Source organism: Cibotium barometz, chromosome 4 (genome assembly GCF_041138505.1).
Source record: "Cibotium barometz isolate CiBa-2024 chromosome 4, ASM4113850v1, whole genome shotgun sequence".
In the NCBI taxonomy this organism is placed as follows: Eukaryota; Viridiplantae; Streptophyta; class Polypodiopsida; order Cyatheales; family Cibotiaceae; genus Cibotium; species Cibotium barometz.
Genome location: NC_141049.1, coordinates 24,960,671 through 25,104,849, shown reverse-complemented (window position 1 = coordinate 25,104,849; position 144,179 = coordinate 24,960,671). Strand labels below are relative to the sequence as shown.

General features: G+C 41.7%; 3 protein-coding genes across 3 annotated transcripts in view; all 3 read right to left on the bottom strand.

Annotated features, from left to right (window-relative positions):
• Positions 1-1,262, bottom strand: part of LOC147639079 (heavy metal-associated isoprenylated plant protein 20-like) — a 1,525-nt gene extending 263 nt beyond the window's left edge. The window contains exons 1-3 of the mRNA XM_086787236.1: positions 1,107-1,262; positions 884-959; positions 1-319 (exon numbers count right to left, since the gene is read on the bottom strand). The exon at positions 1-319 is cut by the window's left edge and continues 263 nt beyond it. Of these exons, the coding sequence (XP_086643362.1) occupies positions 1-319; positions 884-959; positions 1,107-1,115 (404 nt within the window). The 5' untranslated portion in view covers positions 1,116-1,262. The remainder of the gene's footprint in view (positions 320-883; positions 960-1,106) is intronic.
• Positions 1,263-34,086: 32,824 nt separating this feature from the next.
• Positions 34,087-92,465, bottom strand: LOC147639078 (Tetratricopeptide repeat (TPR)-like superfamily protein). The gene is made up of 12 exons (XM_086787230.1): positions 91,962-92,465; positions 72,036-72,217; positions 65,763-65,870; positions 64,253-64,435; positions 63,319-64,041; positions 63,131-63,226; positions 41,486-41,674; positions 40,965-41,192; positions 35,896-36,042; positions 35,625-35,813; positions 34,903-35,022; positions 34,087-34,806 (listed from the first exon to the last, which is right to left on the bottom strand). Exons 1-12 carry the CDS (start codon positions 92,077-92,079, stop codon positions 34,396-34,398), a joined length of 2,694 nt encoding a protein of 897 aa, XP_086643356.1. The 5' UTR covers positions 92,080-92,465; the 3' UTR covers positions 34,087-34,395.
• Positions 92,466-132,925: 40,460 nt separating this feature from the next.
• On the bottom strand, positions 132,926-135,496 carry LOC147639077 (cell number regulator 8-like). The gene is made up of 3 exons (XM_086787225.1): positions 135,114-135,496; positions 133,738-133,943; positions 132,926-133,358 (listed from the first exon to the last, which is right to left on the bottom strand). The coding sequence occupies exons 1-3, from the start codon at positions 135,385-135,387 to the stop codon at positions 133,134-133,136; spliced, it is 705 nt and encodes a 234-aa protein (XP_086643351.1). The 5' UTR covers positions 135,388-135,496; the 3' UTR covers positions 132,926-133,133.
• Positions 135,497-144,179: the final 8,683 nt, after the last annotated feature.

The window sequence follows — 144,179 nt, the reverse complement described above, 5'->3', positions numbered from 1 at the left end:
GAGCAAGAGTTTGCATTCTCATCACTAAAGATGTGGGCATAGACTTCTGTGGGTGGCATTTCCTCGTTTGAATCCATGTCGTCTGCAGAGGCCACTTTACCCTTTGAGCCACCCTTGTTCTTGTTGCCTCCTTTTCCATAATTGATGCTATTATTGTTGATATTATCATTACTGTTGTTGTAATCTCCCTTCCCATGGCCCCCTGGGAGCTCCACCTTTTTGCCCACTTTTGCAAGCCTCTTCACCAGCACCTTGGGCTCCACAGACCCTACCACAGTCACCCTCTCATTCTTCATGTCCACATCAATGGTCTCCACACCTGCCTCCCACATAACCAACCCCCCCCCCCCCCCCCCCCCCAAAAAAAACCCAACATTTCAAAAATTATCACGAACACCAATGACCGATTAAAAAATTTATTATATGGGTTTTCCGACTTTCATCAATTACTGTGCAGCCATGCATAATGCTATCATACTCTCAATCCATCAGAGGCTTTGAAAAATAGATTTTTCATTCATATCATGTACTCTCAATTTCCATAAGATCTTCAGAAACAGTAGAAGAGAAACCATGCATAGTGCACACTACTACCATACCCTCTATTATCCCATGGAGAGCTTCATACACACTCATTATACAAGAGGTCCATCAAACCCTCTGCCATACACTCTATTTTACCATGAAGAGCTTCCTGCACACTCATCACGCATGATTCCATGAGTTACATCAGCTGAAAGCTCCCATGTATAATGCAAACCCAACTTGCATAATGCTACCATACGTCTAAATAGTACACGTTTTTCATGTACATCAACGTGAAAACCTTTCCATGCAAATCATTATGGAAATATCACCTAACAATGCATAGATGCCAACATACCCTGTATTCCATCAAGAGCTTTCTTGACTTTCCTTTTGCAGGCATCACAGTCAATGGAGACCTTGAGTGTTATAGTCTGCCAAAAGCAACAAACAAACAAACCATGGAGAACTTAGAGAGAGCATAGGGAAGAGGGAGAAAAAGCATGCATAGGAAAGCGCTTTCTGCAAATTCTAGTTTTGAGCATTATGAGACAATAACAGTAGAAAAGCAAAAGCACAACCTGAGTCATGGCTACAGAGGCAAATTGGGGAGCACTGAGAACCAGCACAAGACAACAAGAGCTACAGGGAGCAGAAAAAGCCAAAGAAAAAGCGGGAAAAAAGCAGGCTTTCTTCCAGTCACAAGACTCTCACAGTTCTTACGACTCCTCACAGATATGTACTCGCCATTGCCTTGCTTTCCGAGCCCCAGTATTAACGTTAATCCGAGTATTATGTATGGCCACCCTCCCTAACCATAATTTCCTGGTTTTTGCATCACTTGTATTAATAGCTGGTTTTATGGCCCCTTAACGCCTAACGTCATGTCACATTAACTCTCCTCTCCTTGGGAAACTCGAGATTTCCAAAATCCTCTTAATCTTTGTTTTGTGGCCCTCATAATAATTATTATTCAACATGTTTCTCCATTAGAGGGAGCCTTCACACATGTTTGAGCACTAGCCTCATGAGTCATAGCTATTGGATGGTGCGGACGGACGCCCATCGTGCGATGGCGTACGTTCAACGCCAAGAGACTCTCTTTCTCTTTTTGAGAGAGAGAGAGAGAGAGAGAGAGAGAGAGAGAACTTTTTTAACGTCGTAGGAAACTATCCCAAGAGACCAAATTGATCTATCCGACAAGATTTGAACTCAAGACCTTTGATTCAAGAGAGGAATGAGCTAGAGAGAGAGAGAGAGAGAGAGAGAGAGAGAGTGGGTAGATTCGAACCCAATACCTCCACTTTGGGAGAGGCTTGGGCACTACGACCGGGGCTACAACCCAACACCCTCTTGCCCAAAGTAAAAATATCTAACACATGCCTCTTCGTGTTGTCCCCCATTCAACAAGGGAAAAAAATGAACATCTTATACTTTTCCAATCAAAAGCTACGACCCATGGACACTATGTCCACCAGGTAGGTTCAAATAAATTCTAGTTGTAAAAGTACAAAACCAACAATTCATTGCCAACAAGTGATAGAGATGCAGCCTATAGACCCAATGAGTGTTGAGAGATGTAATCGTGGTGTTGTGTGTATATGGGAAAGCACCCTAGAGGTGCAAGATAAGAATGCCACATGTAATATTGCATAGTGTGTGAGAGTTGACCAAAAGAGTGGAAAAGGAGTTGCCACATGGATGATGATGTGTAAAGTGGGATAAGGCTAGAAAGCCTATATCATTGTATGGTTCATTATGATATGCAATACAAGGGAATAGTGTTGAGTGTGCAATCTCTCTCTCTCTCGTCATGGAGTTTTTAGTGTGGTTTAATCCACCTTAATTATGTTGCTTAATCATTGTCTATCACCATGATCAATCCCATTTCTAGATTGTTAACATGGTATCAGAGCTTGGGTGGGCTCTTGGTCATGGTGATTATTATGTATATTAGCTTGGTTGTGTGTTTCTTGATTAAGCATTATTTTCAGTTATTATGAGAAAAAAATTATGCACTCATATTATCATTTAGTTTTGCATTTGTGAGGATTTGAGAGAGATTTGGAGCTACCATTCTCAAGTTTGAGAGGAGATTTACAACAAGGAGGTTGCATAGAAGCCGCCCAAGAGAGTTGCAAATGGGAGTTTGCAACATGGAGAGCTTGCTCATCATCAAGGAAGCTAAAAATGGAGATTTCAGCATTACGAAGGCTATGGAGTCTTCATCATCATCAAGGAGAAGCTGCCAAGAGAAGATATGCTACTGATTATGCCTTAAGAAGGTTGGTTTTGTGAAGTTTTTGCCTCAAAGTTTTGTGTTTGAGCATGGAACAATGCTCTATGAAGGGTTGCTATGTATGGGATTTGTGTATCCCATGAATCTTGTGTGGAGGTGCATGCTTGTCAAGTGATGGCAAGCTGTGATGGGCTGATTTGTAGCTCATAATGGAGCATGCTTGAAGGGCATTGCTCGTGGAGTTTGCTCATGAAAGATGAGCTAGTTGTGGATGCATTTGGAGCATTCATTCTCTGGTTATGCACCTATGGTTTCATTTGAGAAACTTGTGAAGAGGCAACCTTGAATATGTGGGCATGCATATGGAAGAGCATGCTATATATATGGAGTTCATATTGGAACTCATGAAAGGCCATGTTGATGGCTATGGGAGAAACCTCAATGAGAGAGGTTTAGAAGAGGCAAAGAGACTGAAACAAGAAGGAGATGCATGTTAGAGCTCAAATTGGGGAGCTCTTGAAGGCCATATGGATGGCTTGTAAACCTCAAAAGGGAGGTTGAATGGGTAAGTAAAGGAAGAGAGCTCAGTGAGAGGAGCTCAATGAAGTTATTATGTTGGCTACACAAATCAAAATAAGGTTTGATTAATGAGCCAAAAAAAGTTTCATCATGAAGGTCGGAGAGCTGCAACAAAAGGAAAATGGTAAGTCAACAAGATTTGATGGTGCAAGGGATGGAGCCCGTGAAAAAGCCACCGAAGTAAAAGATGTAAGCGGGCGAGAGAGCTCGTGATGCCAAAGGAAGCGCAGAGGAGGCTGGCAGGCTAGCCTCCAGCTACGCCGAGTCAGTGGGAGAGGCTGTGTCACAGACTGCAAGCTCCATTCGGGATACCCTGATGGGAAAGACGGAGGAGACCGCCCAACTAGCCAAAGAAAAAGTCGACGAAACCACTGAAAGAGCCAAACAAACTGCTGGCGAAACAACGGAGGCTGACAAGGAAAAGGCTTCAGAAACAACAGAGCAAGCCAAGGACAAAACTTACGATACTGCACAGAGCAAGCAAAGTTGTTGAAGCTCAGTTACTATGGTGAATTTGAGCAGTAGAAAGCTCAAGAAGAGCTAGCTATGGCGGTGGTTGCAGAGGTTGCCGAGTGCAAAATCAATTGAGAGGAAGGAGACCGCGCTGTGCAGAAGCAGTCGTGGAGGAGGAAGATGACCAGAGTGGGTCCTGTCTCTGCAAAAGTAATGTAGAGTCCAGAGCGTCTGTGCTCGCACGGTAGCAACGCTAAGCTAACAGTTGTTGCAGCCTGCACGTTCAGATTCGCAGGCGCCAGCTACCTGACGCGTGGCTGTAACAACAAAAAAAAAATTTAATTTCTGTTTGGTTCTTTAAACCCTGATTGATTATAAGGGTGCATTCGCACACACATGAATTTTTTTCAAATTCTTTTCACACACACACGTAAGGGTCCGCTGCCCGGCTTTGGCCAAAAAGGCTTTGTAATTTTATTTTTTTCACCCAAACATGATGATGGACAAACGTCCACGAGCATGCGTGCTCAAAACGGAAATTTTTGGTAATCATCCATGGTATGAGGGTAACCATGCCCGAGCTCACCGAGAAGCTCAAAATGGTTGTTGTGATGTGTGCAAGAGCGATGCACGTGTGAGGTGCATGCACAGGGGTTGGTTCCCACCCGAACTTCTACGTTCAAATCGGACTCAGTGGTTCCGCTGTGAGCGAGTTGGCTCAAAATGGACTAGGTGTCTAAGATGGTAGACATGGGCACACATGTTTGGTTGATGGACGCTCCAATGTACCATTGAGGGGGAGTGTTCAGAGGTAGCGATTGCGTTTGTGCAATGCTACATTGATCTGGGTGATGAATGATGGGTGAGTTATGGAACACCTCGATTAAGAGGGGGTGATGAATGATGGGTGAGTTGTAGAACACCTCGATTAAGAGGGGGTGTTGAGAGATATAATCGTGGTGTTGTGTGTATGTGGGAAAGCACCCTAGAGGTGCAAGATATTGTGGCAAGATAAGAATGCCACATGTAATATTGCATGGTGTGTGAGAGTTGACCAAAAGAGTGGAAAAGGAGTTGCCACATGGATGATGATGTGTAAAGTGGGATAAGGCTAGAAAGCCTATATCATTGTATGGTTCATTGTGATATGCAATACAAGGGAATAGTGTTGAGTGTGCAATCTCTCTCTCTCTCTCTCTCTCTAGTCATGGAGTTTTTAGTGTGGTCTAATCCACCTTAATTATGTTGCTTAATCATTGTCTATCACCATGATCAATCCCATTTCTAGATTGTTAACAATGAGCACGGTGCAATTCCTTATATCATCATTTTTTTTCCACCGTCCACCCCATATCTAGCCCCATTAGACCGAAAGGTTTTTTTCAAAGAAAATGTCCACTTAGTGCATGCTAAATGGTAGCTACCCAATATAATGGTGACAGATGATGGTGAACATGAAGCTTATGAACACATCCTTATAGCTATTCAATCTTGCCTACTATCGACCGAGTGTGCGCGAAGACCCTCACTTACAACTAAACAAGAAAAAATGGTCATTTCCCATTAGCACTACCAAGGAACCTTTCCCATCCCCATGCCCATCTCCAAGTGTGTAAAGACCCTCACTTGAGCTTATAAAGGTGCTCGTGTGATGAGGAATGATAAATTTGGCACTATAAAAAATACATCTTCAAATGAAATTAATACAAGTGTTCATCTTTTTGATTCGATATCCTATACCTAGATAAGTCATCCATAGTGAATGATTGGAAAGCATGTTGAGTGACCAAGAAGGATTTTTCAACTTCTTTGAAAACCCAACTTTGAACCACCACTTAATCAACATAATCTTTTCAAAAATATTGCGATTACAATCAATAACTAGAGGAAAAGAGATAGTTTATCGAGACATTAAAGATCTGGCCTTTCAAAGAAACAATAATAATACTTATCACCTTCACATTGCACACATTGCAACGAAAAGTATTGCATGGAAGTAAACCTTTTGCAAGGCCCCTTCTCATAGCAATACATAATTATGTATTTCTTATCGAGGCTAGTAAGTATAAGTAAATAGTAGAAATATAGTTTATGTACCTATACCATAGGTACATAAACTATATACCATAGCATGCTATAATGTGATCATCATTTTCCTTGCATATGAACTTTATCTATTTTGTGAAACTTTGTGAAATGCTTTTTCATAGGTCATGTATTTTTAAAAGAGTTTATCATGATGCATGACCTTTTTACCTTGCCATTTTTTTGTAAGAAAACTTCTCATTTCGCCTTTTATTCAAGCATTCAACCTAAGCTTCTCCTTTTTGTAGTTGCACCATTCTTTTGACTTACATGATACTTCTTACTATTTTTGTTGTTTCTCCTATTTTAGCCTTTAATGAAAGTTATCTATTCAATCAAGTCACCCAGCACAAAGCTACCATGCATACTACATACTAGCCATAAGAAGTCACTAATCACATTATTTTTGAACAAGAAGGTCTCACTTTCTTTCTAGGTAGCCACACTTTAGAAGACACGATGTCACCTAGATAGCCACACCTACAAGTGAGAATATAAAGTGTATATTTCACACCATAATTTCCTTTGCTAGTAGTGTGCCCTTTTAGTATAAGCATCTTAAATTATTGATTTACATGATCTTTCTCATGGAATCATTTGTCTAAAAAACCTCCCTCTACATAGATTTCTTGAAAAAACTCCCCCCCACATGGATTTTTGGAAAATGCCAATAAATCTTATAATGCACAAGAGTCAAATATACATGCTACCATGTTCAATGAGGCACTTATCTATCTTAATCATTATCTTCACCCATGAAAGAAACATAATATTTTGGAGCTTGTAAGAGTCAATTCTACCTTGTACACTTTTCAATAAATGGTCATTTTAAATTTAAAGTGTACTTTAATGTACTACCACTTGTGTAAAAGGGAGTTTAACACCTTGTTGTTTACAAAGTTTTGCTTGTCTCTTTGTTATGATCTTTGCATTTTGTCAAGCATTGTCTATGCTCAGTGCTCACTTTCTACACACATCGATCCAATATTAAATAAACACAAATGGCCCTTTAGTAACTATTTTAATATTTTTCATTTGTCAAGGCTATCAACATATACTTATAACACTTGTGCATATTCTTTATAATAAATTTGGTTGTAAAATTCAATGATATGATATCTTAATATGACGAAAAAGACTATTTCTTGAGATTGATGAGCATGCTTGTATTTTTTATTTGTTGGGCGAGTGAGAGTTTTTATGTCTAGTAATGGAAGAAGGCATTTTATATTCAATGAACTAATTACATGACTTACCACCTTGTAGGAATGCCTCACCTATTTCTATTTCTAATAAAAAGATAATTCTTATCTATTATGTAAATCATAAATCCTCATCTATTTATGTTTTTAAGAAACGATAATTCTTCTATATTATATACAACACGCAATTTACAAGATCATTTCAAAAGGCAAATCCTTAAACTCCATAACCCTCTCACATCTAAAAGATTTCAAATTAATTGTGGAGATTAGGCACATACACTTGCAAAAAACAAAACATCTCCATTCTGTTAAAATCTTCAAGAGCCAAGGCCCTCCTCCATCATGAATAAAATCAAACATTGGAATCATGCTAGGGATCATGAAAAAGTTAAAGCCTTAATGTTAATACTAGGTATTGTTTTTTATTATTAGGTGTACTTCACTTTTTTGCTTAATCATTCTATTTCAAACCATTGTTTCCATTGTTTTAATGTACAACATTAAAGTTTAAAAAATGCACCAAAATCCTCCAATTGTACTCATCCATTAATGATAGGAATAAGGACTATTTTCATGTCTTGTCCAAGTAAAGTGTGAAAGTAGCTTTTTAGTATATAAGTCATTTTGGAAAGTTTCTTTACACATTCTTAGATTTATGTAGTAGAATCTCTCTCTCTCTCTCTCTCTCTCTCTCTCTCTCTCTCTCTCTCTCTCTCTCTCTCTCTCTCTTCGTGTTTGTTGTTTATTTGTGCATGCTATGTTTAGATGAAAGCTTGTATACATTAGGAGAGTGTTCAATTGTATGCTTCTAACCTTCTTTGGTTCTTGTGTAGTAGCAAGATTAGAATGAGGTTAGAAGAAATTCCTTTGCTCCATCTTCTCAAGCAAGACTCTCTCTAGATACCCCATCAGCTTAATCTTCTTAGTGTGAAAATGAGGAGACATCATCAAAGGAAGGCTTATTGCTCTTACACCATCCAAAAATCTTTTGTTTTTACACCGTTTCTTACATTTACCACTCCATAATAACCTTACTAAATATGCCTTACATTACATAAATAAATATAGAGGATGCACACATGCCTCCCCTCAAATCACAAATGCCAAACCCCAATATAAGTGACACTCACACACTATAAGGTCCTTGCCGTAGCTGGAACAAGGAGATCCTTTTGATAGGCAACAAGGAGATCCTTTTGATAGGCAACTAAGTCCCTCTGTCTTCGATTTGAGGACACCTAGATTTCTTGGAGAAACGCAAGGATACGAGCAAATGGAGGGACCTAACTATATCTAGTAGGTAAACGTAGTCATTATAGCAGGAATATATTCCTCCGACCAAATGAGCATGATCGAGGATGGAACAAGTCCGCACTTGATTCATAGAAGCCAATGCCTTTTTCCTCTTTCTTTTACACAGAGGCACGATCGTGGCTCGTTCCCCATTGAAACTGGGTCAACAGCCATATCCAGGCTTCCATATCCATGTCCATTAATATATCCAAAACCAAATCAAACCAAACTGAACCTCGGATGATCTGGAATTCGATCTTCTAGCCTCAACCTACTGAGTATACCCTACGAACCATACTTCCTCGTAGTCGGAACAATCAACGAGGGCCAAGCCGGCCTATCTCCCCTCAGGCACTGTCACTTGTACCAAACCCTCCTGCTCCTCAAAAAAGTAGTCTACTCATGAGGTGGGATAATTCACCACACTAGCGTGGACCTGTAAAACTAGACATCATCTATAATCACATGTCCACCCTTGCGGGGTGGAAATCCAATTCCCAGTAGCATAGGGGGGGATTACCCTAGGCCGACTCTTGGGCTTACTACTACCTCCACTCATCAACTACATAAGAAAGAGTAGAGTTAGTTAAGGAGGAGAGAAGATGTACTTGTAGATTAGAAATGAAACCAGTAAACATATCAATTAAAACAAGTAAAACATTCTCTTCTTTTTCAATTATTCATTGAGCAATAAGGAAACAACGTTGGACAATGATAATCTTCTTAGCTACAATTATTGTCAACAAGAAAAAAAAGAACCATAAAGTATTTGTTGAGAAATGTGGTGCAATACATAAGAGCAAAAGGAGTAGCTATCGCCATTATCCATAGCAGAGAAAAAAAATCTAACATCATTGTTAGAGGGGGAGAGAGTAGCTATCACCATTGCCATTCACAACAGAGAAGAAAATAAATCTTAACATTTTGTTCTATAGTGTTTATTGCAACCCTAAAGGTCCAAAACCTTATCCGTACAAGCACGTATTCACACACAAATGTCCAACCATCATAACCTTATCCGTACAAGCACGTATTCACACACAGATGTAGCTCTAACTGTAATAGCAACAAGTAGTTTGCAGAACAATACATAAGAGCAAAAGGAGTAGCTATCGCCATTATCCATAGCAGAGAAAAAAATCTAACATCATTGTTAGAGGGGGAGAGAGTAGCTATCACCATTGCTTGACCATTCACAACAGAGAAGAAAATAAATCTTAACATTTTGTTCTATAGTGTTTATTGCAACCCTAAAGGTCCAAAACCTTATCTGTACAAGCACGTATTCACACACAAATGTCCAACCATCATTTTCTCAAATTTCTTCTGCAACATCTAATGATAAAACTTCAATTTACATTGTCATCCCACATGAGTGTGCAAATTATATCATGTATGAATTGTAGCATGATGCAACCATATGAGTATGTGAGCCTGAGTGTTCAAAATCAAAAATCATGAAAATGTATTCATATGAGCACGCTACTGCATGTGTGAAAAATAAACCAACAAGTGCATTAGATGAGACCGCATTCCAAAGCACGAAATCCACACATAATGCATCAAAGGCACATAAGGAAATAAAAAACAACGTATCATGCAACGAAGAGCAAGGAGATCTCGAGCTAATAGCAGCACTAAAGGAGCTACCAACCACTACCCTAACCTAAATCATATGATGTAAAAGCCACCAAATGAGAAGGCAAATTGATATGTTTTGAGAACACTCGACCACCATAGAGTAACTAAAGTAACACCTTGGAGGAGTGAAAATCAAACCGACCATCTCTTAAATAGCCTCTAAGCTAAAGAGTAACCAAGCCAAAAGAGCCTTTGAGTTACCCAGCCAAGTTAGAAATGGGGGAGGGAGGGGTGATGATATGTTATAAACCTCACATCTGACCACCTCCAAGTGTCACGAGACCGACAGAACAGTCCCGCGATGCCTTTGCTGCACGCGGCCTTCCACGGTCCATGATTCATGACACGGCTCCATCGGCCCGTCAAGCGCATCTCGCGCGTTTTCCTTGTGGGTCTCACCGATCACTTGCGTTCATGCTCGGCTCGGCTCCCTCGGCCTCGTCTCGGGTCTTGCCTTCCATCCATGATCCGCCGGCCCGATCGCGTCGGCCTGTTGCCACGGCACGGCTCGTCGGTTGGCCGTTTTTCCATCGTTTTCCACCCAATCACCGTTTTCGGTCCGATCACCGTCAAGGCGGGGAGGGCAACCCCCGGGGCACTCGGCACCCACGGAACTTCGCCGGCACCCGAGAAGGCCTAACGTGCCTACCCGGTGCATGAGTGCGTTCCTAGGGTGCCTACTATGGGTCCATGCTTTGCCTCTCCTTACACCTTACAGTAGCCTAAAAATATGGCACAAGGGGGAGTGTTGAGAAATGGGGGCCATTGAGCATAAGGAAGAGGTAGGGAGTGATAATGATAAGCCAAGTAGCAAGAGAAAAGTCTAGCATGAGGCTACATGAGCAAAGGGAATTATCCCACACTGATATGTAAACCAAAAGGTGTACCTCCTCATATAAAAGGGGACCATTTCAAGCAATGAACAAATCAATCACTTATCTCAAATTTCTCTTTAATCTATTTTGGACTCTAATTAACTTGAGTGCAATTTAATTAGCACACACTTATCATCATGAGTTCCCTTAGGTATCACCCAACTTAGATTAGTCATGTTAATTGTGTTCTCGTAAGAGTAGGATTAACATCTCATTAGAAAGTTGATTGTCATTAGAAGAGCTCGATCCGTGTTTCTCAATAATATTTTGGCACTCACAATTTTGCTTACTAGTCTTACTTAAGGGCATATACAGGGATGGAAGTGACAATTCTCCATATTGGAGCCTTAATCTTTTCATCTACTTAACTTAAAAGAGAGGTGAAATGCTTCTACGACGCTTGTCGTAATCGTTATGGGTTTCACCAACAGGGATGTAATCTTGCTAAGCTTAAGAATCTTGACTTTATGACTCAAAAGGAAGAAGTTGCTCATATATAAGAGAATTAAAAGTATGGCCAACTTGGTTGTCATTTGCATGATGATTCGTTATGGAAGGGGTGAAGTCGTTTGTGTGCTTCCTCATTTCTGCCTTGAATGTCACGCGGTTGTTTAATTCGGTGACATTTTGGTGCCATAGTAAGGCCCTTATTTGTAGAGGATAGAAAGAGAGTGGGGTGGATGTGAAATGCTAGAGATCACTAGGGGAGAGAGAGGATTCTAACGAATCAAAAAAATTTGGAAATAGACATCGTTTGGACTTCCAAAAGCTTGCCTCAAATCCTAATGAGAACAAGGCTTAAGGTCACCTTTAAGTCTTTTCAAATGGGGGGCGCTTTTGGAGAGGGCTCTCAAGGGGAAGTGAGCGTGAGGCTTGGGGATAGCTAGCCTTGGCTAGGAGAGGCTAAGAGGGTGACTTTATGTCTATTCACACGGGGGGAGAAGAGTTGTAAGACATGTCCTAGAGTTAGAGCCTAGCCTCTACGTGAGTGATACTTCCCATAGGAAGGAGGGGGGGTATATAGGTGTGGGGAGGGGGTGCCTTTGCACGAAGGGAGTGCTAGTAGGGGGGCAAGTGCGTCCAAGTGAGGGCGCCATCTGGGCTAGCTGCATGGGCGCGATAGGTGTGTCGGGGAGAGATCACCACTTGACCAGGAGGTGTCTAGAAGGGGTGTACGTGGGGGAGAGAGGTGGCAGGGGGAGGGGATACTGCACCACCTGTCCAAGAAGGGTCTAGAGGGGGGGTGAAGGTGGCAAGGGGTATGTGTAGGGAGGCGTGCTTAGGGGGAGGAAGGCAAGCATTATCCGAGGGGTTAATGGGCGACGTGCTCGTTGATCCAGGGTGTTGGTGGTATGTACGTGCATAATTTGGTGATAAATGAGCTTTCAGGTGTTCAGGGAAGGTGTTCGTAAGTGTCGTATGTCACCAGGGTGGGTGTCGCGTGGGCGAGGCCCACCGTGTGCACACCCGGGATGTCTATTGGGCCGTCGAATTTTTTTTAGGGAAATTATGTGGGGCTACCTCAAGATCTCGTGGGTGCTTTTTGTCCATCGTTTGAACGTCCAAAATGCTGCTAATTTTAGTTTGGAGTCACCAGATTTCAAAACTTTGCGACTCGATTTAGACTACTCGTTTCAATCTCGAGAAAAGCCTTACCCATAATATTATCATGCTTAAATTTTCATTTTTGAATTTAGTTTTCTCATTTCCTGAGTAAAAGGTGCTTAATTTGCAATCGCCTCAAAATGGCAACTTCTTAGGAATAAAACAATAGCAACTAAATGCAACCATAATGAACTGTTTAAACTATACTTACAATGGATATGCCATATTGTGCTTAATGTGGTATATTTACAATGGGTATGTTACACACACAATCAAAAAAGTCATGACCACCACCACCACAATGTTCGGGTGCTTATTAAATTACTGCTAATTTCAAGTCTACTTTTAATGTCCTATTCATCGATCTCAAGCAGAACAGCTACATAGATATAGATGTGCTACTGATCACGAGTTTCAAGACTAGCTATTACAGTGGAGGATAGAGTTCAAGGGGGTGTACTTTGTCCCTTTTATAATATGAGCTCAACCCCTCACAACTAGCGGTGAGGGTAGAAAATATCTCCAGCTAGGATTTATCATAGTTGGTGCTCTCATTGGGAAAACTTTTAATAAACACTTACATGGCATGCAAAGCTATGGCAATAACTTTTCCTTTCTAAACACTAACATTAAGGATATTGATAGCAGTTGTTGGGTCTATTAAACTCATAGTTGGTGCTCTCATTGGGAAATCTTTTAATAAATGTTCCACACCACATTTATTGCAAGTAGAAGCCCTCACATATTTATGAGTTTTTGTTGCAGTATTTTTCATAGGGCACTTTGTAACTTTGTGAGGCCCTAGATAATGATAACACTAGCCCATAAAGAAGTTGTATGGGCAATTGAGTTAATTTCTCTAGCTTTGGGCTATACTATTGCTTGGAAATTGAAACTAGAATTTCTTGATGATTCCAATAATAGCTTGGCACAGAGTCTTGAGGTTATTCAACATGTGATGTAGTGGGTTGTAAATTATTCTTTATACCCAAGTTTTCTAAAGTTTCATTGGCCAGTATGGAGCCCATTTGCAATAGTGCCACAAATATTAGTAGAAATTTGGATTCTACTATTAGCATCTATTCACTCTTGACAATGCCAACAAGTAACTTCACTATCCTCTCATCTACCATGTGGATCTTGAATGGTGCTATTGCCTTGCTAACTACTAATGCCCAAAAATCTAGTAATATTTTGTGAGATGATGTTCACTCTAGATCCACCACCCAAACTTGGATTGTAACTGTCACTTGTGAAACTACATTGTCCACCTCTAGGATATTTTCCATTTTTGTATTCAAACATTCCACTAAATGGGTGAGCTGTATTTGCACCTTGAGTTCAACCCAACATACACTTCATTGTCTTCATATCCCTGCCAAGATGCCAATCAATGTCAAATCCCCCTAAACCATCAACATCCAGCTTCTCACCTCCTATTTGTGACTTTATCACGTCACTAACCTAAGGCAACCTCTCAAAGACCCATGATAGCACCTTGTGTGTCACCTTGGGAACCTCAAATGTTTCACCACCACATATCTTTCTCTAATTGAACATTGAACGATGGTTTTGTGTGTAAAATATTATCATGCCCTTGCTCTTGAAAATTAATTGTGCTCTCTCCCTCATTATCATCGAGCCCTTCTGCAACAACAGTGGTAACAGATGGAGACTTAAAGACTGTCGTCATCATAGCGTGGTTCATGAGTGTGACACTCATTCTCTCTAGCCTTCTTCCCTTCACAATCTAGCACTCGTCCAACTTCAGCACGAAGGAGACCTTGAAAACACGGAAATCAAAGCAAATGTTAAGTCATTCCCTGTAAATGAGCACAAACCTAATGCGTACAAGGTTACTTGTGATACTTACATCCAAAAGGTAACCCATAGAACAATATCACAACCTTTTATAGCTTTTGCATTTCAACAAAAATGTTGTTGAACTCATTGAATTTGAATGAAACATTACCATCCGCAGTGTTCTTCTTTCCCCATACTGTAATGGTGGTAAGTGTATCATTGATGTGGTAGTAATCCCCAATCCTGCATTTTACATCTTCATTGCTCACTCCCTTTGCTAGACGAACCCTCTTTGGTGGCGGGAAAAGGTTGTGCGTGATACCTTTCTTACAAAGGGTGTCTCTCCTAGCAATTGATGAAGAGCCTTATAGCCCCTCATGCTAATGCCTACCTCATCGCATGTATTTACAAATATCAACACTGTTGATACTTCAAGAAACCTCTTGTATGATTTCATTGGAAACAGCCTTACGTATCTTCTTGCAACAAGGATCCCTAATCATTTTAAGCACATGCTCCCTTGTTTTGTGAAAGAGCGTAAGACCTCATTACAATCCCTAGTTTGATTAGAACCTGTGGCATCTTGAAGGAATACTCTAAAAACAAGCAAAATTACATTTGACATTACACAAGTGCACACTTGATTTACATTGGCATTTTGAATTGGAAGTGCTAGAGAGAATAAGAAAGAGGAGCTACACCGCGTTGCTTGAATTCTCCGCTTACGAGCACCCCCTCAACGGCAAGTGTTTCGATGTGATTGAGTGGCCTCTTATGCTCCCTAGCTCTAATAGGAGTGCTTTTCATGTGGGATATGGTCTGCATAAGCTTTTCCACACACGCTGCTCTCTCTTGATTTACACCCTCAAGCTCCTTGATTTTTGCTTGAGCCTGAAGTAGGCCTTGGTGTACACTAGCAAGGTTAATTTGGAGCATATGCAACTGTGATGACAAGTAGAAGACTCTACCAGCATCAGTGTTGCAAATCTCTTGCAGTAGCCAAACATCCCATTCTCACCATCTCCCACATACTGAATAAATGATGGTAAGTCTTTGGAAGTGGGTGGGTAATGCGTTATTGGTCAGCTGGATATAGATGCCCATCAACCCATGGATCCACATTAGTGTGACCCGCTTGTCTACGTACATTCCTCTCCTGTTCTGTGAGATGAACCTTGCCCGACGTTGCATACTCTTCCAATACCCGCACATGCAAATCCACCTTACGTCGATTCAATGGCACATTAGTATTAGTGATTTCACGCAATGCCATGCTTAGAAGGAGTTGATGGTGGAAATGTAGAGGGAGGCCCTAAGATCACGAGAGAGAGAGAGAGAGAGAGAGAGAGAGAGAGAGAGAGAGAGAGAGAGAGAGAGAGAGAGAGAGAGAGAGGAGTTGAGATTAGAGGGAGTGAGTGCATGCCATAACCTTCCAAGGATTTGAGATTAGAGAGAGGGAGGATGCAGTCACAAGAGAGAGAGAGAGAGAGAGAGAGAGAGAGAGAGAGAGTTTACAAACCATTAGCTCACAGTAGAGAGAGAAAGGAAGAGTTGGGAGTAGCCTTGAGAGGAATGTAGAGAGAGGGATAGAATGAGGCTATGCAAGCCAAGCTCACATTAGAGAGATGAGTAGAGAGAGAGAGAGAGAGAGAGAGAGAGAGAGAGAGAGAGAGAGAAAGAGAGTTGGTTTGATTTTGGGAGAAAAAAGAGATTGAAAATTGATTTTTTGACATATCTATGGGTTTAGGATAACTTCTAAAGAAAAAAAGTTAAAAAATGAGAGAAATTTCTTTTTCACTATTTTTGCCCCCCCCCCTTAGTTTTACGAGATTGATAAAGTGTGAAAAGTGACAAGAGATCTCTGATTTTGTTGATTTGACGGGGAAATAGAGGCATTAAATGAAGGAGAAAAAGGTGGTGGCATTCAATGATGAGATAGAGTGGGTTTAGGGGGAAATCAAGGTTAAAAATTGAATGTTATACATATATATGGGTCAGTTTCAAAGTATAAAACTTACAAAATGGGAAAAAAAAGTCCATTTTGGGCCCTACCTTAGTTACGAGTTTGCTAGAAAGCGAAGAGAAGAGAGAATGACAACGTTAGAGCCTATTTTTGAAGGGGAGTTATGGGCTAGAAAGCTGAAATTATAGGCTCCAAGTAGCCCTCTTAATTGACCTTGTCTCCTTAAGAAAGCACAAAATTAGCCTTAATCCCTAAAATTAGGAATCCTTACAAGGCCCAAAAGATGTCTAAAGGTCTCCTAATGTATATGTTCTTATACAATGCACATGTCCGCCACCATGCTCCTCAATTGTCTTTAGTGTTCAATGTAGAATTTCTTTTTGAGAACATTATCAAGATTTCTAGGATTGTTCTCAGTGATCGGGAGTAGGATTAAGAACAGATTGTTTCTGGCAACATCGTGACATCCGATGGTGAGCGATATGTTCATCCATCTAATTTTGCAACATACAAAGTCATGAAAAGAAGGCTCAACCGTTGTCTTGAAAAGATCCCCAAATGCAGCAATAGAGTAGAGGAGAAATGCTCAAAGAAGTGTCACCTTCTCCAATACAGTTATGGATTTCTTTGTTTTTTGCATCTCCTTACTGAAGACTCTGAGCCCGGACAACGGATTTACCAAGCAATCAAGTGCCAATCGAGGATGATGAAGTTGAGGAAGAGGTGGCTAGCAATCTAGCAGAGGAGAGGGAAGAGGCTAAAAGGAAACGTTTCCCACTAGTACATCCCTTGTCGGTGTTGATGTAGTAGCACCTATGAGTATAATCCCATTGGAAGCTAGTCCACCTAATGAGAATGAACAGGGAGACTTGTCACTTCCTTCTTTGCCCAGCTTTACTATGGCAGACCAATTTGTTATGTATTATTAACAGACATTATGCATCATTTTTATATTCATGAAGACTATTGCTTGGCTACTTTAGCAAATTATAGTGAAGCAAACATGGGGTGGGTAGAGCAAGGAGTTGACAAACATGTCCTAGTTGATTCTGCAGTCCAAGACTCCGAGCATCTGCTTGGCAAGGAGATATTAAAGGACATGTTTAATAAAGCTAGGATATATGAAACCCAATTGCCTTCCAAGGACGAGGTTGCAGTAATTGCAAACCATCTTGGTTTGGCAGATATGGAAAAATATATAGCACCTACCATAAATGAAGACAGTAAGTCTACAATCCCTTTGTGGATGAGATCCATGCTTGAGGGTGATGAAAATCAATAGGTAACAGTAATAAAAAAATTAAGCTATTAGTATTTATTTTACTTGTATTTTGTTGATTAAGTGTATTACATTGCTTTCAGGTTTTTGTATATGATGATGATTTCTTAAAGAGAGCTGGAGGCTCAAGATCATCCAGTGCTAGCAGTTCAAAATCAACAATTCATCGAAAGGATGCTGGTCTCACTGAATACATAAGGCATTTGAATCATCAAAAGGTACATACAATTTATGACACTTGCTTATAATTGACAACAAGTTGACTTGAATCATGCTGATTATAATTTTGATGCACAGATCATTATATTTCATAAAGAGTTCTCAAAAGACAATGCAAAATTTTCTTTATTTGCATTGAAAGTACTCTTCAGGTTTTGTGGTGAATATGATGTGCCTTTGAATGCTGAGAAAGTGGTGCTAGTGGAGAAACAGTTTGCATTGCGGGTGTTTCGTGTCAGGGGCATGGATGTCAGGCACTAAGATGCCCCTACTACTTGTCATACACAGCTCAGGCTCTTACATTAGGAATTAATGAACTAGACACATTACCTCCTTATGGGAAAAGATATCTAAATGAGGAAAAGAAAGAGCCAGTGTGTTCCTCCAAAACTGTTGCCTCTAGAGGTGTAACTGCCAAGAGTAGATCTCTCGGCCGGCAGATGAAGTTGAAGAAGAAGATGAAGAAGAAGGAAGACCACTGAAGAAGATCAATCCCACCTCCTCATCAAGCTCACTTCCTCCCAACCCTAATCAATTGTAAAGTACGGTGTATGATTATACAGTATATGCTACAATCAATGACATAACAAAATTAGATGTATGTATAAATTAGACTCAAAGTATTGAGATTATTTCAAGTCTTCTTCTTCTTCTTCTTTGTGCATCCTTTCTACTAATGTTACTGAGTACTTGAGTGTCTCCATGTGTCGATGTTATTGAGTACCTAAGTGTCTCCATGTGTCGATGTTGAATTAATTGGAATCCCCAATTTAGGATTAATGTTCTCATTTGTAAAGTAAGTATTCTCTGTCCCTCACCATTTTTAAGAATAGTGAGTTGAAAGGAAATTAGCTCGATCAGTTAATAAGGAAGGCTTTTTTTATAACAAACCCCCACAGGAGCAAAATTCTTTTTGGTAGATGAATCATTAAAGTTTCCATACATAACTACCTCAAATCTATAAAATCTTTATTTTGACAAGGTTTACGTGCATCCAATCAAATATTCAAGAGAATAAATCATCGAAGCTACATAATACATAGTCCTCGAGCACTAAATTTCATGAGCAACACAATACACATAGACATGGATAAAAGAAGGAAATAATGCACAGATAGAATCATAGAGAGTAGAGACAACAACAAAAGAGGACGTAGAGGGATACTAGTGAAATGAAACTTGAAATATATTAATCGTGGGAGATCATCAGAGTAAAAAAGAGGAGTGTTTTGTTAACAGATGGTTACAAGCATAGCTTGCACCTCTTAGGTTTTGAGGTTCGACCAACTAAATCATTGGCTTCTTTTAGGCTAGTAGTATATTCGTTCTCATTCTCACATGATGCTTGCTCATCTCTAACTTTGGATTCTCTGTTCTCACCCTCTACAGATGCCACATTTGTTGATTTCTCGGATAGCAGAATATCTTCTTTCGAGTTCACATCCCTTCACAGCAGCAGAACATCAGTCTTTCCCTTCTTCTTCTTCCTCTTCGCTAATTAGTGCAAGGTCACATCCAGTGAAGTTTCTTCAACTACAAGAATAAGAAAATATAAGTGGCCAGCACGAAGGACAGTGGTTAGGGTCTTTTCAGATGACTCGTAAATAATGCTCACCTTGATCATAAGAACTCTTTGTTTTTGGTGTCCTAGAACCTCCCACACAATTAGTACAAGCTTGCCCATTTAGAGAGCTTCCTTCTTGCCTCACGGGTGACAGTTGAACATTTAGCTCACCCTCATCATCACAACCCTTCCTCTTTGGTGTCCTAGAATAAGTCATGCGATAGTACATACTTGCCCTGGTTTTGCGCTTGCAGTGTGATTGTGCTCATCACTAGGAGAGCTTCTTCCATCATGCCTCACGGGTGACAGCTGTCCTGCACTCAACTTAGTTCTGGGAGTGGTGCTCTTTGGTTCCTTGTTGTTGGCGTCGCCCTCCCCTTCTTCCAAGCCAACAATGATAACACTTATTGAATCAATAGTGTGGTCTCATCATGTGAAAGCATGATGATGAAGATCAAAAAACACTCACCAGGTGTTCTTCCCACATGAGACATTTACTTTGGGGTTTCCTCTCTGCATCCAAAAAATGAAGCCTATGCTCCACAACCTCACTCAGATCAATGTGTTCATGTCTTACTTTTGTCCCTCCTTGCCTATTAAAAGATGGTGCTGAAGTGTAGCCTACACATTTTGAAATTCATTAGTAGCAGCACATCTTTCAAATGATTAGAAGAAGACATACACAAATCACTTCAACACATGGTAATTTATCTATCAATTTTCAACCACTGGTTTGAACCTAGTAATTACCCTATTTCAAGGTTGGGAGCAAAGCATGTGATTTTCAACCGAGAGCTTTGCAACCAGTTGATGGTTTGTCCACAACTGGTTGAAAACTAGTTTATAAGTTGGGGCACCTCTAAGGGCTTTTTCCAACCGGTTGATAACCATATAATAGGTTGTAAGGGTTTACAACTCATTGGTTAAAACAAGTTTATAAGTTGACAACACCAGTTATATAAACATAGGTTGTTAACTTATAAACTGGTTTAAACCCAGTTTATAAATTGGGCCACTTTAATGGATTTTAACCCTTGTTTTCCAACCCCTTTGAAACCCCTTTGAAACCAGTTTATTGGTTGGAAGGGTTTATAACCACCATTAGTTGACAACCAGTTTATAAATTGAAAATGGCAACTGGTTGACAACAAGTTTATAAGAGAAGGGGCACTTGAAAGGGTTTTGGACTATTGGTTTCAGTCCACTGACAACCAGTTTATATGTTTCGAGCATAACAAATGGTTTCAATCACTAGATTGACACCCACTGTAATAGCTTGGAAGCACTGCAAATGGGTTTCAACTGGTTTCTAACAACGGGCTGGCATATAGCAAGTGCTTAAAGGTGGTATTAACAAATGCAAAGTAGTACTAATCAAATAAAACAAGTTAAAGAGTATAGGTTGCTACCTTTCTTTTCAAGCATGGCATGACCAAGTGGTTTCCTTACCCCACCAATTTTTTTGCTTCTTCGGGTATGGCTTGGCTACAACCAACTACAATGCACTTGCCTTTGACACATACATAAGAGTAGCAAAACATATGGTATACATGCTTGCAAGGTAATATAAACAAACCAACAACAGACTAGTCCCGCTTTTAATCCAAGGCCACACCTTGGGCAACTTTCCGTCACAATCAGCATACTATCTTCATGTAGAAGAATCTTTGGCAGTTGTGGAATGATCATCGTGTTAGAGTTCTCTAGCTTCACACCCATCATGAAAGGTTTAATAGCACCTACTTTCTCCACAGCCTCATTCTTGTGGTCTAAATCGGCCTACAAACACAAACAAAGAGGCAATTAACATGGCATGGAGTTTCTTTGTATGTAGAAAACACATATACATATCTTTGCTTTTTCAAGAGCGTCTCTAGTGACACAAAGTTTAACTTGAAGTTGCAACTCTGCTTGTTCTTGTGCATCAGGGAGCATGTTATTTGATGGACGTATCATGGTGTGGTATTCAAATACACCTTCAATGCGATGCAAGATGCACTTTGCCTCCTTTACCTTCGTTTGTTGCTGTACGAAGAGCCAGCAATGCAACTTCTTTGATGCACTCAGTATTCAGTAGAATGTCATCCATCAATGTTTGAACCTAACCTGAGACCTCCACCTCTGCCTCATATAGGCTACCTTGTGCCAATGCAGTGCATGCGTCCTAAGATAGTATTACACCACAGCTCATAGATGACATCGACTGTACACCTTCCTCGCACATCCACAAAGTTTTTTTTTAAACAATTACCACCATCAACACTTGTCTTCTTAACAACTTGCTCAGCAAATACGACCCACTTCACAAGACCGGTGTAGACCTGGTAGCCTCGGGCAAATTGAAGGTCCATATAATAGTTTGAGGGTGTAGTTTGGTAAACCTGTTTATATAATGTATACAAGGATAGGTAATGCTCATGCTTTGCTATTCGCAACATCACCGTCTTGTCTTTCTCGGGAAACTCTGATAACACTCTTAGCCAATACTTTGGTGGCACCTAATTGGGAGTCAGATGCCTTGCATCCTCCCCCTCAAGATTGAGACCATACACTCTGGGAAAATCCTTTGAAGTCCTACAAAATTCTTTCAATCGCTCTGTCTCTAACTTCGGGTCGTGAAACTTGGTGGGTGCCAGCATGCAAAAAACATTGGTTAGACAAGCAAACACACTCTCCTTGTCTCTCATATATTGAGCTCAAGACCAGCAACATCTGTGGAGCTCGATTAGAGAGAGAGAGAGAGAGAGAGAGAGAGAGAGAGAGAGAGAGAGAGAGAGAGAGAGAGAGAGAGAGAGAGAGAGAGAGAGAGAGAGAGAGAGAGTCACCTTTGTATCTTCGCCGCGCTACCCTTCGATCACCGAAGATGTAGACATTTTCTCAAGAAGCTATCAGTGGGGGAGAGAAAGAGAGATGAGATCTGTTGTGACTGAGTTTTTCGAATGAGGCAGTGCACATAGAGAATGCATACGAAAAAAAAAATTACCCCACCACTTTCAATTATCTCCCACTATCTTTTCAGTTATGTACATTTTCTTTTCTTAGTTTTCATAATATTTTCATTTTTTTTTCAATTCAAAGTTCATTTCCAAGTTGCAAACCACAACCCAAAAACCACTATTTCTACTAGTCCAAAGTGTACCACCTTACCATGCATCCATCCACACACACACACACACACACACACACACACACACACACATATATGTGTGTGTGTGTGTGTGTGTGTTAAGCCTAGTTTTTAAAAGAATAAAAAAATCCAACTCCATCATCATGGTGTTTCACCAAGCAATCATGTATTATTCTTCACAGGTTACATCATTTATTGTGAAAAATATTAAAATCAATAGCAGGGTAGCCTTGAGGAGGGTTACAAAAATAAAAGCTTATTCTAGTGATTGTATACAACATGAGAGTGAATAGTAAAATTGTAGAAAAAAAGAACATAAGCTCTATAAAACAAGACTAGTAGTCAGCATACCAAGGGCATTTTCTCACGTGCAACCATCCATAAAATGGACATAGTTAGAACTAGTTAAAAATTTATGGAAATATAGGCTTTTAAAAAAAGTCCCAAGTATTATGCATGTTAAAACACGTTCAATGCCACCTTTTGGGTGCTTGATGTAGTCATAGCAAGATTCAAGGCTTTAGACACACAAAAAATGTTGCATTTTAGATGTTATCATATTTCATTTAATAGGTTTAGACAACAATTATATTTTCATGGATTTGGAACTCCAAAGCTGAATGAGAACTTGTTTACTAAGTCAGTCTAGGTATTACAAGCATGGATAAGCTGATGCATGCCCTAGTTGATGGGATATTAACACATACTAGGGTACAACATTTGTTGATCTGTGGGGGCAGGTTTACACTTGGAAAGATGTGAAGATCAAATACCCTAGATTTGGGTCCAAAACTAGGAGGTGGTACCAAAAGGAGAAGCAATCAGTGTATACTTTCTTGGCCTTAATTGAAAACCCTTTGGGCAAGAGACCGGTGGTGAAATTTTGGACTAAGGGTGACTACTTTGAAGGGCAGACTCCTAAGGGATGCACTTTTGACACTCTGCTAGTGGCTTGTATGCAGTTGGGTTGCCACATATCTTGGGAGGTGTCTTCTTTTGTATGGGAGGATGAGAGGTGGGGATCAAATATGAAATCTACTTAATATGTTGAGATTGGGAATAGAATAGATGTGGTAGCAGTTTAAAAGGACTTGTTGTAAATGGCAGCTTTTGCCTTGTTAATATCCAAAAAAAACTAGAAAGTTCATTATCCATAATAAATGCATAGTGTATAGCAGAGATTTCAAATAAAACCATCTCAGTGGAAAAAATAGATGGTATATATGATAGCTCCATCATACAAGTTTTGTTTATTGTTTGATTCTAGTCCTCCCATTAGATTATATTGAAGTAGGTAGTAGTATGAATACACACTTACCTTTACTAGTTCTTCACAGTTACTATGTTAGTATGTAGTGCCTCATAATGTAGGGACTAGAGAAGTGCTATATAGTGTAGAGATCAGAGTCAGTTCTTATAGCATGTAGTTCCCTATAGTGTAGGGACTGTGGATGTTTTCAACATATAAGGGAGATATCAGGTGTTTGTAAAATTGCCACAATCAACCACAAGCCCTAGGTAACCAACACGTGTCTTTTAGTAATAAGTCGAATCACAGGCTATCTCAGACATATGTAGTTGTCATACACAAGTCGTAAGGCCATAAGCGATGACATTATAGTTACGGGAAGCCTATACAAGACATTTTCAGTCTCAGGTGGAAGCATAGCAATAAAACATCTAGCATAGATCTATTTAGACACTGGTTGCTATGTATACTACCCAATGTATTGCAACAATAGTTGCATCATACAGTTTGTTTAGGCAAGAATCTTTCATCATACAGAACCTGATTTTAACTTAGTCAAGCAAAGCATTCAATGTGTGTGTACATATACACACACATATATATGTACACACACTTTATATATATATATATATATATATATATATGAGTGTGTGTGTGTGTGTGTGTGTGTGTGTGTACATATATATACACACGTGCACGTACACGCACACACTCTTATATACACACACACACATATATATATATATATATAAGTGTGTACAATTCATAGCTCCCTCCCTCCCATATCCCTCTAAAGTATTTAACTAAGTTCAATATTTGAACTTCAAATACATCAATATCATCATGTGTGTGTGTGTGTGTACAATACATCATCATCCCCATCATAATACAATGAATGAGTTGGTCTAAGTAAATGAGAATCAATGAGATAATTGATGGCTAGTCGATGTCGTGGTGGGTGAGTCGTAGAAGCTATCAAGGCCTATGCGAACACCACTAAAAGTGGAAGCATGCACAAAACACGTCCTCCAAGGATCCAATCCTATCATGCCATAACTCACACAATGTATCCCATGAATGATCACTATGATCATCATCACCCACATAATCATTAAGAGGAACCTATTCGAGAGCGTTGGCTCTCCTCCTATTCTACATTCTAGTCACTACATTATTGAGAGGAATCTATTCATGAGTGGTGACTCTCCTATTCTGCATTCTAGTCACTACATTGAGAGGAACCAATTTTTTATTCTTAGCATGTTAAGTCTTATACTTGGTTTATGCTCATAGGTTGGACCTAGGGTGGATGCTCTTAATGGGCATGGTCAATACCACACCCTGTATAGAGTGGTACTAGTGAGTTGTGGTGGACTAGTTGTGGTGCAGCTACCATAGCCTTCTTGTTGATGGGACACTTTGCCATTGGGGTGGGTGAGGTTGCTTGTAGTGATAGCACTGTAATGGCATGCGATATCCTAAGGCATTGATGTCCCTCTCCCTCTATTGGATTGCACTACAACTACAAAAATAAAGGGTAGACACTATCGTCTTCTAGAACATAGTGACTTAATATCTAACTAGGGAGACTTTAAGCCTCTAGGGATTCTAAGTAGTAGGAATTCCCCCTATTCTTTCTTCCTCACCTTTAAGTGTTTCTATTAAGGCTAATTGGTTCATGGGGGTCAACCTAGGAATGGGTGGTTATTGTAACACTAGATGTGGTAGGGGTGACTCTGGAACTCTTAGAATTCCTCTTTGAGGCACATTCTACTTGGAGTGAGGTGTGTTGACAAGCATGGGTGTTGTAGGTGTGGAGCATGAAAATCCAGGTGTTGTGCGGGTGGAGTTAGTGTGCGACAAGAGACCTGCTACCTTCGGGTGGGGGCATCGCATGCTTGTGTGGTTTTAGCAAAGCATATTAAACACTAGACTAGCTCATGTCTAGGGTACAAATGTGGTGGTTATCTTTTCTTACCCCCAACATTCTACATCCATTTGGCATGCACATGAGCTGCTACTAGTAGGTCTTCTATGGTGGCTAGTGTGGCTTGTGGCTCTTTCTCTTTGTTACTAACCTTTGAAGGAAGTGTGCCAAAGGATGCTTCAAATGGGGTTTCTTTAGGGAGATTCCTCGAACACTTAAATATTGTGAACACACCCCACACACACACATACATGTGTACATACATACATACATACATATATACACACACACCCACACACCCACACACACACACACACACACACACACACATGTATCTCATTAGTGGACATTACATGTCACAATTTTTTGCAAAGGTGTTTGTATGGGAGAGATGCATGTCCTTACAAAAATTAACCGATACCCTAGTTCTAATTGGAAAGACGCTTTTCTTCATGTGGGCCCCTTGGCATCTCTTGAAGCAAAAATTCTTGCATGGACCAAGTGCTTTGGCTCCTTGTCAAATATGTTATAATTTTCTAGGAATGTCCCATGAAAGCCAACACCACACAGTCTTTAGAAGTCTAGGTAACTGATACCGAGACATTGCACCACCCAAATGGCATTATTTTGTAGGTATTTGTCTCTTATTGACGATGGTGGTCTTTTGGGACTACCAATAACTAATTTACATAGTAAACCCATCCATGAAGGAGTACATTTCGTGGCAAGCAATTGCAATGGTTTCAATTAAGAGTAATCTAAATGGATTCTTTTGGGTTTTCACATTTAGCTTCTAATAATTCACACATATCCTCACCTGCTTTTTAGGACTATGACAATGGGTGACTACCACACTTGACATCCTCCAATGGAAAAATGAACCCCAATGCCAATGACTTATTTTCTCTTACATTCCTTTTAATTCATCCAATAGCATGGCTATTTTATTGGAGTTGTCTCTAGTGCAATTTTATGTGCTAACGTAGATTAGACTTGACTCCCTTTAAATCCTTGTAAAGTTATGCACATACATAAGGGACTTGCATGGGAAAGATACACGTCCTCACAAAGAGCAACCAATACCCTAGTTGTAATTGCAAAAAAGCTTTTCTTCAAGTGGACCCCTTGGCATCTCTTGAAGCAAATTCTTACATGGTCCAAGTGCTTTGGCTCCTTGTCAAATATGCTAAAAAAATTTAAGAGTGTCCCCATGAAATGGCGCCAACAACAAGCAATCTTTAGAAGTCTAGGTAACTACCGAGACATTGCACCACCCAAATGGCAATATTTTGTAGGTATATGTCTCTCATTGACTAATGACGGTGGTCTTTTGGGACTACCAATACCTAATTTACATGGTAAACCCATCATGAAGGAGACCACTTGGCATCCTCCAATGCACAAATGAACCCCAATGTCAATGATTTATTAATCTTACATTCCTTGCATAATTGAGATTCATCCAATAGAATGGTTATTTTATTGGAGTTGCCTTTAGTGCAATTCTATGTGCTAATGTAGATTGGACTTGACTCCCTCTTTAAATCCTTGTAAAGTTATGCAAATATGTGTGGATACATTCAACAAATTAGTTTAGTTTTAATTTAATACTAGCTCCAAATCCTTCTTGATCTTGACCCACGACTCCCTTAAATTTATGCAATTACATGTGTGTTGATATATCGAGCTCAACTAGTGCTATGGCAGACATTAATCTGGTATATGTCAGTATACAGAGGATCAGGTGGCTGACATCTTCACAAAGGCATTGGGCACAGAGAAGCTCCATAGGTTTAGGAGCTTACTGAAAGTGCAGTGTGTGGAGTTGAGCTCGAGGGGGAGCATTGAGATATCGAGCTCAACTAGTGCTACGGTGGACATTGATGACCCGCCTGGGTGGTAGCTTCCGCACTTGTCATCACTGGCATGGTTGGTGCGATTATGGTTGATATGCCGCCAGTGGATGGCACGCTGTGTGACAACCACTTTGGAGTACTAGAGTTATGGCATAGTTATAGCACCAGCTTAAATAGTCGAGTTCACACTATAGACTGACTACTTTGTATGTTGTAGTAGAAGAGTACTTTTCCTTTATGTATATACTCTTATCTTTTAGAGAAGAGAAGAAGAAAGAAAAAAATTGAGCCATCCATCTCTCTTGTGTCTTACTCTCTTGTGTGTGTCAAGCTCTCTCTCTCTCTCTCTCTCTCATTCTCTTCATGGTATCAGAGCTCCGGTTCATGTGAGAGCCGAGGAGGCAAGAACAAGCAAGCAAGGAAGTGGTACATGGGTAAGAGCATCAGCATCTCTTTCCCTTCTTGGTTTAGGTACAACACCCCTCAGTAGCTCCGGGAGCTACACATCTCCAATTGAGGAGCTGTCTTCACAGGCTTGGAGGTGCCTGAGTGGTACGTAGTACTTTCTAGCACGTAAGGTGCTTGCGTTTTTCAGCCATAATCCCATTTCGGGCACGTCTCGGTCTCCTTTTTGTCATTGCAAGGTATTTTTGATAATTTCGGGAAGTTCTGTGGTTGAGAATTGTCTCTAGTCGAAATCTGATTATTGTAATGCAACAGTGCATTTTGGGAGTGCAGATAGTGTTTGCACTTGTATTGTTGACATTGGGTGTATGTACATGTACTTTAGTCAGATCTGGTGACCTATAGATTGTGATGACGTACCACTACAGTAGTCACAGAAGATATTGTTATGTTACAGGTTGCATACAGAAATTGTCTATTGTAGCTCTTTGATTGTTACAAGAAAACATGTATGGTGAACGGAATCAATCAGATTGTCATTGAGAAGCTGAAAAATAACAGCTTCCATGCCTAGAAGTTCAGAATAACCAATTTTTTAATGGGTAAAAGATTTTGGGACTATGTGGAAGGAGACAATGAGGAGCCTCTCAAGTTGTCTGAAGAGAATGCCACTCTAGCAGATATAAAGGCATTCAAGGATTGGAATCAAGGTGCAAGGAAAGTCATGTATTGGCTTTCAATTAGTGTCACAGAGGACATATACAGGATGCCAACACTCTAGTAGTTGCATGTGGCGAGAACCTCGTGCAAATGTTCTAGACCAACAAAAAGGAAAGGAAATTGCAGGAGGTAAAGCAAGAGCTGCATACTGTGGAAAACAAAAGCATGTCTATCAATGAGTATGCTTTAAAGATCAAGGGAATTATTGAATCCCTTGGGTCTATCAATGTATATGTGGAAGATGATGACTTGGTAAATGTGTGTTTGAATGGGCTTGGCAAAGAGTACAAGCCATTTAAGACCTCCATTACAATTAGGGAGCATATTCCCAATGTTCGTGACTTGGTGTCTATGTTGATTATAGAAGAAAAGACTTTAGGTGAGGACTCTTCTTCACAAAGCAAGAACACATCAGAACAAGCCTTCTATTCCAATTCAGATAGAGGCAGAGGTAAAGGTCATGGTCGAGGCAGCCAAGGTGGTGGCCAACAAGGAAATCAGAATTTTGGACAACAACAATCCAATGATTCACAGCAACAATCGTACACATATGGAAGAGACCAATCTAGAGGTAGGGGGAGCCAAAGAGGCTGAGGCAGTTGGCAAAGAAATTAGAATGCAAATAGCATAGAGTACTATTATTGTGGTAACCCAAGGCACATGGCAAAGGACTACTATAAAAAGCAGAATGACATTAAAAGTGGAAAGTTGTAGCAAGGCAACTTTGCATCATCTATAGTAAACATGGAGGTGATGATAGAAGTGAGCATCTGTTTGTGATCCAGGAAATGCTCAGTTCCATAACAAGAGATGTGTCAAGATCTCAAGATACATGGCATGTGTATTTTGGTGCCTCTAACCACATGACTAGTCATGCTGAGTGGTTTAGAGACATGCAGAAAATGGAAAAACCAAGTTATGTAGAAACAGTTGATGATACTACGCATCCCATTGCGCATGTTGGTAAAGTGCCATTGTCTATACAGGATGGCAAAATGAAGTACTTAGTAGATGTACTTTATGTTCCAAATATTACAAATAACCTGGTTTCTGTTGGATAGATGGTTGAGCAGGGTTTGCAAGTGAGGTTTAATCCTAAAGGATGTTTTGTGGAAGACTTCAAAAATCAGTGTCACTTGGTTGCAAAGGGTAACAAAAATGGTAGGATGTTTACTTTGGATGTGAACGTCTAAAGTAAAGGTAGCCATGTTTATGCATGGAATATGTGTCATTGACATATGGTACAAGCGCATTGGTCATGTGAATGTGCAGTGATTGAAGTCTATGCAGGCCCAAAATATTGTTGCAGGTTTGCCAAAGTTTAAGGTTGATGGTATCCACAAAGTATGTGAAGCATGCCAGCTTTTGGTAAGCAAGCGAAACATGCTTTCCCACATGAAAAGCATGTCAGTGAAGGCCATTAGATGTCATACATTCAGATGTATGGGGATTGACCAAGACTGCAACAATTGCAGGTTACAGGTACTACTGCTCAGAGCCGCTAGAGTCACCATCCACATATGAGTGACCTGCTGACAGATCAGGCAGACATATCAGGCACAAAAGGTTGATCTACATTTTCCTTCTCTTTGTGTGATACATGTGTACCTACATCTGTCCTTAACCTACCTAACCATGGGCTAACATTGGATCCACTGTTAGAGGACTCTCCAGGTCCACTAAGCATCTGTGAATGCTACTCTACATGTGGTGCAACATCGTCACTTTTTCCATCTGCATCTCCTGTTACCTTCACTACTGGTGCATACCAACTACTCATCTCATCAAAGACAACATCTCTACTTACTCGCACCTCACGAGTGGTAGAATTATAACATCTATAACCTTTCTGCTCCATAGCATAACCAATAAAGATGCATTTCTCTGCCTCCTTTAGATCCAACTTTGTTCTCACTTCATTACTTTAGGAACATGCACATATGCAATACACCCAAACACTTTCAAGTGCGACATATCTGGTCTTATGCCTGTAAACTTCTATTTAGGTGTCATACCATGAATAGTTGTAGTAGGTGTCTTTTTCGTAATGTACACAGAAGTTGCTACTACTTCTGCCCAAAAATAATGTGACATTCTTTTCAGCCATCAAGACATGTGCCACTTTTGCAATGTGCCTATTTTTTCTTTTTGCAATAGCATTTTGTTATGGATTGTACTTGCATGTAAACTGTCTCTTGATTCCATGCTTCCTCAAGAAGTCACAAAACTCATTGGAGAAATATTCTCTCCCACCATCTGATCTCAGGCATTTTATTTGCATGCCTTTTTCCTTCTTGACTAAGGCCTTAAATCTCTAAAAGTGAGCAAACACCTTACTTTTCTCCTTCAAGAAGTAAACCCACACTTTCCTTGTGTGGTCATCAATGAATTAGCAGTGGTCCAGGTGTACGCACGTCTACAAGAGATAGGTACTCTATTGATAGGTTAAAATATAATGGATATATAGCCTATCATTATACTTACATGGTTAAAGCAATACAGGAATTGGAGCCCACTTGTTTTGAGCAAGCATTTGGAATAAGAAATGGGAAGATGCCATGAATGAAGAGCTGGCAGCATTGGATGCAAATGCAACATGGAAGTTAGTGTCTTTGCCTAAGGAAAAGAAGGCAATTGGATGTAAGTGGATCTATAAAGTCAAGCATAACGCTGATGGTTCAGTGAGTAAGTATAAGGCAAGATTGGTGGCCAAGGGCTATGCGCAAATTTATGGCATTGACTATGAAGAGACATTCATCCTAGTTGCAAGAATAGTAACCGTGAGAGCTGTCATTGTTATGGCTGCAACAAAGGAATGGTCTTTACATTAGATGGATGTAAAGAATGTCTTCTTGCATGGTGATTTGCAAGAAGAAGTTTACATGATGTCACCAGGTTATGAGAGTGATGCACGCCCAGATTTTGTGTGCAGGTTACGCAAAGCCTTGTATGGCTTGAAACAAGCACCCAGAGCATTGTCAAACAAGATCGGGGAGTATCTTGTTACCATTGGATTTAAGATATCCAATGCATATTTTTCACTTTATGTGAAAAAGATAGATAAAGGGATTATGCTATTAGTCATCTATGTGGATGACTTGATTATCACTAGTGATAGTGATGCTGACATACATGATGTCAAGATTCTTTTGAAGAAAAAGTTCGAGATGAAGGATTTGGGTGAGCTGTGATACGTTTTGTGCATAGAGGTGGTGAGATCACCTCATGGCATTTTGTTATTGCAGAGACAATATGGCTTGGACATGTTGTCCAAGTATGGTATGACAGGCTGTAAGACTATTTCAGTTCTATTGGAGCAAAACACAAAGCTTTCCACAGATACAGGTGAGCGTTAGGACCCCACTACATACAGGCACATAGTAGGTAGCTTGATCTACATGACCATTAGTAGGCCAGACTTGAGCTATGTTGTTGGACTTGTGAGTCAGTTTATGTAAGCCCTTAGGAAGCCACACTTGGATGCAGCTAGACGGATTCTCAAGTACATAAAGTCCACAGTTGATTATAGACTTTTCTATGAGGCTGCTATAGAGATACAGCTACATGGGTAGACGCTGATGGGCTAGTAGTGTTGAAGAGACAGGAGATCTAATAGTGGTTTTATGTTAAGTTGGAGCAGTAATTAAGAAGCACAGAGAATCAGGTAGCTGACATCTTCACGAAGGCATTGGGCATAGAGAAGCTCCACAGGTTTAGGAGCTTACTTGGAGTGCAATGTGTGGAGTTGAGCTCGAGGGGGAGCATTGAGATATTGAGCTCAATTAGCGGTACGACGGACATTCATGACCCACCTGGATAGTAGCTTCCGCACTTATGTGACTGGCACGGTTGGTGCGATTATGATTGATATGCCGCCAGTGGATGGCAGGCTGTGTGACAGCCACTTTGGAGTACTAGAGTTATGGCATAATTATAGCGCTAGTTCATATAGTCGGGTTCACACTATAGACCGACTACTTTGTATGTTGTTGTAGGACAGTACTTTCCCTTTATGTATGTACTCTTATCTTTTAGTTATATGCTTATAGAGAAGAGAAGAAGAAAGAAGAAAATTCAACCATCCACCTCTCTTATATCTTGCACTCTCTTGTGTGTGTGTGTGTATGCTTGTAAGGAAACTCAAGATCTCTCTCTCCCTCACATTCTCTTTAATGTGTATACATTTAACAAATGAGCTTAGTCTTAATTTAATGTTGGTGCCAAATCCTTCTTGATCTTGACCCACTTTTATAGGACTTTTATTTTCAAATTAAATCTCCACAATTTTGTCATCCATGAATTCCTTTTACCCCATGTGAGTTCCTATAGAATCTCATTCAACTAAAATATACCTTCATGAGGCTCCATAAACCCTAGTAGAAAACCTTCCTTTCGACGATGCTCTAGTATATATTGAGGGTTTTATTCTTATTTAGGTGGTAGTGCCATAATCTTGAAGAAATTGATAATCCTCTCTAATTCTTTCATCAAAATGCATCATTTTGTAAAGGAGATCAATCAACTTGATTGTTAATCTTTCCAACTTCCAAGTCATCAAAATGCATCAATTTGTAAAGGAGATCAATCAGCTTGATTGTTAATCTTTCCAACCTCCAAGCCAACAAAATTTTGCACTCTTTCAAACTTGATTGTTAATCTTCTCAACATCCAAGTCAACAAAATTTTGTACTCTTTTAGACTTCATTGTTAATCTTCCCAATATCTAAGCCATCAAAATTTTGCACTCTTTTTAATTCACCCCTTCCACAACCATTGGGTTGTTTCACCTAAAGGATACACATTATTACAAGATATCGAGATCTTAGTCTATCTTTTCCTTTTCATTGTGATCATAATCATGTCTCGCCTTAAGTAGGGTCTCCCTAATAGCATCCGATACTTCTTACTCTCATCCTTGGCATTGCAAAGTTTGTTTGAACAAAACGTAAGGCCAACTCCCTTAAACTCCATACGCTTGACATATTTTAGGACTAAAATGGTGGTCCTGTAGAGTATAAACATTTTTGTGAGCGTTTTCACATGCCTACTAGCTTAGAGTTTGATATATGTTCAAACAAAATTATTTGATATGTATTAATTAAATGCCACTAACGTAGCATTTAATTAATACAACCTTAGAAGATGAGTTCTCCTCAAGCCCTCCCTTTTCTCCTCTCTCCATCCCGCTCTACTCGTTGAGTGAGCCGTTTGAGGTTTTTTATAGAGAATTGTGGACCTTGAAGAGAGAGGATATGGGTGAATGCATGCAAATAGATAGCATATAGGTGAATGTATGCAAAAATAACCAATATGGAGGGTCATCATTTTATTGCCTTTAATAGAGAGGGTAAACGGAATCATCATTTCATTGCCTTAAATACAAAGGATATGGAGAGGTGAATGCATGCAAATAGAAAGCATATGGGGGGTCATCATTTCATTGCCTTAAATACAAAGGATATGGAAGGTCATCATTTCATTGACTTTTTCAAGCATTAATCATCTCTATATTATCTTAAGAAAAAGTTTCACAAAGCTGCTACATGGCAAGAATTTGGAGGTTCGAGAAGGGGAGGAGGAGGTTTGGGTAGCATTTTATTTTAACTTATTAATGGAGGCTCTTGTTTTGATCCCACGCATCATTTCCCAAAATCTGTTCTCTACATTAGATGCTCACATGACCCATCACCACAACAAGAACATGGCTGCCAACCGAGCTTCAGGCAAAGCATAGCATCGTTCTTTTCGCATTGCATAAACATCACAACCATCTATGGGTACCATTACAAATGCATGTTAGTGTACTGGGCCCTCAATCGCCTCGCCCATGAGCTTTCCTCTGCATTCCACACTTCCATAGAAGCATTACCAAACCCCGATAGTCTGGCTGCCAAAAGGGCCTCAGAGACTAAACCCTTATTAACCAACGCATCTTTCAACAACTCCAATGTACTTGACTCCACTTGTAAGCTGTCTTCTAGAAAGATCTGTTTCAGGATATCCTCCATCTGCCCTTGTAGTTTCTCACCTTTTGGAAGCATCCGGATGCTTAGAACTCGCAAAGCTTCAGCAGCATCATCAATCTGATGGCAATTCAAGTATGCAGAAACCACAAGCTCACAGATGGTTATGTTTGGCTGTGTTTTCTTTCGGTGCATATGCTCAATCAGGAACTCGACCATGTCCATGCGCTCCTGTGAACCATGATAGGCTTCTCAGAATGTAAGAGTCACCTAAGTGCAGTGTTATATCTCAAGAAAAGAAGTGGGTTGCAACTAATGGCCTATTACCTCGTAAACAGCACAAGAAAGTAAAGTAACAAAGGTTACAATGCCTGGTGGCATGCCGGAGTCTTCCATCTCTTTTAAAAGGTTTGCCGCTGCATCCAACTTGTTAGAACGACAGCACACCTACGCAAATAGGAAAGAGTGTTAGGACATTTTTGTAAGGATACACACGAACACTTTCCTGCAAATGATGGGAGGGAAAAGAGGGCTGCTAGGAGGGGGGCACAAGACATTCAGCTAAGGTGAATACTAGATATGTAACGGTCAAGGACTGTGCAAGCAACCTTTCTTTTCTCCTGTCTCAAGGAAAAGGGGGAACTCTAGCATCTAGCAAGTATTGAGAGGCACACAATCACCCACTCACCCCACACACGCATGTCATGCGCACACCCATGCCCATGCATGTGTCCCCCCCCCCCCCCCAACACACACACACACACGCACAAAACAAAAGGGCATGCCTGTGTCAAAGAAGTGCCAATGTTCAATACCCATCCTTACCATGTCAAACCAACAGGACGGAATCAAGGTACCCCAAAAAACACACACACACACACATGCACACTTTTCTGGGCTGTTTAAGTAATGCTGACTCACATGCATATATTTGAACAGAAGTATAAGTATGCTCGTGTATGTGAACGCTCTTACCACGCGCACGCATTACAAATGTGTGGCACCTAAAATTCCACAAACAGTGCTTTTATTCAAAACTTAAAAGTTACCTTTATTAGTGAGTTGTAAGTATATAAACTTGGCTTCAGGCCATCCTCTTGCATAGTGTCCAAGTAATGAAAAGCATCACCGATCTTCTTTTGCTCAGCGCAGCCATTTATGAGGACATTGTATGTCTCTGTATTGGGCTTGAAACCAAGGGCTTGCATTCTCTTGAAAATCTCCTTTGCTGAAGCCCACTACAAGCAGCAAAATATCAAAAGAAAGACATAAGCTCAAAATATATCCAGCTGATTGTGAAAAAGATCATGAATAACTAACCTGTTTAGCTTGATTGCAAGCATTTATTGCTGTGTTGAAAGTAACAGCGGTTAGGATGGGAAGACCATCGCTATCTACACAGCCTTCTGCGAGATGCAGGCGCTGAAGTACTGCATCAGTCATGCCTTCCGCACTCAATGTGGCCAGCTACAAGAACAAGCCAAGAAGTATAACATAAGCAAAATTCTTAGTTCATGGATGCTTGTCTCCGGAAAAATTGTTGATAATAGGACTAACCAAAATGCAGACTTGTGTATAGAATGCAAAGAGTGTCCCTAACTCCATTTTGGCCATTGTCCTGCTGTTTGCATGATTACACGGTTTTGACCGAGGTGTGCATTAATTTTATTGAAGAGTGTCACGTCACCATAAAGCCTCAGGGCTCCCATCAGCCTAATCGCTTTTTCATCCATTGCGGGTTTCTTTCCATCAGGCGTGATAAGCTGCCAGACGCCATCACCTTGCCACCCTCCTTCTGAGTTGACTTGCCAGGACATGTAGTGCCTCCATGGGGGCACAGTGGGGTCAATTCTTAGACAAATGGCTGTCCAGTCTTGCATCAACATGATAAAAGAAAACCTATGATTAACTACAAGCGTGTTCTCAGTCTGATCACTTTCTTTTAACCGTGAACTCATTAACAATGCTTCCCACGTGACCTAGCCTAGTGGTCACCACCATAGTAGCAGGGGAGCCCCGTTTCCCCCCATTGGGAACGGTGGAACGCGTTCCCCCATGGCCAGCATGAAGGGAGCGATGGAAACGGGGGTCAGGAACGATGAGGTGGTGAAACGTACGTGGAACGCCAGGGAATGACTGTGGAACGCTGGTGGAACGCGAGATGGAACGCTGGGCTGCCGTTCCCCCACGTGGGAACGATGACGTGGATTTTTAAAAAAAAAAATAAAAGCCCGACACCCGTACAGTTGTCGCCTTTCGCCCGTCGCTTTTCGGAAGTTCACTGCCCGACGCCCGTACTGTAGCCGCCGACCTGCAGCCTGCCCGACGCACGTCACCTACAGCCTGCCCGTCACCTGTGGGCCGTGGCCGTGTAGGCTGTACTGCTGTCGCCTGCAGGCCCTGCCCGTAGTGTTCTGTACCAGGCACTACAGTCGCAAGCCCCCATCCCTTGCCGTGTACATACTACAGTGCTGAGTGTACACACTAGTGACTACATTCTACTACAATCTACATGGTACAAGTCCACAACAGTAGTACACTCAAGTTCTCAACACTGTGCCTGGTACCAACCTGCAAGCAGCAACAGTGCAATCTGCCTGGGCCCTGTGCAACAGAGTGATCAAGACTCAAGTTCAACAGTTTACATCTTTAGAAGGCAAGGCAGTAAGCTTTTCTCTTTCTTCTCTCTCTCTTTCTTTGTTTGAACTTTTGGTGTTTTAAAAATTACCTGTCACAATCTGGACTGCACAGTCTCTCCCCATTAAACAATAGACAAAAAAAGGACTCATTTCTCTGTAATGGTTAACTTTGAAAGTCTATTCAACTTTTTGCCCGAATTTGCAGAAATCATGGCTTACTCGGGTTCAAAGCGATCGGCTTCGAATGCTACTTGGTGGGACGAGGTTGAAAGGCTAGAAAGGTATTCATCTAAGGGAGGTGCAACACGATGGAAATGCAAGCAATGTAACAAAGAGAAGTCAGGAGGAGCAAACCGTGTGAGAGCACATCTATGCCATGTAAACAATGAAAAAGCACAAGTGAACAAATGCCCAGGGACAACACCTGAAATGTGTAGAGAGCTTTTGGCCAAGTACCCAAGTGAAGAGGAGAAAGCATGTGCACGAAAGAAACCGGCAATTGATGCATCTTACTTCAGTAGACATGGGAAAGATGTACACTTGGGAGATGGACAACAGTATGGAGGACTTGGGAGCTTTGCATTTTCCCAAGATTCGCAGTCTATGGGTGCAAGTTCCGGCAAGCAGCAAACCTTGGGAGCAGCTTGGGATCCCCGCAAGAAAGAGAGGGTAGATGCAGCTGTTGCAAGGTTCTTTTATCATGATCATGTAGCATTCAATGTTGCTAGGTCTCCATATTTCATTGAAATGGTCCAAGAGATTGCACGGTATGGCCCAACATATAAGCCTCCTTCGTATGAGACACTACACACCACCTTGTTGCAAAAGGAGAAAGCTGCAATTGAATGTGCTTTAGAGTCTGTGCATGAAAGTCGGGCAAAGAATGGTGTGTCACTTATTGCGGATGGTTGGAGTGACACTCGAAAAAGGTCCATTCATGGCATGGTTGCTTATTCTCGAGGAAGAATGCAATTCATTTCCTCACATGATGCTTCTGGGACTGGAAAAACTGCGGATCAGCTTGTGGAAGAGTGGGCCGAAGGTATTGAGAAAGTTGGACCAGAGAATGTTATTCAGTTCTTAGCTGATGGTGAGGCAACAAATAGAGCAGCTGGTCTTAAGCTTGAAGACAGGTATCCGCATATCACATTTAGTCCATGCTTTGCTCATTGTTTGAGCAACTTATTGAAGGATGTTGGCAGCTTGCCATGGGTTGATCCACACATTCAAAAAGGCAAGGAGATAATAAGCTTCATTCAAAACCATCAGTTTATTTTGAATGAATTCCGCAAGAGATCGCCCAAAAAGAATCTCTTGAAGTACTCAGAGACACGCTTTGGTTATAACTTTCTGATGATGAAGAGGTTATCCAAAGTGCAATTGCCTTTGAAGCAGTTGGTTGTATGCAATGAGTGGATGGGATGGGCTCTTTCTCAGTCAAGAGCCGGCATAGAGGTTGCAAGAACCATACAAGACTTCACATTTTACACTATCAATGCTATGATAAAGCCAATCATGCGCTTGATGCGGATTGCAGATGGACGGGAGCCATGCGTTGGCAAGGTTTATGAGGGGGCTGACTGAATGATCGAGAAAATAGGGGAAATGGACTTGTTTGATGAGAAATATGCAGAGATTTGAGAATTATGTGAAGCACGATGGAATGGTTATCAAACTCCTATGCATGCTGCTGCGTATGTCTTGGATCCCGAGTTCCAAGGATGTGGACAAGAGGCCGATGAAGAGATGATGGATGGTTGGGAGACAGTGCTTTCTAGGCAGGTTCGTGATGCAGATAAACGAAGGTTGGTGAAAGACCAACTTGGATTTTATTGCAGCAAGTTGGGAAGGTTTGGATCGGCTGATGCACAGAGAGATAGATTTAAGATAGGGGCTGCTTTATGGTGGGAGGATTATAGGGCTCATACACCACAGCTTCAATCATTGGCAGTAAGGATCTTGTCTCAAGGTGCAAGCTCCTCTCCGATTGAGCAACTATGGAGTGTGTTCGGCCATGTTGCATCCAAGAAGAGGAACAAATTTGGGACAAAACAAGTCAATGACTTGATTTTTGTAAGTGCTAACTTGCTTGGTGATATGGCTTCTCCCAAACCAGAGAAGTTTATATTGCTTGATGAGGAGTGCTCGGATGATGAGGAGACACATGGACTTGCAGATCCTGGTCAGGATGGGATTGAAGATTTGGATACTGCAGATGTTGCTCTTGATGATATGGCTTTCTTGGATGACATAGATGATAGTCTCCTTGATGGCATCACTGGTAGTAGCCATGCATGATATCTCCTTACTATTTGCATGTCACCTTGAGGCTTGGACTTTGGACTTGGATTGTTTCTTTTATCTAGGCTGTGCCATGTGGGCCACATTTTGTGCTTTTTGTCACTTATGTCATGTATGATGTGGGCTAATTTATTTTGACTCGTGAGATCTATTCAGTATTAGTATCTAGCCATGCAACTTGTGGTGCATAGACTTTAGTGTGTCTCTGATTTGGTTATATAAATGAGCATTGTATGTTAAGATTTATTGTCATTTCTAGGAATTATCTAGGTCGTTCCCTGTTTCCGTTCCCCCTCATTCCCGTTCCCCCTTTTTCCCGTTCCCATTCCCCTAGTGGTGCTTTCATTCCGTTCCCGTTCCCGTTCCGTTGCTACTATGGTCACCACATCTCACTAAAATGCCACTCATAACCGATATCTAGTCCAACAGTCCACACATTGATGAGACTGCCTATTTCCTCTCTGGAATCACTGCTCCAAAAAGTACTCGTGAATCATTTTTCACCGTGCTCTCAAGTGCACACGGGTTTCTGGAGTCCAAAGTGCTTGTGTCCAGTTGCTTTGACTTTTATTTCTTCTGTAGAATTCCATCTCCATGAAGTACTCCTGTTTCGTTGTGCATGTGAGTGCATATGAATGTTTGAATGCATATGCATGTTTCTCTTGAATCCACAAAACAAAGAGGTTTGTGCATGTGCTCATGTTTGTATGTGTTTAGCTTGAGTCCACATCATCTCAGAGTGGAGACGGACCTTCATGAAGGCTTCATTAACATTACCAATTATGAAGACCAATCCCATGACCATCTGAAGAAGGCTTCCAGAATAATTTGCTGCAAGTGCAATAGCCATTTGTATGGTTGTGCGCATTGGCCTGGAGCAAAGACTGTATCATAATCAATGAGGTGCTGCCAGCCCTGCTTTCTGAATGTCAATGCTCATATCAGCGTACTGAATATTCGTTCAGACTGCATTCTTGCCTTTGAGTAGCTTTGTGGGATCCTTTCATATGTGATTCAATCTCTGTCATCAATGGCACACATCCACTGTTATAGGGAGAAGCCATTTGAGCCCCCAGAACCTAGATCCTTGTTTTGGACATACATAGATTCAGAAGGATCACATAAATGATCCATGGTGGAGAAAAGTACGGAGTTCAAAACTGCCATGCGGGATAATGGTGTGAAAGCACAGGAGCACCAATGAATATGACACACAAGATGGGATGACAGGGCAGCATAAAAAATCAGCTTGGACGAACAGAAGCCTAGCAATGCTGAGACAGGCAGCAAGACCAGTTGGACAATATCAGGCTGTCCATATATCCAGATGGAGCAGCATTACTTAATCAATTTAGAGTTGAGATTAATTCAGTTCGTGGGTGTGTGATAATTATTTTCCAGCCGATGATATCTATGGATCATAAGGTAAGCATACAAACCAAGGCTTACCACAGCATTGAAAGTTTGGAAGTTGTGTGGCATGTCGGCGTGTTCCATATAAGCTTCAATGGCAGACAGTCTCTGAGCAAGCTCCTTCTGTGATTCCTCTGTCCCTCTCTCATAAGGATAATTGATTCTACCAAAAGCAGATAGTAAGTACAAGATTGTGCACCGATCTGGCTTCACATGTGCTTCCACCATTTTTGAGAATACACGCAATGCCCTTATCAAATCATCCTGGAAAGAATTAAATAAAAAATGGAAAACACTTTTTAGAACACTTCTAGTGATGTACACTAAGGCCCTTTGCACAACCACCTGTGAAACCTGGGCAGGCAGGCTATGAACGGACTTGCCTTGTCCATGATAACACCGCCCGGCCCTTCATCAGATCCTCTGACAGCAGAAACAGACAGGTGTTGTGCGTAGGGACTCATAAGACAACATACACAGACAAAAGACCTAGGTTAATTGAGAAGTTAATCAACATGCATAAGATTGTTGGTCTCAAACTCCGGTTCAAAACATACCGAATCACCACATGCCTTCAAAAGCGTGTTGAAAGATACATCAGAAGGCCTTTGGCTACCACCACTCTTCAGCATACGTTCAAGCAAAGCTTCTGCCTTGTCCAGCTCCAAAATTGAGCAAAACCCCTCTAAAATAGCATTATAGGTTTTTGTATCTGGTTGCAAACCACTTTTTTCCATACTTTTAACCTGCAAAATTACAGTTGCCAAATCAACCACCTCTTAAGCTTGCAATTACACACTCGGGAACTGTAGCACCTGTTAGAATTAGTGCATCTCAGTGTTATTTGGTTAACCCTATTTTGGGTATTTATGTATTTTCCCTTGTGTAGTAGGTCGTGAGTTGGTCGGCCTGTTCTAGAGGCAGTCGGCCAGGTCATTCCTTTACTATATAAGGAGTCTCCCCTTTGCTCACTTTAACCATCCAATCCCATGCACATTCTTCAACATCTCTTGCTGGCTATTGCCTTGTAAAGCTGATTACTATTATAAAAGGTGATCTTTTTCCACAAGCTCTCTCTACTCTCTTGTTCAGTTTATGCTTCCGCCTGTGCATTCTCCAACATGGTATCATTCGCTTAGGTTCCGGCTGCTCCATTTCTGCAATCTGCTTGCTGTTTTCTTCAACTGTGCTGTGTGTTTTGCTTCCATAGCTTCTCCTGGCTGCAGATCAGTCTTCTACACTGGCTGCGTTTCTTTACCTTGCTGCGTTTTCTGGTCCAGCCACCATCTTCTTGCTGTCGAACAGCCCTCAAGGCTGCGTTTTACTCTACAGAGGCAGGTTGTGAAGTTTTTTGGCTGCGTTTTCTGCTTCAGCATCTATTGGTGGTGAGTTTCTTGCATGAGGTGTTGCCATACAAGTGGCTCTACATCTTCTTCTTCCTCCACGAGTCCCTGCCCTTCCAGTAGGAGGTTCCCGGTGGTTCTAGGACTGTTTTGCTGCTGTCCAGCCTCTTTCTCTCTTAGGTTTGAGAGGGGGCTGATTGGTCCTGGTGCCTCGCTTCGTTGGAAAGCACTCGAGAGGAGTTTTTTGGAGAGCTGAGATTTGTGTACATTGTTGCTGTGGATATGGCTCCCCCTTGTACGAACAAGGATGACAAATTGAACGGACCCAACCATGCTCATTGGTTCATCCACAAGGGTTTGTGGGATATCGTTCAGGGCAATGACAACAAGAAGCCCTAGCGTCCTTAGAACTCTAGGAGGTGGACTCAGGATCAAGAGGATGAATTCCTTACGAAATTACAAGACTAGGAGAATCGCAATTCGAAGGCGCATTCAGTGCTTGTGCGGATCATCACACGAGAGGTCTCATCGGCCATGCAAACTCTCACCAATGCTCATAAGGTATGTTCTAAATTGGAGGATCTCTTTGCTCAAAGTCAATGAGGGCAATTACTTTGCAAGGGAAACTCTACGGTTTGTTATTTCCTACAAGCAGTTCCATGCAATCGTTCCTCATGAAGACCAAGGTTATCCATGACCAGTTTACTGGCAATGGGTGCTGCTTTATCCTCTGCTCAGCTGGCTACACTTATTCTCACCAAGCTTCCCCCGGAGTATGATGTGGTTTCTCGAGCTTTGCGGTGCCAGGTCACACCACTCAGTTGGATTTTGATGATCTTCGCTCCTTACTCTTGGAGGAAGAGTTCATCCTCATTTCTCAAGGTAAGGTAAAGGTGTCTCTTAACAGTGCTGATCAGGCACTTACTTCAGTTCAAAAGAAAGGTCGGAGTCGCTGCTTCTCTTGTGGGAAGAGAGGACATTTGTCCAAGGATTGTTTGACCAAGAAGAAGGACAAGACCAAGGGCAAGTCTTCATCTCAGAAAAAGGGTAAAGACACGACAAACGACAGTGATACAGATTCCTCTAGTAACACATCTAGGGCTCCCACGGCACTTCCGGCTCAAGAGGACCCAGATGGTGTACTTCTCTAGTATACATGCAGTCCCCCCATGTGCTTCTAGCCAGAGAAGGCTTGTGGGCGGGAGAGGGGGGCTGATTGCAGCTCCCCTTACTGGTGCATGGGAACCGTGATTCGGAGTTCCAAGCATTAGACATCTCGCAGGACATGGTTATCTTTGGTATAGCAGAGATTATGAACTGGATCTATTCCAAGTTCATTGTTCAAGGCTTTTGGACGTGATGTGTTTTCCATCCACTGTTGGGAATTATGGGCATGGTATGTCCAGCAGCTCATCGTCTATTCTTTGGCTGTTTCTAGCCATTTGGCTTGGCCGTTTGGGGAGGCCTTGAGCCTTTGAGGCTTGGGCCTTGAGGCTTGGGCCTTGGGCCTTGGCCCTCGCCTCTCTCTTGCCTTGAGGTTTGGCCTTTAGGCTTGAGCCTTGGGGCCTTGGGCCTTGGCCCTTGAGGCTTGGCCCTTGCCTCTCTCTCTCTCACTTGCCCTTGCCTCTCTCTTTCCTATCTAATATCTATATAAAAACAAGGCTACAAGGCTACAAGCACACACACACCCCTTCAAGTTTTCAAAGTTCAAGCAACTCTCTCTCTCTCTCTAGTCTCTCTCCCTCAAGCTTCTTCTAACTTAGTAACTTCCAACTTCCAAGCCTCTCACACAAGGCCCTACTCTCTACTATCTAGACTCTCTCTCTCTCTCTCTCTCTCTCTCTCTCTCTCTCTCTCTCTCAAGCCTCTTGAGTCTTCCAACTTCCAAGCCTCTAGGCTCTCTCTCTCTCTCTCTCTCTCTCTCTCTCTCTCTCTCTCTCTCGTAGACGTTAATACAGCTTTCTTTCTTTCTTTCTTTCTCTCTCTCATTTTGTATCTACTTAATTATTAATACAATCAACCATCAACGCCTTCACTCTTTGATTGGCGTGTTTTGTTAATATGACTCAAAAGCTTACCATTTTATGTAAATTTGTGCTCATTTTGATGTACTTCCAAAGTAGAATAAGTGTAGAGTAGAAAAACTTTTTAAAAAAAAGTATTTTTTGAGTGCCGTTCCCTCTCCCGTCCTCGTTCCCTACTTATGGCCGTCCCCCGTCCCGTCCCCGTCCCCCGTTCCTTGTGACTATGGCCACAATCGAAGAGGAGAAAAGAAGGAAGATTAGGGCATTGATTGTGAGAGTGGTGGGATGGAAGGAAGGAGCCTCGCTCGAAAGAGGACGCCATAGCACTATGCAGAGAGCTAGAAATCCCTGATACCCCCTTCGTCGAGGCATGGAGGGTGGGCAAAGACATCACCAAAGAACGCGCACTCATCCTCAAGTTTGTGGGGTTGGAAGCGAGGCAAGCATTCCTTACCAAAAGGTGGCACTAAAAGGAGAAAAGACTTACCTCAAAGACGATCTCACACTAGCAGAGGTGCTAGGTGGCACACAGGAGGGAGTGCATGCCACGCATCTTGGATGCACGTAAGGCAGGGAAATGGGTAGTGTACAGAGATGGGAGGGTGATCATCACCGAGCGACGTGCCCAATGACAATGCGAGACCTATGAGACCAAGCTAGAGATTGCAATTTGGAACTACAACAGCGCCTTGAGGACAGATGCAGGTTTGTTCGAGGAGACATTTAGATGGAGAGACTTGGTCTTATACACAGAGACACATCAGTGCCAGGGGAGTCGGCTTCAAAAGATGAGAGGATACAGATGGGAGTCTGTTCACCGCCCACACCAACGCACAGCAGGGGGTACCCGGGGGTCGGGAGGGGTGGCTTTACTATACAAGGAGGAGCTTCAGCATGTGATACAAGTGGTCGGGCGAGATGAGGCTGCACGGTTTTTGTGGGTGAGGATCCAGACAGAGAGGGCCCGGGACATCTACCTTCCAGTGTGCTATTTTCCACCCTCCACTTCTAAATATGCCACCCATTGAGAGTCCCCATACCTGCCCCTTTATGATGACATTATGGAGTTTTCCAGTCTAGGGGACATCTTCCTGGCTGGAGACTTCAATGCCCGCATCGCATGTGCACAGGTACCCTTCTTTGAGGCAGATGATCCCATGTACCAGGAAATTGACATAGTAGGTACGGATCTGGAGCGGACATCACAAGATACAACAGCCCACACAGACTATGGAGAGTATCTCTTAGCCCTCGACGGGGCTCATAGGCTAGCCGTTTATAATGGCCTAGCCAAATGGCTTGGATCCAACTCCTTCACCTCCTACCCCTTCGGACATGGAGCCAGTACACCGGACTATCTAATGGAATCTGTCTCTCTGATCCCACTCATTCCGGAGTTTACCATCTCGCCTCGCCCCATCGGTGTTGCAGCCGACCATGCATACCTGGCCTTCTCCCTCACATGCCGATACACCACCCAACCACCTGCTTTGCCCCATCATCCACCCAAGATACCACTTCACCAAAGAGACCTCTTCCATCTATTATGATCATGTCTACCGCATCCTCTCCGACCTCGACCCCCACATCCCACTTGATGAGCTTACCACACAACTCGCAGCCACCCTCCATACGCCCGTTGCAACCGCCTTCTCGCAGTCCAAAGCCACCCCAATATCACCAAGAGGGGCTGTCCCACAGAATAGCTAGTACGACAAGAAATGTCGTGTAACCCGAACCCGTCTACAACGGGAGGTGGCGTTAGGATCCACCACTCACCAGCAGGTGCGAGTGATCTTCCGACGTCTCACATGGAGGAAGAAGAGAGCCTACCTAGCCAGGCTTGAGCAAGAGCATACATGCTGTTTCTTGGGAGGGACTGTAAGGAGACCTAGAGGATCTTCCAGGATCATCGCATGCCGACTCCAATTACTTCACCCAGACCTGGCACACATGCCACCTCTCTCTACCATGCCCCCGAGCAGCCACCTCTCCCCCATCCACCCGAACCTCGTCTCCCCCACTCTTCCTTCTTTCACTTGATGTCACCATTTGGCCACCCAATTGGTCCACCCGTGCTTTCTTATCATGTATGTACATTGGACTGGTGTCCATGGCAGTTGTATATGCCGGGGATTGATACCACTCATGTGATATTGTGGACTTGGCTTTCTGTTGGGACTTGTGCCTCCGTGTACATGCCCGGAAATGCTTGGTGGATTGGTGTTCCATTGGGTCTGGTACCTCCTATACTTGCCTGGAGCACGTCTATTTTGGTATAGTCTCATGAACGGGGATTGTCCATACCAATGCTGCATTGCATAGAGTCTTTATGTGCTTGTTTGCAATTGAAATTGCATCCTGTTTTCATGCTTGCTTGACCAATGTGTAGTTCCAGGTAAGGGGACGCCCGCCCGTGAACCGTGTGTGTGAAACTGTCTGCTGACATGGTTATGTGGCATGTGACAGGTGGTAAGTATTGGTCATAAACCTGGCCTTAGGAGTTAGCACTAATTTATAAGTGAGTTTGTACACACTTCATTAAGTTTTGGGCGGCCAAAACTCACTTATAAATTATGACCAGCCCGGTGTTCACACACACTGATGTCCCGAGGTGGACATAATCCAATGTCCACCGCCCAGACCTTATCGCCTTTGTACAAAGGAGTAGCTTGCTCCACAAAGCACCTGCCTGTCACCTACACTGGACAACTCACCACCTCACTCTTCCTCCTCTCTCTAGAGATGGGCGCCTCCTTCATGAGGACTGTTGGGCTACATTTTCTGCACTTTCTCCTTCCCAACTCCATTTCCAAGCTTGCTAAGTTGTTTCTCAAGCTTCCAAGAGTGATTCCGGATGCTAATCACTCTCCTACACACTCCCAATGATTGAAATTCAGCAAAATAGCTCTCTTTATTGCTGTAATTTCTTGTCATTTTTGCTGAAAACCCTAATTTCAGCCCTCCTTTCTCAAGTTGAACCATAGGGGAAGCTTTCCCAAGATTCCTTTCATCCTCTTGAAGACTTTTGTCGTGAAGAAATGCAACAAATCGAAGATCTCTTCACTCCAAGGACTTCCATCGCGAAGACTTCCGCTGTCATCGTCCCTACTTGCAATTGGTAAGCTTTAATGCTTAAATATGGAAGCAAGTCGCAGGAGGGAGAAACCGAATTACAAGATCACATACCCTGAGTAGTGTTCTCTTGTCCTACGTGCTCTCTTGCAGATTGTTGCTACCATGTGTTGGTGGAACAATAGAGAGCAGATAGTAGGAAACATGGGCACTTGAGAGGGTAGTATGGATTGCAAGTCTACATCGATAACCACTTGTTTGCAATACTGTATTCATATGCATTGGTATGGAAATCTGGTCAGAAATGCCCATGACACTATCTACTTGATTCTCCCAAGATCAATATACTTTATTTGAGAGAGGGGTCGACCGTTCTGGCTCATTGTGTGTCTCTTGTCAATTCAGCAATTCACTTCTTGTATTTGAGAAAGTGTCCATCAAATCTTAGTGTATTTAAGTGTATTGATTAGCATTGTGTTCAACCAAGTCACATTGGTATCAGAGCATATGGTTCTCTTTCACTTCCATCGTGAGAGACGATCACCGTGAACACTAGCTATCTCTACACTTAAAACATTATGGACAGCCATACAATGAATGTTGGAGATGCTAGCACAAGAGGCAGGGACAATGAAATGCATGCCTCCAATGCTTTACAAGATGAGCAAACTCATGTGGTGCACAATAGGAAACATGAATAAGTGGGACAGCCGTCCCGTGGCAAAGAGAAGATGCAGGAAGAAGAGTCCATAGTCTTGAGGGTTGAACTTACTCGTATGCAGGCTCTTCTCCATGCGCAACAAGAAGAATTAAATCTCTACCGCCACGAGGATCCATTGGTACATGACCGTTTGAAGGCCAAGAAAGCTAAATCTTATATGGATCATGCAATGGCAATGATTGCTCAAGAGTTGCACATGCAACCGAGGGATGCAACATGTGCATACTTGGCTCATACCGAGGATGCCTATGCAGAAAAGGCAAACATCCCACATGTCTTGGAATCCCCACAGGTGCCCGAACAAGAACTTATGTCTAAGAGGATGAATCTCCATGCTATGGGAGAGGAACAATAAGTGACTTCACGCCATGCAGGAATAGCTTATGTAGCTCATGAAGGATACAATGTTTATGGTAGTGGTCAAAATGTATGTCAAATGATATTGCCGGCTGAAAATGTATATGCACAACACATGCAACATGGGCTACAATTTTCTGTTGGTGCAGGTATTCCGTGTCTCTCTCATGCCACTCATGCCTTCGAGTGTGCTCGTGAGGAAGAAGCTATGGCTGAAAATGTATCAATGCATGTTGAGGGTCCAGCCATGCCTCATGCTTACAGGGCACATGTATCTATGCCTTATGCATCACCTTTTGGTCCTAAAATGATGCCAGTCACAGGGGCTGTCCCAATGGACAAACATGGGGAAAACATGTTGAGATGAAGGCACATGCATCAAAGTCTCGTGATTTCAAAGCCCGAGACAAATCTGTGAAGTTTGACACATATCATGGGGAATATGATGCATCAAAGGCACTTGCTTTTATTGCCCAGTTTGATATTGCTTTCAGTGATGAGGATTTCACTCAGAAATCCATGATCCGGCATGTAAGCATGTTCATGAAAGACACTGCTGCCCATTGGTGGCTCACGGAGAAGCTCTCACCGAGTCCTGTTAGATCATGGGAAGAGTTCAAGGAGAGATTCTATGCTCAATTCTTTCCTCCCAATGCATTGAATGAGATAACAATGAAGAGGGATTGGGTGAAGCAAAATGAGGGGGAATCGGTAAATGCATATGTACAAAAGCTTTGGAAAGTGCTTTTGGAGGTGTCTCCATTTATGCATGTCACCGAGGTGGAAAGGAAGAGAAGGTTTCAATCGGGATTGCAACCCGTGTATAAAGCGAGACTACAAATGTATCCTGGTCATACCTTACACCAACTAATCACAGCCGCCACCGCCACTGAGCAATTGGAACTCAAATTGAGTCAATCCAATAAGGCTAAACCCTCATTTCAAGGCAAAGAGAGGGTTGTCCAAAACCTGTAAAATAATGGACAGCCAAATAACACTACCAAGAAGCGTCCCTTCAAACTGAGAGACTATGGTCTCACTCCGAAGTAGAAAAAGCAATATATGAGCGAGGAAAAACGCTTTACTTGTGGTAGCACCGAGCATATTGCAAAGGCATGCCCAAACAAGAAGAAGCGTGATAATACATATGCATCAAAGCCTAATGTGCATATGGTTCCGGATGTGCAGGGCAACACGTCACATGATAGCAAAGACAGGGTCGTATCTAAAGCTTGGATACAGCTCAAGGATCAGCCCGCTTTGTTCGTGTTTGATGATTGTGCATCTGAGAATTTCATATCCACACAAATGGCAGCTACTTTGGGTATTGAAGTGGAGGACATGGGTCCTCAAATTGAAGCAGGGGTTGCCTTTGTTGGTAGAGAAGTGCAGGTCATGCCTATTTTTGGCAAGTTCCGCATACACATTCAAGGCTATGTGGATCATGAGGATTTTCTTGTGGCGCCTTTGAATGGCTGTGATGTATTGCTTGGAAAGCCTTGGCATACACGTATTGATCCGTGCAAGGCTTACAAGACCAACAGGATCACCTTCATGCATAAAGGCCGAGAGCATGTAATTGATGCTGGTGAAGAGGGTGATACCATTCCCCTTGTATCTCATGTACAAATTAAGAAAGTAATGAAAAAGAGTGTTTTTGCATACTTGATTTTTGTATGAGATCATGTTGAGGAAAATAATGTACATGTAAACACTCTTAGTAATGATAGGCTAAACTTTTTGAAGAGCACAATGATTGTTTTGCTGATGAGTTACCAAATGAGTTGCCACCCGTACGACCGGAAGATCATCGCATTGATCTCGTGCCGGGTAGCTCACCACCTGATAGACCAGCCTATCGTGTAAGTGCATCCCAAAAAGAGGAGATCGTGAAGCAAGTGAATGAGCTTCTTGAGTTAGCTGAATTGATCTCAAGAGTGGGTATCATCAAGTGCGTGTAGTGTTTGAGGATGTACCTTCAGGACAGCATTTGGGCTTTATAAGTATTATGTTATGCCTTTTGGTCTTACAAATGCCCCGGCTACATTCAATAGAATGATGGATCGCATATTCCGTGGGTACAGGAAATTTACTGGTGTCTTCTTTGATGACATCCTAGTCTTCTTGAAGACCGAAGAAGAGCATAGAGCTCATTTGGCCATTGTTTTTGAAGAACTCCGTAAGCATAAACTCTTCATAAATGCAAAGAGTAGTGAGTTCTTCTTGTCAGAGATACATTATCTTGGGCATATTGTGTCCAAAGATGGAGTGCGGATAGATCCTGCAAAGATTGATGCTATTCGGAATTTGCCCGAATTGAGTTCGGTGCATGAGATCCGTAGTTCTTTTGGATTATGCTCTTACTACCGTAGGTTCATTCGGCACTTTGCATGGATTGCTTCTCCTTTGCATGATTTGACAAAGAAGAAGGCCATGTTCAAATGGACTAATATGTAGAGAGGGATGCATTCCTCAAATTGAAAGATGCAACTACTTATGGTCTAGTGTTGATCATTCCGGATTTACAAAAGCCTTTTAGTGTGGAATGTGATGCATCTGGAAATTGCATAAGAGCTGTCCTTAATCAAGAGGGACATGCCATGGCTTATGAGAGCCGTAGATTGCATGATACAGAGCTATCTCTTGGCATTTATGAGAAAGAGCTCTTGGTTGTAATTCATGCACTTACTGTATGGAAACATTACCTTCTTGGGGCTGATTTCACTGTGAAGACAAATCACCAAAGTTTGAGGTATTTTCTTACTCAAACTAAATTGTCAGAGAAGCATATGAGGATGGCCAATTTCCTCTCTATGTTTCATTTTCAGATCTTGCACACCCCACGAAAGAAGAATGTAGTGGCAGATGCATTGTCACGAAAGCCGTATGTAGCAGCTATCTCGGTTGCCTCTCATGGGACTTGTCTGCCATGCGTGATTTGTATCATACGGATGCTCATTTTGCCACTATTTGGCCTGATTTGATGGCTGGTGTGATCAAAGAGGGTTATCTCATGAAAGACAATTGCCTATGTGTGGTGTCTGACATGAGGCAAAAGGTTTTGGATGAGTGCCATGCTCCTCCATATGCTTATCATAGAGGCATAATGCCTACTACGCACATGATCGAGCGGTATTTCTTTTGGCCAGGTATGCAGAAGGACATAGAGGCACATGTACGTGCATGTATCACCTGTCAAAAGGTGAAATTTGATAGGCAAAAGGCATCAGGTTTGCTTCAGCCATTGCCTATTCCCACGCAACCATGGGAAAGTATTACAATGGATTTCATTATGGACTTGCCACGCACCCAGCAGGGTAATGATACAATTTGGACAATTGTGGACAGGTTTAGCAAGCAAGCTCATTTCTTGCCAGACAAAAAGACCATCAAAGCTGAGCATATGGTTAAAATATATCTTGCACAAGTGTTCAAGCATCATGGAATGCCGAAGTCCATTGTGGGGGATAGAGATCCCAGGACTACAAGTCTCTTTTGGCAGGCCTTATTTGATAATATGGGCACCAATTTGGACTTCTCATCAGCTTATCACCCTCAAACGGATGGGCAAATTGAGGCTGCAAATTCAACCGTGTTGGATCTCTTGAAATGTTATGTGGCGGATCACAAGTCTTCTTGGGAGAAGTACTTACCACTTGTGGAATTTGCATACAACAACACGATGCATGCATCTACAGGAAAAGCCCCGTTTGAGATTGTTTATGGTAAGGTGGTTTTGCCACCCATCCTTCGCACAAAGGATGAGATATTTACAGCTAATGAGTATGTAAGAGACTTGGAGATTGCTTTTGCTCAGGTGCGGACAGCCATTGCAAGGTCACAAGACAAGCATAAAAAGGCTGCTGACAAGCATAGAAGGCAATTGGATGTTAAAGAGAATGATTGTGTATTGCTGAAATTTGAGAAAGCAAGACTTGCAAAGAGGCCTGGCAAAGAGGGTGCATATCCTAAGCTTGCAACCAGGTACTATAGACCTTTTCGAGTGATCGAGAAGATCAATGAAGTGGCTTTCAGATTGGCATTACCTAGTCATTGGCACATACACAATGCTTTTCATATGAGTCTCCTTCGCAAGTATATAGGGCCAGCGGAGCCCAGTGAGACGGTCATTGAGGATCCACTAGAAGTGGATGAGCTTGAGGAGATCTTGCAGCCAGAGCAAATTGTGTATCACAAGGAACGCAAGCTTGCTACAGGCAAAGTTGTGAGGCGTTACCTTGTGAAGTTTAAGAACTATCTTCCCATTGATGCTAAATGGGTAGATGAAGAGTTCTTCAGACATTGCCCCCATGTGCTTCAGACATATTTGGATGCTTTTCAGTTACAGACAACTATTTAGAAGCCGGGGAGGATATCACCATTTGGCCACCCAATTGGTCCACCCGTGCTTTCTTATCATGTATGTACATTGGACTAGTGTCCATGGCAGTTGTATATGCCGGGGATTGATGCCACTCATGAGCTACTGTGGACTTGGCTTTTTGTTGGGACTTGTGTCTCCGAGTACATGCCCGGAAATGCTTGGTGGATTGGTGTTCCATTGGGTCTGGTACCTCGTGTACTTGCCTCGAGCACGTCTATTTTGGTATAGTCTCATGAACGGGGATTGTCCATACCAATGCTGCATTGCATAGCATCTTTATGTGCTTGCTTGCAATTGAAATTGCATGCTGTTTTCATGCTTGCTTGACCAATGTGTAGTTCCGGGTAAGGGAACGCCCGCCCGTGAACCGTGCGTGTGAAACTGTCTGCTGACATGGTTATGTGGCATGTGACACGTGGTAAGTATTGGTCATAAACCTAGCCTTGGGAGTTAGCACTAATTTATAAGTGAGTTTGTACACACTTCATTAAGTTTTGGACGACCAAAACTCACTTATAAATTATGACCAGCTCGGTGTTCACACACACTGATGTCCCAAGGTAGACATAACCCAATGTCCACCGCCCAGACCTTATCGCCTTTGTACAAAGGGAGTAACCAGCCATGTGTCCACTCTAGCTTACTCCACAAAGCACCTGCCTGCCACCTACACTGGACAACTCACCACCTCACTCTTCCTCCTCTCTCTAGAGATGGGCGCCTCCTTCATGCGGGCTGTTGGTCCACGGTGAGTTGAGGAGGCTTACAGGCAGCCCATTGTGTGGAATGACTTGATCTTGGATGAATTTGGTAGATCTCTTGGAGTGGTTAGGTATGGTTGCATTCGCCTACATAATCCTTTGACTAGTGCCTTCAAATGTTGGGTGCGAAGCATTCTTTCATCCTTCGTGAGACTCATGAGTCTTTTCCTATCCAACACTGAGGGGAGAAGAGTTGCCGAAGCAGCCCACTAGATATGCATGGCTACTGGATCACAGGGAACTTTGTAGAAGGGCCTCATCACTTATGATTTGGGGTATTCTCAAGAATAGGGGTACCTATTTAGGTCATGTGCCTCCCCAATTTGGGTGAGGATGATGTACTGGTCTTCTACTCCATTCAAGATAGATGGATCTTGGTGAGAAGTCTTGAGCAGGATATCAGTGAGGGTATGGGCCGGTGAGAGTGGTGGGTAGGGCAAGAAAGAATATCTATGTTGTCCCATCTCAAGGGATGATTACGGACACTTGGAGCCTCTAGTTATATGATGGGTGTCCTATCAGATACTTGCACTGGGAACCCGGTAAGTGGGAGTGGAGGGATGCTTTGAACCCCATGAGGAGCGTGCCCTTCTTCAGTTACATTGAGTGGAATGCTAGACACTTGGATCTGGGACAAATCTAGAGTCCCTGCTTCTAGACCACATTGGGAGGCTTATGGGATCACCCTTGACATTCAGGGAGCTTTTTGGTGAGGGTTGTGGCACTTGTAAAGGGAAATAAAGATTTCCTATTTTATTTGGCTTTCTCTACATGGTGGACTTGCCACCAACCAGCCCTCCTTTCTCAAGTGAACCATAGGGAACAAGGTTTCCTTCATCCTCTTGAAGACTTTTGTCGCAAAGAAATGCGACAAGTCGAAGATCTCTTCACTCCAAGGACTTCCAACGCGAAGACTTCCACTGTCATCGTCCCTACTTGCAATTGGTAAGCTTTAATGCTTAAATATGGAAGCAAGTCGCAGGAGAGAGAAACCGAATTACAAGATCACATACCCTGTGTAGTGTTCTCTTGTCCTACGTGCTCTCTTGCAAATTGTTGCTACCATGTGTTGGTGGAACAATAGAGAGCAAATGGTAGAGAACATGGGCACTTGAGCGGGTAGTCTGGATTGCAAGTCTACATCGACAACCACTTGTTTGCAATACTGTATTCGTATGCATTGGTATGGAAATCTGGTCAGAAATGCCCATCACACTATGTACTTGATTCTCCCAAGATCAATATACTTTATTTGAGGGAGGGGTCGGCCGTTCCGGCTCATTGTGTGTCTCTTGTCAATTTAGCAATTTACTTCTTGTATTTGAGCAAGTGTCCATCAAATCTTAGTGTATTTAAGTGTATTGATTAGGATTGTGTTCAACCAAGTTACACTTGACCATGGTGAGAGTTGCTATTGACAGGATTCAGACTGGGAGAGCACAGGATCATAATGGACTCCTCACCGAGCATTTCTCTCATGCTAGGGACACACTAGCCCCTTTACTGGTTCACATGTTTAACAAGGCTCTATGTGAGGCCTTCCCTACTAGCTGGTCATCGAATACTATTGTACTTATCCTGAAAGCAGGTGACCCCATGGACCCCAGCAACTACAGGACTATCATGATTGGTCACACCTTGGCCAAGATTTAAGGTTAGATTTTGGAGCATGAACTTAGTAGATGATCGGAGGAGCAAAGACTCAGAGCATTGGGGCAAGCAGGCTTCAGGAGAGGGCATTCCACAACAGATCATATCTTTACACTACGGGGGATCATTGAAGGAGGGCGAGAGCTCATGCGCATCAGATATACTACTGCTTTGTGGATTTTCGCAAAGCTTTTGATACCGTTCCACGGGCCAGACTCATGAACAAACTGCAGCATATGGGAGTGCCAACAGAGATGCTTTGGGGGATCATTACACTCTATGAGTCAGTCACAGGCAAAGTATGGACTCCAGGAGGTGACTCAGAGCTCATACACAGCACTATCGGAGTGAGGCAGGGCTGCCCCTTGTCTCCTACTCTATTTGGTCTATACATTGACGAGATCTCATATTACATAGATAGACAAGGAGGACCAGGAGCACATTTAGCAGGAGTCCTGATACCAATCCTCTTGTATGCAGATGATATTGTTCTTATTTCCGATTCACCAAAGGGGCTGCAAAGGCATTTGGATGCATTACGGGCCTTTTGCGAGGACCGGGACCTCACTATGAACCTTGGAAAGACCAAGGTCATGATCTTTAACACCTCCTCACAATCGATAAGTAGATCTGCAGTACAGTTTACATACAGTAGAGAGCCTGTGGAGTATGTTACTGTTAGAAGTCATCTCCTGTCCAGTTTTATACACCAGGGCCTTTGTTGTGGGTGTGCCCGCCCTTATCAGGTGTTTTATCATTTTTCCTCACTCCCCGCATTTTTCCCCTATTTTTTCCCATTTTTCTGAGGCTTGGGAGGCAGCCCTGAGGCGGCTGGAGGATCAGTAGCTGGCCGACTGCCTGGACATCAGTCGTGGACCTCTGTGATGCTGGCCGACTGGATGTATGCAGTCGAGGGCTTGATCTGCTGCTGCTGGCCGACTGTTGTTGCAGTCATGGAGGCTTCTTCAGCAAGCCGACTGCCTACCTGGGGGCATATAAATAGGCCCCCAGCCCCCATACCTTATTTGTATCATATTCGGGATCTTCTTGTGTATATCAGAGCAGAGTTACACGCCTACATCTCTCTTTCTCTTGTGCTGTTTTTCTGCCTGCGTTTTTGCTCTTGTGTTCCCAGATCTGGTCATCATCTCCGCTGCATATTCTGTCATGGTATCAGAGCCCTAGGCTCTAGATAGGTCTTGGGATTTGTGTGAGCAAGAGGGGGACTGTTTTGTGGCTTATTGGTGGACTGTTTTGGGCTGATCGGGAAGAGAAGGTGCAAGAGGAAGGCGGGCTGATTTGCTGGACAGCCACTTGCAGGTTTTAGTTCTTCTTTGTTCCCACCCACCCACCCTTTTCAGAGTACATCCCCACTATGGCAGATCTGTTTGAGATGGCCGAGAGACATGTGAAGATCCCGACACTCCCCACGTTCCCGGTGGACCGTCAGTTGGACGGGAGTAACTACGGCATATGGAAGGTGATGATGGAATCTGTTCTGGAGTCTTACGACCTCGCTGATTTCGTCATTGTTGGGGTTCCACGGCTGGAAGTAGGGGAAGGGGAGTTACCGTCGACCCAAAAGGACCGGGAGGCTCAGACACACATGTGGGATCGTGTCAACGCCAGGGTCCGTTCGTTTATCTTTCTCAACTGCACACCACAAGTAATCAATCATGTAAAGCACATGACGCTGGCCAGAGGTATATGGCAGCATTTGGCCTCACTTTATAACAGGGTATCGCCCATGAAGAGGATTTCCTTGGAAGTACAGATGCGGGTTATGAGCCCTGCAAAGTCGCCGACGATGCGGGAGCATATTAACAAGCTGCAGGCTCTTCAGCAGGAAGTTCTTCAGGCTGGGAAGGAGATATCGTCAGAGGACATGGCCATAACGTTGCTGTCACACTTGCCCTCTTCGTACTCAGCATTTTACTCATCGTTGATTACCAGTGGCAGGCTCAGCACCATCACGTGGGAGGAGCTTGTGCCCATGGTCCTGGACCAGGAGGAACGATTCACGAACCCTCCTCAGGGTGGAGGTTCGAGGGCCTTTACTGGCCAACGGTCGAAAGGCCGTAACTCGGGCAAAGGGAAGGCTTCATCGGAGAAGTCTTCTGAGAAGAAGTCCGACTCTGACCGCGAGAAACTGAAGGCAGAGAGAACCTGTAATGATTGTGGCGAGAAAGGCCACTATTGGAGGCAGTGTCCCAAGCGGAAGATCGAGAAGGGTGAAGATTCCTCAACAAGCAATCATGAAGACTCCGGCTTTTGTGCACCTGGAGGTGATGGACACCGATGTTTCATTTTCTTCAGGCAGGGAGGAGATTGGAGGACTCTCCGCAACGGATACTCGGGAGTGGATTCTCGATAGTGGTGCTTCCAGGCACATGACTCCTTCCCGTTCCGGTTTACAGGATCTCTGCAGGCTTTCTGGTCATATTCTTGCTGGGGATACGTCCACTATCCCAGTTCACAGCAGTGAGGGCAGGATGGAGATAGTTCCCGATGGCAGAGGGGGGAAGCATTCCTCCCAGATGTTGTATGTTCCGGCACTTGGTTTTCATCTGTTGTCAGTGCATCAGGTTTGCAAGACTGGCGTATGGGTGGAGTTTGATGAGCATTTTGTTGCTCTCTGGGACAAAGCAACAGGCCAAGTGGTTTGGAAAGGCGGAGTGGAGAATGGAGTTTACAGGCTTTCAGCACTCTCTCTCCCAGGTCCTCAGGTTTGTGATGAGTGGCAGTCCGGTAATGCCCACTTGTGTGTGGATACGCTGCAGGTGCGGGCTTTCCGGGACCAGATGGTGGATAGCTTGCCAGTAGATGGCAGTAGTTGGCAGGAACTTTCCAGTACTGATGTTGGTAGTTCTTGTGTTCGTCAGTCAGAGGAAGCTGAACAGGTCACTTATACTCTGATGTCTCGTCGTGTTCAGGACATAGAACCTCCAGTAGATGAGGATGTTCTTTCCACGGGGACCTTTCGGAAAGCCAAGCAGGTGGCAGGTGCTTACTTGCAGAAGGAGGTGGTTTCTCCAAGCTTTGTGGTTCCGGATTCAGAGGGGGTGGTTGACAGGTTTCATCAGGTTTCCAGGACTTGTTTGTGCACCGTAACAGGCGTTGATCCTTGTGAGCAGTGTGATGTCTCTGTGACTCGGAAGCTGTATGGTTCATTGATCTGGTTAATGGACACCAGATTGGACGGGAGCTTCCTGATGAGGCAGTTGAGCTCATGGTTGCAGATGTCTCTTTGGGAGGCAAGATTGCGTTTCCTGTGGTTTCTGCGGCATGCGAAGGATCAGGGACTCTTGTACACAGGAGGGGGATTGTTGGATGGAGTCCGACTCCACAGTTGGAGTGACTCGGTTTGGGGAGGAGATCCGGACACGAGGAGATCTACTTATGGCCCAGGAGCAGTTTTACGAAGCAGCAGGAGGTTACATTGCAGGTTTGGGCTTCCACTACAGGAATCCATGTTCATCCAGAGGCACTTTGTTCGTGAACAGATCGTTGCTGATGACATCTTGCTAGAGTTCTGTTCGACGGAGGATAGTACGGTGGACCTCTTCACGAAGTCGCTCTCTCAGGATTTGCTCAGGCGGCACCCCAGCTCCCTGTGGTTGGTTACACAGCCAGGAGCTGAGAGGGGGTGTTAGAAGTCATCTCCTGTCCAGTTTTATACACCGGGGCCTTTGTTGTGGGTGTGCCCGCCCTTATCAGGTGTTTTATCATTTTTCCTCACTCCCCGCATTTTTCCCCTATTTTTTTCCATTTTTCTGAGGTTTGGGAGGCAGCCCTGAGGCGGCTGGAGGATCAGTAGCTGGCCGACTGCCTGGACATCAGTCGTGGACCTCTGTGATGCTGGCCAACTGGATGTATGCAGTCGTGGGCTTGATCTGCTGCTGCTGCTGGCCGACTGTTGTTGCAGTCGTGGAGGCTTCTTCAGCAGGCCGACTGCCTACCTGGGGGCATATAAATAGGCCCCCAGCCCCCATACCTTATTTGTATCATATTCGGGATCTTCTTGTGTATATCAGAGCAGAGTTACACGCCTACATCTCTCTTTCTCTTGTGCTGTTCCGCACAAATGCATTGGAAGAAAATTCTCCTCCTCTGTCAGCCCTGAGAGTCTTTATCTGCAAGCCAATCTCTTTATCCACCATCACATGCCACTCCTTGAACCGAGCAAAAGCTTGCCCCTTTAGTGAGAGAAAATAAACCCATGTGAATCTCCTACAATCATCAACAAGCAGCATAAAGTACAAAGAACCTCCCAAGGATGCTGTTTTCATAGGTCCACACAAGTCAATGTGTACCAACTCCAAAGGTTTCGAAGCCCGCCTGGAAGCCTACTTCGGAAAAGATTCCCTCTGCTGCTTACCACAAATGCAAGAACTACAACGTCCTTGCCTTCTACCAACATCTGGCAAGCCAACCACCATCAGGTTCCAGAAAGCTCGCCGTAGCGCATCCACATTCAAGTGGCCAAACCGAAAGTGCCACAAATCACCAATCTGAGAACCTGTCAAAGAGGAGAGTGCGGAGAGTTTGTATATACCATTCTCCACGCCGCCTTCCCAAACAACCTGGCCAGTCTCACACTCTTGTAGAGCAACAGAATGCTCCTCAAACTCCACCCAGAAGCTAGTCTTGCACACCTCATGCACTGACAACAGATGAAAACCAAGTACGGAGACGTAAAGAGCACGAGAGGAATGCTTCCCCCCTCTGCCATCGGGAATGATCTCCATTCGGCCCTCACTGTGTATCGGTATGGTGGAATTGTCGCCAGTAAAAATATGACCTGACTGTCATTTCAGATCTTGAAAGAAGTCACGGGGAGGAGTCATGAGCACCACTATCAAGAATCCATTCCCGAGTATCCTTTGTGGCGAAGCCAATTGCCTCCTCGCTCGAAGAAGATGAAGCATCGGTGTCCAACATCTCTAAGTGCACAAAGACTGGAGTCTTTGCTGAAGCTAAAGAATCAGCACTCTTCGTAGTCCGCTTGGGACACTTCCTCCAATAGTGGCCTTTCTCGCTATAATCATTACAGGTCCTCTCGGCCTTCAATTTCTCTCGATCTGAATCGGGCTTCTTCTCAAAAGACTTCTCCGATGAAGACTTCCCTTTGCCCTTGTTATTGTTGTTGTTACGGCCTTTCAACCGTTGGCCAGTCAAGGTCTCAAAACCTCCACCCTGTGGAGGGTTCGTGAATCGCTCTTCCTGGTCCAAGACCATGGGCACAAGCTCCTCCCATGTGATGGTGCTGAGCCTGCCATTGGTGATCAAAGAGGAGTAAAAGGCTGAGTACTGAGAGGGCAAATGTGACAACATTATGGCCATATCCTCTGATGATATCTCTTTCCCGGCCTGGAGAACTTCCTGTTGAAGAGCCTGCAACTTGTTGATGTGCTCCCACATCGTCGATGACTTTGCAGGATTCATCACCCGCATCTGAACTTCCAAGGAGATTCTCTTCATGGGTGATACCCTGTTGTAGAGAGAAGCCAAATGCTACCAAATCTCTCTCGCCAGCGTCATATGCTTTATGTGATTGATCACCTGTGGTGTGCAATTGAGGAAGATGAAAGAACGGACTCGGGCATTAACATGATCCCATAACTGTGCTTGTGCCTCCCGTTCCTTCAGAATAGAGGGTAACTCTCCTTCTTCCAACTCCAACCGTGGAACCCCAATAACAATGAAATCAGCCAAGTCATAGGACTCCAAAACAAATTCCATCATTACCTTCCATATGCCGTAGTTGTTCCCGTCCAACTGGCGGTCCACCGGGAACGTGGGGAGTGTGGGGATCTTCCAATGCTTCTTAGCCATCTCAAGCAAATCTGCCATCTCAAGGGTTAACAGGTCTTGTGAAGGGAGGGTGGCTGGGAAAAAAGAAGAAGAGGCTGCAAATAGAATGCAAGGTGGCTGTCCAACGGTGATGGCCGCCTTCTACCCAATCTCCAAGTCCCGTCGTACAGCCCAAAAATGTTACACAAAGGGTTGAAGGTGTTGATGTACATGTTGTAGTCCCTCCTCCTACACAAGAAGAAAGGAGATGAGATTCCCATGATGCACGGGCGATGTCCTTGATAGCATTCTCTGTCAAGAGATCTATCATACCACATATACAATCATGTAGGTCAATAAAACAAGCATGGGACACACTAGATAACATGTTTCAAACGCGGAATGAGGCACGAGTTGCATATCTCAAGAGGGAGCTTGATATTCTTAAAATGCATGCGGGAGATTCTATGACAGAGCATCTTACCAAGGTCAAAGATTTGAGGGAACAACTGCTGAACATTGATGAAGTTATACCACAGAGGCAGCTTGCTACAAATATTTTGAATTCTTTGCCACCACCTTATCTTGGATTTCATACATCTCTTAATCTCTCAATGGTGGTAGAGATCCAGTCACTTTTGATGAGCTTGTGGACTTGCTTTCACAAGAAGAGCAAACAAGGGCCAACCGTTCTCATGGTGGTGAACAGGCTTTTGCAGTGAAAGACAAAGGGAAGTCCAAGGCTGACTCCAAGAAGTCATCTTCTAAGGGTGATGCTTCAGCCAAGGTAAAAGCTTCTGGAAAGGGAACGCCACTGCTGCTTCACATGTTTCTTGTAGTGACCATCCTGGGTATGGCGCTCGTCGCAAGAGAGGAAGCATCGCTACTCATGTCGATTGGAATGAGGACCCTATGAGCGGTGGAGTGCTGCTCCAAGCACTCGTCCTTCCATCATGCTAGAGCTATGGAGGACTAATTCGCCATTCTAGCCTCTTGGACTGAGGACCAATCAGCCCGGATTGGCCAACCAGTTTGGTGCCCTTTTCACAGAGCAGTAGTATAAGGCATAAAAATGGAAAAAAAGAAGATCCTACGCTGAAGATAAGGTGCAAAATAAAGACATTTGCCCCCGACACACTGCACTTCCAACAGTAAGGGCTAACCAGCACTGAGGAAGGCCTAGGAAAAAAAACAGAAGCCCTGAGCTGATACCAAATGTAAGGTCATGTGAAAGCACTTTTCTATCACCTCTTTAGCCCACTTGCACCATTTTTGATTGACCAAACTACTTCTCAAGTCTCTTGCTCCAAAATCCAATGTCCAACAGTGTCCCAGTGTCATACAGACATGGGCACACCTCTTTGCCAGCAAGAGCCACATGTAGGTCAATTTGAGGTGGCCTCCAGCTGGTCTGCATCTGGTGATCCTTCATTCAGTGTTCCAACTGAGTTCCAAAAAATATAAAGGTCTGATCTGCAAAATCACGGTGGCTGCCATAAATTCTTCCAAGCAGTACGAAAGCAAAGGTGCTCAAATGCTGACAAAGCATAAGCCCATTGATGATGCGAAAAAGGATGGGGGCCGGGAAGAGGGGAAGGGGGAAACTAGCAACGACAGAATGAAGGACAGAAGGCAGTAGGACAAGGGCAGCACAAAATGCTGTCAAAGCGGGCATCTACCTGGCATGCTGGCATCTGAGAAATGACTGCCAAGTAGTAGGTGGCAGGTTTGTCAAGAGTGGACAACAGGGCAAGCCAGGAACCATGCCTTAACACATTTGATGGCAGGGTAGCTCCACGTAGCACACAGACGTGCATCCAAGCAGATGCTGGCAGGGGGAGAGAGGGACAGGCAGCGAAGGGGGGAGAGGAGGACATGAGTTACTTCAAACATCCCCTAAAAAAACAAAACATGCATAGCCAGACAACAAATAGCCTCCGTAAAACCTGAGACGAAAAGTCCATATGCGAGTAGACATGTATAGAAGAATCCTTACAACACAAGAATCTTACTTTAGCTCAGAGCCAAAGCTTACCCTATGGTCCTTTTAGAAGTGTATATCCATAGAAATAATTGGTAGGTGTGGGATCGTACCACTTGAAAACCCTGCTCAAGTCCTCTTCCTCTCACTACAGCTCTTAGCATGGCATTGTAGGTGTATATGTCAGGCTTCAGATTGACAGCACGCATCTGCATGTGACCCACAGAAATAAAAACCTGCAACAAAAGCATCCCACCAACCTTACCATGCCTAAAGCCAACAATATAGAGTTAATAGATACCTGACTAAACATCACTTCTGCTGAATGAAGGTCTCCTCTATTAACTGCAGTATTAATGATCACATTGAATGTCTGCCGCATCAGGACCTTAACCCTCTCAAACTTATCTGAAAAGAACCCGGATATAGGACTCCCCACGGACTGCAAGCTTTCAGGGAGGCTGCTCGACTCCGACTGCTGCAAGTTCAGCATTGCGAGCCTCGTCCAACCAAGAATCTGATCATACGGTGATCTATCAGTACCTACAGACTCCACCCCTATAGTGTACAGTGAGTCATCTTCCTGCACGTCTGCATGAGCAAGAGCTTGTGTGCTACCTTCTAAAGAGGTGTTTTTCTGCAGACCAGATGCTTCAAGGTCAGAATGTTGCCCGCAATTGGCTTCATCCAAAGAAGATTTCCTGCCTTTGGTCTTGTCTTCTGCGAGCATTTCCTTTACCCCTTTGTTCTTTGAAATCTCTTCCAGATGTGCCATGTCCTCGCTCTTATAGAGGGACTTTAGCCTTGTCATTTTCTGTGAAAGCAGGGTAAAGCCCTCGTTCCTTGAGACCAGCTGTACCATTTCACGCAAGGCAATGAGAGCCTCTGTAAAAGAGCCTGCTCGGCACAAAGCTTTCACTGCAGTAGTATAGGATTCCAAGGATGGCATGGATGGTGTGCACGTTTTCACCATTAGAGACCAAGCTTTGTGAACGGCTGGCAGATCCTTCCTCTTGCCAGCAAGCTGCACTGACTAAAAGTTAGCGCAAGGCAACAGAAACTTTCTGTTACACATTCAGAATCTTCACATTCATCTCCACCAATTCACCAACAATATCTTATCTATGATAAAAGCGCAAACAATTTTCAACATAAAAAGCATGTTCAATATGCCAGAATCCACTCTAAAAGCATATTTGACACCATTTACAAAGAAATTTAGAACGAAGACTTGCCTTCATGAGTTCAAGATATATTAGTTCATCCTCTTTCATGCCATTCTCCTTGATGAAGCGCAAGCATTTCTCTGCATAGGAAGCACTTCCAGCATACGAGCACCCATTCAAGAAAATGCCACAAAAAATGATGTGTGGTTGCACATCAATATCATGGCCCAGCTTATAAAGCAGCTCCAAGGCCTGTCACAAAAATAAGCGTATCAGCCAGACTTCTACAAAGCTTCTACATACGGCATAATCTGCTAATAAATAAGCTAGCAAATGACAAAAAGGGATTCAAAACGGAACTTCTGTTTCCTGTAGCAATCAGCAACGGTTTACTTAAGTAGGATTAAGGATGCTGAAAACAGTGGTCATCATGTGTGGCTACATGAGGATTTTCAGCACTATCTATGAAGTCTCTCGCTCAAGTGGACAGACCAAAGCCAGTTTTCGACCACTCTTCTACATCACCAAGTGGGCATAAAGATAGATGGCGCAAGGTAATGAGGCACCTCTTCCTTTATCCTTCTTGTCTCTTTTAACTTTGAACCATCAGCCTGGCCCTTCTTTAATAAAAAGTAGCTCAACATACATTGGTGGCATCAGCGATTCCGTCATCTCACACCTAAATTGCAATGGAGAGGATGACCTCTCCCGTCATCCAAAGTCCACCTTCATGAGTAAAAGATCATGACGGTTCCTCATGTGGAACTCTTACTAAAAAGCTTATCCTTGGGAGAGTTGTCAAAAAGGGAATCATGAATAAGCACACATGTGAAGACACCATGTTTTGTAATTCCCAAAGTTTACAACCTGTGTACCCCTCATACTCAATGTCACTCAAGCTTTTAGTTTTTTAACATTAAGGCCGACAAGTAGCGAGTACTCACCTGATCTCTCAGTTCCCCATTAATATGACACATGTATTCATGATGCAGATGATTTATGTGACAGTAAGGGTAATAAACAAGTGCACCTGTGGGGGCTCTAGATTGCACAGTGGTCCTAGCATCAAGATGCGCAAGTTTCCCCAATGAGTAAGCAAGGACAGAGGATGTGCTCTCTAATACAGAATGGGACCTCCATGAGTTCGGACCCCTGAAAAACGTGGGGAGCCAAGTGTGATAAGTGGTAAGAAGTTAGCTGCACAAGTGTGCAGGCTCCCACAGTTAGTCACTGTTCTAGCATGTGTACTCCAGTTTGAGAAAGCAAGAGTTAGGCTCGTCATCCACAGCTAACTTCCAAACTATTTGATATGGCTTTTGTGTGACTTTTTACTTTGCAGAGTCTTGGAGTAGGTGACAGTCATCATTTAATTCACGCAGAGCATTGTAAAAGGCTTGTAGACAAAGTACCCTAAAATGAAGGGACACCCCCCCCCCCCCCCCCCAATCTTCTGTCCCTAACGAAGTGTATTGAGCACTCACATGCACAGCATCCACAAGTGACAAATTGTGCATATCAAGTTCAATGAAAACAGCATGGCAACCAAAAAGAAAAAAGTGGAGGTTACATTTTTACCTACCTCATCAAGTAATCCACCTCGGCACAGTGCACTAAGCAAGCATGCTACTGAGTAAGTATTCAAGCTTATTTGTTTGTCAATCATAGACATCCACATGGAGTATGCCACCTGCAAATGCTTTAATATTAGTGTACAACTCTCACTAAAGTGAATTCATATTGAAGCTCTATGACAAGAGTTACAAAACCATACACACAAACGGCAACAAGATATAGATGTAGATAGCACACTATACAAGACAATGATGTGTAAACTAATCTCTTTGTTGTGACCAGTCTTTTGAGTGCAATGACTCGCTTTATGGTGCTTCTTCCCGAGATAATGCATTGGCAGACCACAAAGAGAGTCCTTGGAAATGTTGAGCACATGTTGCACAACGGAACTGCTTATGGCCATGTAAGCTTTTCAATGTTATGAATCGGGATCAGTGCCTGATTAACCCCTTAAATTGCCAATTCATCATCCCTATACTTTACAGGATTCAGGGTTAGGACTAGCCTCTACTTTAAAAACTTCATAAGCAGCAGCCTAAGAGCTTTCTGTTTTCTTGATTTATTTCTAAGAACTATCACCTTAAGAGCTGTTGTGCCCAAGAGGCCCATATCTTGGATGGTGTTCAAATTAGGTGACCCCCACCCATTTCAGCCTCAACACCCATCAGTCTTCTCTCGACAGTGTCCAAGCAGTCTCAACAGCGTTGTCCAACCAACAATTTATTGGAGCCAAAAAATAACTCACCTTTAGTAAGCGATCTCTGCCCCATAGGCATTTTAAAAAACGTGTTAAAAATGTTTCATAAAATCTGGCAGGTTTCAAAAAGGTTTCATAAGAGGGAGGGAGTGGGGTGCATGTCTAAAAAATGCCATATATGTTACTTATACGCATGGATAAACTTTGGTAACTATGGTTCAGTGTAGAAAACATACATTGTATCATACAAATCTGCCAGGTTTCAACTTTCAAAAACATTTCAAACAAGGGTTGGTGTGTTGGAAAGGGGGTGGGGGGGGGGGGGTGTAAAACAGGGAAACAGGGTTACATGTCTAACGAATGCTAGCTGTCAACAATTATGTTGGTTCCTGACTTAAGAATCATGACAAGTCACAAGTAACATTCCACAAACTCATATAAAAAGAAAGCAAAGTTCAGACACAAGCAAAATATGTAGACTGCATAAGTGCTCTCAATAACACAGTGCACAATGCTGGAGGCTAATCCGGGCACAAATTCCAGGCAAAAACGGTGCAATGGAAGGACAATGTACTGTTTTGAGAAGTGTGCAGGTACGCTTTTTTTTTGTCTCTGATCAGTGTGGATCGCTATCTAAAAAAACGGTTTTTCTTTACCTTATTAAAAAAAGGTTTTAAAAATTAGTTTTAAATGTTCGAAAAGGTTGAAACATGTCTGCCTGGGAATGAAATGCGTCTCCCCTCATTTTGCAGCTAAAGCCTAGGAAACTTCAGCAAGGAGCAATCCTAGAGCACCGTCTAGCAACCCACACCTTGCAGCTTCCTATCCAGACTTCCACATGGTGTATCCAGCAAAAGTGCTGCAGCATACAGCCCTACTTGAGTTCACAGTGAAGAATTTAGCAATACCGGCATGGCAGATTTGGAAATCCAGATGTAAAGAGCCTCTAAAGTGGACTCAGACTTATGTGTCTCAGTCACTCTCACCCTATGGCTATTTGGGTTAGGATTTCGGGGCCGTCATGCTCCACAGTGGTTAGGAGAACTTTTTCTGTGAGAGTAAAACCATGCTCTTTTTGTGACAACGTACAACCACACGGGCTTCACGGCATTCCGACTTTCTGAATTGGTTACAACAACCTCACTCCCTTGTGGCATCATTTTGGTATAAAGGCTTTTACAAGACTTTATCCTTGAATTTTTTGGTGTTCTTTGGCCATACTTAATAGAAGTTTGTTTTCTTGTTAAAAAGATATGTATATGTATAGATAATGCGTACAGGTGGCATGGAAAAGCATACAGGATGCATGGATAACGCATAGGACTCTGTAGAACTATAGTTATGTAGCGAGCACGGGTGGGGACAGCAAAGTCAGGTCAATCTAGATGAGTCACACAGACACCATATTGGATCCCAAAACCCTTTGAAGGACCCCCACCTTTTGGCATGTTTGCTTATATTACGGAATTGTGATAAGCAAAATAGATCATTGACATTGGTCCTCTAACGTCTCCTCCTTGTTGACTCTGGCCTATGGCATCCAGACTATCCAAGTCCTCTTTTTTTTCCGGGAAAAAGATCCTTCAATTAGTTAAAGAAAAACAGCCACAAAGGGCTAAGTACAACCACGAAGGGCTAAATACAAACTCGCCTCATATAAGGGCGGGAAACAAGTGATCATAAGGGGAAGAGATGCTTGTCCTCCGGCTGGCCGCTCTATGAGGAGAAAGTTATCTCATACAGGGAGGGGGGGGGGTGGAACACACAGGTGGTCTGTAATGCCGAATGGGGTCACAGCCTCTATCTGTGAGGAAAGGGCCTGGCCTCCAAAGTCTCAAGAAGGCTGCCCAGAACATGGCTTAATAAGCTACCAAACATCTATACATACTGTAGGAAAAATGGGGGAAAGACAAAGCTAAAACTGAAACTGAAATGAGAGCAAGACTAAAAGGAAACACAAAGCTTAGACATACCTTGAGATGAGTGTAGACAAGACACAAGATTGATCTATTCATTGATGTGACACCTACAATTTATAGGTGAGAAGTACAAGATTGAGTAGACTCGCTTATGGGATAAATGTAGAGGTGCCACATGGCACTAGACTCAAGACACAAAGACTCAACTGAAACTAGACTTAGAGAAATAGTACACCTAGTGTGCACTTATTTCCAACACCCTCCTTAAGTGGACACTAGGAGGAAGACAAAAAGACAAGACTATGACATGACAAAAGATAAGACCAAGACAGAGAGACTAGACAAGGATTGAGAGACAAGCTAGAAGACAAGATGGACAAGACTAGAAGACAGATATAAAGACTGATAGACTGAGAGACAAGACATGAGAGACAAAAGATCCTGAGACACCTCTCCTCAAGTGATATCCTCATATGGGTCCACAAGGGTAGGGACAAGAGTGGATCATAGACAGACAGAGAGAGAGACAATCAGCCAGTAGAGTGGTCCCACAGAGAGAGAGACTTTCAGATAGACATGAGAGAGACTGACAAATAGAAGATAAATGGGGACATAGACAGAAAAATGCCAAGAGAATGTGGGTAGCTAATCCACAAAAGAGAGGCATATAGACCGATAGATAGAGTGTCAAAGACATGTGACAGGATAGACACACAGGGTAGACACACAGACAGAGAGACTGACTGATTGTAGATAGACAGAGAGATGGACCTAGATAGATAATCCCTCCTCAAGGTCAATCCTCCTGCTAGAGTGGGTAATGCAGGGGTGCCTCTTGGATAGGGACTAAGATAAGTCCATGTAGACAAATAAACATGATATTACCCCATGATCTACATCATTGGTGATCAATGGTGGTAGATAGCATGAAAGCATAGACAAATATGAGAGAGATGGGAAGGTCTTACCATATTTGGCAGTGTCTAATCCCGTACATAAGAGACAGATAGATGAAGGGAAGGTCTTACCACTTGCTGAAATGCAAGGGCAGTGTCTAATCCCGTACAAGATAGAGAAGTAAATGAAATTCAGTATCGAGATTTTTTTTTATTTTTTTTTATTTTTTTTCAAGAGATGGAGAGTAGACTGAAAATAGAACACAACATACACTTGATTTCTGCTTTAAATTTGCTGCTGCAGGTCTGGCTGGTCCAATGGACAGCTAACCCACATGTGAAGATGAAGAGGAAATGGAAAATAACAAAGGGAAAATGCCTTTTGCACAGATGTTGCAAATCAGGTCCAAAATCAGCATTGGAGTTTACCTTCACAAAAGGAGGTGTCGAGCTGATGTCGAGAAGACCAGAGATCCAAAAATGACGAGTTGTTGCATGAGTTGAATATCCAGGAGGTCCACGACTTGAGAAGACATGTTGATGAAGAAGAGAGTGCGGGGGTAGCTGCTGCATGTGCAGTCCGGTAAGCTCAAGTAGAGAGGCGGCAGCTTCATGATGAACCCCCGCAGCAGCAAGAAGGAGAAGACGGGCAGTTGTTGGCGCAGATCTGGAGTTGCACGCTGGAGCAGAATCAACAGGCCGAGCAGAGACAGGAGAAGATAGCGCAGCTGACTGATATGACGGGCTGCAACAGCAAAAGCAGGGCCATGGCTGAAACGACGCGCAGAGAAAGAAGAAGCAAAATATGGCGTCTGTGTAGAAACAGGGTAGGTTTTCAAGCCTGCGAAGCGAGGCAGAGAGACAGAAGAAGAACGAGACATGGGAGGTGAAGGAGATGAAGAGGAGAGAGACGGCGCAGAAGCGAGCTTCGCTGTGGCATGCATTTGGACGGCCAACAGCAAAGGCGGCGGCCTGTTCTGAACTAAGCAACTGCAGGCTGTCGCTTACAACTAGGAATGGCAACGGCTGAGTCAGTACTTGAGCTGCCATGGACTGTGGAAAGCAAGAGCAACGAGTAGATAGTCAGTGAGCTGAGGCTATGGTGGGTTGAAGGGAGCCAGGATAAACCTGCTCTGATACCATGTAGGAAAAATGGGGGAAAGACAAAGCTAAAACTGAAACTGAAATGAGAGCAAGACTAAAAGGAAACACAAAGCTTAGACATACCTTGAGATGAGTGTAGACAAGACACAAGATTGATCTATTCATTGATGTGACACCTACAATTTATAGGTGAGAAGTACAAGATTGAGTAGACTCACTTATGGGATAAATGTAGAGGTGCCACATGGCACTAGACTCAAGACACAAAGACTCAACTGAAACTAGACTTAGAGAAATAGTACACCTAGTGTGCACTTATTTCCAACACATACATCAATCCTAACTAGGTTACAAAACTCTGCAGGGTTCACACACTGGCGATTGGCCATGTCCCTAGACGAGGGCTCACAACGGGGCACACTGCACATCATAATCCAAAACTCACACATAATGGTGATTAGTATGTCCACGTGGCACCCGACTGCGGAGTGCACGTGACAAGAATTCATGCGTGATTCTGTCGTCGCACCTTTGATAGATGCACACATAAATTTGGGCATGAAGGGGTTTTGCAAGTTTAAGCCAGTGGTGGACTGCAACAATCATACATTCTCCATTACAAAGAATATATCTCTCCCAGTCGCCATCCAAGGCGAAACTAGCATTCCACATGTTCTTCTCATCTCTGGTGCGCATGTGACAGGAAAAGTTGGTTCTCCTTGTGTTAAGTTTTATCCTCCGAAGATAGTCCAAACAGACTAGTTTTGAAATTGTGAAATTATCTACTAGTTCTTATTGGCCTGTAGCTAATCATATAAATGAGTTACAAGTCTGTACTAAACATGACTGACAAAACACCAAGCGCATGTACGAGGCAACCCACCAGGTACAAAAAGAATGACCAGTTTCTCAACGTTTCTAAACACATCCACCTTCCACCGTATTGGACCAGACAATCCATTGGATACCAAAGTCTATGGCATCGCTTCCTTCAGTTGTTCAAATGAGGCCCAGGCTGAGTTCCTGCATAAGGCAGAAGTTTTCGATCCTAGAGCAAAACACCCTCCAAGGACAGAAGTCAAGCTTTTCAAGCAAACCTGACACTGTTGACAGATTTTCCGGATGCAATGTCAATCCCATCAACAAGCTCCAGTCCTAGGACAAGTCATCATTGCCATCACATTTAGGTCTTAGGACAAACAATCAATGCATTGTCCCGGATAAAGATGAAACCCAATTGGATTTGTGAGTTATACAGGTGTCCAAGCAGCTTCTTAGGCCAAAAGCTAAGTGCTGCAAACCAGTGTGGACAAGACATAAGACCCACAGGAGTAGTGGCAATCTCTCCGGACCTAAAGGCCCTCCAAGTGAGAGTGGATGCATGCCTCCACGTAGGGCCACTCGGCACCGGCCCAGCTTCATGCAACCAGCAAGGTAGTCGTCCTCACAATGCAAGTACCTGTAAATCCCCTGATCTCCTGCAAAACTAATGTGTAAGAAGACCGACATCCGTAAATACACAGTAAGTTCGAGAGATCAACACTTGGAGTTACACTAGATACAAAGGACAAATATGGAGCTAATGGGCAGCACAACTCACATTGTATATGTTTGATCTCATACAAAATAAAAATTAAGTTTTTTTCATTTCAGAAAAGGATCACCTTTGCGTTGGCATGCAACCAACATGCCTGGAGTACTTGGTTACAGTCCAACAGTGAAATGTTTTTTAGGTTGAACAACTGGCGCAGTTGATTCAATGCCACTTTCTCCTCTTTGTGTTCTAATGCTTGACAAATTTTTGACTTAACAGCTCTCCTATGATCGAGATCTCCCATGGCCTCTCCTGCAAAAAAGGGAGAAATATATTACAATATGGTCAGAAAGACTCTCTCTCTCTCTCTCTCTCCCCCCCCCCACACACACACATATGCTGTGTGCCGTCCTACACCCACTGCCACATTTCCCAGCTGATCACTGCCCAAACCTCCTTGTGCTGCCCTGTACGTGCTGCTGCGCACCACCATGGCCTGAGCTCCTCTCCATTTCCTCTTCCCCTCTGCCCACCACTGCAGGGAATACGAGGCTCTGCCAAGCGATCACAAAGGACCTTTGACAAGATTTGAGGTGACGAAGATGGCCATGAAGGAGGAGATCCAAGAAAAAGTGCCAAACTGAGAAAGGACATCAAGGCCACCTCCAAATGGGTGGAAGTGGCCAAAAAGGACCTCCATTGCCAAGTTCCAACTTCCAAATGGATGGAGAAACAGAAACCGGCCACACACAACCAACATGCCATCGTGATGACAACATTGGAAGAGGATAAACACAGGCAACCAAGGGCTGTGATGATCACTGGCCTCCCCAAAGGGGCATCACCCAAAGTGAACAGAGAGACACTATTTAGACAAGTAGGCATCACGAGAACGCCATTCGTCAATGCATGGCAAGCAGCGAAGGACATGGCAAGGGAACAGTCCCTCCTCCTCAAGTTCAAGGACCAAGAACCATGGGTAGCCTTCTTACAAAAGGGTGGCATTAAAAAACACCAAGACCTATGTAAGCCCGGCTTATCAAGCCAGGATCAATACAATCAACGCATACAAGATCAAACAAATATGTCAATGGAGGATATCCAAGTCGAAGTCGATGTCGAGGCACGAGATCTCTGATGCCGAGCACACCACGGGGATGACCGACAAGAATCTCTCACCGGACTAGTACCAGATCCAAGTCCAACGAATCCTTAGCTTGTACACCAGGTACACAAGGGGATGTGTGCAGATGTCGAAGAATATGATGACCAGTAGTAAACTCAATGCCCAATCCGGAGTAGGAGCAGTCCACAAAGAGAGGCCGCACAAATAGGTGGTTTTAGCCAGAAGGTGATGGTGGTGCTATTAGGTAACACTCAGGTTCTCTGTAGGCGGCACAACTGGTAGCAAGCAACTCTAGGATTGGCGCGGGCATCAGCCAGTAATGGACGATGCTACTCTGCAAATGGCAGCCAGCAGGCACAGGTTGGCGATGACAGTAGGTGTTATCGACTCAGATGATTCAGCAGGCAGGCAGTACTACTGTATGGCGGCGCTGGCAACCAATACAGTACGGCCAAAAGACAGGCAACCAAGCAACACTGGTAGACAGCGCGGCCAAAAGGTACAGTAGGCGACGCTGGTTGGCTGGGTAGGCAGCGCCGCTGGCAGACAGGTGGTTGGCGACCGGCATAACAACAGCAGGTGGCTTCAGGCCACAGAAGTGGCAGTGCTGAAGCTGGCGGCGCAGGCAACACGGGCGACCAGCAGTAGCGATAGCAGAGGACAGCCACAGCCAGGCACTGGTGGCGATTAATCTGGTACAACAGCTCCAGGTGGCGCACAAGCAGGTGTTGGAGGCAGCCGTACAGATGGAGCTCTCCCAAGAAGACGATGAAGAGTTCTAAGCCTTTTTTCATGTAGATCTTTGCTACTCCAAAGATGATGGACACACCTTGATTGTACATGAGAAGCGGGGAAGGTTCATGCTTCTTTTATACCTATGTGAGGGTCCTGCTTTTTGCCAAAAAGCTAAGCTTTTTCTTTTACCTTTTTGCCTTTGCTTTTCCCTTTTGCTTTTTAATAATAAAATACTTTATACAAAAAATATTACTCAAATTTGCCCGACTTTTCTAAAGTTCTTGTGCTTTGCTTTTTCTGGCTTCAAGGCCTTGCTTTTTGGTCCTCGAGCTGCTTTTTGAGAAAGCGGCTTTTTTCTTTCTCGTCCAGCTTTGTCTCCCCTTGCCAGTGGTGCACCCAGCTCGCAGTCAACCCAGTTTTGTGTAACCTTATCTTAATCCTAATCTAGTAATCCAGCCCAATGCTAGACTGAATAATCAAAACGATGAGCTATGGGTGCCTTAAATAGGCCTTGGACCACCTCTTGGATTGGCTGACCTGCTGTTGGCCAAGTCCATGGAAAATAAATCCATAAAAGCTATAGTCGACAGAAGCATCTCCTCCATATACTTGCCGACAGCCTCCTGACTCCTCCAGCAAAGTGTTCCCTCCTTATACACGCTGCACCAGTTCCACAATCAAGTTCTAATCTAGTTCTTTATGTTGTTTCCCTTCAAGATTAGCCTTCAAAGTTTTTGGACCAGCCATATAAACTGCTTGCATAAGCTTTGGTTGTAGTCCATTCACCAACTTTCACATTTCCATTAGCAGTGGAATATGGGTATATGAAGTAAACTTCAAAGAAACAACTGAAAAGTTGTTAAGATAAGATGCCACATTCTCACCAACTTTCTGCTTTACCTCATCCCACTCTTTCTGCACATCTGCTTCAAAATTTGCAGGTAGAAACTTCTTGTTGAACATAGCCTTGAAGCCAGTCCATGTCTTTGGCTCGGTCCCTTCTTGTACCACTTTTAGTGTCATGAGCATGAAGATGTCATGGACATTCTCAGAGACTCTGCAGCAGAGGTAACCAGAAAAAGACCATTAGAGCTAGGGATTTGGAGCACACGATACAGAAGTGCACAATGTGGACTTGGAGCAAGGCTCGGAGGGCATGAAGAGGATGTCCTGTCAGTGCGTTAGCAGAGAAGAAGGTTGTCGGCTGCTCACAGAGGTGGTCGGTGCTGAACCAGAGGACAGGGCGGCTGCAAGCGCATCATAACAAGGGAAGAGATCCAGTCAGGCAGCGCTGAAGAGCATTTAATGCATATTTGACAGGCCAACCAGCAGTCGGCCAGTATACCAAGTGTCCAAGAACCCTATAAATAGCAAAGTGTGCTCATAGTTTGATTCATTCATTCCTTTACGGGGTGGATCATTAGGGTCCAAGTAGGGACTAGACTTTTGGGTGTTTATCACCTTTTCTTCAAGGCAACCTAGGGCTGTGGACTGAGTACCTTTTTGTACCATAGGAATATACTGAATTTCCAGCTCTCTCTCTCTCTCTACTCTCCCTTCTGTCTGCATTTTTTGCATCATCATGTTCTAAGTGGTGTTTAGGGCTGAAAGAAGACTCCCAGAGCTTCCCCGTGTTACATTTAGCCACCAATTCAAGGCAGCAGCATCCTTCAAATGTATGCGAACCATATGAAGTTTAGACTTTTCGGAGAAGTCCTCTCCTCCAAAGGCGGCATCGAACTGCTTAACAAAAGATAATGCTTTTTGTGTAACCCGCTTTCCATGAAAAGCATCAAACTTAACACTCTTCTCTCTCGGTTGGAAGCCCACTTTGCCTATTCATGAAGGCTCCCTTGCCTTCCTTACCCTTACTTGACCCGAAGATGCTGCATCCAAGAGAGCAAGCCTAGGGATAGCCTCCCTGTCTCCTCCACAAATGGTGACTCCTTTGGCCCAAAGATAGGCTTTGGCAACTTCAACTCCTTCGGTTTTGATGGCTCGATCCTTAATGAGATCTTCAAACATTTGAGCCCTTCTATGGTCCTATTCCTTCTTGGCTCTCCAAGCAAGGAATTCTTCGTCTCTAAGAAATCGTCTGAACTACTGAAAGTCTTGGTACTCTGCTGAAGACATGGCCGCGGTCTCATGAGTAATGGATCGACGGCCTTGGCTCCCATCCTGAAGTCCTAGATCGGCCTCATAGTTGTTCCCTTCATTAGGCCCTTGGTTGCCCTCTACTCTCGACATGCCTCTATCACCCTGAGAAAGATTCCTCAAGAGAAATCCTACTCTGATACCACTGTAAGCCCAATGGGGCGTGCCGTGACAGATTCAACCACATATCCAAGAGATAAAGATATAGAGAGAGGGGGAGAGAGAGAGAGAAGAGATTAGGGAGCTTTGCACAGTACACACACACACACACTGAACGGGGAACAGGCCCTGCCCCCTTTCAAGAATTTATTCAAGAACAATCCACAAGCTTATCAAGCCAGGATCAATACAATCAATGCGTACAAGATCAAACAAATATGTCGATAAAGAATATCCAAAGGCGAAGTCGATGTCAAGGCACGAGATCTTTGATGCCAAACACACCACGGGGATGACCCACAAGAATCTCTCATCGGGCTAGTACCAGATCCGAGTCCAAATCCAAGTCCAAGTCCAATGAATCCTTAGCTTGTACACTAGGTAGACAAGGGGATGCGTGCAAATGTCGAAGAATATGACGACCAATAGTAAACTCAATGCCCAATCCGGAGTAGGAGCAGTCCACAACAAATAGGTGGTTTTAGCCAGAAGGCGATGGTGGTGCTGTCAGGTAACACTCAAGTTCTTTGTAGGCAGCACAAGTAGGGCAGCATGCAACTCTGGGATTGGCGCGGGCGTTAGCCAATAATGGACAATGCTGCTCTGCAAATGGCAAGGAGGAGGCACAAGTTGGCGATGATAGTAGGTGCTCTCAGCTCAGGTGATTCAAAAGGCAGAAGGTGCTAAGTCTGGCGAAGATGATGGCACTACTGTATGGTGGCGCTGGCAAGCAATACAATACAGCCAGAAGACACGCAACCGGGTAGCGCTGGTAGATAGTGCAGCCAAAAGGTACAATAGGCGACGCTGGTTGACTAGCACAAGCAACATAGCTCGCAGACGGGTGGTTTGCGACTGACACAACAACAATAGCAGCAGTAGGTGGCTTCAGGCGATGCAAGTGGCAATGCTGAAGTTGGCGGCGCAGGCAATAGGAGCGACCAGCAGTAGCAATAGCAGAGGACAGTTGCAGCCGGTTGGTTACAGTGTTGGTGGAGATAGCTCAGGTGGCGGCGATTAATCTAGTACAACAGCTCCAAGCGGGGCACAAGCAAGTGTTGGAGGCGGCTGTAGAGATGGAGTTCTCCCCCAAGAAGACGATGAAGAGTTCCAAGCCTTGTTTGTGTAGACCTTTGCTACTCCAAAGATGATGGCCACACCTTGATTGTACATGAGAAGTGGGAAAGGTTCATGCTTCTTTTATACCTGTGTGAAGGCCCTACTTTTTGCCAAAAAGCTAAGCTTTTGCTTTTGCCTTTTTGCCTTTGCTTTTTCATGGTGAAATACTTTATACAATAAAAATTACTCAAATTTGACCAGTTTTTCTAAAGTTCTTGTGCTTTGCTTTTTCTGGCTTCAAGCCCTAGAGCTACTTTTTGGCCCTAGAGCTGCTTTTTGAGAAAGCCGCTTTTTGCTTTTTCAGCCGGCTCAATCTCCCCTTGCCAATGGTGCCCCTGGCTAGCAGTCAACCCAATTTGACTTCTTGCTTTTCTCTGCTTTTTGACCAAGACTGGTGTTTTTTTTTTTTAGCAAACCTTTCGGTCCCTGTCCTCATGCCTTCTTCCACCTATCTAGGCAACAGTTCCATCATGTGAAATAGAGCTAGGAGGGCCAAATAGTTACGACCTACTTGAGCAAAGGGGCTTTCACATCAAGCATATTGCAGCGTGTTATCTCCCGCCCGAGGCATCAGCCTTTGCACGAGACTTGCTGCAAAGGCGGTAAATCTCCATATGCCCCCTTGTTTGCAAACATTGTGTAGTTCTCCCAACAGGGAGGCATCCTGTTGTTGGGTGATTTGATTGCCCCGACAACTGCGAGGCAAGTGACTTTTTCTAACTCATAATTAATGAAGTGAAATGTTCGCACACGACTTCAAGCCCTACTTGCCTGTTAGAAGTCATCTCCTGTCTATTTGTATACACCAGGGCCTCTGTTGTGGGTGTGCCTGCCCGTATATCATTTTTCCACACTCCCCGTATTTTTTTCCCTATTTTTCCCATTTTTTTCTAGTGGCTGGAGGGCTGCCAATTGATGCCAGGAGCACTCTGAAGCTGGCCGACTGCATCTGTATCAGTCGTGGGCTGTAGGAGTGCTGGCCGACTTGATTTGCTCAGGCGTAGGCATCTGGAGCTGGCCGACTGCTATATTCAGCAGTCGTGGGATTTTACTCAGTCGTGGGCACTTTCTAGAGCTGGCCGACTGCCCTCATGGGTTTGTATATATTGCCCCTCATCCTCCTCCACTTTCTCATTCAGTATTTCCGGGATCTTGTGTATAGAGAAGAGTTTACACACATCTCTCTGTGTTTCTTGTGCTGATTATTTTCTGCAGTCTACTTGCTCTTGTCTACCCAAAGTTTGGATATCATTTCCGCTGCATATTCTGACATGGTATCAGAGCCCTAGGCTCTAGGAGATCTTGGGCGTTTTTCTGAGCAAGAGGGGGAGCAACAGGTTGCTGATCGGTGGACTGTTCCGGGCTGAACGGGAAGTGAAGGTGCAAGAGGAAGGCGGGCAGAGGGGCTGGACAGCCACTTGCATATTTCTTGATTTTCAGATTTTTCCCACCCACCCACCCTTTCAGGTTACTCTCCGAGATGGCAGATTTACTCGAGATGGCTGAGAAGCACGTGAAGATTCCGACTCTCCCCACGTTCCCAGTGGATCGGCAGTTGGACGGGTCCAATTACAGCATGTGGAAGGTCATGATGGAGTCAGTTTTGGAGTCATATGATCTTGCTGATTTTATTATCAAAGGGGTGCCAAGGCCGGAAGCTGAGGAAGGAGAGTTATTATCGACGAGGAAGGACCAGGCTTTTGCTCGGTTCAAGGATTGGCACGTGATGGTGGAGAAAGAGTCTGGATTTCAGGTCAAGACTCTCAGGGCTGACAAAGGAGGTGAATTCTCCTCGACTGTATTTTTCCGGTTTTGTGCAGATCATGGCATCAAGAGGGAATTGGCCAATACTGGATCGCCTTCGGAGAATGGAGTTGTTGAACGTAAGAACAGGACTGTGGTAGAGATGGCGAGGACCATGCTGGAGCATCGTGATCTTCCTCGTCCACTTTGGGGTGAGGCTGTGGCAACAGCTGTCCATACCATTAACCGCTCTCCGACGACTTCTGTACCCCATATGACTCCATTTGAGGCATATTTTGGCAGGAAACCCGATGTCTCGCACTTCTGTGTCTTTGGGAGTGACGCGTATGTACATATTCCGAAGAAGCAGAGGGGGAAGCTTGACTCCAAGTCCCGCAAGCTGGTATTTGTGGGGTATAACTCTCTTTCCAAGGGATACAGGTTGTATGATCCAGAGAGGAACGAGATTGTTGTCAGCCGGGATGTGGTCTTTGACGAGCATGTTCCAGCATCCACTGTCGAGGAGCCGCCACTTCTTGGAGATCCAGAGTCTGATGATGATTCCCAGTCTACCACTCCAGTTGATTCACCTCAGTCATCACAGGAGGTTGAGCCCGCAGCTGGAGTTGAGCCCCCGCGACCACAGGAGGCTCCACGATCTGTTCGAGTACCTAGGTGGTTGTTAGACACCCTTCGGGAGTCAGGTGTCACGGAGCTACCCTCCGAGTGGACCACAGAGGACGGCCCTCGAAGATCACATCGAGTCCGAGATAAAAGCAACACGACGGAGCTTCTTCAGGTGAACTATGCTCTTATGTCTCGTATCATGCGGGATAAAGAGCCCACTTCCGTAAAGGAAGCCCTTTCACAGGATACTTGGAGGGAAGCCATGCAGGTGGAACTTGACGCCATCGACAAGAACAACACTTGGGAGTTGGTACCGAGGCCGTCGAAGCAGTCGGTCATTGGTGTCAAATGGGTCTTTAAGACCAAGTACGCGGCTGATGGGTCGGTGGACAAACACAAAGCCAGGCTTGTGGCTAAGGGTTATGCTCAGCGGCCAGGCATCGACTACGAGGATACCTTTGCACCAACAGCGCGGATGACCACGATTCGGACCGTTCTTGCCCTTGCTTCTTCTCAGAGGTGGCCCGTGTACCAGATGGATGTAAAATCGGCGTTCCTTAATGGTGACCTGCAGGAGGAGGTGTACGTTGAGCAGCCTCCAGGCTTTATTGTTCCAGGATCGGAAGGGATGGTTTACAGGTTACGTAAGGCCTTGTATGGTCTTAAGCAGGCTCCGAGGGCTTGGAATCAGAAGATTGATTCCTTCTTTATTCGGACTGGATTTCAGAGATCGGTTGCAGATCCGAACCTGTATCTCTTTCGGGAACGCGGCATGGTCACACTTATCATCCTTTACGTGGATGATCTCATTCTCACCGGCGGTCATGTGGAGCACATTGGAGTGACGAAGGCTGCCTTGTCAAAGGAGTTTGAGATGACCGACTTAGGCTTACTCCACTTCTTCTTGGGATTGGAGATCTGGCAGACCCAGAGGGGGTTTTTCGTCTCTCAGCAGCGGTATGTTCATGAGTTGCTTGAGGCCTTTGGGATGGAGAACTGCAAGCCTATTACTTCGCCGATGGACCCGAACACAAAGTTAACCGTTACAGATCCTTGTGAGCCAGTTGATGCCTCGCAGTACCGAAAGTTGGTTGGTTCATTGATCTGGTTGCTGAACACCAGATTGGACTTGAGCTTCTCCGTGGGGCTGTTGAGCTCTTTTATGCATACGCCATTGAAGACTCATTGGGACGCAGGATTGCAGATCTTGCGGTATCTGCAGAGTACGAAGGATCTGGGACTCTTTTACACAGGAGGGAATGGAGTCAAGCTCCAAGGTTGGAGTGACTCAGATTGGGGAGGAGATCCAGACACGAGGAGGTCTACTTCAGGATACACTTTTACCCTCAGCTCAGGAGCAGTTTCTTGGAGCAGCAAGAAGCAGCCAACTATTGCCCTTTCTTCGACAGAGGCAGAGTATCGGGCTGCTTGTGGTGCTGCTTGTGAGGTTGTATGGCTGCGGAGGCTCCTAGGCGAGATGGGGTTTCCACAGAGGGAGCCCACAGTCATCCAGTGTGATAACCAGAGTTGTATAGCTATTGCTCGGAACCCGGTTTTCCATGCCCGGACCAAGCATATAGAGATACAGTATCACTTTGTACGTGAGAAGATCTTGGCGGGTGACATCTTGCTACTTTATTGTTCGACGGAGGACAATGCGGCGGACCTCTTCACGAAGTCTCTACCTCAGGCTACGCTCAGGCGGCACTCCAGCTCCCTGGAGTTGGTTTCACAGCCAGGAGCTGAGAGGGGGTGTTAGAAGTCATCTCCTGTCTATTTGTATACACCAGGGCCTCTGTTGTGGGTGTGCCCGCCCGTATATCATTTTTCCACACTCCCCGTATTTTTTTCCCTATTTTTTCCATTTTTTTCTAGTGGCTGGAGGGCTGCCAGTTGATGCCAGGAGCACTCTGAAGCTGGCCGACTGCATCTGTATCAGTCGTGGGCTGTAGGAGTGCTGGCCGACTTGATTTGCTCAGGCGTAGGCATCTGGAGCTGACCGACTGCTATATTCAGCAGTCGTGGGATTTTACTCAGTCGTGGGCACTTTCTAGAGCTGGCCGACTGCCCTCATGGGTTTGTATATATTGCCCCTCATCCTCCTCCACTTTCTCATTCAGTATTTCCGGGATCTTGTGTATAGAGAAGAGTTTACACACATCTCTCTGTGTTTCTTGTGCTGATTATTTTCTGCAGTCTACTTGCTCTTGTCTACCCAAGTTTGGATATCATTTCCGCTGCATATTCTGACATTGCCATCCATACAGAAGTGATGGGAGTTGCGTTGTGGATTACTTCATTGGTTCCCCCTCCTTGATTTCCAATACCCCTATGTTCCATGTGCTCCTACTCATGCTAAGAGCTGACCATTTCCACCTTCCTCTCAACCTTAAAAGCTCCCACAACTCACTACCCAAAGTGTCACCATCAGTATCACCTGTCAGGAGCACGACCTTCTCTACAGCCTTAACTTATCTACCCTATTGGCCCCAATCTAAACCCTTTACACACTCACAAAATAAGCTTTTCTTCTTAGCCATCCACTCCACACCGCAGCCTAAAAAACCTTTCCAAAGTCCACAAACAAAGCCCCAAAAGGCACTACCCTTCAGAATGGATGGTATGATGACGAACATAAGATATTGTGTCTGAAATGGAATAAAGAATTTAGCCTTCACCACCCACAAGCCAACCAAACAAACGAGCAGAGGTGTCTCATTAGACGCAAGAACCAGTCAGAAATTTTCTACAGTTTTAACTCCAAAGAACTTTGGCTTCGCTTCCTAGAGGAAACATCAGCCTCTCCCCCTCACTCACCCAGCTATATGGCAAACCTACACAAACACACTCCTCAATGCAGCGAATCAGTCCCCCAATGGATGTCTCGAATACAACTCGACCCACCACATCTGCTCTTCTATAGACTCAGCCCATGACCCAAACTATCCGGAGATTCAAGAATGGCAAGGCAAAAGATCATGAAAGCCTACAATCGGAGTTGTTTACCAACAGTTGCACAACCCTCCAATCATAGCCAAGCATTTCCACTCGTTCATGAGGCAGGGAACCCAATGAACCGACAAAACTACAGAACCATTATGTTATGCCATCTCATGGAGAAGATATCTGGATCAGCAGCTTAGTGATGGCCCAAAGAGACAAGGGATCCTTGCCATGGGCCAGGCAGGCTTTTGTCAAGATCACTCCACATTGGACCACATCTTCACACTTCAGGCCGTCATTGAGGAAGCCAAGCATCGAGGAGATAAGTTATATTGCTGCTTTGTGGATTTTCGCAAGGCTTTCCATGCGGTCCCACCAGCCGGATTGATTGGTCAGTTGAGAAGATGACGTCATTTGGGTCACAATCACACTATATGGGTTGTGTACATGCAGTGCAGATACTCATAGCCAATATGAAGCATGATTGGGGTAAAGCAAGGTTGTCCTCTCTCCTCCCGACATTTTTTTGGTCTCTATATAGATGACTTGGCAGATTTCATTGATAAGACTCAGTGGCAAGGGCTCCACTGTAGCTCAAACGGTTCTCTATTCTTATCTATGCATGTTGTAGCACTTTTGTCCCACATTGCAGATGGATTGCAGAGACCCTTAGATGCATTACTCTCTTTCTGTAGCTGTAGCACTATTGTCACACACAGCATAAGGGTTGCAAAGACACTTGGATGCAATATACTCTCTCTAAGAAATGGGACGTGATGTTCACCTTGTCAGATGAAGGGCCATTCTCTATTCTATTCTATGCAAATCAAGGTGGTACCAAACGTTATGTACTGTACAGATCCGTACGTACTGTACGTTGTTTGGTACAGGGAAAAATTTTAAGGTACGTAAAAATACGTACCATTGGTAAAAATACATAAAAATACATAAAATCTCAAAAATTTCAACCACCTACATAAAATTTCAGTCCATTGACATATAAAACTTGAGAGAGAGAGAGAGAGAGAGAGAGAGAGAGAGAGAGAGAGAGAGACTTGAAGGAGAGAGAGGCTGAGAGCTCAGTGCACGGTCCACAGATGGTGGGCTAAGGCTCTGAGAGAGAGAGAGAGAGAGAGAGAGAGAGAGAGAGAGAGAGTTATGTTGCTGCCTTGGGGGATTGAGCAAGGGTGGGTGGGGAAAGGGGGACGGGCCAGCATATTGCCAGCCGTACTGGGCGCCAGTGGTGGCGAACAGAGAGGGCGGCTACGCACAGAGGCGCGAAGCGAACAGGGGCGGTGAGGGCAGAGGCGAACTGTGGCGGCGGTGAGCAAGGGGCGGCCCAGGGAGAAGGTGGCGGCGACAGTAGCGAACAGAGAGAGAGTGCGATTGTAGAGGAGAGAGAGCATGGCGGCTGGCCCTTACCGGAAGGTTGAGGTCGTACGGCCTCCAGAGTCCAGACGCAAGACGCAGGCACGCCGCACAGAAGGACAAAACGGCGAAACGTTTATAGCAGGCGAAACCCCAAAAAAAAAACGTACGATCGATCCATACATGCGGATCGATCCGTACGTACGGATCCCCATACGGTACGGATGTACACTACGGATTGGATCCGTACGTATGTTTTGATCCTACCTTGATGCAAATGATGTAGCGCTCTCGTCACACAGAGCATAAGGATTGCAAGGACACTTGGACGCGATACACTTTTTCTGTAAGGAATGAGACTTGCATGTTAACCTTGGCAAGACGAAGGTCATGGTCTCCACACAAGTTATCAAGGGCTGCAAAAAGACAGTTTCACATTTAAGGGACAAAAAAGTGAAAGCAGCGAGGGAATACACATAAATATGAGTTGTGTTCTGAGGCCCTAAATTCCTCATGAAACAAGCAGCAGATGTGAGATATATGCATCACTATCAAGCTTGGAAGTTGGCGAGGCAAAGCCTTCTTTTCACTCAGAACTTGGACCAACAGCCCTGGAGCACCATTTTGGGCTGTAGATTTCACATCACAAGATTGGAGTCCCATAGAAAACTCATCGCGTAGATTTACACCCATTAAACATGGATACAGCCAGGGATGCTCCCATCAAGGATGAGCCTATACTAAGATCAGTCTCTAACAGTCAGGACAGATGGATTTACTTAGATGCCATGTTACCGTAACATGCGGAAGCTTACAAACATGATTATACTTCGGATAACGAATATTCGGCACCTTAAGTACGCTTGTCATAGCTGTCCAGCTTATACAAGCCTTTCTATCGTTTTCCAGAAGTGACTATTTCATACCCTTTGATGGGTCTTTTACCAAACACTTCCCATCTTCAAATTCAACCTTTAAACCTTGGTCGTTTATGGCTGAGACGGAGAGCAGATTTTTCTTTATCCCTGGAACATACAATACATTTTTCATACAAATATTGGCACCATTGGCTGCAATAAGTATGACATTGCCAATTCCCTTTACTGGATATGTAGTATGATCTGCACATGATACAGTGCAGCCATTTAAAGCATAAACCAAGTACTGAAATACATCTTTGCATGAAGTGATGTGGCTTGAAGCACCACTATCAAAATACCATGATACATTTTGTCTGTCAGATGCAATGCAAGACATCATTGTCTGAAGCACTTGGTGTGCCACTAGTGCATGTGACCAAAAAAGTGTACTCTTCCTAGATTACATTAGCTGATTGCTGTGCTTTGTCATCAGAAGAGTCTGCTACTGCATTGCCTGCTTCTTTCCTTTTCTCTTTTGCAATCCGCTTCCTACATTCACTGATGTAGTGTCCAGGCTTATGGCAGTAGTGACATTTGCCCTTCTTTTTGGGCTTGTTTGCATCCCCTTTGTCAGACTTTTCACCACCAGAAGAGGGCTATCCATAACCAGCCTTGCTAGACTGTTGTCCCCCATGTTTAAAGCTCTTTGCTTTACCCTTATCCTTGGCTGTAAATGCCTTGTCTCCACCACGGTTGCTCGATAAGTTTGCTCTTGTTTGCTCTTCCTGCAAGAGTAAACCCACCAGCTCTTCAAAAGTGACGGGATCACCACCTCCTCTCATTGAGAGGTTGAGAGAGGTGTGAAAGCCCAAGTAGGAAGGTGGTAAAGAATGAAGAGTGTTGGTGACCATCTGTCTATCTGGGATAACCTCATCAATGTTGAGCAATTATTCCTGCAAATCTTTCACTTTGGTGAGAGATGATCTGCCATGGAGTCACCCACATCCATAGAAAGAAGATCCAATTGCCTCTTCAAGTAGGCAACTCTTGCCTCGTTGCGTACCTGATACATTGCTTCCAATGTGTCCCATGCAAGCTTCGATGTCTTGCAAGAACGAATGTGCGGAATAATAGTCCTTTTCACTGAAAGGGCTATCAATGACATGGCCTGTGCATCTCTTGAGTCCCATCTCTGCTCTTGTGTGGGAGCAGGTTCTACATCAGGAGCTACCTCCCCTTTGAGGCGTGGCTGGCTGTATGGTAAGTGGGCGTGTGTCATCACCACACACGATGCCCCAAAGCCCTTTGGCTACCAGCAAATTACGGATCATGAAACTCCAAAGGGAGTAGTTAGATCCATCCAACTTGTCCTCCTGGGTGAGCACACCAAATACATCTGTAGCATTTTGTGCCATGTCAACAAAATATACCTGCAAGCAAACCAAACACCAATGTGCACTGCCAGGCAACCAAATGTCATGTGCAAATGTTTGCCTGCAAACCGAAGCAAGTGTAAACCTGCACCAAATTGTCCAATTACACACAATGTGTATACATATGCAACAAATCACAGCTGTAATGCCCAATTACATGCTCCAATCTGAAAAGCCCCAATTTTTATGCACTCCAATCGCTTCAAAAGTGCAATGTGCATTTAATTTGTCAATTTTCACAAAAGCCCCAATTTTTTGCAACTGAAAGAAGCTCAATTTGCTGATTTTGACCTCAATTTGGAAAACCCCCAAATTGCAAGCAAAGCAACATGTCCAATTTTTCAATTTGGCCTCAAATTGAGAAATCCCCCAAATTGCCTGAACCTTGTACCACCTGCAATTTTTCTTTGAATTTGGCCTGCACAAAAGTGTCTGCAAAATTTGTATCTTTTAATGCATTTTTTTACTCAGATGAAAAGTACCTGCAGGCGAGTGCAGTACGGATGGCATAGGCTTGTGTTGCAGGCGTCAATTGGGGAGCACACGTGGAGAAGAGTGGCATAGGCCGTTTCAGTACCAGCAACCAGGCGTGCAAAGGCGCAGGTGAAGATGTCGTGGCAAGGAGCCGCCGGAGCTGCAGAGTCGACGGGGAGGCAGAGCCGCCGGAGCACACAGAGTCGACGAACGTGGAGGCGGTGGCGCACAGAGCCGACGGGCTAGGCGGAGGTGGCGGTAGCGGGTGGAGGCGGTTGTCTGCGCACTCGCGCCGCCGGAGGAGCTGGGCGGCGGTGGCTGGCTGCGCACTCGCGCCACCGAGAGAGCTGGGCGACGGTGGCTGGCTGCGCACTCGCGCCACCGAGAGAGCTGGGCGGAGGTGGCTGGCTGCGCACTCGCGCCGCCGGTAGAGCTGGGCGGAGCGGCGGCGGCGAAGAGCTAGCCACTAATGAAGCCGGCCGGGCTGAGCGACAGCAGCTGGCTGGGCGGCGAAAACCAAGAAACGGCCGGAACGTCAATTTCCGATGGTATTCCACAGTCAACTGCAGGCCCTGGACTAAAGCTCTGATACCAATTGTTGGTGTTGGACTCACACACTCACACACAAACCTGCACATTAGGGTTAGGTGCAGGATAGAGAAGCTCACACACAGAAAATGAGAGGGAGAGAGAGAGAGAGAGAGAGAGAGAGAGAGAGAGAGAGAGAGAGCCAAAAGTGTGGTAGCCACAAAATGCAAGTCAACCCCTGCATGTGTGCCACATCAAAATATTATATGTATAGTGTCCTTTCACACTTGATATCCAAGGGGAAAAAACACATGGGAAAAAAGTGCCCTTGGTTAAGCCCTGTTCACACATAGCACTACCATAAGTGAGCATATGCCTACAAGTCTCAGGCCGGTGTATTCTCTTCGAAGATAGCTTCACAGTCACCTACAGCTTATGCACACTTCTGCCCAGTGTTTGGTCCCTTGTCCTTGTGTCTAGCGGTCAGTCAATCAGTTTGTCCACTCAATCGTGTGGACACAGTTCAACTTGTATTCAGTTCTCCATAAGAAATAAAGCAAATACTCCTGCTTCTTGTTGGGGGAGGGGGGGGCCCTCAATGGGTAATTTGGGACCCCATCTGGTGTCATCTCGACTACATCTTTCAGTTCATGTATGCGATTCAAAGGATTGCTAAAGACTCACTAAACTCAGGTATAAAGAAGGCCTCATTGTTTCACACGGTCCTAGCTTGGCATATGCTACAACAAGCAGAGGTACTAGACCACCAAGAGGATTAATTGATTCTTCTTGCAATGTTTCTATGTGCAATGGACACATTTTGTGACAAATCTAAGTGCTAGAACAGGCTGCCCTTGACACTGGTAAAGTAGCTCCATGCAAATTGGGGAGAAGCAGGTTGCACACCAGCATGGGCAATTTTGAGCAAGTGCCCCAGGTCGTGTGCAGCAGATTTGGGCGAGTGGCTAGGTGCCCACATGTGAACAGTAAGGGTCATTATAATAAGGTTTAATTGGGCTGTAAAGTTAATCAAACCTGAATAATATAGCCTACCAGGCAATGACTTGGACTAATGACCCTGTAATGGGGTGCCTCCAGCCCATGTTTCAATATCGACTAATTTGCACTCAGAGCTCTTCAGCTCACAAGTTCACAAGCAAGTGGAGAAGCGAGGAGAAGGATCTAGCACAACCAGCATTTGCCCCTGAACAGTTATGTTCATATGCAACTTGGGCTGAGATCGACAATTAGATAATTCTTTGTATGTTGAACCATCAATTGTACATTCTTTCATTGTATATAATACAAGTATTATGTTGGGTGTGAATGTGTTTGCAATTCTTCCTTTGCACATCTCTCTTTGTTAGCACTTTCACAACATTAGTAGACTGACAGAACCTAGGATAATCACCAATGGTCATCGGGGAATGACTAGCACCTTGGAGAAGCTTGAGCGGCATTTTTACTGGCTTAAGATGAGGCGAGATGTCTTTGACTATGTGTCCAAGTGTGAGATTTGCCAGAAAGTTAAGCCCTTGCCTATTCGAGAAGGACCTTTTCAAGATATATCGATGGACTTCATCACTACTCTCCCTCCCTATGCAGGTAGTCATAACATTTAGTGTTTGACCATTGTTGATCAATTAAACAAGTTTGAGTAAGTGGGAGCAATTTTTGCCTTTGGTTAAAGTAGTGCTTAATGACTTCTATTCTTCTTCCATTGGCAAGCCCCTTATGAGGCCGCTTTCAAGCATCCTTTTCAGTCTCTATTGTTGAGATCATTTTTGTAGGTACCCGAGGTCTATCAGGTAGTGGAGTCCTATTCGGACATAGTGGAGTCAATCAAGCCAAAGCTCAAGAGGCGTACACCTGCCAAGCTAACAAACATCGTCGAGACGTGTCACTCAAAGCAAGGGCTTGGGTATCTCTTCAGATCATGAAACAAGTGAGCAAGTGTTGTCAAAAGTTATCTTTTCGAAGTTTCGGTCCCTTTCCCATTGTTAAAAAGATTAATGACATCTCCTTGAAGCTTCAGCTACTTGACAATTGGTCTATGCATGATGTTTTCCATGTTAGCTAGTTGAAGTTGTTTCAGGGTATTCCTCCTTCGAAGATCCTAAATGACAACAACCGGACATCATCAATGATGCACAGATCCTAGAGCTGGAATAAGTGGTGTTGCACCGATCCAAGCATGGTACCGGTCGGAAGAAGACCAAGTTCAAAGACCGGGGGACCCACGAAGCCGTGTGGTTGGACGAGGACTTCTTTGAGCAGTATCCATCATTGTTGGCAGATTATCTGAAAGCAGTCCAGATCCTACCAACAAGTTAAGCAAGAGGGGATGTCATAAGCAGCCATCCAAGGGCATAAATGATCTTGCAACCTGTAAACTCCAGGGTCAGCCCAAGCAAGAAGAGGCAATTGACCCTTGAATAGCTTGCATAAGGGGAGCATAGAAATCAACCATATCTTCATCATCTAAAGGAGAGCATAGAAGGTTGTCCAACCATCCTGTAACCCTAAAACGCAGCTCATCAAGAAGGCCACCTCTGGAGCAAAACGCACAGCACATAAGCGGCCTACAGCAGCAAGAAAATGCAGCATACAGGCCGACCAGAGAGCTGCAGCAGCAGCAGGGTATATACAGAGAGAAGACGCAGCCCTAAAGGTGCCCCAAATCAGCCCCAAAAGAGACATTCCATTCATCCCAAAAACAGTGCCCAAGGTGTTTTTGTTCACTATTTAGCGGACAGAAAGGAAGTCAATCTTGTACTTCATTTACATCTTGCAATACATAAGCAAATACACCTGGCAAACAGTTTGGGGGCCTTAAGCGGGTGGTTGGGACCCAATCAGGTGTGTCGTGTGTTGTCTCCATCTCTCTATCTCTCCTTCATCATTTCTGCAAATTTCAGCAAGCACTCTAAGAAATCTCTTCTCTATTATACCCATTCACAAGTGACAAGGGGGAGACCCAGATCTACTGGACCATCATGGTTGGTCATCTCAGGCATTTCTATGTGATTGGGCCACGCAACAAGGGGTTCGAGCCATTGGCCAAGTAGGCTTTCAGCGAGACCACTCCACACTAAACCATACCTTCACACTCACAGCCATCATTGGGGAAGCCAAACATAGGAGACAATCCCCTGGCTGAAAACAAACCATTTGCTGCTAGCTGCTTGGTGCAGTGCAGCACTCCCGTACTAAAATTGCGCTTACCAGGTGGGACCTTAACAGTTCCTCAGTTGTATCTTGGAAAAATCAATGCCCTTTTGTCACTAGCAATGACTGCCCTGAGAGTGATGATGCATGCTCTTGTGATGCCGCTCCAGACTGTAATCATCCGACCGTGAGATTGTTCCTTATGACAATGGTCATGGCAATCACGAGACCATCCCTCGTGGATGGCTCTAAGAATCCTCACAAGAAGGTGCATGGCAATCTCCCAAATGTCCCTCATGCCGTGGTCATAGCAACACTGTTGTGGACTTTCTTTGTGTATGCCTGCCAGGGTTGAGACCGCAATTGGATACGGCACACTAAGTGCAAAGGCCTCCATCTGGGGACTGAGGACAGCTAACTAATCACTTACGCCAACCAGTGCAGATGCGTGCCTCCATGAACATGATGAAGAGAAGGGGCAACAAGCAAAGGGAACCCAAAGTTCACTTTCCCCAATACCTAACTATGCTCTCACTATGCTCTCCTGATTCTACACTAGTTAAGACAACAACACATGGGTTCCTGGAGAATATAATTTTGCCCGAAAACAGGCAGATCTCGACATTTATATTAAACCCTATTTTGCACAGTAGAACCGCTTCTGCAGAATTCTAGCTGAAGCAAGGCTCTACTATCACAAATCTGACTATTCACAAAGCTGAGTATGCTCTCCTGACTTTATGGGCTGCTTCCCTAAAAAGGCAAGCAATGATCGGAAAGAAAACTGTTGCCAATCCTAAACTTCGATACCAAATGTATGACTATTTGTATTATGAAGTGTACGCAGAGAGAGAAGTACAGCAGAAAGTCTTGCAAACACATAATCATACACAAGTAGTAATCCTACATTAAACTTGTAGTATACACAATTGAGTACAAAAGGTGATCAACACTCTGATCTTAACCCAAGTTGAAGAGAAAACGCTCAGTCCAGATGCAAACGTTGGCTAAATCAGTTTTCCTACTTTTCAAGGTCACCTGTAGACCACTTGTGCAGACGTGACGGAAGGAGACTATGATGATGATAAGTGGGGAGCTTGGGTGTCTAATTATCGGCCTTCCTACTGAAAGCTTCTGGGCTGATGCCCAGTGCTCCTCTGGCCCTGTTAGACGCCCATGTGGCCCTGATGGCCCATGCTGGAGTCCACAAGGCTGAACGCTGCTTCTGTGTGCCTTGGTTCTGCAAGGCCTCGAGCATCACGATGCTCTCCGACGCCATGGCAGACTCCCATCATAGAGGACAGACATCTTTTCAGCCATCAGATCTGTACTGGCCAAGGATAGTATCACCGTCACTCCCTCTCATACAATGCCATGCACTTATACCACAGGCAGTGGCAACAGTTGTTTTCTTTCGGTTTTTTTCTTTCCATGGCAGTGTTGTATCACCTTTTGGTCTCATAGACCCTTTGGATGACGTTAATCTCTCTCTCCCTCCCCCCCCCTCCCCTCTCTCTCTCTCTCTCTCTCTCTCTCTCTCTCTCACACACACACACACACACACACACAAAAAAAAGAAAACCATTGCTTAGGAACAACTTGAAGCAAGAAGCAGCTACCATCGTGATGTCCGGTAGTAGTAGTAGTGGAGCAAAGTGCTATTGGAGGGGATGTGTTTGCTCCGAAGCTACTCTTTGGCCTGGCCAAGGTGGCCACAGCAGGCAGCAGCCTCCTCATGGCTTCCTGTTACCATGGCTCCAATTCCTTCATACTAAGATGAAATAGGAATAAATTTGAAATGAGGGGGTCGCTTAAGCTAAAACGCTCATAGGGGTGATCCTGCAGTGGGCCTATTTGCGCAGAAAATACTGGTGATTGTCTCAACACGCGGTCTGGGAAAGCCTAGAGAGAGCTGCAGTTCGCTCAGAAATTTCATTTCAAGTGGTTTTATGATTCGTTTCAATTGGTGCCAGACCAAGGAGTATATACTAGACCCTAAACCCCAGCTTTGAGCCCAAAAGAGGGCAATCTCCCCGCCCATTTCTCATGAATGAAAGTGTCCCCCTCTCTCTCTCTCTCTCTCATGAAGGGGTTTCAAGGTCTCACGGTTGATCATAGATGTTAATAGAACTCTCTTTCTCCCTCTACCGACGTTAATACCCCCCTCTCTCTCTCTCTCTCTCTCAATCTCATGGGTTTGAGAGGGGCTCGGGTGAGAGCCAAAGTGACATGGTGGCAAGGGGATATGGAAGGAGGCATTGAGCACAAGAGATAATGAGAGATGAAGACAGATAAGAGTAAAATAAAACTAAAGGGGGACATGGAAGGAGGCAAGGATAAGAATAGACAATGTGAGAGAGATCAGGACCTTTATTCCACTTAGTGAAAATTAACCCATAAGCGTATACATAGGCATGAAGCAAATTAAATACAAGAACCTTAGTATGAATAATATATAGATAGTTAAACATAACCATTACACAAGATTGGGTGCAATCCCCCTCCCACCCCCAAAGGCATGTGTGGCTCCACCCCCCACAAACCATATCATAAAATTAGTCCTTGGAGCCATAAATAGCATCTTTTCTAAGTTTGGGCTTTCTTTACAACAAAAATAACATTTGTTCAATATTCCAATGTATCAATAAAAATAATAATATTTGCATAACCACTATGTACACATGGACCTAGTGATGTAAATCAACTTGTGCACACACGCACATTATAATAATGCAGGGCTATACAAATAGCATATTAATTAAATACTCAAATGCCATCACATGTTCACAAAATATTATAATATTCAGATCTTAGTCTTCACAGCACTGTTCAATCCATCATCCATGCGACACCTCAATCGGTACCCTCGCATTGTGTGACAACTTTGTCGATACCCTGGTGCATAGCTCATAACCTAAAAGTCACAATCATAACCCATGTTAGTTAAGCAAACAATTGAAGTCACATCAATCAATCCCAACGAGATCATGAGAAATAGGCACAACATAATAAATTTACAATACCAAATAACCAACATGTCAGCATAATCACATGAGAGTCCACCCAAGCATGGAAATCCATCCACCACTGATCATTTAGCTAGTATCAATTTAATATATATGCCCATTGGCACAGTTCATGTGGGCATCCCCGTCAAGAAATAAAAACATAATGTCTCTAATAAACTCATGGATGGACAATTCGTAACATTCCCTCTTGCTTGGGTTGCAACTGTTGTCAGTTGCCTATTTGTATGAGCATATGACTTCGTGATAAATGTGGAAAGACACGATTTTATATTTCAAAAGATAGGTATCCTCAAAATCTAATCAATCATATGTGAAACAAGTCTAAGTGTCCCATACCACAAAGGCACATTCCACATACAAACACTTGTTATAGTACAAAGATAAGAGATATAAATGTGTCTCGTGTATTCACATGAAATCAATCTAAGTGTCCCATACCACCAGATTAACTCTATATAAAAGACTCATTAAGAACATAAGTTTGAGATGGAGGGTCCAGTTCCCTCTGAAACTTATATGGGCTTGGTATGATAAGGGATGAATGGGGAAAGTGACTCTTTTTTTTTGTCAATGGAATTCTTCCCCTTTTTTAAAAATTTTAGAATTAACTGAATTTTCCCTATGAAATTTTCTTGTACCAATTTCTCTACAAAAACATCATTTGTATATAAGGATTTTGTTGATGCCTTGAGCCTTTGTTTTTTACTGTTGAAAGCCTTTGTTTTTTAGTGTTGAAAGCCTTTGTTTAAGCTTTGTAAACCTTTTGAGTAAGGTCTTATGATAAGCCTTTAATGTTTAAGACTTTGTAGACCTTTTGAGTAAGGTCTTATAATAAGCCTTTAATGTTTAAGGCTTAAAGCTTTAAAATATTAATATTCTAATAAAATCTTAATCGTCTAAATAAAAACAAGCCTTTAATGTGAATATTGCCACCAACGCTTTATGTGAGGAAGCGCGGATCGCCGACTTCTACTATCCAATGAGGAAGGAGATGATTAGCGATGAGACGCCTTGTTCTGAGGGTAGAAGAAAACCCTTCATGTCCCGATGTGAGTGCATCCATCTGGAAAAGATGTAGAGTTGTGCAAAAACTTTTCATGAAGAAGGCATGATTTTCTTGAAAACTTAGGTGGTTTTGCAGGAGTTTAAGAGGTTTTGAAAGCTTTGTAAGACTTTAGGCTTTGATTTTTGGCATTAACCATTGGATTTAACCTTTACACCCCATACAAAGCCTTGTAGAGCCAATGTACTTAAGCTTCCAATTATATAACTGTCACTTGAAAGTGGTCTTAAGCTCTGATACCACTGTCAGGACCTTTGTACCACTTAGTGAAAATTAACCCATACACGTGTTCAACAAACATAAGCATATACATAGGCTTGAAGGAAATTAAATACAAGAACCTTAGTATAAACAATGAGTTAAACATAACTTCTATTTTGGAAGTCTCCTTTTATGAGGAGTAGCCAATGTGGTGAGCACCTTGATGTAGTTCCCAGTTTGGACATTGTATGGCTAGATAGTTGGGAGATATGTAGATTTGGCACTCTACCAAGTAGAATGCACGCTTGTGCAAGCTATATGACCACATTAGAGGAGTGTTGGACACAACAAATTGAGAACACAATGTTCTCAGGCTACGGGGGCCATTTGAGCGTCCAAACAGTCGGGATGTTGCAGTCTAATATGGTCCTAGTGAGATGATGTGGTCAGTTCGTCATTTTGGACCAAGTTGTGGGTTGGCTGACATGGCCGCCCCACATCAACCCTAGGTACTATACATAGACTAGTTTGGCATTAGTTAATCAGTGGGTTCATTGTGTTCAAGCAATCTTGTAAGCAGGACATAAAAGAGGGAGGCTTGGGAGATTGGATCTAGCTATTACCACGTTGGTGAAGCTTGGAGGTGATGGAGAACCCAAGCTTGGAAGCAAGGTAAGTATCCCCACCATGATGGTTGTTACTTATTTCCATTCTTAATTGAATGAGATAGAGTTCTTGAGGGGGTAGGTACGAGCTATAACATTTTTGGCGCAACTATCAAGGAAGAATTCTTGCTTCTTCCTTCTTCTTTGAGCACTCACCTCCTTCCTTACATGTTTCAAATCAACATGTTCAGCTTTGGTGAAGTTTTGACTAAACATGGCATGGAGGGAAACAAGCCAGTCATTTTATAATTTATTTTGTTGTTTTCAGCATCTTTGCTTTTTTACGTGAAAACCCAAAGTGTGTTGTTTTTTGCTTTTGTATAAATCATAAAAACCACAAACAATAATGTTGTTTGAGTCTTACTAAAGTTATCATTACTTTAGATTGGGTAAGGAGGTTCAAACTATACCTTTTGAGCATGATAAAACAAGTTTTGGACCCCAAAAAATTTGACCCAAGTTTAAAACTAGTTTTCACGATAATGAGCTTTTTCACGACATGAATTTGTGCGCCAAGAAAAATTTATGAAAATCATGTCAAAATTTTAGGGATTGCCTTGTTAAAATAAAAAACCTTATCCTCATATCTTATTCTCTAATTTTGAAAGAATATTGGCATGAAAAAACAGATAGATATTCATGCATGACAATCCCAAAGATAATCATGCTGTGAATTTCTTGAGAAAATCATGCCAAAATTATTTCATATATTGGGTTGTTAAGGTGACTAAATGTTATAGACCGACTGTTAAAGTTCATTGGGAAAGAGTAGATCAAGTCCATTTGGCATGAAAAAATTTGAGTTTTTCATGCATGTATCTCATTGTTATTCATGCACTAAGATTATCTTTGGGATTATTTCACTTGTGTTTTTTGCTTAATCTGATAAACTTTGGAAACAATGCTAGTCCATATTATCACCTTGAACTTGAGGGAAAATTGAACAATTTCCACATGAAAATCCAGAGTTATTTATGCTATGAATATTTGGGTAACCTAAGGCTAATAAACAAAGAAAAATTAGGTCCAAGTAGTGGGATTGGGCATGCTATAACATTCTTTCATGCACTTGATATTTGGAAAATATTGGGAGACAAAATTGCTCAAGAGGATAGTGCATCAAACTACCACTAAGGATCTTCTTGGTTTGCTAAAGAAGTGTTGGATCCGGTTCTTCCGCTTGCTAGCACACACCAAAGTGAGTTTTCTTGGAAAAGTCTAAATTCGAGCGAAACCAATAGTGAAGAATCCATGGAGGAAGCTCAAATGGTTGATGAGCCAGTGGAGGAGGAGAGGGTTACAGCCTCCCCCACAATATCTGGTGGTCTTCTAAACATTGTCAAAGGGCTATTCTGATTGTAGCTACATACATCAAGAGGCTCACTTAGCTCGATGAGGGTCGTGTAGTACTAAAGGTTCTCAACAACAAGAAAAATAGTTGTGTCAATGGCACATCCCTTACAAACTTTTTTTTAGAGGAAACCTTTACGCATCCTAAAATAAGCAAATCTCTTTCACTCCTAGGATTAAGAGGGACATGAAAGACATCGCAAGGAGTGGAGAGACCTTTTTCCAATGAGCGAGGAGATGGAGGTAGAAATAAAATTTAGAGAGACCTTTTTCCCAATGAGTGAGGAGATGGAGGTAGAGTTAAAATTGAGAGAGATCCAAATGCAAATGTAAATTCTGAATCAAAATAAACAAGAACTGAATGCAAGAAAGGCCTTAGCAGAACAAAGAAATCAAAAGGATGCAGCTTTAGAGCCGATAGGAAAGGGATAGAATGGAAGTTGCAGCACAAGCCCAAGCCCTTGCCCAAGCCTTGGTAGAAAGGATTTCACCCTTCGAATTGAACACTAAAGATTCTAAGGGAGAATGGGAAATAGCTACTTTTCATGGGCTAGTGAAACCAAACTTGGAAAAGGAGGAAGAACCTACAAAACACCTCTATAAAAAGGAGGACATCAATGAAATGATAATAGATCTTTATTTTCTTGCATACATGATGTTACAAGGAAAAGAAAAGGTTTATGTGGGGAAAGATGCACTGAACATGGAAATCCCACCTTTCCCCACAACCTTGGGTACAGACAATTACCATCAAGAAACCAATCCAAGAAGAGGGAGGGGAAGAGAAAGAGGAGTAACACACCCCACAAGATTAGCTTATAAGCCAGCTGCAATTTTAATCATAGTAACCTCTCTTGTTTTGTTAAGAACGACAACGAAAATAGGTAAGGGGTGGCAAGAGCGTTGGGGACTCCTAAAATTAATGCCCCAAGGAAAAACCCCATGAAGCCATACCATATTACAAAACTCGTGAAAAGCTTCAATAGAGATGGTGACTCCATTCAAAAAGTGAAAATCTTTGAGTCTATTTGTGAAATGTGTGGGCCCTGATGAGCTCACAAAGATCCATTCGTTGTCCCTAACATTAGGTGGGAAGGCACACCAATGGTATAGGACTTTAAAAGGGAAGTTTTACTTGGTTTAAGAATGGATTTGTGTTAATCTTTGCAAGAAGCAATGATAGGTGGAGCCCAGTGGCACACAACTCTACAATATCAAACAACAAGAGCATGAGAACATGAGAGAATATGTTTCTCATATCAAATATTTAAACTCTCACAGTGTATGCTTCGAAAGAGGCTGGCCAATGAATAATTATTGGCATGCTTCCAAAAGGAAGTACATGATCCAAGAATGCATGATTATTTGCTCTATCAAGACCAACTAGATTGGATGCATGCTCTTATCAAGACTAGCTGGATTGGATGCATGCTCTTTTTGAAATGCCTTCCTTAGAGTCCAAAATGATGGGTAAAAAGTCAACAAAGTATATGTTGAAAGCTTAGCTTTAAGCCTTGGGAAGGAGATTAAGAAGGTAATTAGCACAAGGAAATGCCCAAAAAACACACACACAACTAAGCGATGGTTCTTTCTTGATATTGTTTTGTCTCTCCATCACTGAAAGGAGCTATGGTGCTTTCTTGAACTTTTATGTTATGCAAGGAGCTATGCCAGTGCCGTTATTTCAAATCTCTATCCAATGGAAGGGGGGAGAAATGAATGCAGCAGCTCAGAGGGTCCTGTTACAATGTTACACTGTCAAGAAACTCATCGAGTAGCAAAGTTCCCACTCAAAATGGTTACTCCTAATAAAAAAAGCAAGCTCCCCCCAAAAAAGAAACAATGAATCTAGATTTCACTTGTACAAATTTGTGGAGTAGAACATCTCATCAATGATTGAAGTCAAGTAGAGAAGTCACAACTTTTACCAATCCTACAACAAGCGTTTGCTTGATAAGTATATAGCCAAGATGAATAGTGACCCCACTAAATATGTTAACTCGATCCCACACCCATTAAGTGAATAGAGATAAGGTGGATGTTGATTAGTTTACCGGCTTTTACCTCTAAAACAGGTAGGAGAAGACTGAAGAGGGTTGGCAAGGGTGAATCACTGGTCCTTATCCAAGATGGTTTGGATCAAAGGACTATAGAGACAAGGTGAACAGGATGATTTAGAGACAACATCCCAATACATAAATCCCCTATATAGGAAAGGCTAGCGATACCAATGGGAATTGGGACAAAATTACACCATTGAAAAAAAGATAAAAAATTAGAAACTACAAAGGCCTTAATTAGAGAAGCCCAGGGAAAGTTCAAGCAAAGACTAAGGAGCAATACGGCTATCAAAACAGTGTACCTCCATGAGGATGTAATGCAAAACATAAAATTGGATATTCGAGAGCCAATTGAAGAACAAGAAGAGGAGAAAGAACTTAGCTCCAATGAAGGGATGAGAAATGCCCTCATAAATATGATGTTCAAAACAAGGGATGAGGTTTATACACCTAGATCACAAAAAGTTATAGAATAGCTTATTGGGGAAAGTGAGGTAGCATGTGGACCACACATTTTTATCATCAAAGGTGTAAATAGCAATAGGGCCCTTGCTTCACAGTAATCCTACCCTTTGGAGAGATGCGAAAGAACGGGTGGAAGGAATTTCAAAACCACATGCTAAATTGAGAATCTAACCAAAGATCAATGTCTCACAACCTCTGGGAGAGGGTAATAATGCTCCTAGGTTTATCCATATTCTAGTCAATCAATTGGGACATTAATATCAAAATCATTATATAAATTGCCATTTCTATCCACCATAATGGATATCAAGCAATTGCGATCCTAGATGGTGGAGCAAGAGTGAGCATCATTACCAAAAAAATGGTAAAACGAATGGATCTTATCGTAAAGATGGCCATAAAGATGGCCAATGGAACATCAACAAAACCCATGGGAGTCTTGCAAATGACTCAAATTAAAAATCTTTTCATTTTGATATCATCACATGTTTGTAGAGTGAGATGAATTGCTTGTGCCAGCAAGATTCATATGATGTCATACTTGGTAGACCTTTCATGAGAGAGGTAAGATTGGTGCATGATTGGGCCTTGAACCAAGTTTATTTATGGAAAGACACTTAAGTTTTAAAGATAGACTTGTAAACATCAAAGAGTCAGGGTAACCTCTTTAGGAACGAGTCTATAAACGATGACTGATCAAAACACGTCAGTATAAGTGTGAACCAAAAATTGTTTTAGATATTGATACAAAAGAAGATGTGACGTATGCATCCCTCCCTTCTCTAGATTTCAGTGAAATTTGGATACACATTGTACTGCCTAATCGAGCTACAAAGTACACCAATTTTTTCTTAACAAAGCACGATCGTTCAACCTCTGTCTTTATGATACGGTTGAGACTGTGGACTGACATTTCATAATCAAAGTTGTTAATAAGTTTAGGTAACAAAGCTAAGTAAGATATTGTGAGGATGCTGGGTGATGGCCTCTATGACACCACCGCACAACAAGCACACAAGAAGAAAATGTGAAAGGATCAAAATTGTGGGACACTAAAATCCCAGCTCTAAGGACACCAATCAACTCTGATCCTATCTTTTGTCCTTCAACTGACACCTTCGGATATCTACATACACCCCAATGTGACTCGGCTGTCTCCTCTAGCTATCCTCCCAAGTCAAACTTGACCTCCAACACCTCTGATCTTCAACCTATATGCCACAGCTAACCTCCTCTGACAACCAACTGACCAAAATTCTTTCCATCTGACAAAGAGCTCATTGTAAACTGATTCAGAAGGCTGACGCCAGTCTGGCACGAGTCCTCCAGGCTCTGTTATTATCCTCCAGCATAAGCTATCATCAAACCCACAACCCCAAAACCTTATTGAACACTTTGTTGACCTTATGCTAAATTTTTGCTAACACCTTTCTGACTAAACTTGGCTGATACAACTGACTCAGCTGACTGAAATAGACCCAATCAGTTCAGCTATCTTAAATGCATCAGAAGCTTTCTCTCACGTGTCCTTTTACTCTTCTCGACCCTTAAAACTCTCAAACCTTGCAAGGATCCAACCCTACAGACTCTCAACTGGTTGCGCAGCTGACTCACAGTTAACTCTGGATCATGTTAACTCTGGATCATTTAACCCACAAATTTGACTATCTGACTAATGACTACTAATAGTCCTCTGATCATCACTCTTGACTCAAAACTACTTCCCTTCAACCTAAAAAGATAATTTCTACTCTTCTACCTCTCTAGCTGATCACCTTTGATGCACAGCTGACTGTAGGCTCCAACTGATCACCCTTGATGCACAGTTGATCACCGAATCCTTTCATAGGCATGGCCAATGGTATTGGGAGGTGCATTTGTGGCATAGATCTCAATGGCTCGAAGATGTCAGCCACCATTGGGTTCCGTCCTTGTGTGATCCCTGGCAATCCCTCTATTGTTGCTATGTCTGATTACCTAAATGCTCCTTAATGAGCAAGCACACGTTTTTTTTTTTGCTTTTTATATTTTCACAATCCGTTACAGCCTCAAGATGCCTGGCGTTCTCTTCGTTAGGTCAAACGAGTGGTTGTTCGCCCTAATTAGCTTAGGCGCTATACGTAAACGATTTGAGATAATTTTTTGAAAAAAGTGCATGCTAGTTTCCAGATGGAAGAGGAGGTCCTAAAACCTATTTTCCATCACTATCTCAAGACGAAAAAATTTTACGAGATTTTTTTCCTGTTTCGCAGCACGTTTTTTAGGGTGTTCCAAAAGGAATTTTGAAAAACTCTATATGAGAGAGTTGTAGTATTTTTGGAGTCCTACAACTTTATATCCCTAAGTTGTTCACGATTTTGTCGTTTAGACCCTCAAAAGTAGCCCGAATATGGTTCGATGTCATTTTCGTGCTATTTTTTGTGATTTTTCGTGCTTTTCAAGCTGCTTTTTATCTCGATTTTTGGGTTAAATTTTGAGGCTGCTGGTCGGAGGCCAAAACGATTGATTTTGACTTTGGACAGCCGAGACCAAAGTTGAAGAGTTTGATGTCAGCTTTCCAGTGAGCCCTAGAGCGCCTTCATTGGATATATGGTTTAGGAGGTATGAGCCTCCAAATAGGGGTATTTTCTAGAGTCTTTTTTTTTGGGTGGTGTGAGGTCTTAAGACATGAGACCCTTAATCCGTGAAAGGCTTGGCCATGAAAGGTTAGCTCGTGAAATGGTTTAAAGCCGTGAAAAGTAATTCCGTGAAAGGTTAGCTCGTGAAATGGTTTAAAGCCGTGAAAAGTAATTCCGTGAAATGGTTTAAACCCGTGAAAGGTAATCCCGTGAAATGGCTTGGAGCCGTGAAGGGTAATTCCATGAAATGGCTTGGAGCCATGAAATGCTTGGCTATGAAACTCTTGGCCGCCGTGAAAGGTTAGCTTGTGAAATGGTTTAAACCCGTGAAAGGTAATTCCATGAAATGGTTTAAACCCATCAAAGGTAATTCTATGAAATGTTATCCCATGAAATGGTTTAAACCCGTGAAAGGTAATTCCATGAAATGGTTTAAGCCCGTGAAAGGTAATCCCGTGAAATGGCTTGGAACTGTGAAAGGTAATCTCGTGAAATGGCTTGGAGTTGTGAAATGCTTGGAGTTGTGAAATGCTTGGCTGTGAAACTCTTGGCCATGAAAGGCTTGGCCATGAAATGATTGGTTGTGAAACGATTGGCCCCGTGAAACGATTGGCCATGAAAGGCTTAGTCGTGAGAGGCGTGTCTCATGCATTTTTTTTTCAATTTTTTTTTCCCTGCAGTCTAGTGGAAAATACAAATTTTCTTGTTGGGGGGGGATATTTTTTGAATTTAAATTTAAGGAGATATGGGCATTTTTCCTAGAAGATAAGTGGGAATAAAAAAAGTCAACCTTTTTATTATGACACCCCTTACACTTCATAAATGAACCCCAAAATGGACAATTTGACAACTCATGAGCATCTCCTCATTGAATGCTCATTAGCCTTAATGAGTTATGTAAAAAAGTGATTAAAAATTAATCAAAGATTAACATTTTTACTAATCTTTTTCTCTTTTACACTAATCAAGGACTCTAATTAACCACTAATCTCTTATTAATTCACACAATTGAGCACATCATTGGAGAGAGCAAAGGAATGCTAATCTATATGCATCAACAAATGTGTAAATTAATCTAAAAATAGGAGGTTAATTAGACTCTTAATTTTGGTCTTTTATTTTCAGGCAAAAATTAAGCAGAGAGTCAAATTCCTCCAATTGATGAAGAAATTGATGTAATTAAGTGTTTTGATGCATCGCTCCCAAAACACTCAAAAACGCTAATTTTGACTACTTACATGATCAATTTAGACCCCAATTAATACATTTTCTAAAATTTTTTTTAACATCTTGAACAATATTAATCACCCTTAATGACAAAAACCAGTCCATTAAGAGAAATTAATCGAATTCAAGTTTTTTCATGGTTTTGAGATTTTTTTTGAAAGATTAAGCTACTCCTAATGCATGCTTACACTCTAATGCAAACAATTCCAATAAAAAAACACAATTAAGCTAAAATTAATGATTTTAGTTCTATGTTTAACACTAAAGAGAGCTAACATTCACTAAAAATTACATTCTATCGCATTGTTTAATGCAATGGATGTAAACTAAACCTAATACAAACTATATGCAAGCCCTAAGAACATGAAAAACCATAATAACAACAACAAAAATAACAAATAAGCTAGAAATTAAGCAAAAAACATTATTTACAAAAACAAAAAAGAGAGCTTTTCTACACTAAATCACACATAAATCATCATCAAATCCACATATTTTTCATGGAAAACGATTAATCAAGACAATGGGCAATGGGTAATGCGTAGATTAGAGGAAAAACCATGGAGAAAGCTAAGGGATGGCTTCCCAGCAACAACGACGCCAAAAATGTTAAGGCTCACCCTAACTCTCCTTGAAACACATCCAAAAAGAGATTACCTGGTGAACCGCAACAACAACTGTCTTGAGGATCTTTCTAATGGGAGCCGAGCTTGTAACCCTTGAGGTCTCCAAGCTCTACAACTCCTTGAGAAGCAATTCCACCGCGTCTCTCGTGAGTGTTGTCACACCGTTGCGTTGCACTACGAGTACTGGTTCCTCCTCTCACCTCACTTCACTCCTCACACACACTCACTAGCATGCATTAGGGAGAGAGATTAGCAAGAGCAAGACTCAATTGTACAATGGGAGAGTATGTTGTATTATGAGATATATTCACTTATATACATGGCCATAAATGTTCACACTCAAACTGTGGCCAGTTGAGCACTTTAGGCTCATAAGAGGCCTAATACTATTACAATGACTACTCTCATAATATATCCATGAAGTACATCATTTAGGACTTTATCCTAACTTGCTACCACATGCTTTTGAAGTGGGAATTGCCATAAATACTCTGTTACACCATTATGGGCACCCATCCAAGTTGTAGTTTTGGACACCATTGCTTCATATCTTGAATGTATGACCCTTTGGTGTATCTATCATGACTCCTTGATGTAAGATAATGGTGGTAGATCTTATTGACCCTAGGAATGGGTTAACAACTTTCTTCTTCCAAACTCCATATCCAAGCTTGCTAGGGTGTTTTCCAAGCTTCCAAGAGTATTTTCGGGTGCTATTCACTCTCCTACACACTCCCAATGAGTGAAATTCAGCAAAACAGCTCTCATTTTTGCTGTAATTTTTGGTCTTTTTGTTAAAAACCCTAATTTTAGTCTTCTTTTCTCAAGTTGAACCATAAGGGAAACTTTCCCAGGGTTCCCTTCACCCTCTTGAAGACTTTTGTTCGTGAAGGATTGTGACAAAACAAATATTTCAACACTCCAAACACTTCCACTGTCATCGACTCTACTTGCAATCGGTAAGCTTTTATGCTTAAATATGGAAGCAAGTAGCAAGAGGGAGGAATCGGATTCCAAGATCACATACCCTATGTTGTGTTCTATTGTCCTACGTGCTCTCTTTCGGATTGTTGCTACCATGTGTTGGTGGAACAATAGAGAGCAGATGGTAGGGAACATGGACACTTGAGAGCGTAGTGTGAGTTGCAAGTCTACATTGACAACCACCTTGTTTGCAATACTGTATTCATATGCATTGGTATGGAAATCTAGTCAGAAATGCCCATGACACTATGTACTTGATTCTCCCAAAATCAATATATTTTGTTTAAGAGAGGGGCCAGGTGTTCCAGCTCATTGTGCATCTCTTGTCAATTCAACAAACTATTTCTTGTATTGAGCATGTTGTCCATTAAATATTGGTATATTTAAGTATATTGATTAGCATTGTGTTCAACCAAGCCCCTTTGCTAGAGTGGGCACAAAAAGTACATTCTTTTTAATTCATAGAACAAAAAGTATATTTTGAAGATAAAGATCCTCACTACTTGTAGTAGTGAGGAATACCGGTAAGAGGCATTGTTGGCACACATAATAGTGTGACCACTTTGTGCAGTCTCCATATGTTTGACCAAACTTCTTTGAGAAGTTACGTGCTTAGAAGCACCACTATCAAAGAAACCAACTACAATGACAGTTGCACTGAGACATGCATCTTGATTAAGATTACAACTACAAGTAGCCATTAATGAGAAGTCTTGATGGAAAATGATGTTAGTAGAGTCCTCTTTATTGAAACTATGTTTATTAGAGGTAGTACTGGAATATTTATTGGATTCATTTTCTTCTTTTCTTTCTTTTTAAGTTTAAAGAAATTTTCAATTGAATGGCCACCCGAGCTTCTTACAATACTAGCAATCAACCTTCTTTAGTTGTTTGGAATCACCCTTAGTCTCAAAAGTTTTGTTGAAATTAGTCTTCTCCTAAAATTTCTTGCTCTTATCCGTGGCTGCTAGAGCTTGATCACTACTATAACTCTCAGAGACATTCTTTCTACAATAATATGCTAACAAGTTCCTGATAGGTAAGAGGGGCTACATCATCTATCAAAGAAGGATAGAGGTAGGTATTAAAACCCATATAAGATTCATGCAATGAATTAAGGGTGATGTTAATCATGTCCTTTTCAAGAATGACTTTATCAATATTGAGAAGTTGCTCTCTCAAGTCATGTAATTTTGTTAAATATTCATTCATGGACCCCTTTTTCTTACATATTTTTAGTATCAAGTTGTCTTCTGAGAAAGGCAATTATTGCATCATTTTTAGCATGTTACATAATATCTAGAGTGTTCCAAACAAGCGTAGATTTTTTCTAAGAGCAAATGTGCAAAATAATAGACCTTTTAATTGACAGGGCAATCAATGCCACAATCAATGCCAAAGATTGAGTATCATATGAATCCCATCTTTGTTGTTTATGAATAATTTTAGGAACTTGTTATTGGATTTGTTTGGCAATAACCCTTTTGAGAAGTAGCAAGAGCAATTACGGTAGGGCGGGGGTCATCACACCACTGGTATGCCCACATAAGCCCTTTGCATATTTGACCATAGAATTTTATGCCACATATAAGTCCATAGAGAGTACTTTGACCCATCTAATTATCCTCTTTGGAAAGAATACTAAACAAATCATTTGCAAAGTTGCTGGCCATACTTGACTGCTCATGACTTTGAGAAGTGAAGATGCAAAAAATAAGCTTGAACTAAAATTACCAGATATTGTTGAGTAATCTGCAAAAAAACTGCTAAAATTTTATAGTATAATCAGACTATCAAGGGAAGTAGAATTGGATGATCCAAGAAAGTAGAGACGAGCGATTCAAGAAGTGGAATTGGCCAATCCCAAAAAGTAGAATCGGATGATCCAAGAAGTAGAATCGTCTCGGAGTAGGATCACCAAGGTAGAAAGCCAGAGTAGAATCACCAAAAGTGTAATCACTAATAAGTTGAATCGGGGAAAAGTGGAATCACAAGAATTAGTGGAATTGATAAAAAGTAAAATCGCTTAGAAAGTGGAATTGCCAAAGAAGAATCATTGGAGTAAGATCATTGGGAGAACCAGGAATCAAAGCGATTCTAGAAAGTGGAATTGTGAATTAAAGAGTGGAATCAGTTAATCCAAGAAATCAATGATTCAAGAGCTAAAGAATTGGCCAATTATAAAACGTATAAATGATCTGAGATGAAAATGATCCAAGAATCAAGTGAGTCTATTTGCCACGTGTCAGCACTTGTTGGTGGTGTGTCAACACACCTTGTGAATGGTGTAAAAGTGAGATCGAATCTTTTTGACAAAACGATCGAACTGTACAATCTGACTTTAAGCAAAACAATTCGACTCGAAAAACCTAAAACTAGATGTGTTGAATCACTTGGTTGTAGCTTGAATCCCTTGTATAAATTGATTATATGGGAGCTAATTCTTGAAGTAGAAGTGCTGATTCAAGATTTGAAGAGCCTCCTTCATTAATTATAGAGAGAGCTTCAATGGAAAACTTGAATACCACTATTAGATACTTTAACTTGAACTAAATTTAACTACATGATAAACACCAATTGAAACAAACTATTGAAAGCTTGAACACAAGTCATGGAAGCTTGCATACAGTGAAGAAGAAAACCATAAAGCAAGCTATGGAAAAGCTCTGCTCTAATACCATTGCTGGATCTCATAGAATGAAGAGCTAAACTCACAAACACACAATGCTCAATGATAGGAACATAAGGGTGTAGAGTGTGAGAGGGAATGACAAGCTCAAAGTAGAGAGATGATAGCTCTCTACAAGTACAAAGAGAAACTATAAAAGAGCAAGCTACCCTAAATTATAAATGAGGTTGTTATATACTAGCTAACCTAAGGTGCTGGCTGTTCACACGTGGATGGCCATGGAGAAAAAACCAGTGTATGACAAAAGTGCCCATGGCATAAGAGGATGACCTCAGAATATCTAACAATCACACTCCCCCATTTTCTTCCACTACTACCCCTGCCAACAACCACACCACCCAAGATCACACCCATCCTCTTACCTAATGACCCCACCTTCACCCTCCTCTCCACCCAAACTCTTGCACCACTTTGGGGGCCTAGCTAAGGCCCCTTTCACCTCTAGTTTGGAAGTTAACCCATTAACAAACCTTAAATAAGGTGAGATGTCATAGCCCCCTGCCAAGAGTCCAAATAGATCTTCCCCTAGGACTATCTCTTCAACAAGCATAATACCCTCAAAGAAGGTGAGATCTCATAGCCCTTTCACCTCTAGTTTGGAAGTTAACCCATTAACAAACCTTAAATAAGGTGAGATGTCATAGCCCCCTGCCAAGAGTCCAAATAGATCTTCCCCTAGGACTATCTCTTCAACAAGCATAATACCCTCAAAGAAGGTGAGATCTCATAGCCCCCTGCCAAGAGTCCAAATAGATCTTCCCCTAGGACTATCTCTTCAACAAGCATAATACCCTCAAAGAAGGTGAGATCTCATAGCCCCTTGCCAAGAGACCAAATAGATATTCTCTTCAGGATGTCTCTTTAACATGCATGACTCCCTCAAGTTTAAGATAACCATTTGGGATGGTGATTACTTTTACACCCTTAAGGACCCTAAACTTATCATTGATAGAACTTAGCATCTGGGACGGTGGTTACTTTTGCACCCTTGAGGACCCTAAACTTATTATTGATAGAACTGAGATCTCCTCATCCTTTCTATATAATTGCTCGGTAGGTCTTTTCGACTTATCATAGTGTTAGGTTCCACAACATCAGGTTGGGTAGCTATCTTGTAATACTCTTTTAAAACTTATAGAATTGGCTTTTAAGGTAACATACCCTTATCAAGGGCTTGAGCAGGAGCCTGGGCTTGTGCAACTACATTTCCTATCAAAACTTAAACTATAATCCAATTTAGTCTATGATTTATTTTCTCTCACTATCTGTAAATTCACCATCGACTCTTTGTACATCCAAGCCTTGATTTTTGTGTTTAAGAATCTGTATTTATATTTGATCTCTCTAGTTCCTTCCTCTACTTCCATTTTGTTTATAGTAATAGGAATGATTCTTTAGTCTCTTACTAAGTTTTGAGGCACTTGTAAGAGATTGCCCTTGCATAATTATTGTTAAAGGAGGTACAATTTGAGTATATATTTTGCCCTGTACATTCATTAACCCACTTCTCATTGCTTGGCTATAGTCAACTGAGCTTCTTGTTCGTTTTATGCTGTACAATATAGTCTCCAAAAGGCTATTGGATTAACCCACTTGCTTGACCATAGTCAGCTAAGGTTCTTGTTCTATTTCAAGTTGTACCAAATATTCTCCAAAAGGCTATTGGATTTAGTGGGAAAGTATATAATCCTCTCGTCAATTTCCTCCTCAATTCTTGAAGCATCCTCCATGGATTCTTTGCTAGTCATTTCAATAGATTCCAGTCCAAGCAAATACACTAAATTGGGTGCTAGTTCAAGTGACTAGATCCTACTCAACTTATAGAAGCATTCTAGGTGGTTAGATGCTCTATCTTATAGAGTGATATCATAAATCACTCTGCCAAATTTTAAGTGCATGAGAAGAAGTTTGAAACAATCTGAATTCCACTCATCACACCTACGTCATTGTGTTGTCAAAATCCTAATTTACACATAATAGAGTTTTTTGTGTCATGAAAAACTACCTGGTTTTTCATAGTGTGATAGTTGAGAGTTTTTCCCAGTGATGACTTCACCTGGAAATAATTTTCTTTTTCAATGTATGATGCATATACAATAATAATACTCCAATATCTCAATAGGTGAACACTTTTGAATCACGGTGTGAAAAAGACTTTCATGACATGAAAAATTCACTTGAAATTTGATTTGGAGATTAATATTGATGCAAAATGCTATCCCCTTTATGATCCAATGATGATTAATGCCATGGATTCCCTGTAAAAACCAAAATATTTTGAGGAATTCACGAGCTTGAAAAACCAAGAAACTCCAGATTCTATAGATAAGAGGATCAGATTTTATACATAAAAGGATTATATTCTCCAAATAAGGGGTTACTATTTTTAGCAAGGTAATCCCTACAATGATTTCATGGCATGAAAATAGGGATATTTTCATAGCACAAAAATCAATTTTCATGAAGGATGTGAAAAACTAATATTTGATAATTTTTTAGATTTAAAGGTGCCTCGACCTCCCCTTTTGAGATGGAATCTTCAGAGCTACCACTTGTCTCCTCTTCATCAGATGACTCTGACTCTAAACTTTTGGAAGTCGAAGGTTCACCTCTTACCACTTTCTTGCGGCGACTCTTGATGTTGTAGTGGACATTCTTATTCTCACCTTGTAGAATAAGATCACCTGTCTCCCACTTTTGAATTGCCTTCACTTGGTGAAGCCATGGCCTACCCAATATCAATGGGTAAGCCCTAGCATCAGGCTTTGTAAGAATGACCTAGAAAGTTGTAGGCATAGAAATACCACATACATCCACTCCCAAATTCCTGACAATTCCTAAGGTTTTCACCCTAGTATTATCAGCAGGTTTGATGCGATAGGGAGAGTTAGTAGAAGACAACTTGAAATCGGCATCTTTCATTGTTTTTTCACTCAATGACATTGATTGACGCACCCCCATCAATGTATGCATTAGAAATTGTTTGCCCCTCAATGATGAAATCAATCACAGGCACATCATCTCCTACATCAATATCCACCTTTTGAGCCATAGGAGTCCCATTATCCCTCTTCTTCTTTTTCTTAGATTGCAGCTTACCCCATTCCTTTCTGAGCTTTGGAGAGAGTGCCAAAAGCTCCTTTTTCTCCCTAAGATCTGTTAAGAGGTCATAACTAAGAGATACTTGTCCAAGAGGAAAGTCAGATTGTCCAATTTTTCTCCTAGACGACTTCTTCTTCTTCTTGGCTCCTAGTTTTATGACCCCTTTTTTCCATTAATGGCATCAATGTTTCCTCTTAGATTTCTCCTTGATTCACTCCACCTCTTTTGCTTGATTCTCTCCACCTCTTCCAGAATATCTCCACACTTCCTAAATCTTCTCATGCTACCCTTCATTCTCTCCCAGTAGATTCTTCTCACCTTTTCACAGGTTCTCTCATATTTACAGACTCTTTTACAGCCTCTAACCAAGGGCTTGTTTCCACACACACCCTATTCACTTGTATATTTCAACACCTCCCCTCAAGTGAATACTCCTAGCACACTTGGACTCTATACCAAGTCTTACTTGATAGTCTGCGAGACCAGTGCCTAACACACCTCCCCTCAAGTGAACTTAGCACACCTGGACCCTGTACCAAGTTTCTCTCTTACTTGATATTCCGCGACCAGTGCCTCAAGTCCTTAAGCTCATAGTCCTTGACACTCTCTCTCTCTATGTGTCCAAGGCTGCTACAAGTGCCCGCGACCTTGACTAAAGTGCTCACACATACATCTACCACCACGTGGCCTACATCATCGGGGTGGCTCAGAGGTGGTTTTACTTTGTTGGGGCAGGCTACATTGGGTTGTGGGGTCTCTCTCTCTCTCTCTCAGAGATTTTCACATGGCTCCTCACTCTTTGGAGCCTCACATCTTCTCTTGTTTTCAGTCTTCTTGTCGGCAGCTTCTCTCCATGCGTCCATGTCTTCCTCTTCTTTTAGTCTTCGTGTGGCAGCTTCTCTTCTCATGTCCATGTCCTCCTTCAATGCTTCCTCTAGATCTTCTTGGTGTGGATTTTCCTCTTGGAAAGAGATGTTCTTCTTCTTTCATGGCTGGGGCCATGAGCTCGTCCATCAGGTCTTCTTGCTCCATGTGAGCAACATGTTTAAATGTTTTGTTGACAGTTCTTTTGGGCTTTTGATGTTTATCTTGTATCATTATGCAATACAAACCCAAATCTATGCGGGAGGTCTTACCTCTTGCCTTATTCTGGACAAGGGTAGTGTCTGATCCCATTTTTACACTGATGTAATGTGCCCAATACATAATGCGTATAGCACTCATTCTTATGCACATTCCCAAGTGCAACTCTGGCTGTGAATAATCTTGAATTCGAGTGTGATTTGCAGGCATTAACCAAGGGTTAAATGTAAAATGATGATTACCACAAATTTATCAGCATATTTTTACCAGAATTTACATTAAATCAAGGGTAACTAATTTGTACGGAATGGTTGGAGTATCAAACCAACTCCGAATTGCAATCTGAAGTTATAGGGATCTGTATCAAATACCTAATGGTTAGTTTGAACCCTCAATTGCACCAAAATATAGTGATTAGTATTGATTAATCATTAATTAACAAATTAATCCTCTGTTTTGTGTGCAAAAAACAGAGTATGCGGGGAGCCCAGATCTAGGGCCTTAGACTTCAAATGAGCTCAAATCTTTTCAAGGCCATCAATAGCAATTAGTCTAGTAGAGGATTAAGCAAAGAAACACAAGATTTGACCAAACATTGAATGCTTAATCTCTGTTTTACCAAAGTCACCTGCAGATTTGATGAAGAGCTTGGATCTCACTGTAGACTTTATCAAATCAATTTCTGACTTCACCAGCTTGTAGAGCATACTTGAAAACCCCTAGAGCTATGAGGAATTAGACCAATTTGATTTGGAGTAGACAAGATCTGCAATTTTCTTAGAAAAAACTACACTAGAAAAAATCGTAATTTCTCCTAGATGCGCCGGCAATTTGCGCTTCTGATTTGATAGGCTGGAGCGCCATTGAGATGGCTATGTTGGGCTAGAAAAGTTTGGGCAATGGTTGAGCCTACAAGGAGAGGGAGCTCCTCCACTGGCTGGGGGTACAGAAAGCTTCTTGAAAATAACTAAAAATTTGATTATTTCCTAATTATCTACTAATCCTAATTAACTAGATAATGGGCTCATAAACTTGATGGATTCTAGGCTTGGCTCTGATAACATATTAAAATTATAGCAATGTGATGAGCTATGGTGGATCAAATACTAGAATCAACATCATTAACAAAGTGATTGTAAATAATTAAGATGTGATTAGTAAATAATTAAGATGTGATTAGTGAGTAATTAACAAATAGCTTAATGTAGGCATGGATAATCAAAAACCAGCAAATTCTCATTAGGCCAATGCCTCAATTTATAGAGTTTACATCCAAGCATCTAATCCCACTGATTTCTCCTTGATTCACTCCACCTATTGCTTGATTCTCTCCACCTCTTCCAGAATATCTCCACACTTCCTAAATCTTCTCATGCTACCCTTTATTCTCTCCCAGTAGATTCTTCTCACCTTTTCGTAGGTTCTCTCACATTTACAGATTCTCTTTTACAGCCTCTAACCAAGGGCTTGTTCCCACACACACCCTATTCACTTGTATAGTTCAACAAGTGTGCGATAGTGCCCCTTCTCTTGACATTCATAGCATGTGACACTACTTCTATCCCTAGGTTTATCCTCAACTCGTGGAACCCTAAGTGGCCTTGCGTTGACTAAGTGTAACTTTAAATCAGCAAATTTTGCCATAAGTTGTGTAATGTTATGATTCAAGGATGGAGCTTGTACCTGAGATGTTGAGGCTATCTCTACTTGTGGTGGGGTCGGCACACTCGGAGAAGATTGGAATGTGGACTCAATATGAAGAGTGGCCTCCTTCTTCAAAGCAATACGAAGAGCCTCTTTAAAATTAGTGGGATCTTTGCTAAGAACTTTTCCATGCAAGCGGGGATCTAAAGCCATGATAAACTTGCTCATTTTAAGGTGCTCCATTGCTAAAGAACTCTTTGAATCTCCCATAGAAGGTGAAAAAGAAGAAGCAACAACATGTAAAGCAGCTTGTTGATATTTGATGAACAAGGCTTCATACCTCACTGAAAAGGTATAAATTAACTCTTCTTCATTTTGGAAAATCCGATCCAATTGCAATAGTAAAGCATTTGGTGACTGCACTGTCCCAAATCTCTCCTTCATTGCTTTGGTAAACCTTTCCCAATCGTTCTTGGACTCCTCTGGCAAAGCCTCATGCCAAGCTAAGGCCACACCCTCCAAGAAATCTGAAAGTATTTCTGCCATGTCCTTCTTCATAGACCAACCCGTCAAGCGGCATGCTCGGTTAAACTCTCGGAGATAACTCCCGAGTCTTCTCTTTCCGATCCTTGGAACACCGGAATGTTGAACATCTTGCACCAAAAGATGAGTAGCAACAAGGGAAATTTACTTATTTCAAAATAACTTTTCTTTAATCATGTGGGACCTTGAGGTTAAAATAGAATAATGCTACGTGAAATTTGCCCGCTGTCTCCACCAAAAGATGTGACACAAAGTTAGGGTTTTGACTTCAGTCACTTCTTAGAATCAAAACACACTTGTCACAGCCTCCTCACCTCCCTTTCTCTCCCTAGGTTAAGATAAATATAAACACATCAAAAGTGAGATAATAATTCATGGAAGGAAAGATGAAAGGCTCAGGAGAAGCAAGAATTTCTGCTAGTCTTACAGCTCCAAACAAGAGGGCAATTCTTTGTTGGAAGAAAATCTTTCGACTCAGGATTATGTGAACGGAAACATATGGGGAATGTTGGTAAGGTTCATCCGTTCGAATTGGGCGATTTTGACGGAACATCTTAAAGTAAAAGAATATAGCAATCACTTACAAAAGGATAAGATACATGGGATTTGCTTTTTGATAAGAGATTAAGAGGAATTAATCATTATTAAGAAGAAATAATGCCCAAAAGTCTATAAAAATAGAGATACACAGAGAATTGCAGTTTTAAATCCATATAGACTGTACAAAAGAGGATTATATAAGTACGTAGAGCTTGAAGAGAGCTTCGTGCCTATATAAAAACTTTCAAAAACGGGCAACCGAGCGAAAAGTTATGAGCATTTTACTACAAGACTATAAAACTGCCAAAATTCGCCTAAAAGTTAGCAACTTTGGGAGAAATTCTGATCATCAATGAAGTAAAGGATTAAGAAATTAGTTACATGAGTAGAAAGAGCATATAAAGTGCTTCCTAGCTATATGATCAATTTTAAAAACTAATACCCGAGTGATGAGTAATTATCGATTGAAACTTGGGTATTAGACCACAAAAACTACACTTCCCTCTCTTTGCATAAAACCTCAATTTTCACATAGCCTCTTGCCTTTCATCTCCTTCATGATTCACGCTAGAGGGTAAGGGTTAACATTACTATCGTAAAGATTTACCTATGGTCTCCAAAGTCTTTCTACATGCTCATTACCGTTAAAACCATTGGTACCTCCAAAAAGGAGAGCGGCAATAAGGCAAGGGCTACCTTGAGAAGTCACAGGCCCACCAAGATAATAACTCCTTATCCCACTTATCATGAATCATAAAAGAGGTCCAAAATTGGGTTAAGCATGAGGAGCTAATGCTAAATGAGACATTCACATGTAAAGAGTGTTTGAATAAGGGTTTGAAGATAAGAGAATGGCAATGACACAAAATGCTCAATTGAGGAGGCTTCATTCATTGATTTGAAAGGGAGAGGAGGGCTCCTTTTATAGGTGGAGAATCACCCTCTCTTCCATTGTTACAAATTACAACATAAAAATCTTCAATCTTTCAGTGACATAAGGGTAGATGTCACCATCAATTGTCCTCTTAGACTGTCTTCTATTGATTGATTATTAAATTGAAGACTTTTTGACTTTGAAAGTGTGATGAGATAATAGCCAAGTCTAAGTGGCATGTAGGTGGAGATCCCACTTACACATGGCGGAATTCTCCTCTTCAATGTAGGCATTCTAGAAGAATCTTTCCCAATTATGCACCTACACACACTCCTCCACATGCCTTCCACACTCCCCAACTTGTAGCCTTATGGTGAATACTATATTAATAATACAATAAAAATCCATGTGAGCATGAAGGCCCACTTTTATTTTTCACATCACTAGCCTATCTACCATACCAAAGTATTTATCAAGCATACTTATGGCATTTACAATGTGTGCACCCTAAATCAAGTAAAACCATTATATTTGAAGATAGAAGGTTGTTATCAGGGTAGCCGCCAAGCCATCGCATCACCACGTCGTTATTCCATTATGGGCACCGCAATCTTCTTGACAAGCTTCCACCTTATTACCATTGAGAAACCATCAAAATATGTACAAAATTGAAAATGAAAGATATCGATTTTTCATGTCACACTACCATAATAACATTCATAGAATAATGGTGGCTAAGGGAAAAGACACTTGCATTTTGGGAGCGAAGGCTCTAAAAAGAGTGAAGGAAGAAAGATTTCCAGAAGTGGCATAAAAAGTGTTGGTGGCCCATTTTGGCTCTCTCCAAAACTCTCTCTCATTCAAAAAAATTTAGAAACTATGGGAGAAGGAGAGAGGAAAGTTAAAATTTAAATAAAAGGGCAGAGTGAGGCATGACTATAAATGCTTAGCCCAAGTGATATTTTAAAGTTTCCTTGCTATAAGCCTTGCGTTGTGTAGTTTGCAAGGTAAAAGCTTTTAGGGAGGTTTCATTGTTGCAAGATATTATGCTGACAAGGCAAACATGCCTTAGCTTACATACCATTAGTAGATAAGACATCATGGCATTAGAAATGCAATGGCTAGGAGCCTACAAAAAGTTATAAATAAACATGGATAATCTTGTTTACAATCAAGGAAGACTAAAAAAATAGAAAAATTTATTGTTGCTCTTAATGCTCAATAGATATTGTTGTGAGATAAGTACAGGCGACATGGATAGTAACACGAACAATCACCCTTTAGTAATCAAGTAATCAAGAAGGAAGGCTTAAAAAATAGAAAAATTAGTTGCTTCTCTTAATGTTCAATACTACATATAAGTCACTTTTGTGAGAGTCTCCAAGTGCTACATCAAGATAAAGGCTCAATATTCAACATAATGGGAGTATTTTATAGTGCCTCTCATCAAGCATTAATAATAAAGAGGATTCGGATCTAAGAGTTATTTCTAATGTTAGAATAGCTAAAGATTAATTTACACTAATGTCACATAGCTCCTTATAGACAAATTAAAGGATAGTATTTTCATAAATGTTACTCACACAATCAATGCAAAATTGGCATCTATTCAGATAAGAAAGGTGAGAAAACCACTATTGGAAGGTAGGGATGTGGTGTTAAAGTACATGAAAGGTACCATTAGGTATGACATCACTTACAAATTGCACAATTCCTTGACTAGGTTTTGTGACCCACATTGGGTAGGAGATTGTGATAGTGAAAAATATGTTTCTTATTTTTTAAAGGTTTGGAATTGCATCCTAGATCAACAAGAGTAGCCTACAGTGGTAATTTCTTCTACAAAAGGCTGAGCAGAAGGCAACAGGCTTTGCTTCATGTGAAGCAGTCTGGTTGAGAACAATCTTAGGAGACATGGGCATTAATCAAAAGGGAGTGATAATATTGTTGTGCATGACAATCAGAGTTGCATGGCAATTGCCAAGAACCAAAGGTTTCATGCTCGCACAAAGCACATTAAGATATAGTATCATTATGTACATGAGCTTATCATGGATGGAGAGGTGGATCTTGTTTATTGCCCAAAAATAGAGAATTATGCAAAAAAAATCACAAAGGCTCTAGGGAGAGATTTGTTAGAGTGCCATCTTCATTGACTTAGCATTGGACCAAAGAGGTAGTTTACCTATAGGTGGAAATTAAGGTGGGTTGTTGGACTCAATTCTCCAACCTTGTGTTGTTTCTGCAAGTAACAGATGTGCTCTAATATGTAAGATCCCCTTTATGAGGAGTAACTATTATGATGAGCACCCGGGCACATGGCATCTCCTAGTTTAGACACTGGATGGTGGCTAATTGTGGCCACATGGTTAGGAGATGAGTTATGTAGATTTGGCACTTTGCCAAGTGGGATGCATGTTATGCAGTCTAAGTGACCACATTAGTGAGTGCTGGATAGCAAATCCGGGTCTCGTTTAAGGGTCCAGATGGTCTAAAATGACATGGGAGTTATGCCAAGTCCCTATGAGGTGTAGTTATGGGAGTTATGCCGAGTCCCTATGAGGTGTAGTTATACTATAATATGGTCCCAGTCAGATGGTCCCAGTCAGATGATATGGTTGGTTGGTCATTTTGGACCAAGTCATGGGTTGGACGTGGTTGACCTATGTCCATGCTGACCCGTGATACTATATATAGACTAGTTTGGTAGCCTTAGTTCTCATCATTGAATTCATTGTGTTCAAGCACTCTTGTTAAAGAAAGATATTCTCCATCCAGAGTTTGTCTAGATCGCTATCAAAGCCCTTACCTAGAGCACATAGGTGGGCAGATACCATCAATTTGTAATCAAGTTTGCAAGGCAATAGTGTTACCCTTCTAGTTCTTTTTGCAGTTCAATGCTTTGTATTGTGTTGATCCTACTTTTGCTATAGTGTATTCGTACATGTAAAATCCATATCTATGAAAACCCCACCCCCCAAATTCAGTTTCATGGAAATTTGAGAGATAGCAAAACTTTATCAAAATTTTCTTAGAATTTCAGCACTTTTGAAAATTCGCCTAAGCCCCCAAAACTACTTCCTCTCAAAATCTTTCCCCAAGATTCCAAATCACTTCCCGGACTTCCTTTAACTTCCTAGGCACATCTCATACACACTTAGCACTCTCTTTATTGAACTTCGCTACATAGACTAAGGGCATGATTAACAGTAAGTTAAATGGAATCACAAGTACCTCCTCCTTTGCCAATAATATGTAAGATAAGCTCACCTTGAGAAAAGAAAAGGTAAGGAGAGTGGTACTTTATGCCATAATAGATCTACAAAATAATCTAGTGTGCTAAGTCCATCTCGAGACCACTCGTAGAGGAGATACTTGGCATGAGGTTCTATCATACATGTACGAAGGATGAGAACTTCAAGGAATACTAGGTGGCTTACTTCTCCACAATGTTCTATCATGCATGAAGGATGAGAACTTCAAGGAATACTAGGTGGCTTACTTCTCCACAATGTTCTATCATGCATGAAGGATGAGAACTTGAAGGAATACAAGGGGGCTTACTTCTCCATAATGTTCTATCTTGTATGCATGAAGGATGAGAACTACAAGGAATACCAGGTGGCTTATTTCTCCATAATGTTATATTCTTTATTGAAGATCCCAAAGGAATTGACCTACATGAAGAGCGTAGGCCTAGGAGGAATTGACCTACATGAAGAGCGTAGGCCTAGGAGGAATTGCATAAAAGTAGACGCTTAAGGCTGCGATATCTCCAGATTTGTGTCCCAATTTGTGAGCGCATATAATACAGCACATATAACAAAGCTGTGCACGTAGGAAAGTTGTGGAGAAACAGACTAGAGCAATGAATTTTCTCTACCACTCGATGTGTGTCCCAATTTGTGAGCGCATATAATACAGCACATATAACAAAGCTGTGCACGTAGGAAAGTTGTGGAGAAACAGACTAGAGCAATGAATTTTCTCTACCACTATGGTCCACAATTCCTTAAGACTACCAATAATGAGTGAGAGATGGTTGCCTACGAAGACTATAAAAATAATAATGGATGACTTGGTAGCACTAGTGGATCTTAGGAAGGAAGGAGTCCTATGGAAGAATATCTAAAAGAAGGACCTTGTGGCCCTAACTAGAGCATGCATGATGGTCATTGGAATGTCTTGGTGGACAAGTATCTATATGCCAACATCAACACCATGGCCTAACATAGTTACGAGTGTCACGCTCGTTTTTGAGCAGTTTGGCCGTAAAATACTTGCAAAATTTTAAAATGCTCGTAAAAAATCTACACTAAAATATATAAAAAACTTGCTATATTTTCACTAAACCTATCAATTTTGAAGGGCAAGGGTGCCTATCGAAAATCAAGCCTAGTTTGTCGGGCTCAAGAGTAAGCAAACAAATCTACAGGGTAGGATCTCCAATTGAGAATCTTCTATCCATGGATCTTAACTAAAGTACTTTACTACATGACATGATGTGGATGTGGATGCAGTTGCTTGAGGCCATTATTTTTGGCACCATTAAAGGTATGCTAAATGTTAAAACCCTAAGATCTCTCTAGATAATTGTTATGCATAAACATGCATGAATCAGGCATAAACTCATCCACCCAGCCACCCCCGAGCCCAAGGGATGCACACATGAATTACAATGAAGTACCTCATACCTTTACCTTGATGTCCCATACCATCAAGAGGTATGACTCCAATCCAGCAGCATGTAGCTGTAGTGTGAAATTGTAGGTGAGTAGATATAATCCTCTACACAAGAGAACATAACATCATAACAACCTAGCCTTAAGATAACATCCCTTGAGTGTGCCCCATGCCCCTATTATATAGGAGGGCCCTTAAGTGACTCTTGACTCTCCATTTCCCATGTGTGACCCTCGGATGCGTGACCCTAACCTTAACTCTTAAGGTTAGTCCTAACCTATGCTCCAGTAGAGCTTGTTTCCATGCTCCCATGCTCACAAGCCTAATGTGGGTTAGCCTCCTAGTATATGCATTTAACATACTTCCCCTCTCTCAAAACATTGCACTCTTGCAATGAAAAGAAAGAAATATGGGTTGAACATTCTCAACCAACTCCCAAGTCGAATCCTCTATTTCTCTATCTTTCCACCTAATTTTAACCTCAAAGCGAATAGTCAACTACGAAGTTTCCTTTCCCTAAATTCAAGTACCTTTTGAGGTTTATATAGAACATAGGATAAATCTTCGACTTCAACGAGTTCTTGAGGAGTAACTGTGTTTTCCTCACCTCCTAATTTTCCTTTTAATCTACTGAAAGACTGGATGAACTCTAACACGTGGAGGCAGTTTTAGTTCATACGTAACCGTGCCAATCCGATGTATAACTCGAAAAGGACCATAATATCTAGGAGATAAATTTGAGCATTTTCCTGTTGACAAAGTCTGAGAATCTTTAGGAACTTTTAAATAAACCAACGCTCCTGGTTCAAAAGACCGAGGTGAGCGTCCTCTATCAGTATAAAACCGTGCCTTGTCCTGAGCACTCCTGATAGATTCCCGAGCGTCGGTCATCATTTCCTGCATATAATACAAGAAATCCCTCAATGCATCAAGCTCAATGTCCTTAAGAACTGACATCAATAGGTGCCTTGGGTTGATACCCATACATATAAGCATGAACGGATTAAAACCAATAGTCGTATGTTTAGAACTGTTATAAGCAAATTCCATCATTGGAAGATACTTTTCCTAATTTGATGATTTTTCAGAGTCGTATGCATGAAGCATATCCTTTATAATTTGATTCACATGCTCTTTTTGCCCATAAGACTGCGGATGATCAGAGAAACTTATACTCAAAGTAGTTTCCTCATTGTAAACCATTCGGAATAAAGTAGGAAGACATGGCATTATAACAGTAGGAACCAGGGATACATCGGCGCCTCGACGTACCCACATCTGCACATGGAATTATCAGTGTCCCGAGTTACCCATATCAACATAGAGAGTCATCAACGTCTCGATGAGTCACATATGTACATCCGTAAACCATCAGAGCAATCTCTAGTTAATTGTTACTATTTTTTCTTTCTTATTCCAATTTTTGTTAAAACCCTAAGATCTCTCTAGATAATTGTTATGCATAAACATGCATAAATCAAGCATAAACTCATCCACCCAACCACCCCCAAGCCCAAGGGATGCACACATGAATTACAATGAAGTACATCATACCTTTACCTTGATGTCCCATACCATCAAGAGCTATGACTCCAATCAAGCAGCATTAGCTATAGTGTGAAATGGTAGGTGAGTAATTACAATCCTCTACACAAGAGAACATAACATAACCTAGCCTAGCCTCCCTTGAGTGTGCCCCATGCCCCTATTATATAGGAGGGCCCTCAAGTGACTCTTGACTCTCCATTTCCCATGTGTGACCCTTGGATGCCTGACCCTAACCTCAACCCTTGGATGCCTGACCCTAACCTCAACCCTTAAGGTTAGTTCTAACCCATGCTCCACTAGAGCTTGTTCCTATGCTCCTATGCTCACAAGCCTAATGTGGGTTAGCCTCCTAGTATATGCACACATAATGTGCATATAACATACTTCCCCTCTCTCAAAACATTTCACTCTTGCAATGAAAAGAAAGAAATCTGCACACTGATAAAGACTCTCAACCGACTCCCAAGTCGAATCCTCTATTTCCCTATCTTTCCACCTAGAAAAAAATTCTCTGATAATTGGTGTTTTGGAAATTATCTTTCAAAATTGGTGTTTGGAATGTGGTGTGTCCATTCGGGCGCCTGTGACCATTTAAATTCCTTTAAAAATCTATTTTTTACCCAAAAAATTAGAAAATTCATTAAAATTGTAAAATTTTACTGGATTTGAGAATTGTCGGGCGGAATTAGAAATTTCGTGAACGATGGGATTTTCAGGAGAAATTAGGGATATTCTAGAAATTATTTTTATAAATCCTAGGAATTGGTATTTTTTTAAAATATCAATGGTATTTTGGCAAATCTAATTGCTAAAAATTTTCTAGAAAAATATAGGTTTTGAATGCCATAAGATAGGTTTGGTGGAATTCAAAATTATCGTATTTTAAGGTCCTATAAAATTAGAAAAAATTAGAAAAAAATCATGATAATTCTTTTTCTCGAGAATTTAATATTTTTGAGGGTTATTTAATGTTGAAGTACGTTTTGTGTGCTGACATTAGATAGATGCGGGTTGTTCGCATATTATTAATATGATTGTACCTTGTATTAATAGTTATTTCTGTTTGGATTAATTCTAAATGATGTTTTCATGATTTTTTTACCATTGTTTAGCCATTCTTTTTGGACATGTTCCTTACTTTTTTCAATGATGGGTATAATCTACGTCAAAGTGTGTCTCACCTTTGACACTTGTCCATGATAATTTATTTTGCACTTGTTTAAGTGTGGTCTATGCTTAATTTCTTAAGCCTAAGACAAATTCTATCATGGGTTAGTTTTAAAAAATAAGATTGTCTTTGAATGTTGAGGTCAACATGCCAAGTGATGTTAGCAAAGCAATAATTTTGAGTCCAAATTATCCGATAAGATAATATATGTGAGGGATCAATAGCGTCCCATACCACCATGATACCACCCATACATTCCTTACCAATTTAGAACTCCCTAGTATGCCGTCTAGGAAAAATGAATAAAATCCTATATAAAAGGAATAAGACGGCCTTATCCCAGACAGCTAGGGTAGAAAAAAAAAACTCACCTAGATACATAAGCAACTAGGTATCCATATTGGAATATGTACAAGAGTACAAGGAATATACTCTAAAATTACGTGTAAAAAAGGAAGGTAAATGCTACCTTCAGAGCACATGAGATTATCCAAAAGATCAAAAGATCCTTATAAAACCATGGATAAATGCATAAAAGCTCCTCGAATCCATGAAAACCATAGTTGATCATAAAACTCAATGCATGCTATCTAATGGTCTTAATCATGCCAAAAGAAGAATTAAAATTGATGGCCAACTCATCAATCCGAAGTATATGAATGTGGTGATGTTCAAACAAAACTCCAAGTAAAAAAGTGAAACACATGTGTGTAGCACTCATTAAAAACCCCTAGACATAAGTGATCTAGGCAGAACCTGATGAGTCCATATAAAACTTGGAAACTATCCAATAAAATCCACCAAAACAATTAGATCAACTAACCCATGATAGAATTTGTCTTAGGCTTAAGAAATTAAGCATAGACCATACTTAAACAAGTGTAAAATAAATTATCATGGAAAAGTGCCAAAGGTGAGACACACTTTGAACGCAGATTCTAGCCATCATTGAAAGAAAGAAACATGTCCAGAAAGAATGGCTAAACAATGGTAAAAAAATCATGAAAACATTGTTTAGAATTAATCCAAAGAGAAATAACTACTAATACGAGGTACAATCATATTGATAATATGTAAATAACCCGCATCTATCTAATGTCAGCACGAGAAAATATACTTCAACATTAAATAACCCTCAAAAATATTAAATTCTCGAGAAAAAGAATTATCATGATTTTTTTTCCTAATTTTTTTAAATTTTATAGGGCCTCAAAATACGATAATTTTGAATTCCACCAAACCTATCTTATGGCATTCCAAACCTATATTTTTCTAGAAAATTTTTAGCAATTAGATTTGCCAAAATACCATTGATATTTTAAAAAATATCAATTTCTAGGATTTTTAAAAATAATTTCTAGAATATTCCTAATTTCTCCTGAGAATCCCATCGTTCACGAAATTTCCAATTCCGCCCGACAATTCTCAAATTCAATGAAAATTTATAATTTTAATGGATTTTCTAAATTTTTAGATCAAAAAATAGATTTTTAAAGGAATTTAAATCATCTCACGGGCGCCGAATGGTCACACCACATGCCAAACACCAACCCCACATTTTTTAGAAATTTAAAATAATTTTTATTTAATTTTTCACTAATCTTCAAAAAAAATTTATCAATAAGAAAATTATGAACAATTATCTAGAGAGATCTTAGGGTTTTAATAGTGGTATCAAAGCAATCTCTAGTTAATTGTTGCTATTTTTTCTTTATTATTCCAAATTTTGGTATTTTTTTAAAATTAAATTTTAATATTTACTAAATAAAAATATTATTTTGTTTATTTGTTTTGATGATTTTCATGTGGATGGTCGATATGGTGGTTGGAATGCGTGTTTCTTTTATTCAATGGACGAATCGACGTTGCCGGGGAATTCCGTGAGTTTAATGCTATTTTTCTCAAAAAAAAGTTTAAAATAAGTATTTATGAAAATTTTACCAAAATACCACACAATATATTGTGGATATTTATGGTAGAGTAAATTCACTGAATTTTTAAAATTTTTGGGATATTTTCCTAAATTTTTTAAATTTTTAGAGCATTTTTATGAAAAAAATGTATTTTTTATGCATTTTGGCATGTTTTCCGCAGGGATGCTATCGATTTTTCTGCCAATTTTTTGCTGAAATGCAGTGTGGGGCAGCCAATTGATGCATTGAATGCTCTCCCGTGTGCGTGGGACCCTCTTCTCCTCTTAAATCTGAATTTCTCTTCTATTTTCCTCTCCCGCGTGTGAACGCCTCTTAATAGGCACAAGTTGATTAATTTTTAATCATAATTAACTTTTAATTATGATTAAAGAAAAATTAATTAAATCCTTAATCAACATCCTCTCTGTTAACAGAGAAGGAGGGGGTGGAGAGAGAAGATTAGATCGGAGAAGTAGGGAAGGAGAGAAGGAAATCCTCTCTTGATCATTGTATCAACGTGGGTATCAACGTGGGTGCTGCGAGTTTCGCTACAGATGGGCGAAAAAAATACCCCCCCATTAAAAATTTCCATAAGCTTTATAACTAAAGCTTTTAAAAAAAGCTTTAGTTAAAAATTTTGATTTTTTTAAAAAAGGGGTTTTTCTATTTTAAAAACCGGCTTTTGAAATCCTTTCAAAAAAGCTTGGAAAAAAGCTTTTAAAAAAAGGGAGAAAAAATGCATTTTGAGAAAAAACATTTATCTGAAAAATTTTGAATTGATTTTCTTGAAACCCCTTGGCTTCCTGCATTCCCGGGAAACCTATTGGCTTTCCGAATTCCAGGAAATCTTTTGACCTTTCGGATTCCAGAAACTTTTGACCTTTCACATTCTGATTTTTTTTGTCTTTTCATTTTTTCGAAATTGTTGGCTTTCCGTATTCCGGGAAAACCATTGGGATTCCGAATTTTTTTGACCGTTCGTATTCTAATGCTTTTGGTCTAAATTAAAAATAAGCATGAACGGACTAAAACCAATAGCCGTATGTTTAGAACTGTTATAAGAAAATTCCATCATTGGAAGATACTTTTCCCAATTTGATGATTTTCCAGAGACATATGCATGAAGCATATCCTCTACAATCTGATTCTTACGCTCTGTTTGCCTATTAGAATGCGGATGATAGAGAAACGCATACACAAAGTTGTTTCCTCGTTTATAAACCATTCAGAATAAAGTAGGAAGACATGGCATTTAACGGCAAGAACTAGGGATCCATTGGCAGCCTGACGTACCCACATCAGAATGCGGATGATAGAGAAACTCATACACAAAGTTGTTTCCTCGTTGTAAACCATTCGGAATAAAGTAGGAAGACATGGCATTTAACGGTAAGAACTAGGGATCCATTGGTGGCCTGACGTACCCACATCTGCATAGGGAATTATCAGCATCCCGAGTTACCCATAACAACAAAGAGAGTCATCAACGTCTCGATGAGTCACATATGTTCATCCGTAAACCATCAGGTAGACTGTATAATAACCTAAAGTATAGAACTAGAGAAAGAAATGCCAACAAAGGAAGAATCCAAATTTCCTTAATCCGAACACAACAAGATAAACTCGTTGAACTCTAAAGAAAAATATTTCAACAAGTGAATATGCCGACGAGATTACACTCATCAAAACATGCAGGCTATAGATAAAAGAAGTTTATTTAGAGAATGCCTACACTACAACTTCAAGTGAATTAAGAAAATGAGATTGTCTTTGAATGTTGAGGTCAACATGCCAAGTGATGTTAGCAAAGCGACAAGCTTGAGCCCAAATTATCCGATAAGATAATATATGTGAGGGATCACTAGCGTCCCATACCACCATGATACCACCCATACATTCCTTACCAATTTAGAACTCCCTAGTATGCCGTCTAGGAAATATGAATAAAATCCTGTATAAAAAGAATAAGATGGCCTTATCCCAGACTTTCACATACTAAAACCTGTCTCTATATTCCTGAGACCATATCAAGGAATAACCCTTTCTGAGTACATCATTAGAAAAGAATTTGATAGCAAAGGACATTATTTCTTGTCCCATTACGTGATGGAGTTTAGCCTTTAATGAAGATTATAATCAATAACCTTATTAATTATTATCCTTATAAGATATACTAGGTGCTGTCTACTCAACAAGGACCTCAATGATTGAGTAATTCTTAGTTGGCTCTTCTTTATTTTAGGAGCTTAGAGAGATATAATGGAAAATATAGCTGAGAAAGGAAGAAGCTAGAAAGTAGAAACCCAAAAATAAGCACACACAAGGAAGGAAACATGAAAGCTTAATCTTTCTCCTAACAAAACCCTAATCACACACTAATCAAGATACTAATTATAAAGTTTCCCTTGATCCTAGCTAGTGAACTTCCTAATCACCTCTTGATGAGGCTATGATACCAACTTAAAATGAAGATCTGGGAAGGCTTAAAGAATACACACACATTCATGGTTGAATAATCTTAATTAGGCTTGATGAAAAAAGTTTATGCAAAACACAAGCTTAATCGCATTGAAAATATCTTATTAAAGTAGAACCACTTTATAGCTCTAATGAGTCACTTGCACCATACAAATGAGCTATACTTAACATGCCACCCATATGACCTTAAAGTGCTCATATCATCATTATCCATAACTTATTAACGCAATCTAGATGCTTCTTCTATCCTTTGTCCCCCTTTTACATTTCACCATGAACCTTAAGGTATTGAACCATAGTATACACATTTCATGAGAACCCTTGCCTCCCCTCAAAAATCAATTAGAAGAACACCTTGAATTTTAAATTATAGATAAACCCTTGCTACCCATCTCAATGCATACCCACCAGTATTTCAACACCTACACCTAATGGCATGCTTTCCCTTTGGAGAACATGCCATTAGCTCTTCTCAAGAGCATCCATTTCTCCATCCATCCCTATATCTCATTTTGGGATGCGTTTGTCCTCCTAGAGACACTATAGTTCTTTCTTCTCTAGTTGTTTGACCATGTATGCATGATTTTCAACCACATGCCCATATTTAATCTTTTCATATTTTTCATTGTCCTCCTACTAGAGACACTATAGTTCTTTCTTCTCTAGTTGTTTGACCATGTATGCATGATTTTCAACCACATGCCCATATTTAATCTTTTCATATTTTTTAAACTTTTTGAAATCTTTTAACCTTTAATATAGTGCCTTATTCTAATAGTAGGTTGTTCCTTTGTTTTCAACCACTTTCACTAGCTAAATGCAAGAACTTTGATTGGACTTGCACTTACCCCCCATCTTCCTTACTTTCTTGACATTTTGGATTGACTCTGAAGATGAGACACTAATCATACTAACAACCTTTGTCTAGTAAAAATGAGGCATAGTCTACTTTTTTTTAGCTTACTCTCCAAACACCCTATTCTTTGTCTTAGAAACTCCATTATGTTGAGAAGTATAAATGCATATGGTATGGCTTTGAGTGCATTGCTCCCTCAACCCTCAAGTAGGCATCCAACTCCTTTGACATGTATAATAATAAGCCAACAAAATTATTAGTATTTGGTGGGGCGATCTCGGATTATACTTTTGTTTTGTTGGTTTTATTATCTTTTATGTTTTTTTGAATCATTAATGGCTTTTGTGGAATCAATTTAAGCAATTGATAAGCCTCTTTTGCATAACAAAAGCCTTATGATAAAGTACTATCTGGGTTTGGTGGCAATTCTAGATTATGCTTCATAAGAAAATATTATGGCAAATTATAAATGTTTGGTGGCAATTTTGGATCATGCTTTTGTTTTGTTGGCTTTTATGGTTTTGTGAATCATTTTTTTTTGTGGCTTTTACTTTTAGTAACAATTGATAAACCTCTTTTGTAATACCATTTTGAAATGTTGTCTAACAAATAAGTACATGAAAATGCTAAAAGAAACTCACATTTTTCACTAGAATAAAATCAAATTTTGAAGAAAATATATGATAATAATGGATTTTAAATTGTTGTGGCTGAAAAAGCTTGTAAAATTGTAGGAAAAGATCGCATGAAAACCATGAACCTCCACTCGAGGGAAATATGTCAAATTCCATTGAGAGAGAGACAAAGAAAGAAAGAAAGAAAGTTATATTAAACGTCTTCAAAAGACCTAGAGGATCTATGAGACCAAAAGTGATACAATAGTGTCCATGTAATCTCATCATGGTACAAAAGAAAACAAAGACTAGAGCTATGAGCTGAGAATGTCAAATCCGAGCCATATGATACAAAGTGGGACCATCATCATACAACTTATGGAGCTAACCCTCTAGTAGGGGGAGGGGGCCATCAAGGATATTGAGCATCGCGTTAGCCTGTAGAAGGCTCTACAGATCTATCGGGCATGGGAAGGTGGCTCTGTTCCTCTCCAAGATCTCCTCACGCTAGGGATGATGTTTGTGTTGCTGTGGCAAGGTCCAGGGAGTCTGGGGCGCCGGTCTCGCTGTAGTGCCGTGGCCCAATCTAGAGTCATGCTAGAGTGGGGTCTGGCGAGGGGTCGGGAACTCAAGAATGTGTGGCTTGATGAGGCTATGGGTATGTCATCCATAACTGGTGGGGAATTCTCTCGTGGTCAGAAGAATTGAGTGATGGTCGCTTGGGGCCGGGGTGGGTGGTCTCGACTCTCCCTAATCAGTGAGTCTCTGTGGTAGTGAAGCTCTAGGAGGAAGAGGCCTAGGCATCGTTGATCTGGGTAATCCATAATCCTAGATAAGGTTCCAAGCCCCTCTTTGAAGAGACAGTGGAACCTCCCTCGAATCTCATAATATACGGTGCATCTGCCTATAAAGTGCTCCTCTGACTCAACCTCCTGCTGGCACATAGTGCATATCCTCTCATCACAAGGTATTTTCATGGCTCTCCCTATCTCTATCCTCAGGGGCGGTGCGATGACACCTGCAATTGGCCCACTACAATCCGCATGGCATGTGACATGTATATGTCAAGATATCTGGCCCTCAGTATGAAACCATCCTTTGTAAGCCTCTTGAAAGTATCCATGTAGTACTGTCATTTGTGTGAGAGTGGCGCATGTGTTGTGATCCAGGTATCCTGTATGTATAGTCCCAATAAGTCATATATGATCACCCGGTTCCTGTCATCCTGAGAGAGCCTGATCAATGGGGACTTTGGGTCTTACTGGAGTGGGGGGAGTCCATCCTGAGTCCTTGCCTCGTGAACTAGGTGCATACTCGGCTATAACATGACTTGTGCTAATCTACTCTACTAGCTGTTGGGAGGATTGTAGAGCGAGCTTCAGGAGTCTCCAAGGGGGCATGGCATTGATCCTGTGAATGCATGTGACTGTCTGGAAGAGTGTCTCTACTACCATGGGTGCTATAGCAAACTTTGCAAGGATAATATCATGTGGGACTGATGGTTTGCTGCATATCATATGGGAGAGCATCATGAACTGAGGCCTCTCTATCCTCGGCCATTTGGCCACTGTAAGATCAGGTGCCCAGAAGGATGCTCCATACATTAATGCTGGAGTGACCAAGGTGTCAAATAGCCACATCTTGGTCCTTGGCTCCTGGAAGTGGGCCTAGAAGCACTGTCTCTCCATGAGAGCAAGAGAAGCATACCCTCGCATCAATCTAGCCTCTGCAGCATGACTCATCGAGAAGACCGGTCTTGTAAAAGTGACTCCCAAGTACACATGAGTATGCAATCTCCAGTGGGCTGCTCGTGTAGGTGAAACTCAGTCGAGATGTGAAAAGAGGAGATGTGTTGAAGACCATAACCTTGGTTTTCCAAAGGTTTACTATGAGATCCCGCTGTGCACAAAAGTCATGTAATGTGTCAAGATGCCTTTGGAGAGCCTTTGGAGAATTTGCAATAAGCACAATGTCATTAGCATAAAGTAGTATGGAAACAAGGATGCCTGAGAGAGAGAGAGAGAGAGAGAGAGAGAGAGAGAGAGAGAGAGAGAGAGAGAGAGAGATGTTCTTTATAACCAATATCTCTCTATATAGGTGTGTTTGAACCAAAGCAATAAGAACCTATATACTACTCTCTGTGACCTCTATGAAGGGGGAAAGAGAACTTCATGAATTTTGTGTGAGCTTATTTTTTTTAGCTAACCATAGCAACTTCAAGAAAGAACATTAGATCCTTCTTTTTCTTTGTGAAAAATTACCATCTTTGATTCATTTCATGTTATTAGTGATCAACATTTTAGTTGACCATAGCAGCTTCAAGGAAGAACATTAGATCTGTCTTTTTTTTAAATGAAAAATTACCATCTTTCATGTTATTAGTGATTATGACTACTCTCATTGCACCAAAAGCAATGAGAAGGGTCATAAAAAATTAAGCATCTATTTACTACTCTATGTGAACTTTGTGAAGGGGAAAAGAGAATGTTATGACTTTTTTGTGAGCTTAAATTTTTAGCTGACCATAGCAACTTCAAGGAAGGACATTAGATCCTTCTTTTTCTTTGTGAAAAATTACTGTCTTTGTTTCATTTCATGTAAACTTCAAGGAAGAATATTAGATCCTTCTTCTTTCTTTCTTTTTTTTGGGGTGAAAAATTAGCATCTTTCATTCATTTCATGTTATAGTGATTAATACTCTATTCGTTGCATTGTTATGAGCCCTTTAGTATAGTTACTTTTTAATTTAAAAAATGGATTTGAGCTAGTTTGAAATCCCTATAGCTTTTAACTTGGTATCAAAGACAGTACTACTCTTTTATATCAAATCAATAACACCATCAAAAACCTTAATTTAAGAACTTAAAATCAAGAGTTAGAGAAAAGTCTACATCAACTCTACAAAACCGAGTTGTTGCACTACATGGCCATTTAGATAAGGTAAATGTAATTAAAATTAGAGCATCAAAAAAAAAACTTAAAGAAGAAACTAGACATTAGATTTGGGTTAAATGTAACTATGCATTTGCATCTTAATAAAGTGTACAAAGAAGAAACTAGACAGTAGATTTGGGTGAAATATAACTATGCATCTACATCTCAAAATAATGCTAGCATGTTGAACACATGGCAAGATGCATGTGACTCGTCATGGGGATGAAATAGGTTGACTCCATTTGTGCTAATCATTGAAGACAATAGTCAACATCTAATCTTACATCTTGGAGGAGTGCCTATTAGATTGTGTAATGGATAGCTCAAGAGCTTAGGTGATGTGACATGCTTTACCGACAATCTAAATGTGTTATATGTGGCATGCTTTATTACCAACAATCTTCTTCTTGCTATGAAATAGATGATTGAGCAAGAACTTGAAGTGAGGTTCAACTAGCAAGAGTGCACGGTAGGGGACCCCAAAGCATGGAAGATCAAGGAAGTGATTATGCATAAGAAGGGTTCAAAAGAGTTAAAATAAACACAAACACACACACATTTATTTTTATGTTTAGTGTACTTATAACTCTTTGAAATCAATTTTCTTCCATTCAAATGACTCCAACCTCTTCAAGATTCTCTAGGCACCTAATCAGTAAGCACTATTGAGCCATCACTTAACTTAAAATGACACCCAAAATGATAATTAAATTAATACTTCACCACCCTCTTTCAACAACAACTAGGATATTAGCAATGCCCACAAAAAGGTCTTGGCAATCCCATACCCTTGGCTAATTAATTCACATCTCAATTTTGGAGAAATCTTTTTTAAAAGTGACAAATATCCTTGTATGAACTTATCTCCTTGACCCAAGATCTTGAGACTTGAGTATATGTGACCACTTTCCAACAACAATCAACCCTTTCACAAAGTTTGGAAATGTTTTTATTTAATTTGAAAATTCATTTCACTCATATGAACATGACTTTTCAGATCTGTATTGCTCATTTTCATAGAGGAAGACTTCGCAGAGTTTATAACCAGAGGCTCTTCCAACTAAGACCATGAGCAAGACAGTTTCATCCACAACTGTAGCTTCACAACAACTTCAATGGCACATTGAGTTGACATTTCCTAGAGCAAATACATTTAAAGGATTCAAAGCCTTGCAAACAATGCCATGTTATCATCATTGGAATGGAAACAATCATCAACTCTCAGTTCATTTTTCCCACTTCATAAAGCATCCCTGGTTAACACAATTAATCCTAGCCACATTCATCCCCTCTAAAAAATTCTCTGCTCCTAATTGACCTAGCAAGGCTTTAAGAGCAGTTATGATAGGACACACATGGCCATAAAGCTATAGACGAAGGGTCAAAATCCTTGTTGGAAACGAAAGACTGCCCAGGTTCCCCTTCCAAAAGCATTATTTACAAAGCCTTATTTGTAATGATGTCACATTGGAGGTTACATTCAGATGATAGTACTATTATGTGGCCTATGTAGACAAAGACTTTCCTCACGGCGATAAAGAGCTTAGAAGAGTTCTAAAATAACACTTTGAACAATTCCATTCATAGTTCATAAAATATATAATACATGTTCAGTTGAAACAAAGGTAATAAAAAAGCATGTCTCTTTCATTCAAAGAGCCACTAACACTCAGCACACATACTTTGGCTTAGTATAATTTACTGTACAAATAATCACATAAGTGTGTTTCAAGCTGATAGCTTCCAAAACAAAGGCTAAAGGTCACTTGAAAATAAGTACATATAGCAAATATTTGAAGACCTTAAGGTTCACACGAGTCACCTCCAATCAGGTTCACATAACCTGCTCAGTAGGAGGAGCATTCATTGTCATGTATGATCTGAAAAACCCGGGGTGAGGCATCCGCCGCCGTATTTCCCTCCCTTCCTGGCACAAGGCACATGAATGGCACAAATAGTGCGTAGCAAAGTCGCCCACTGTCTCGATACACTCCTGATTTTTGCTTTCTGTAAAACAAGTACCGCAACCGCAAGATCGTGCAAAGCATTCACCAGTTCCCTGCATCAGGCAACATGCAATTAAAACAAAATTTCTCACACCTGCTTCCTGAAATAGATTCTATAGTTCAATTTCGACAAACTCAAACTGTACAAACGTCCCAACCCATGGGCCAGGCAGGGAGTTTGATGGGCAAGGACCATCCCCAAGGGTGCCTGGATGGGCACCTTCTGACTGATGGGTGTTACTTATGTATCCAGCCTTACTATAGTAGCCATCATTTCAATAGCAAACACAAAGATTGGCGTGTCACATTACTGTCATGAAGTTGAAAAGAAAGCAACTCACCAGCCTTACTATACTAGCCATCATTTCAATAACAAACACAAGGATTGGGGTGTCACATTACTGTCATGAAGTTGAAAAGAAAGCAACTCACCATTAGGTTGTATCTCATTCGAACATCCGTACGATTAGCGCATGAGAAACACGGAGCTAAGGCATTGCAGCCAAAAATGAAGTTGCCCAGGCAAAACAATCCACAGTAGGACAAAAGATGGTTGGTGAAGGTGTTCTCTGTGGTCGGATAAAGCCTCTCCACATTACTGGCATAAAGCAAGCAAGGAGCACATGAACCCAACAGACCTGCGTGGATGCAAGCACACATAGACAACGACAATAAGCTCCACATTTGCAAAACCATTAAAGATAAGAACTACCAGGGCAAGATACAGATAAGACATAATAGTACACTTCTTTGCAAACACTAAAAACCTGCAAGGGAGAAAACTTGGCAACACGAGGACATGTTTAAGAAACAATGTTTTCATTAAAAGAACAAAACAGTAGAAACAAATCATATCCAGGCAAGGAAAAAAACATGAGGTTATGTTTAAGACACTTCTATGAGCACAGGAACTTCTTCATAAATTTTAAAACCATGGAAGGTAGCAACATCCTCCGAAACTTTAAACCACTAAGAAGAGAATGTTCTCACGTCTGTGGATCAGGATCCGGATCCGGATCAGGATTGGGATTGGGATTGGGATTGGGATTGGGATTGGGATCGGGAAACGAGGACAGGTTGTCTGGAACATACACAGAGGAGTGATATCGACTGTAGTGAATAAGGGAAGTGGTGGCATTAGATATACTTACACCTTCTTACAATCATCCGAAGGAAGGGGAGGTGAAATCCACTGCCACAATGACTTACCATCATATAGATCTAATTAAATTTTGACTTATTGTCGTGCTACTCATGATTTGTCTTATGAGCATGAAGCCTTCAAAGTTGAAAGTATAAGGAATAGCCATGAGGAGGCCTGTTTCAAGTAAAGGCTGACTGGCAGAGCTGGGAGCCCTTTCTGGAAAACAGGCCCCTCATAGCCATTCCTTACACCTTCACCTTCGTGGCCTCCTCCATGCTGTTTAGAAAAGAAAAAAAAACAGACTTCCTCATGGCCATTCCTTACACCTTCATTTTCGAGTAAAGAAGTGCAATCAGTGGAGCTACGAGCGCTTGGCCAACCATTCCCATTCTTGGCAGTGACGATAGTCGAGAAATGAAGTGTAGGTCATGTCAGGTTCTAGACAGAATTGAGCATGATGTGCAGGATAAATGTCTGTGATGGCTACAGTAAAGTTCAGGGGTGGATTACAAAGCACCAAAAAGGTGGGGAATGTCCCATTAAGAGATTCATGCCCCATTAAGAGATTCATGCAAGGAGGACTGGCTGAGCCAAAGGAGCCCAAGATCATCCCATAGTTCGCCCAAAAAATTAGTGAGATGAACAGATAGATCTACACACTTACAGACTTCAAGGTCGCTGCTGAAGAACTCATCATTGTTGCCGAGGCAGGCGAAGAGGCTGGTGCTCCAAGGAGAGGGAGGGACGGTGGTGGGCGATCCCACAGCCACATCAACAAGAGGGTTGCCTCCTCCTGGATGCAGGGGCACCCCCTCCACCACACCTGCTCTGTCTCCCTCCTCTTTCTCTTCTCCCGCGGGTGTGTTTTTGGTCTCCGGCTTCTCCTCACTGGCGTAGAAGCTCTTCAAAAGGCTCTCTTGCTCCTCATGCACAGCCATGGCGTTGAAGAAAGATGAACGCTTTGAGAGTCTACTCTGTTGGAAAATGGCAGCCACAGTAGCAGCACCGTGCAGCTCTCCAAAAGAAACAACGAAAATGTGGAGGAAACAACCGGCAGACTGACTTGGCCCTGGTTAGCTAAGCTGTCACCTCAACCACACCCAACACCCAATGATTTGGGCCTTTCACCCAAATAAGAGTGTGTACACACGCCATGAGGCTTGGCACTTGGACCTCTCCAACGTGGCTGCCCAAAGATTATCCTTTGTGCAAGCCCTAGTGTTTTGGACGGCCAAGATTTCCCCAGGTTTGGTGTTCTCTACATCAACATTCCACCTTTTTCAGATTGCACACCTCGCCAAAGATTATCCTTTGTTGGACAGCCAAGATTTCCCCAAGTTTGGTGTTCTCTGCATCAAGATTCCACCTTATTTAGATTGCACGAGACTACAAGCTGCCTCCTAGGCTCTATAGCCAGCGGTTGCACCCATGCCTCTCCAAGAAGGTCGTACTCTATTAGAATCTACCCTAGTGGCATCTACATTTTATACCAACTCTTACATCAAAGAAAAAAAGATTGCAAGTATAGTGTTCTAGCATACAACATGAAGTGTACACAAAATACTTTTTTTACAAGAAGTATGATCTTTCACATTACAAAACTCAAACTACACAATAACAAAGATGGACAAGTACTCGTGTTTGTCGTTTAACAAATGGCCATGCACCAATGAAGGAAGCTTCAATGGTGGCTGATCTAAAATTGCTAAGACAAACGCTATATGCTAGAGGAAGCAAGGGTGTAGTAGACAATAAAGGTAGATAATTGGTGTGTAGATGGGCTAGAGCTCGTTGGACCACATCTAAGGTCCTTTGTTTGTTGGCATTAGAAAGAGAAGGATTGCCACCACCACAAGACTATCTCCTATCAGTTCTAGGGTACTTGCATTAGAAAGTGAAGGATTGCCACCACCACAAGACTATATCCTATTGGTTCTAGGGTACTTGGACTTTTTTGAATGCATTTTTAAGAGAGGGGCTACTTAGGGCATGGAGTAGGCATGGGTGTAGGTCACCATCCTTGAGCAAACTCTTTATAGCTCTTAGTCTTGTTTTGTCAAGTTTAGATGTTGTTATCTATTTTAATAAAAAAAACATTTTTTAGAAAAAGTATTCTTTTTGTTTCCATTTTCTTACCTATTTTCATGAGCTAGCAATCAAGATACTCTTCATAGAAATTAATCATTATGTTCATTCTGCTTGATTTTTTAACCTTACTATATGTAAATTCTAGAATCTTTATTTTATTGGGTTTTAATGATCCACCCTTGTATTATAATGTCCACGCACTGGACATTATAATCTTTATTTTATTGGATATTAATGATCCACCCTTATATTATAATGGCTAGCTTGTGTATGTACATTCCCCTATCAAGAGGAGTTGCTTGGGTACCCAATGTCCCCATATCCACATGGGATGAGGCTAGATGGTGTAAATATGCCTTGGATAGATTTGGCACATTACCAAATAGACTACATCCTAGATCTAGAGTGGTTTATTGGTTAAAACACCTTGAACTTTGTTGTTGCTTAGCCACATGAAGGACTATAGCTGTTGCCATTATGGAGTTTGTAGATTGGGCAAGATTTGGGCTATAGAGAGGCTTACATCTAAGGAGTCTAAGGAGTTCTTCACTGCTAAATCCCTTGAATTATTGCTTTGGTTTCTCCTTGGTTGCTCAAGCAATGCACAACATTTTACCACTTTGATGAACTAGGATTTTCCATTTTGTTTCTCTTCCCCTCTCTTACATGTCCAGTCCACTAGGCTTAACACATGGAACACCTAATATAACATGCATATGATTTAATCATGTCTCCATGAATGGTCAACTCTATCCCTTGTCTCAAGGTATTTGTAAGATTCCTCCCCGAGCTAAATGTGAAAATTCTTCCATTTTATCAGTTGAAAGCTAGAGAGATAAATTTATTCTAAAGAGAAAATGACAAGTTTTGAAAATATGTTTACATGGGATTCTTCCTTTTGATCTTGAGAACTCACATGTTTAGTCAGAATTCAAAATTGAAATGAAACTGGCAAAGAAACTTAAGTAGCTTAGGTTAGATTAGGGATCCCCCTAAGGTTCACAAGGAATAATTAGAGAAATAAATAATTTATGGATAAATGCATCTAAGAATTGATTGTAAATAAGCTAAAATTGACTTCCTTTGATCTCGAGAACTCACATGTTTAGTCAGAATTTAAAATTGAAATCAAACTAGCAAAGAAACGTAAGTAACTTAGGTTGGATTAGGGATTCTCCTAAGGTCCACAAGGAATAATTAGAGAAATAAATAATTTATGAATAAATATATCTAAGAATTGATTAAATATACGCCAAAATTGAATCATGTAAGGATATGAGAGTTGACCAAGGGAGGCTTTAATTAAAAATAGGAGGGGGAGAGAGGTGCCTACTAGAAGAAGCATTTTTAATACCCTTGAAGTCTAAAAAAGTGAAAAAAAAGCCTAAAACCATGGAATATTTCATATTGCCACTTGAGGGAACCAAACCATGTCCAAAACTAGGCTTTTTTAGTCTCTTTTGTCCATTTTTTAAAACTAAACCGGTGATTGGAATTGGTCGCCTTTCTAGTCTCTTTTGTCCATGTTTTACTAAACCGGTGATTGGAACTGGTTCCTTAAAAACGGTTCCTTAAAAATGGGGGCTCCCCTTAACTATAAAAGGAGGGAAGAGGGTAGAGTAAACAAGAAATTTTTTAATGGAAAGCTATCCCTCTACTACTTTACTTATTATTAAACCCTTTTTCTTTACCCTCTCTTGGTGGAAAGCCCAAATTGACAAGGTAATCTTAAATTTATTTTGCTAAAGAACTCTCTGTAAGCATGTTGAGGATTTCTCTCTTCTTTAATGAAGGATTCTTCATCCCTTTCTTAAGGTTCTCTTCTTATTTTTTGAGATAAAGTTAAAATAATAGCAAGGTTATGTCAAACTTTTGTTAAAAACTAAATTAGTGGGTTGCCTACTTCTCTAGCTTTGAATGATAGTAGGGGAAGCCACTAAGCATCCTTTTTCTTGGGCAATTTTTAATAAACCACAGCATTAAATTTTTAAATTAGAATACTATATTAGTGAGTTATAATAGGTTGGTTACTTCTCTCTCTTTAAATGTGAATAGGGTAAGACATGATTAAGCATCCCCTTTTTTCAGTAATTTTTAGTTCCCTTCTTAAGCAGATAAAGTTTTTATAGAAAGATTGTTTCTCTAATTGTGATTAAGCATTCCCTTTTTTGGGTAATTTTTAGTTCCCTTCTTACGTAGATAAAGTTTTTATAGAAAGCTTGTTTCTCTAATCATGATTAGAGTATTTATAAACGTTGGAAGCTTATGTGAAGATTGAACTTAAGAAATAACTTATAATTATCCTTGTCCCATGAGTTCAAGTTTATAGATAATGGGAGCTCTTAATTGGGATTATCTTCTCATGGACTCTCTCATGAAAGCAAGGATTGTCACTTACAGAGGGAATGTTCATAATATGTTGTCCAATAGTGTGTTATACTTAGAAAATTTCATAAAAGCTTGGTTTTGTCTTAATATTGAGATCCGAAACCAAAAAGTTCATTCACTTCACTAGATAAAAGGTTCTCGTGTAGATTAGAAAAATAACCCTTGGTCATTAAAGCTTTGAGAAAAAGATTTTTATATAAATAGTTTTTGAGAATTTGATTTTTTATATAAATAGTTTTTTTGTGCTTATTATTGGTTTTAAAAAATAATCGAATTGACAAAAAGAGTCTAAATTGTAGACGCTCGTTAGTCTTTTCTCTTGCTTATAAAAAGTTATAAATTGGGTTTAAAAAAGAGCCTATGATTTGGGTTAACCAAGACCCAAGTTCTAAATAACTACATTCTTCCTTAAAACTCTCCAAAGTATTATGGGTTGAAGAGAGTTGATTTTATGTGAGTCAAGTCTACAGGTTGAAGCACGAAGGTCGAGAAGCAACTCGTCTCAAGTCATCCTCAAAGCGAATCAATTTCAAAGAAGAGGTAGGCTTCAATAATCCTTTTTTCACTATTCTTATTACAAAGGTTTTAGATTCTTTTAAAAGTTAAATTAGATCAGTCAAATTCCTTGAACAAAAATAAACCACAAAACTAGAGAACACCAAAAAAATAAAGAGAATCAAGAGTAGGTTGATTTAAGACACCAAAAAATGGCCTTAATAAGAAATAGGTAAAACAAATACATTGAAATAGATCCAATAGATACAAAAAGTTTCACATATGGCGCTCCTGTGCTAGATGTTTTCCTTGGAAAACAAGAGAATTGGTGCAAGTGCCCTTACCATATGAAGCCTTAGTGATTGGTTAGTAGAGACCATGTGTTAAAAACTCACCATCTAGGAACATTGGTGTTAGCTTAGGAAATGACTTGCCACTTTAATCTTGTATCCTTAGCTTAGGAGTAGTTTAGGAATAGGATTCTAACAATCACATGTTGTTCTATTTCTCCAAAAAAGCTAATAACTATATACACACCCGTCGTAAGCGCTGGTTGTAATCATGGATGATCAAGAAGAAGAAGAAGAGAATTGAGAAATACACAAAGTCTATTTCCATCTTTGTATTGTCTATGCAATGTTGTTTGTATTACGTATTAATCAATTGTTTGTTGCTTAATTATGTCATTATGTTTGATGTTAAATCTTTCTTTACCGTGTTGGTATATCCACCAACACCTTTGGCGATCTTGTTGCCCATGCTCTAGTTTTATGATCTAAGCATTATGCCATTGTTGCATGGAGTTGGCATGGTTGGATTCTTTTCCCTTGCCGATTAATTGCCCTATCGCTTGCTATTTATTACGTCCTCCCTCTTTGTGTTCAATTAGATCAAGACGAAGTTCGTCACTTAGTTCTACATATTGATGTGTTTTCTTTGTGTGAAGAGGTTTCTCTAGACAGATCGGCTAACATTCGGAAAGGAAAGAAAAAGGTTCGGGTGTCCATAATCTCTAAAGGAAAATTCAACCTATCAGACTGACCATCTGTGTAGAAGGACTCAACTCATTGGAAGGAGTGGAAGATGATGAGGAAGAGAAAATTTTAAAGGAAAATATAGACTTAGTTTCCTTATTTGAGGTGGATGTTTACCAATGGCGGATATTGTTACAATATGAGCCAAAAGTTATGATAGTGCAACCAATCATGGGGATAACCATGGAGGAAGGGATCCTAGCCAATTTAGAGCAAAAAATTTAAGAAGTCTATCCAGAAGCAAAAAAAGAATGAGGTTCCTAAAGAAATCAAGGCATTCATGTCTACTACAAGAGAAGCCCATGAGAGGAACATGTAGAAGAGTAGTCAAGTGCAAGAAGATGAATTGTCTGAAATAAACTTAGGAGATGATCTTAACCTTTGAATGGTTTGGGTCAGTGCCAAACTTATAGAGAAATGGAGATAACAATTGTAGGAAGGGTTGTCATGATACAAAGATGTGTTTGCCTGGAGTTATACAGATTTGAAGGGAATTGATCCGTAAATTTTATCAGCATAAAATTAATCTCAAGGAAAATATAGTTCCCATTTGGCAATAGAGGTACTAGATGAATCCGAATTATACCTGGCAAATAAAAGAAGAAATTGACTAATGACTCAAAGTAGGTTTCATTTATTTGATTAAAAGAGCTAATTGGGGGTCTCCAGTTCTTAAGAAGAATGACAAGTTGTGAGTATGTGTACATTACCAAAAGTTAAATACAACACAATCACAGATTCTTTTCTGGACAATACTGTTTATAGACTCACTGCTAGATGCAGCTGGTGGGCCATAAGATGTATTCATTCTTGGATGGATTTTGTGGCTACAATTAGGTAAGGATGGCACTAGAGGATAAAGAATATATAGCCTCTGTCAGAGTGGGGGGTGTTCGCCTCCGATGTAATGACTTTTGGGCTGAATAATACACCGGCCACATTTCAAAGAATGGTCCAAGAAATCTTTTATGAGTTCCTCACAACATTCATGAGGGTCTTCGTGGTGGATAACTTTGGTGTCTTCGCTAGGCATCTGTATCATCTCCAACACTTGACATGTGTTTGTAGAGGTGCCGAGAAACTAGACTGAGTCTCAATCCAGCAAAATGTTTTTTTAGAGTAACCAATGGAGCTTTACTTGGCCACATTGTTTCAAAAGACGAGTTAGCAGTGGATCCCTGAAGTTGTTTGATTGCAAGCTCTGCATAATACTAAAGAATTGAGCACATCCCTAGGACATATTAAATGGCATACAAGGTTTCTCAGATATCTCGCACATGTGGCATGCCTACCAAAGCAAAATGCTCAGTATATCTGGAATGAGAAGTGTGAACAAGAATTCCGGCACTTAAAGATGATGTTACATTACAAAGAAAAATGCTCAATATATCTAGAATAAGAAGTGTGAACAAGTAAATTTCGCCATTTAAAGATCTACAACCTCTGGATTGGGAGAGGCTGTTTCATGTCTTTGTGGATGCATCAGATGTTGCCATCGGCAGTGCCTTAATGCAAAAAACCAAGGCCAGATGGTTTTGTCTGATTTACTATGCCAATAGGATGGTTTTGTCCGATTTACTATGCCAATCGGATGCTATCTAGAAGCTGTCCAGAAGCAGTTGAGAGGAATAACTCCACAACGTAGAGAGAAGTTCTGGGCATGGTTTATTCTATCAACAAGTTTAGGCATTATCTTTTGGGTAATTGATTTGTTTTTCATGTTAATCACCATCCATTATTTTCTCTTGTGAGCAAGCCTAATTTTACAGGTAAATTGGCAAGATGGATGCTACTGTTGTAGAGGTTCAAGTTCACCATCGAACATAGACCCAAAAATGAGCATGTAGTTGCTGATTTTCTATCCTGGATATAATCTAGAGAACCGACAAATGGTGTTCTAGATTAATTTCTAGATGCAGACCTGTTTATTCTAGATATTCCACTAGATACATGGTACGATGAGATGTTGCTATCCTTGATGAATGTATCATTTCTAGAAGGTATGAGTAGAGATCATCAAAAGAGCCTTGCACAATTGTGCTGGTGGTAGGACAACTGTACAAGATGGGAGTGGATCAAATCTCGAGGTGGTGTGTTCCAAATCACAAGAAGATAGCAATAATCATAGAAGTCCATCAAGGCATCAATGGAGGGCACTTATTTGGAGGAATCACTTTGTCAGAGATTAGGGCAACCACATGCAGTGGTGGATAGGATGCCACACAACCCAGTGTTACCTTTGGAACCATTTCAAAAGTGGGGATTGGATTTTGTGGGTCCATTCTAACCACTAGCTTAGAGAACCAGAACAAGTATATATTGGTGGCTACTAATTACTGTACCAAATGGGTGGAAGCTAAGTCTCTCAAAGACAACACAGCTGTGTCTATAGCAAATTTTTTATATGAAAACCACAGATGTGTTTATAACTCTAACAGCTTAGAAAGACGCTCTACAAAATGAGTTGAATTCATATAGATCCAAGCAACTAAACCAAAGTTATCAGGGCTCTCTACAATTTAGCAAGAAGATGCAGACCTTGGAGTCAAAACAGGTGCACTTAAAGAGGATTGTTCAAACTCTTAGCATAGAAATAAGTCAGGCTCATCAAGATAAAGCTCGGGTGTAGGAGCAAATAATAGAGGTTCAACAAAAATACATGGATTCAGAGCTCAAAAGCTAGCATTTGTTAACTTAACATATATTTTCCATGGACCAGCATGAAAAGGTAGCACAAGCAGATAGAGCTAGTCTTCAAGTTTTGTAGAGTCGTATTAATGCACTAGTTGCAAATGAAGACTTGGAAATTTATGAAATGTCTACTAATGATGTGGATAATTATGAAGCTAGAATCTGGGAACTAATGTAAAGTCTCTATATACTGGCTATATAAAATAATTTCAATACATTATCAATCCTAATGATGCCTAGATGAGCTCAAACACAAGCCAGATGATCAGTCTAGAGCAGGTGGATTCAGAAGACCAACTGGTAAAAATCCTCAGTTGCCTGGAGGAATTGAGGATACCACCGGCACGGTGACAAGCTAATCCTTTGATAATCCAACAGATAAAAGCAAGCAAGTCATCTCAAAGTAGGATGAAAACTTTCAAAGAGAATGTATTATCTTCAGAGAACAAGCTCAAGCTTTTCACCATAACTCGAAGCAGTTCAAAGAGAACAAGCTCAAAAGCTTCAAAGAGAATGTATTATCTTCAGAGAACAAGCTCAAGCTTTTCACCATCACTCGAAGCAGTTCAAAAATGAAGCTAAAGCCGTAAGGTTAACCAATCAAGAACTGGAGAAGAGGAATACTGAACTTAAAGATCAAAGAGTATGAGACTTGGTAAGGATTGGAAAATAAAAGCTACTACTATAGAATTGCGGGATGTTGTCAGAAAGCTTAACAGTATGAGGAAGAAATCCAAAGGCTTCAAAGTTATCATGTAGAGTATTCAAATTTGATGGAAAATAAAGAATTTTTTTTGGAAATATAGGCAAGTCAATTGAAAAACTGCGTTCATGTCTTAGAGTGGGAGATGGAAAGGTGTGCCACCTGCACTCTAGAAGTTGTGGAAACCTTGCAGTCTAGGCAGTGTTGCCACTTCCAGCTAATTATAATATAGCTCAACATATATTAGCTCACTTTAGCAAGGAAGTTTTGCCATTATAGTGCTCTAGAGGATTATCATCAGAATCCAGATCGTGCTTTAAAATCAAGATCT

Coding starts and splice junctions, on each gene's coding strand:
- LOC147639078 (XM_086787230.1), bottom strand. CDS start 92,079: ATGAGGAGGCTGCTGCCTGCTGTGGCCACCTTGGCCAGGCCAAAGAGT. Junction 63,227..63,318: donor CAGAAGTGATGTTTAGTCAG/GTATCTATTAAC, acceptor GGTCACATGCAG/ATGCGTGCTGTCAATCTGAA. Junction 34,807..34,902: donor TTTCTTGTGCTGTTTACGAG/GTAATAGGCCAT, acceptor CATGGTTCACAG/GAGCGCATGGACATGGTCGA.
- LOC147639077 (XM_086787225.1), bottom strand. CDS start 135,387: ATGGCTGTGCATGAGGAGCAAGAGAGCCTTTTGAAGAGCTTCTACGCC. Junction 133,944..135,113: donor CAGCAGCGACCTTGAAGTCT/GTAAGTGTGTAG, acceptor GCATCCACGCAG/GTCTGTTGGGTTCATGTGCT. Junction 133,359..133,737: donor GAATGAGATACAACCTAATG/GTGAGTTGCTTT, acceptor TGCCTGATGCAG/GGAACTGGTGAATGCTTTGC.